This window comes from Lygodium microphyllum, chromosome 2 (genome assembly GCF_053477565.2).
Source record: "Lygodium microphyllum isolate KBCC chromosome 2, Lygodium_microphyllum_v1.1.10, whole genome shotgun sequence".
Lineage (NCBI taxonomy): Eukaryota > Viridiplantae > Streptophyta > Polypodiopsida > Schizaeales > Lygodiaceae > Lygodium > Lygodium microphyllum.
The window spans coordinates 103,200,360-103,344,538 of NC_141136.1; the positions used below are offsets into that span (position 1 = coordinate 103,200,360).

Here is a 144,179-nt window from a genome sequence, read left to right on the forward strand (position 1 = left end):
ATTGTCCTGCACTTGAGGACCCAAATTGTGTATAGACTTTAGTGTAGATATTATGTGAGTGTCCGTGCATACTTAGATATTATGTAGGTAGAAGACTGTGGCTTGGTGGCTCATAACGTCGTGTGGATGAAGCAGAGTGGTCCATGGTGGAAAGTACATGTGAAGGTGGGTGCGCCATTGTGTGCATTGTGATTGTAGACGTAGTAGGATAGGGCATAAGAATAGTGTACGAGCCGTAGGTGGGCGACATTGGGCGTGTGGATGAGAACGGTGTACTGTTCATGGCCATTCGTGCGGTGCATGCCCCAATTGGTTGCCATGGTTTTAAGGTAGAGTGTGAGAGGGAATGGTTCAGGGTGACAGGTTTAACCATAGGCGAGACAAGCTTCCTAGGGCTGTCCTGCTCTTGATGTGCCCTGAAGTATTGTGGGTGATGTTAAGGGGCTAGGGGACTAGAGACGGAGCCAGTCGACCAAGGTCACTGGACACACCTAATTTTGAGGACCCCTAGGTGCGGTGATGTGCGCGTGGGTGCTTTTTTATTTTCTCTTTTCTTTTCTTTTCTTTTCTTTTCTCTTTTTTTTTTTGCCACAGTACAACCATTGCAATATGCGGAGGCTATGAGCCTTTCAATGGGTCGGGACATGTCAAGCCTCGGAGGCTCGGGAAATGGATGTGACCGTGATGAATTTGCCCTAGCCTTGTTGTTAGGGGAGCTGTTGTTGCGACATCGGTACGATTGCAACGCCCCCTTCGTGAGTGTAGAGCATGACCCAAGAAGAGAGTCATGACTACGCGTGGGTTCGTACGATGTGGGCACTTGCGAGGGTGATTGTTCGCGTTCAGCAGCGTGATTTTGTTGTGGTTAGTGCACGGTCGTGGTTTTGTAATGACCCAGGCATTGAACACGTTTGTACGAAGACCTGTGTTATCCTGCATCCACTTGTCACGTCGTGAGAGCACATGCTTGATTTCGTTAAGTAATTCAATAGATGTAGTTATGTTAAAACATGACTTTTCGAAATGCTATGATGTTAATTGCACTGCCTATGCGATTGCTTGTCAAAGATGCGGCATACATTAGCTATAGGCGGAAGAAGTTGCACAAGTGGGGAGTTTCCCTTTCACCCATCAAAATACAAAAAGTTAGGTCCTGATAACTTGTTAAGCTGCTCGTACATCCTAGGGCTTAGTCGATTTCTACTAGGCGGGGTGAGTTCGATTGGTTGGGCGACTGGGCTAATGCTGGTGCGGGATTGTCGTGAGCTCGGGTAGGGCACATGTCGGTCGGGACATGGATGGTATAGTCCCAGGCCGTTGCTAGTTCCAAAATGCCTTTAACTAATTTGTTGAACTCTTCCCTGTCCTTGGCTGCCTTTCTTGCTCTTGGGCATCTAGTGCTTGAGCGCTCGTGGGGGATTTGTGCAACCGGTGTTGCCACGGTTTGCACGCTTAGCTGAGCTTTGACTTTCTTGGTCTGAGGATTTTTAGGCCTTCGTCCGGGACGGTGCCGTTTAGGTTCGCGTTTCTTTGCATATCTCTTGAGAGTGGGTACATAGCGCACTGGTGGAGGGGCGCATGCCGCATGCTCCCGTCGTCTACAAAGAGCGTCTCTGCACACCAGTTGTTTGTGGTTCTCCATGTTTTCCTTCTGGGGGCCTGCAAGATGCAATCCAAGGGTTAGGCCGTGATATAGGATAAGATTGTTTGCATAGGAGGGATTTCAGTGTGGGTTGTCAAATGCATATGACTAGAAGAGAAGGTGCGGCACATGTTGTACTCCTTGTAGAGGGATGGCCCCCGTAATGGTGTCCCTCTAGCCTCTAACTACTAGCAGATCTTGACTCACGCCTAGTTACATCGGTTGTTGGTCCTACGTTTGGAGGGCTCATCCTCGGAAGGATAGGTCGGGAAGGGAAAAGTGTGTAGAGAGGGACTGCGCCCTACTTACATCATTAGGGATGTTGGTTAGGGCTTTTCATGGTGGCAATGCGGGGTGCATGCCCTTTGCCCGGAGGCGGACATGATTTGGTGAAAGGGGGACCAGCCTAGCATAGCCTGTTGGCCTCGATTCTTCTGTCCGCGTTTGGCTTTTTATTGCTTGTGTGTGTTGATAATGTCTATACAGGGTGACACAAAAATCATTGTTTATATATATACTTTTTTTTTTGAAACCTTGTCACTTCATGAGGATAGAAACCAATTGTAGACTCGGGATTGTACCGAAGCGTGGCACATGCATCTAGTACACATGGCAGCTTACTCAATACTGATAGATATTTCGCCAGATCGAGTAGCATGGAACCTTGTCTGAGTCTACTGGCGACATGTAACTCCTCCTTAGTGAGAACCTTATCAAGCAGAGGGTTTTCTTGGCTTGGTTCAGCCAAGTCCTTGCCCCGAATGGTAGTCAGCACACTCGAAGGGAAGTTGGTGCCACATAGGTTAGGTCTCTTTGGGATCGCCATTTGGCCAATCGCTCCTCAAAGACTGTCATGATTTGAGCCCCTAGTTCGGCCATTGCAACGCGGCTTTCACACCAACGTTGCTCAAATCAACTTTGGCCTGCTGACAGTCGCTTTAGTTGCTCTATGTCTAAGAGATTCGGTTGGCAGAGTGCCTCATTGAATGTGACAGTTAAGCGCAGTTCGTTGGCTTCCTTGCCCGGGACGAGTAGCAAGCATTCGTGCAGGAGCCTGCTATAGTGCTTGTTTACGTGTTCCTGCTCTTCCCAAGGTAAAGGAAAGGGCAAGTAGTCTCCAAGCTGCTCTTTAGGGAATGTGCGCATGTCTACCAGGACATAGACACATGCGAACACCTTGAGCTTGGCATCCAACTCAGCTAGGCATTCTGCGACACCTCTATGTTCGACGAGGGCTTGCTCGGTTGCCATTTCACGCAAGGTTCTAGGAGTTTGCTTGGGCTTTAGCGTAGCTGGGGGCTCAGGCCTAGAAGAGCAAGATTGATCAATGCTAGGAGTGTTCATGCGCTTGGGGTTTCCATGTTTCTCTTGAGGCTTTGTCATTGCGTCATGGTTCTCTTTGGACATGACTGGTATGAATTTGTCACCCTGTTGTGGCAGCGTTATCTCCACTCTTGATTGGTCGATGTGAGTTCTATGGTCGGTGGATTGAGTGTTGGAAGCAACTGTTGATGGCAATGACTGCGTTAACTTTTCAAAGCACACGGATGTGTCTGAGGTTTCACCGCTATTAGGAGAGACATCAATGGGTTCATTGGTGGATGGACATGATGCTTTATTCCCCAGCTCTCTAGCGCTCTTGGTTTCAATGCTCTTGGGGTCCACGACCACCTGTAGCTGCTGTTGTTTGCGCTATTTTCTCCTCTTTCTCTTGGTTAGTGTAGTGTGTCCTAATGGGATATAGCCGCGGCCCGCTGAATAACCTTGCTAGGTTGAGTGGTTTGGTGCGTCATCTCCTTGGCCACATCTTTGAGGGGCTCCTCCTCGAGCCTAGGATTTAGGTGCTTGGGACGGATTGGAGTTGTTAAGGATAATGGTTGCGGCACCTCCTCCTTAGATGAAGTGTTAGGGACACGTTCTGCAAGGGGTGTGGTCACAGCCGAGGGCTGTGACTGCTGCGATCCCTGGTTGGGAGCAGTGGCGTTTAGTCCAGTGGGTTGGTTACTCTTGGTGGATCACAGTGTGGAGTCCCTGGGGCGATCGGACGTGGTTGTGTCTTTTGTTATCCTCTGAATACTCACCTGTGTGGATCAATCCTGAGTTGATCTAGTCACATTGGGTCACACGGGAGTATCCTTGGGCCGAGAGCTATGGCCAGTGTCATGTTTCCCCTCCTGGGTATTTGGAAGCTTTAATGGAGACAGAGGTTGGGAGTGAGCCCCTGCCATTGACAGCTGTCGTTGTGCCTCCTGGGTTCGTTTGGGAAGAGAGGACGTAGGGGACCTAGGACTCTTAGGCAGACCTGGCACTGGCTGAATGATTTGCTTGTGATTGTTGGAGGATTTCGTCGTTAGGTTTGCTGAGCAATTAGCCCTATCATGAGTGACGTTGTGCCTGTGGTGCTCCTTGTCCCCTTAGACAGTCAAAGGCTCCTTGGCCACTAGTGAACCTCGTGCACATTCGACGGATCCCTCTGATATCTGCTTGCTAGGCATGCTAGGTTGAGGATCTAGTATTTGATGGGTCATGTTCAGTTTCTTGATTTCAATCGTGAGGGCCGTAATCACTCCAATATTTTTGGTCCGAGACTTGGATTCTCGTTTAGAGATCCTCCCATGCCTTATTTCTTTTGACCTAATTTGGGCTCCTGACCGAGGTGGTTTAGCAGAGGATTTCAGCACCCAAATCCATCGGTTGCCTGCATAATACCCTTGAGCACGAAGCAATGCCTTGGATATCCATCGTGGCATCGTGCCAGCTCTCCATGGATGCCTTCGTCTATAAGGCTTGGGCTTCTTTCGTGATCTTCTACGATATTTGTAAGTCCAAGCCCTATCCTTGGGCTTATCTCCTAACCTCTTTGTTTCAAGTATGGCCTCACTTATTGGTTCTCTCTGTTCAACCTGCACTTGTATCAACTCTTTCAACAGCTCCCTTCTCTCATTACTAGGTTTGCTTGGTATGTCAGAATGCTCCTTGCTCTTCCCTTGAGGTTTGGTGAGGTCACCCTTGCTAAAAGTCGCGATTATCCTCACACCTGGTAGTGCTAGGTGTATCCTTTGTGCTATATAGTCGGCTTCACACTTCGTTGCCTTTTTGAAGGGCCTTCCTAGGAGGATTTCCTTTCCATAATTCTCGCTATTTGGAGAAACATAGAAGAGGACTAGAAAGCTTTCTGTTTCAATAGTTACAAGGATTCTACACTTCCCTAGAAGTGCTTGTGGGGGTTTTCCCCGTGAGGCTTAAGAGTTGCATTAGTCGGTTTGAGCTCTAGTTGACCTAGTAGAGTCCGTGCTTCGTAAGTCAAGATGTTGAAATTTGCTCCTTCATCAACGAGGGCATCAACCCTATGCTCTCTTTTTGGAGTGAGTTTGACCCTAAGATAAGCAGGTGGTACTAGGTCTTCATTGTCCGGGTCTTTGTTTACAGCTTCAAGCCTTCTGATACATGCCCTTGAGTCCCTAGCTGCACAGTTAGACGTGGATTCTCCACGGAGATCTTGGGTTGTCTGTGCAGCATTGCTCAGGGTACATCTATCGTCAGGACTATCATGTCTAATCATCTCCGCATTGGTAGCTTGATGATGTTGCATTTTGCTTTGACTAGACGTAGTTTGAACACAATGTACGTGTGTCCTTGCAGTGTGGCCTTTTTGCCCTTGATGGCTAGATTGGCCCGTTAAGGTTCTAGGGTCTCTGTTTGCCTCTATTCGGGTGCGGGCTTCTAGTTGCTCCTTTTCAAGTGAGCCTCCATGCTCACGTAGGGCCATTACTGCCCAAGGGTCTAAGTTAGAGGGCCTGTCATGGCGCACGTTTTCTCTCCAACCTACTTGGGGAGGATGCAGAGGAGGCAGAGCCCCCTTTGCGAGGGTCCAGGAGGCGGTCCCCTCCCTGACTTGCACGGTCGTTACGGCAAGCACCATGCACGGCTTGGAGGATCGTTCAGCCAAATCTTGAACCACTTGCTCGAAGTTTTGGCCCAGTGGTGGATCTACGATGCTCCTTTCGCTCTATGTAGCTCATGGGGTTAATTTCGGGGTTCAGAGTTTTTCTAATTCGTTGCCTCGTTTGTTTTTGGGTCCAATCAGGCTTTTCCACTCAGCGGTTTGCGTCTAAGTCCCTGGTCTCGCAACTACCTACCATTAGCTGCTAAGCAGCCACGCCCTACGATTTTGCCTATTCCTTGTGCCAGAATCAAGTTCTGAGTGTTCTAAGGGCTTCCGACAGTTCGCGCTGCTGAGTGTTGGCCGAGCCAGGTAAAGTTTTCTAAAAATTTGGTGAAACTGTACACTTGGCTCTATTGGTCCGAGTGCCCAATTCGACACGTCCGAGGGCCGAGTGGGGAGGGCCGTATGTAACCACCGTTCGAATGCACAATTCCATCGGTCCGAACCCGGGTGTTCGGGGGCCGAGTGGGCCGAGGCAGTGTCAGGTGGCCGAGTGGGCTGAGGCTGAACTCTAATGTAGTCAGAGTGCTCGATTCGGATGGAGTGTGGGCGTCCGAGTGGTAGTGGCCGAGTGGGTCGAGTCGAGTTGTCCGAGGGCCGAGTTTGGGCCTTAGACCAGCGTCGTCATTACTCGGACGCGATGGGCGCCGTGCGTCTTTTCGCCGACTCTCACAAAATTCGTCGTGCCAGGTGCTGGAGGCCGTCCCCCTTGTCGAGCAGTTCCAGATCCGTCCTACTACTGTAGGGGAAGGTTTAGAATTACCTGGGCTGGCCAAATATCTTTCTGATGCCAAGATTGAAGCGGGTCCCCTCACCAAGCTTTCCTCTTCTCTCCTACTCTCTTGAAACCCTGCAATGCACAATGTGGCCTTTCTTGCCACTTTTGGCCCTTATACCCCTTCCCGGGTATGGTATTGACACCCCCAATAACTCACTTGCCGACCTTAGGCATCACAAGCGAGTTTTTTACCACTTTTGCACGATTCTTGCCCTGTTTTGCAATAGTAAATCCTAATCCTTATTTTCTTTGTTTTTCTTTGTTTTCTCCTACTCTAATGCATCCAAATCACAAAGTAAATACCTACACTACTCCATCTCACAACATAAATCTCAAAAAGAAAAAAAAACCTACTTTCCAAGGAGATCGAATACCATCTTCAACCCTCTCACTTCCTACCTATCTCAAGCACCAGTTCGGAGGAAAACCCTTACTTTGATGCTCTATTCGAAGTGGGCAAGCGCTCAAGGCTTGAATCCATTGGTCTCGGTAATGGAACCAAAATGTGGGAGCCTTCGCTCAACCGCCAAGACCCACAGATCGCTTATTGTTTCAAGTGTTCCAAGCCGAGCACTAATGGCTACCTCTCACCTAGCCGACACGCCATCCATATCTACGGGTGTAGTGAGCTTACCTCCATGCCGTTCGAGTTACCTCCTCTCCCGCACACTCCAGTAACTCCATGATGCAAGTGCAAGCTTCAAACAAGCTCCATCCTCAAGCTCCATGCTCCAAGCTCCATAGCCGCGAGCAAGAGAAGAGAAGAGAACAAGAGAGGAGAAGATGGAGAGCTTCTCCACCCCACGGCCCCTCACCCTCACACACTCACTCCCTCACACTCTCGCAATCCCTCTCTCAAGCACAAGCTCAAGCAAGCAAGAACAAGAAGGAGAAAAAGAAGAGGAGAGCCACTTTTTGCCACACACAAGAATGAGCTTCTCATTCACTTTTCAACTTTATATACAAAACCCTAAATCCCTTTTGGGCGGTCATAGGAAATCCCTTTTGGTCCGACCTATTGCAATGAGAGAAGAGAAAGAGAAAAAGAGACAGTGAAACATAGGAAATCTGCAATGTAAAATGTTGTATAAGGATGCAATAATATCATAGGTGGAGAGAGAATGTCTGCATATGTCTTCACCTCGGAGATCTTAGTCTTCCTCAGCCCCGAAAGTAGTCTCCATGATCTGCAGTCTGAAATCTATGAGAACAATTGTTACTTGTGATGTCCGACCTATTGCAATGTGTCACCTACTCCTAGCCGACATGCCACGTGTCATCTGCCTTGCTATGCTTGTTGCTCTTGCCTGTCCAGGGAGGAATGACCAGTTTTCCAGCTCTAACAAGAACATGTTGAACACAATGTAGAAGTTTGCAACTATCTCACTATTGCTCCACAAGTCTAGGCCCTAATACTCAGGATCTAAGAGATACACAATATTATGCAATGGTGTATGGGTTGTAAACGATCTCCTTTGAACATATTTTAACAACATCTTTCTTTGAGATGCCTTAAATGGTTTTTGCTGGGGATTTGCAATGGAGTCTTTAATCTCCTCAGGAGACTTTAAACTCTATTGCTTAATCCACCATGTCATCTACACATTTCCCATGTTTCCATGCTATGGATGGTATACATGAGAAACATTAGTACATGACATGCATCAACCACAGACCACCACTACTTATCCTTGTTTATACAATTAGAACACAACTCGATAGGCTTATTCCTCACTTGTACACTTTGCTCAACCTCCCAATCATACATATCCATGTACGAGAATGTCTCTATCATACCACCCTTGTTTTGAAGTAAGGACTTCAAAAGTATAAAAATGGGTGCGAATTTGTGTCTCTATAGGAAGCTTTGGCATGTCTGACATCGGATAGTACTCGACTTCTCTTGAGAAGAAACTTGATAACTCTCTTGAAATCATCATCAATAATGCTAGCAAACCAAGCTATATCCTCCTTTTCATACCAATCTTTCAATACTAAATTAAGCAAGTGAGTATTGCAACAACTACATGTAATCATTGGATATCACTCTTCTACAAGCCTAGCTGCATTTTTACAATTCTTTGCATTATCCATAACAACTTGCACCACATGAGGATACTCTATCTCTTCAATATTCTTGCATAAAATCTATGCAATGTACTCCCTCGACTTAACATTTCATGTACCATCTATGGGCCTTTAAGAATGGCTTTCCTCTAGTGAAACCAACATGATGTTTATCAATGGTTGTAGCATTGGACCAATGATCCATTACAATAGTGCATCCAATTAGGCCTAAGTTGCGTATAATGACTTTCAACCCACTCATTCACCTCTGAGTGGTACTTATTAAGAAAATTGTGCCATATTGAGTGATGAAACAATGGGGAAAAGCCAACCCTAAACTTGACAATTTTCTTCCATGCATGTTTTTAATCATTATCCACAATTATAATTGCATAGTAAAAAGAAAAAAAGGACTAGCAAAGGTCATTTTCACTTTTTCTAATTGTGTAGACAAAAACTCTCATGGAGAGAGGTTTGACACACTCACTTTGTTCTTGGATTGGCAACTCTCCCTTTCAAGTTGTACTTGGAACTCTCCCAAGTTAGAAGCATGGGGTGTTTAAGATTGAGAGGCATTGGACCATTACATTTCACCTTCAACACATGACACTCTTGCAACAACATAATCCCTCTTGCTTTCATAGTGCCCTTGAATGGCTTTGGCTACTTGTTTGGTGGTTGGTTGTTGAGACATGCATGAACTTCTTCACACTACTAAGGAAATGGTCCTTAATGTGAGGTGCATTGCTAGACTTCACAATGTGATAGGGGTTACACTCCCATTGCATATATCCACCTAAAATGCTTTTGGAAAAATTGCACTTTATCTTGGGTGACTTTTTTTTGCATCTAGGACCTAACTTTGCATTAGGCTTTTGACACACTCACTTTGTTCTTGGATTGACAGCTCTCCTTGTCAAGTCGTACTTGGAACTCTCTAGAGTTAGAAGCATGGGGTGTCTAAGATTGAGAGGCATTCGACTGATTGATGATGTCATTGTACAAGCCCAACATCTCACCTTCAGCACATGACACTCTTGCAACAACGAAAGTCCTCTTGCTTTCATAGTGCTCTCAAATGGCTTTGGCTACTTGTTTGATGGTTGGTTGTTGAGACATGTATGAACTTCTTCACACTACTGAGAGGAAATGGTCCCTAATGTGAGGTGCATGGCTAGACTTCACAATGTGATAGGGGTTACACTCCCATTGCATATATCCACCTAAAATGCTTTTGGAACAATTGCACTTTATCTTGGGCGACTTTTTTTTTGGCATCTAGGACCTGACTTTGCATTAGGCTGGTTAGAGGAAGAAGCATTGGTTGTCCTTGAAAATTCGGAATTGGTGCCCTCAAACTCTTGGATATTGTAGTGCATATGGAGGTAGTAAGCGATCAATGATCATTGCTTTATAATGTTATTAGTTAGAAGTCACAACAAATCCTCACAATAAAACAAAGCAAATAAGTAAGTAATACATGAAACAATACATGGAACAAACAAACAATTTAATGAACTATACAAAATTTCATGGAAAAATCAATCATTTAAATTCTTAATCTTCAATATACAAATAAAGTGCAATTAAATGAGAAACATACACTCATGTGCAAATGCTATTCTTATATCATTTTGGCAATTATATATAATTCACAAATACTATTCATTTTTATAATAAATTGAAAATTTGTAATAAATGTTTTGTGTACTTTTAATAAACACATAATGCATGTGAATCATGACATGAAAGAATTAGGAGAAAGTTAACATGCAATAGCAATGTGAACATTGATAGCTTTTATACCTTAAGAATATGGATAGACATAAGTAAACATGCATTAATATTTTGAACATTTATAGCTTTTATACCACACGTTTAAAAATTCATAGAAAATGTGGAGTTCTTGCAAAAGAAACAAGATGACTTTTATATTAAAAAGTACATGGTGTGGAAAAATTTTAGGGACTACAAGAGCTTGAATCAACACTAATGTGGTGCTCTAAAAAGACAACCTAAAGTTGCTTTTCAAGTAACACTGATGTGAAGAAAGGCGACTTCGGGCTTATTCAACCTTTGAATGCAATGTATCTAAAATGGTTTGGTGTCACAAAAACTAACATAGATACAAACAAAATGTCAAGTACCTTCCAAAAGATATGTATACAATATGTGTATGCATGAAAATGTGACATGTCAAGAGGCATATTTTAGCTACTCAAAGAAGCATTGGATGTGCAATAATAAGGATCTTAAAACAATAGAATTTATAAATACTATTTTCTTCTCCTACATGAATAAGAGAACACAAACTCCCAAATTTTTTTTGAACTCCATCAAAGGTGTTATCCAAGGCTAAACAAAGCCCACTAGAGTCATATCATTAAGGGCATTTGTTGAATACCAAATCTCAAAAGAAAGGCCTTAAAATACACCATCTATGGAAATTTTTATCAACATTGGTCTAGGTAGCATTTTCTTTTTTACTAGATTTAACCATTTGATCAAATCCCCACTTCCATTCTTCCACATAAACATCTTATTAAAATCTAAAAAAAGAAGCATGTCATTGTATCTAGTTTAGATTTAATGAACTTCCAAAATTCATGGGATTCATTTCATTGGGAGATTCCCAAATTACTTGGAAATTTCTATGTTCCCTAACATAGTGTTATAGGGACTCGTACATATGTCCTTGTCTACTAACTATTCAAGTAATGAGGTCGCACTTCATTTGAAGGGTGCATTGTAGAGGGCCAAAATGACCTAGAGATGTGTGTAGGGTTAATATTTGTCCTAGGCACACTTAGTCTTGGTTCTGGTGGAACTTGAAATGGCAAAGGGGCTCTACTTTCATAGAGTGCATCTTGGGGTAAGGTAGGTGCCTTGGGCTCTATAGACAATGACATCATGTCTAACTGTTGCAATTTGCACAAATACTTGTGTTCTTGGGGTCAACAAATTCTAAAGGCAAGTGGTTATTACCATAGTGGTTAAATTGGATATTATCTCTATAAGCATGCTTAGGTTTTAGGCCCCTAATTGGATATTTTCTCTAAAGGCAAGTGATTGTCACTATAGTGGCCACATTGAATATTTTCTCTAAAAGCAAGTGGTTGTCACCATGGTAGCCACCTTGGATATTTTCTTTATAAGCAAGCTTAGGTTTTAGGCTCTCAATTAGCCTCCTTATTTCTTGGTTTTTTTGCTTAAGCATAGCCATCTCTTGAGAGTGGGTAGGCTCCTTCTCACTTCTTCTATCTACTTGGCCTATGCTAGTGGACACTAATCTCTCCTTATCTCTACTTCTAAGTGATTAGCTTGAATTACCTCACCAAAAGCCTTGTTTGGGATACCTTACTCTAAGCTATAGTTAGAGTTACTAGCTATGGCCTCATCTAGCCATTGCTCTTAGATGATGCAAATGAAAGCTCTCGAGATAGCTTTCTTTAGAGGTTGTTCATTTGTGGGCATGTGATTTCTTGAGAGGCTGTTCATTGAGGATTCTAAGCCTCTAATCTTACTTGCAATCTTTCAAGAAAAATATGCCTAACTACATAGTAATTATTTGCACACTCTTGCGCAAGACAACAAACAAAAGGTTAAAATTTTTCATTAAGAGTTGGCTCCCTCCTCGTCCATGCGATACCCTCACCAGCTTTTAGAAAACCTCTCATTTACCATAAGTGATGCAACTGCACTGAGCTATGCTGACTTTACTTTCAAAACTCTCACAAGGTCTAGTAAGAGTTAGGTGTAGCTTCACATAATCTAGAAGGATGCAATTTGTGATATTCTCCTCTCTTATGGATGAGCTTAGAATTATTAGTGTGCATGCATTACACAACCATGGATCTTATCACATGTTTCTTGATAGGTTAATAAGTCAAAGCCCTAGTGGATAGTAAGAGTAGTGCAAAGCTGGTTAACTTTCAAAAAGTGATATGTGGCTTCATCAAATTGAACCTCTTCTCTATTTTGTGCAATTAAGAATAATATTGCAATGGTATACCAACTAATACTATAAAGCTTTATCATTAATACTATGATCATAGTATTACCTTTTATAGTGGCCACAAAATTGTGGGTAGTTAAGGGATTTGAAGCATTGGGTAATTCACTTGTGGAGGTCTGTTGGGATGACTCCATGCTAATTAGGAGGTTGGGCACCACTATGAATTTAGAATATACTAATGAGTGTGTACAACCGCATCACGCCTCAAAGACAACAAACCCAATAGGCCAAGCACACAAGGTCAATGGGACATGATGGATTTGCCTATTCTTTCAAGTAGTTCCACATACTCATTGATTCACCTATCTCTCACTAGCTTGCTCAACATCCAAGCTCCTTACTTCTACTCAATCTTATTACTCTTCTCCCTAGAGTATGAGAAGAGTTGTAGAAATCTCAACTAGAATGAGCATTTATATACACCTCAATCTCCATCATTGTAGTCTAGAGGAAGGAAGATGCATGTAATAGGCTTTTATGCATGGTTCTAGCTCATATATCACCATCGGATTTACAACATTGCACTCTCGAAAAAGCAACCAACAAAAAGAAGAGAATGGAACAACACTCAAGAGAGCAAGAAGAGAAGCTCTAACGCTCTCAAGCTCATGGCTTGTGAGTACTCACACTCACAAGTAAACAACCTCAGTCTCACTCAAGCTCTAGCTATAGAATGTAGAGATCAAGTAAAGACATTTGAGAGAAAGAGCTCCACAAGTTACATACACCCAAGGTCTAACCTTTCATCATGTGGTTTGAACTCTATATACAAGTTTGGATAGGGTTAGGCTTTCCACCCTTCCATTCAACCATTTTTCCCTCTTTTCATTTTTGCAAAGTTGGGCTCTTGGTTGTAGGCCTTTGCAACATACTTGTGGGATTTTACAACTTGCATGGATGTAAGCTTGGTTCTTGAATTTAAGTACTTATTTCCATGACTTGTGAGAATTAAAACATTGATTCAAAATGATTATGTGTTGCTTTATATATTTATCTACTTCTTTATATGAGCTCATGACACAACCATTGTGTCATCATTTAGCTATTGGATACGCATACACACTAAGTTCAAATAGCGCACACAACAACTTTTCTTTTTTTGTAGAAAAAAAGTAAATAATATCCAATAAAAATGTACAAGGTGGACATATGTAACTAGACACTTTCTTTGAGGATGAGCTAGAATAGAAGCTTCCCACGAAAAAAGAGAGAAGTTAAGCATGATAGTCATAGGGAGAGTTCTTGAGCTGGATACATCATATTTATGAGGATATGCATTGTTTTAGAGATTGTATGACATCATAGCTTTTAGATGCATACACATGAGGCTAGAGGCTATCCAAATAGCTATGCTTTATGGGAGGAAAAAAAGAATTAGATGATGTATTCCAAGATACCTATGTCCTTGCATCCAATGTGACTCACAAAATGGTCTTCCCTCTAATACACCAATTATTCAAATTTAAGTAAGATCATAATGGAAATTCCATTGTTACAGAGCCCAAAGGTGCAATAAGAAGACATTGATATTTCCCATGCATGTACAACTAAACTAAGTCCATAATGAGATACTTTTGTCGAGGTGTGGAAACTTGAAGAGGAGAACATTTCAAATTAGATAATCATGCTAGATCAAAATATAGTAGGCAACTTTTGTCATACAATCTTTGCTGTCACTCAACTACACAGATTACTGCTATAATAGTATTTTCCCATGGGCAAGGAGCAAAAGTAACTCTCACAGTGAATCCTTAGAAGAAAGTTAATAATAGAGTCATGAAGGTTGCACCCTTAGGTTTGCCAACTTGAGGATTCATTACTTTACTATTAGCTGCAAATTTTTGTTAATGTGAACATTCCAATATCATTCTATGCCAATTGTTTAGTAAGTTGCATCACAAATCCTTATCCTAAACTCACTCTTGTGACAATACTTTAACGCCACCATGAGTGAATGAGAGTTATGCAATCAATTGAGTGATGTTACGATTGAGAATTGCAAGTGATCATATTTTCTTACAATAAGTAATGTTAATTTCTTCATGCACCCACTAGTAAGAGGTAAAGGCACAAGCAAAGCAAGGAGCATAGGCAGATGAGAAGATGAAAGTTTTAACCTACAATGCCTTTTCTCCCTCTTTCTAAAGTGTAAATATGTTAGTATGCGCGTGAAGAACAATTGTATTGTCTTAGATTATCCATATTTGTTGTGCAATATTTTTTTGTTTAAGCTTGCACAACTTGCAATATAGCTATCAATAGAAAGATTTGTCAGGATAATGTAATGTAGGGTCCTAGAAACTTGGCCATGTGCAACAGTTTGATAAATAAGGCATACTATTTTTAGAAAACTCGACAACTCTTTTCTCACAATTTTGTACTAAGATGTGAATAGATTCAAGTTTGCTTTGTATTGTCAAATAAACTCACTTGTTGTTGCTACCGTTGCATGCGGTATTCTTTTCTATTCTTCTTAAACATATAATCAAAACATTAGGTGAGCTAGTAAAGAAGTAAATTTAGGATTATGGATTGAAAAGCAATATACTATATAACTTCCAATCATTGCACTTGAAAATGAAGATTTCTAGCAAATGTATATCATTCGATTTGATAGATCAACCCTCACCTAAAATAATGGTAGATTTGTTCATATGTTTAGTATTTAATTGGTGAAATCGGTAATTCTTTCCAAGACTACATGTCCAAGAGAATATAGAATTATGGAATTCATCTTCTAAATGTTGGTTAATCACTACCTAGTTTCCCTTAACATGATGTCACTCTTCTATACTAGATTCTAGAATAAATTTTTGCATGATAGTTGTGTATCTATAAATGATTGTGTATCTTTGAAGAACACATCACATTATTTCACTCATGTTGTCTTTAGATCGATCAAGTAAGTCCAAGTGCAATTGTTTAAGATGGACATTAAGATGGACCCTTTAGAAAACAAGGAGATGAGTGATGGGCTAAAAGTTTAGCATGTGTTGAAGCAAAAAGCTACATCTCAAAATATATAAAAGTTTCTTTAGTTGTCCTTCTATTTTTCTTTTGATATTCTATCCTATTTTTTACAATTGCCAAGAATCTCCTTCACTCAGTCCTCAACAAGTGCATGGCTGTGTTGTCGAGCATAAAGGCCCCCATGGAGGCCATTATATCCTATAGAGGACATCAACTGTGAGTTGAGCTTGATCATGTCAACAATCTTCCTCTTCTTTGTCTCTCTACATTACCTAGCTAAGCATCAAAGCCTTTGTTGGTATTCCAAACTTCTAGTCAATGTCAAAGGTATCATATATAGTAATGGCATTGAGAGAAGATGGTACCTTTGTCCCCTAACTTTGTTGCATTAGGAATCTTAGACACAATGATTTGTGTGTAGGGGAGAATAAAGCATATGAAAGGGGCATAAGAGCCTAAAAAAGCCAATCATCAGTAGGGCACCTATGTTCACATGGAGTGTTCATGTGGTCAAGGCACTTGTCCCATATCCCATGAACACTCAGGTGAATCCTCCTTAGCAAGTGGCATGAGGAGGTTAGGACACTTGTCCCCTGAACATTTAGGTAAACTACCTCCTTCCAAGTGGCTCGAGGAGCAAGATCCCAATTATAATCAAACTTTGTCATTCACTTGGCTCATAGATCATCCTTAGCACCCATAGGAGATGCCTATGTTGTTTCATGGCTAATATTTGGAGGGGAGGCACCCCCCTTGTAAGTTGTGGGTGTTCAAGTGCGTGTCTAACACAAAAAAGTTTCTATAAATGGAATGGTATGATTTTTTCCACTCAATATTATCTTATTTAATAAGGGCAACCCTACAGTTAATGATATTGAACATTTTATCCACTCAACAAGAAAATGAACAAACTAACAAATAACTTTTATTGAAGGAAATATTTTCTACCATATTTACCTATTTAGAAAAAATCTACACGTTTTGCATTGAAAAAAGAAAATGAACATGATGATAGCCATGCCCTTTCTTCATTGAGATGAAAAGGCTATAAATTGAGCCAAAAATAGATTGAGACAAAAAGGCCATAGATTAAGCCAAAAATAAGACTCACATTATGTTTGATGTAGGCTATTTATATAGCTAAGTATTTGCATTTGAAGCACTTCGACATATAAGAATATGCATCCCCATAACAAGACTTTAGGTGAGTTTGATAAGGTCTTCCAATTTTATCTTACGAACAAAGTTTTCAAAAGTAACGACTACATTAGGTGATTGTTCTTTCAATCAGTTGCCTTACATCCCTAGCTTGTTATGAAGTGGAGTCTTCTCTCAATCTCTTGGAAGTAATCCTTTGTATTGATTTGGTAAGTTATTGATTTTTTCCTAATGCATTGAGAAATCTCTCATGATACTTTCCATAATACGTGTCCTTTAAATAAAGCTCTCTTTCTTTCAATAAATCTACTTGGATACCTTTTGCAACTTGCAACTTAAACGCCATTTGTTGGTGAGCATGAGAGATGTACTTGGATCTTGAAGTACGCATGTCTCACAACATGACACAACTCTTACAATTCTTACCACTTGATGCTTTGATCACCCAATTTTCAAATAGATAAAAAGGTTCTTCATTCCAAGGAAGGAATACCATTCCAATATTTAACTTGAGATTCAAAAATTTCACGTGAGGACTATTTCCAATGAATTTAACACATCAACAATGAAAAACATATCAAAGACACCTTTGCAAATTCTAGATACAATGATAATAGCAAACATATACCTTGAAATCCATCCTAGGGATATCTTATTAAAGAATGCTATCTCTATAGATTTTAAGAAAAACCCTCCCTATCTACTTAACTAAACCTTGTTCAAGACAAGAACAATATTGTTAACTGATGTTGAGGAACATTATAGTATTCAAAGTCACATCTCATGTGTTCCAAATACATGGTTGGCCCAACTAATTGGGTCATGGCAAACATTCTACTTCTCTAGTATAGTGAGGGAGTTTGTGGCATCTTCCATTGTACCAAATAAACTCATGTTGCATGTACATGGATTTTGTTTACAACAATGAAATAATTGTCCTTTCCATTTTGCTGCTTCTTGGCAACCATTCTACTTCTCTAATATAGGAAGGGGATTTGTTGCATCTTCCCTTGCATGTAATAAACTCATGTTGCACATACTTGGATTTTGTTTCCTATGATGAAAGAATTGCTTTTTGGCATATATTTTTTCTTAAAGTCTCACTTCCATTCTCTGGTAGACTTTCCACTCTAAGGTTGTATTAGTAATCTGTGCAAATGAGGTATGCTAGTGCTCATGATTGTTCATGCAAAGAATTGTCTTTTCTTAAAGCCTCCATTATTTGCTATACTTTCCCCTCTAAGGTTACATTAGTTGTTTGTGCAAAGGAGGTATGCTTGTGCTCATGATTATTCACTATTTTTCATGCCTCATGCTAATGTTTTCCACATCTACACTTGCTAGAGAATGTGCCAGAAACGTCTATCTTCTCTTGCACATTTTCTGGTTATTTATTCTTTTAATCCACAAAAGCGAAGTTTACAAGATCCAATGATGCATTCCACCCTGCTTGGGAAAATTTGAAGGCTTTTATACCTTTGGTATAATCTTGACGTTTCATGGCCTCATTCCCTAGTTCAGTTTGCTACAGTTTTGATCATTCAAAATTCTAGAGATTTGTAGGCCCTTTAGAAGCAACATTTTTCCTTGAGGATTGTCACTCTCTTAAGTTCCAGTGAATCGAATCAATTTCCTTCTAGAATTATTTGAGACTTAACCTTACATTGCATAAACAAGGTGCATGAATGGGCGTGCTAATGAGCAAGAGCATTGCGATCCCTTCGAGAGGTTTTTTCGGGCTTGAAAACAATAGTTTGGCAACGAGCATAAGCTTATCATGCAAGCAACACACAAGATGTTGGAAGGTAGCAAGTTCCTTGAGCATGCATTCCATTTGTGCACATCTCTCTTCAAGCTGCTGCTCTTTCAACAAGCTTTAGTATCAAGTTGCTTCATAAGCTTATCTTGGGAGACCTTCTACCCCGTGCAAGAACTCATGTACTCATCCCACTTAGTCGCTTGATAAGCTTATCTTGGATGACCTTCTAGACCGTGTAAGACCCTCACGTAGCCGTCCCACTTGTGGATCCAAGCAGTTGCATATTCCCTCCCATTTTTGCCATGTCTCGAACCGAAGGCCACAAGAGGGGTGATGGATGGCGTTAGGGAGGAGGCGTGTGGAACCTTCAGGCAATCGATTACGTCTGACAAGGAATTCCTAGTAGGTGAAGGGAATGACCCCGAATGCTTGATAGGGATAATATCCAAGGGTACTGTGGCGTGATTCAACACGGACTCGCGGCACGCCTTGTAGGCCTCATCCTCATGAGGGGTCGTAGCCACCAAGGACCTTGAGCTTTGTGATCAAGCGGTCCCTCCTGCAGAGAGCACAGGCCCGCCTTCCATTGTTGCTCCCAGAGACGGTGTCTAGAGCACGAAATATGTTTGGCTAGAGTGGAATGTAAGCAATGAATGTGGACCAAAGGGAAGGAAATCAGAGGGGGAGGAACTGGTGGCCATGGCGGAATGAAGAGGGAGAGAATAGTCAAAATAAGCCTGTTGTTGTGTGCTTACGATGAACGGGAAGCACCTAATCAATTTCTTAGGTCTCATTGAGGGCTCCCACCCAACCTTGAGCCACTTGAAGTTAACTGGGGGTAAGTTTTTTAAGAGAGGCACCACCTTGTCCCCGCACCCTTGACACTGCATATGCCCTGACAGGCAAGAGATTTGGTCACAACAGTAGAATGTATGTGGGTAAAATGCAAATACTTCCCCGACTTCCACTCAATCAAAGGACTCGTCAAACATCTCCTCGGAGTTCCGAACAAATTGATACCTACGAATTAATTTCCACCAATTTCATCTACGCTGTGAGGTCCATGATGTGAGAGCAATCAGCCAGACAGCAATGGAAATGCGAAAGCTTACTGACCCGATTTAGGCCTTAACATTTGTGTCTATGAAATATCCAAAACATGGAACCCCAAGGCTGTCAAACAAGCAACGTGTTGGAGCTTCATCTACATTTCTTAGAATTGAAAATAAGCTGTAGTTAAGGTTCCTGCCCTATTCCTTCCTGGCTAAGAGTCGTCCTTCCTCTTGGACATTTTCTACTATGATGGTAAGTTATGAAACAAAATGTGAACTTCTCCTTGGATTGTAAGCAAGGTGCAGTTACTGCCTGCAACCATTACCATTCCACATCAGTCAGAGCAAACTATAAGAGAGTCAGCTGAGCTATTAGAAACAACAGTGATACCCCCCCTTGTTGCACCAGAGTCTTAAGATAAGAGATGGCCTCTAATGTGATGACCTCACCAAGGACGAGCAATGGGATGCCTTGAGAATAAGGGTAGATAAGCTCTGCACACGCTCTTCACAGGTAGCTTCTGCAGCTACTCTCTGTGATACTAAGAAGAAAGCCTACCACCTAGGGCTCAAATATACTGTCTTTCCTCAAGGAGCTTCAGGAAAGACCATTGTAAGGGAGAGGTAAGGGGCTTTCAATGTCTTGAGATGTGATTCCAAAGCTTATAGAAAATGTGACGAACCAAAGTGATGGTAGCTGTGCAACTACATGGTGTTGTTGCATATTATATTCTCTACTTCAAAACCAGAAATACCTATGTACAACAGGCTGGCAGCAATGCACAAAGGATCCATCCTCAACATAACATGCATCCTAATGAACTTAGCACCACAATCCCTCAGAGCTGTTGTAGAGCTCCCCTTGCAACTCCAGCAAGGTTCAGGGAAGGGCATGTTCAAAATTCCCCCACATGCATTCAGATTGGCTCTCATGCTCACTGGCCACATCGATGGATGAATGCAGAAGGTAGCTAGGGGAGCTTTGCAAAGCCTATAAGCGCATTTATAGAAAGTCCTTATTTATCCTGTCACCCTGCAAATGCAGCATAGCAGATTGTGCAGTCCAATGCAGTCTTTGGAAACCTCATGTGGTAGCATGAGCCTTATCCATGATTAGGAAAATACCCCAGCAATCGCAATGTGAGCTATTTGTCTGATGTCACTGCAAACACCATAGTAGGCAAGCAAAGTGATGAGAACAGCACCAGCAAAGCCCTTGCCTTGCTGTTCCTACCCTTCATGAGAGCACTCTCCACATCAGCTGGATCAAACCCATCAGCAATATCCCACTCTGCATTGTATTTTGGCATGCATACTTATGCACTGCACTAACGAGAACCATGCTCAGCATGGCTGAAATGTGGCAGTTGTGACATGATCGTAGTGGATCCACTGATGAGCAAGAATGTGTCTTCAGCCCCAAAGGTGGCTGCAGCTTTGCACGGAGTCTGAAGGATGACATCTTGCGGCAGAAGAGGTTGTCAAGCTCAAGAAGCTCAGGTAGGTCGAGCACAAAGTTGGGTGAGCCAAGCACATCTCTATTATCAAATAAACTATACCATTGTGCTAGTTCCCAGCCATACAAGAACATGCTATTTGCTTGTAAATGCCCACCATCCTGACAAACAGACTGCATAATGGGAATACTCCATGTTACGATAGGAGAGTTACCGACTGACAAATTAGCATAGGCGGTTACTTGCCCATCCTCCCGTCGCGCTGCTGCTGCTGCCATCGTGCCCACGACCTCCCCGCCGTTCCTCCTGCCTTGTCACCCCATGGTGCACTGTGCCTCCCCCTCCCTCCAGGCAATCCCCCCCTTGCTGTTGGGCCCTTGTGCTGCCCCCGCCTCCCTCGCCCTGCAGCCCCCCTCCTGTAGGGCCCCCCGCGCTGCTCCCGTCTCTTCTGCCTGCCATCCCGTGGTGTGCCCAGCTTCGGGATTGGCTTCACTCCACATTATGCGTTGGCACAGTGCAGATTGCGGAGGCAGTTCTCATGGGTCAAGGGATCTTCATGGTTTGACTCACCTCTACGGATGCAGCCTGCGAGCTAGTGGATAGCTCACCTTATGCCTCCACAAAGGGGGTCATCTATTTGGTTCCCTGGTATAGTGGCCTCACGGTGGAGGAATTCGCGCTCCACAACAAGTTTCTTAGACACCCGGTCACCTTACTATTCCCCGGGCTGGTGGTAGGGTATCATCAATTAGTGGAGGACTTTGGATGGCTCTTCAGCACAATTCTTCTTGCCGCCTTCGTGGATGCAGTGATAGCTGCAGGAGTCCCAAAGGTATGGGTGATTGTGAAAGATGCAAATAACATACTTAAGTTTTTGGAGATTGAGGCAGGTAGACTCTCCTTCAGGCAGCAAGTTATTAAGACTGGGCAGCCAGGGCAGTGCCTATGATGCCATGACTTTGGGCATCATGCAATAGATTGCACGTGCACAAGTGGATGTTGATGGTTTTACACAGGTCCAGCAACGACAAAGAGAGGGACGGCAGGGGGGGCCTCAATCAGCCCCTCAGACACAGCCACGGCAACAGAGAGCAGGAGGGCGAGCGACGGACCCCCGGCAGAGCACCCCACAGCACCCCCCCAGCTCATCCCACCCAGTAGGATCACAGACCTCCACCTCTCTTATCCATGGAGGCGTTATAGGCTACCCCACCCAAGATCCCACATCCCATATCCACCCCCTCCTCAAGGAACCCCCCCCCCCCCCCCCCCCCACTCGCCTCCTACCTCTGATGACCCCACCATCCCTCGATCTTCCTCCTCCCCACCATCTCCCCCGCTGATCAATCCTCGTGATCCTCACCTAGTACATGTGAATGATTGGCCCCTCACACAGGCTGCCCACTTCACGGTGGAGAGCACCGATGGATGTGATTGAGTGGCCCCTCGCACAGGCTGCTTGCTTCTACCAGTGTACAAAGTCACACCTCTCAGCCTTGCTGATAGATGCCCTGGTGGTACTGCATGAAGCATCTATTACCCCCATGGTCCACCCGAGAGCCACCATGTGGGAATGGAGTTTACCTTCCAGGCTTGCAGCAAAGCGCATTCACATGCTCCATAACTCTTCTTAGCGCATTCACATGCCCCATAGCTCTTCTTTTTCATCAGTAGCTTCCACACCGAACAGATGCCTATTCGGTCAGTCACAAGCTTCCCTACGAGTTTACACCTAGCATCCTGGAATGTGAATAGCCTCCACTACAGTGGGGGACGTGCTTCCAGGAAGTTGATTGTTCGGCAGGAGTTGCAGCCTGCCCTTGTCAGACGGATCGACATCTTACCTCTGCAGGAGGACAAGCTCACCCCCACCCAAGCTCATCGAGTAGTGAAGGTACTCCCAGGCAGCTCACACACCTACTGAGAGTACTCTATCGATGCCCACGGCAGGAGTAGATGCGTATGCACCTCTATTGGCCCGAGGCTTACCGCCTATGTGCGTGACCACGGGACATTTGTGGAAGGGAGGGTCCTATGGATCAAACTAGACATGGGAAACTCATGCCTTGAAGTCCTCAATGTCTACACACCTACAGAGGTTAGGGCACGCAGTAGGTTTTGGATGGAGATTGAAGTAGGACTTCCAGAGGTGGACACTTGGATTGTTGGAGGAGACTTCAACAACTTGGAAGCCTTAGAGGACTAGCAAGGCAGAGGCAAAGACTACCAGGGTATGGTAGGGGAGGAGCAGAAGGCATGGGAAGTCTTCCTCCTCGCGATAGGAGCACATGATGCCTAGCAGGACCCAGCTTTTCACATGAGGAAGTGGTCGTTGGACTTCTCTTGGGGATACAAGCGGCTGGGTGGAGCTTTCCTGGAACAGTTGGACTAGTTTTATATGGGAGAGTGGGGGTGCTCTCGAGGAGGCCAGATACGGTAGTTGGTTGGCACTACCTTGTCTGACCACAACCAGGTTCTTCTTACACTTGATGCTCCAATTTCAGCCCTCGACATGCGATCCTAACTTGATCAAGTCAGATCCCTACCTTGATCTATAGGAGGGAGGAGGTGAGGATGTAGATTGAGCAACTCTGGACTAGGGAGTGGAACACGAGGTACTGGATCGCAGAGGAGGTTGCAGAGGTCTTAGCCGAGTTGAGCACGATCTGCCAGGAGGCAGCCCTACATGCTAGGCAACAGAGCTTGGAGGAGAGAGCACTCTGGCGAGACCTAGCAGCCACGCAGAGACTACTCCACAAGGCACCAATGGATCCCACTCTCCACACACAGGAGGTGCGAGCGCGGACAGCCCTCGCCCGTCTTGAGGACAGGCGCTCGGAGTTTTCCTTCCGTACCTCAACAGCCTTTTGGGTGCAGAAGGGAGACACGATGTGCAAGGAGTTTTTTCAGGTGCATCAGCCTCGCACCTTAGGAGATCAAATTCGCAACCTCCCTGATTAGTATGGGAGGACTTGCTCTAGCCCAGATGAGGTGATGGAGATTGCCACTGACTACTACAGATACCTTTTTCCATATGAGGCAGTCTCAGCTAGAGGACAACGTTGTAGACAACAGGTCTGGGACTGCATTCCGTCCCTCATCACAGAGGAGACGGGACGCTTCCTCCTAGACCCCTTCACAGAGAAGAAATTAACAGAGGTTTTCCATGCACAGGATAGATAGAAATGCCCGGGTGAGGATGGTCTTTCTAAGGCCTTCTTCACTACCTACTGGGAGGTGGTGAAGGACCCCCTACTGCTGGCCTTTCAGGAGATTTTTAGATCAGGATGGATGCCAGGGAGTCTATCAACAGGTCTTGTCAGTCTCCTCCCTAAAGAGGGAGACCGGTTGGAGCTATCCCAGTGGAGAGCGATCACCTTATTGTCAGTGGCCTATAAGGCATTGGCCAAGATGATTGGTAGGCGACTCCACCTCGTGCTTCCAAATATCATTCATGACACAGACAAGTTTTGTCCAGGATAGGAGCATCCTAGACAATGTTTTCACCTTCTTCGAGGCGACCGAGTGGGCCCAACACAGTGGTCAGGGATTGGCTGTACTTCTCCTAGACTTCGAGAAGGCCTATGACAGGGTTGACTAGGACTTCTTAGCGGGCACCATGGTGAGGTTGGCCTTTCCCCAGGCATGGATTTGCAGGATTTCTGCACTTTACAGATCAGACACTAGCAAGGTTCTCATAGGTGGTAGGAGGGGGGAGGAGTTTCGGCGAGAGAGATCTGTTCGAGAGGGCTGTCTTCTTGCCCCGTATGTGTTCTTACTCTTTGCAGAGGCAGTGTCCTACTTCCTCCGATCACGTGTGAGTGGGCTACATGGCCTTCGACTTTCGATGAGGGAGGAGATGGAGCTGCTAGATTCAAAGTATGCAAATGATACCGCCCTTTATATAGAGGATGATGAGTTGATGTTGGAGAGAGTGAAACTAGCTCTGGAGGTGTTTTGCTCAGACCCGAACTCTAGCACAGAGTGAGGCATCCACTTGGGGTTCAGATGGGTATGCAAGGGATAGACTGTCCGATACCTAGGGTTCCAGGTGGGACTCGATATCACTCCTGCACAGCAGTTTCTTCTAGTTCTCGACTCTATTAGGCAGAAGCTAGTCGACCTACTGGAGTACTGTCCGCCTTTCCTTAGCGGGCCGAGCCCTCGTGGTCAACCATGTCCTCCTTGCGACGGCTTCGTACATTGCCTTGTGTTGGTGCTTCTTGTCTTGTGTGGTTCAGCTTCGCCGCCTAGTGTGGAATTTTCTTTGGGCCGGCTCAAACAGTTCCAGGGATTCTTGGGCCAAGGTGGCGTGGGCGACCATCATCCAGCATCAGTTTGAGGGAGGACTGGGATCATAGACCCAAAGTTCCAAAGCCTGGCCCTTTTGAGCAAGCTAGTAGTCCGTGGGCTCACACCAAGAGAGCAAACCTAGAAGGTCCTTTTGTAGGAGGGTCTCCAGGAGTGCAGACCAAGGCTTGGTGGTGGTTAGAGGCCATCCTTGAGATGGATCTTCACGACTGCCCAGATCACACCACCCAGATCTTCCTTCCTCCGCAACCTACTTTGTGTGTGGCAGGGCCTCTGCAAGGCCCTAATTGGAGCCCCCCCAGGATGCGAGGAGGAGATAGACCGCTAGCCAGTGGTCTAGAACCCCTAGGTTAGAGATCGGGACGGGATACAAATTGGCGAGTGCCCTCACATCCAGTGGACTAGATGGGAGGCTGGCCCTGCTCGTACTATCAAGACGTGGCGGGAGGTGCAAAGGATGGTGGATCAGGAGGTGTTGTAATGGGTATCAGGTTGTCAGCAAGGAGCTAAGGTGAGGAGAAGGGAGATTGACTCAACGATCCCTCAGGAGTGGCTTGACCCCCCGATCTGAGAGCTGGTGGAGCATGGTGAGGTGTGGGCCGCTAGATTCTCACCAGATGGTATCCCCCTACAGGTGACAAGTAGAGTGGGCGGCGCCCCCTAGGAATTTTCTTCATTGTGCAGGATGGGGGGCGTTTGGTCCTTGACAGAGGGCAGCAAGATGAGGAGATCGTTGTCCTTCCTTGGAGGAGGATTCGTGTGGTTGGTCTTCAGGGGAAAACCTGGCATCTGGACCTTATGTGCTCTGGGAGGAGTTCCGGGAGTGGTGCCTTTGGATATGGGAGAGTAGGCCACTTGATGAGCTAGAGTGGAACCTTGGAGAGTGGCTATGGTCGGCCACTGCGGTCGCCAAGAAGACACTGAGATTCTTGGAGTACACAACTAGGATTGGGAAACATGTACTGATGCAGAAGGACATGGATTGGGTGCCTTCGCGTAGCAGATACTGGGCGGAGCACAACATCACAGATGCCTTCTGTCTGACTTTCTCGCGCTGCCTATGGGACAGTTGGAGGTTGAGAAGGGTGTCGTATTTCCTTTGGCTTTTGGCACATGGAGGTCTCGCAGTTGGGAGTTGGCTGACTTAAATGCAACAGGATAGAAGATGTAAGAGATGCCCATAGCAACACTTGGAAACCCCAAAGCACTGCCTTTGGTCTTGTGAGGCGACACACCTCGTGTGGAGAGGAGCCTACCGTATTCTCCGCTGTGTGGCACCCAGCCTTGGATGTATCTCGTGGGGGGCTTTTTGCTAGCAGGTAGTCAACCACGGCCATCACCTTTTGTATGAGGCCAGGATGCAGGACACGATTTTCATCATTGAGGCTGGGTCTTGCGCCGTAGTCAGCTTGGAGGCTTTACCCTTCCGCCAAGTACTAGAGCCCACAACAGACTGCTCAGAGGTATGGGAGATCATAGGAAGTCTTACAGGATGGCACATCTGGAAGGCACGTTGTCAAGAGGTTTTTGGCAAGGAGTGCCTTTTAGTACAAACGACTTTGACAGAGCTTTGGACTTCCATCATCCACTCCCTCCGCAGCAAGTGGGACTAGGTGCAAGGCGAGTCTCGAGCTCGTCAGGAGCTCTGTTTTCACTTTCTGCTCAATTGGGGCAGCCAAGACCTATTCTTCATGATGTAGATAGGCAGCCCTAGATGGCGATACACCCCCCCTCCATGGCTTCTTGCCCCCATCCCCCCCAAACCGCCTTAAGAGGCTTGTATACATGATGTATTTGTGATTTGCATCAGCTCTAGCTAGTCTGTTGAGTATGAGCACTCCGTTGTAATCAGCCTTCTAAGTAATATATTTAGCCACATTTTATTTGAAAAAAAAAAAAAGAGTTACCAACCGACACACCAGAAAAAAGTCAGGTGGATGGTTATATTTACAGTTGGCACCAAAGCTACAAAGGCTCGTTTGCATGTAGTATGAACAATCTGGCTCATCACAATGCTTTGGGTAGGATGGCTCAAACATCTCAGGGGGCTTGAGAGTCATCTTTCACCTTACTTTTGTAAACATAGCCATAAGAAATTAATCACAAGGGTACATGTCCACAAGTAGGAACCAGATACCAGCAGCACTTCGAATGGAACTCAAAAACACCGAGCTTTGGGCCTCTCCAATCTATTTCTTTCCTTGTTTTCCAACCATATGTATCAATTCCCGACCACTATTGAAAATGCCAAAGGCTAAAATCAATATCCCCATTTTTCAATCATAGGTATAGTGAAAGCATACTCCAAGAATCGACCATCTATATTCTTCAATTAACACACTGTAAATAGTGCGAGTTTTTCAATCGTCTATCAGGTGTTGCATAAGCCATGGGAGACCATAGTTTGAGAATTTATCTGATCAGGTGTCTATTTGCTCCAGTGTAACCAAATCCATTTCTAAGCATTCCACGAAGAGGTACTATGGGACTTTTTTCTGGCTTCAGTCATTGCATCAAAATCCAACAGAGTAAAACAAGCAACAATGCCTTGATCAATACCAAAAACTTGGAATTTAAATAGAAAGATATATGATTGCATAAAAGGAAGAGCAAGATCATGGCGGGATCCCTCAATAATCAAATACTCATCAAATACTAAAAATCGAACAAGGTGCTTCCAGAAGCACCTTCATCGATTCATCTGCGTCATAGTAGGTGAAATCACTCCTACACTTCCTATGAGATACACATGCCGAATTCTCAGTAGTAGTAGGGAACAGAAGCATGGTGCACACCTGCACAGGCCAACCTTTGTTGATCCAACAATTTTGGGAGTGCTTCCAACAATCGAATCGATACATAAATCAACCCAATACATTACAGTGAATTGTTAGAACTATTGGAGCAGAAAAGCATGATCTGCATATCGATGCATTCCAATTTCTATGTAATCTGGCTTTCTAAAACAATTACAAAAACAAATCAATCCATGAATCAATTCCACAGATTAGGGCATACTTACCCACAAATAGACGAAGGGACCGACTGAGTCCATCCAAACAAACAACAAATCACAAACAATGGAAAAAGCACAAATGAAAAAGAGCATGAGAAGGAACATAGTTGAAATGCACAAATGAAAAAACACATGAGCATTCAATACTTCGCAGCCATAGGAAAAAAGAGATGTAACATGAGAGACAACACAGGAGCAGATACCTAAATTGCAGAGAGTCGCTTGCACAAAACTTGCTAATGTGAAGATCATATGTAGGGCTCAAAGATGCACGCAAAAGCAAGTGACAGGATGGTAAGCAAGCAATACAAATGCAACCTCTCATTCTTCAGTTTTGATTAGCAGTAAATCCAAAGGGCTCCCTACTCCCAAAAGATGGTTATCTAGACTTTGCTTTAAATGAAAAGAACAAATTTTAGGACAAAAAAAGCGAACTCATTGAGTCTAATAATGGCCCACTTAACTCAACTAGTGTGAAATTATTTTGGGAAAAGCACAACCTTGTCACCGCACAATTGTAATGGTATATGCCCTAACGAGCTAACAAAATCAATTAGGCCAACATAAGAAAAGGGAGCTTGCAGTAATCTTTTCACCCTCTCTTTTAGCACAGTTACAAAGCAAAGTTATGACTGGTTTTATACAGATGCGGGGAACATTCAAAGCTCTCTGTGTTTTAGTGTTGTCCATACATAAATAGATTGATTGTTGATTGGAAACATGCTTCAGTATTTAAAATTTTAACTATCTCATTGAGTATAAAACAATTAGTCTGTTAGATTTAGCATAAAGTGACCCTACTCAACTCTTTAGACAATGATTACTGGCTAAAAGGTGGCTGGAGAATACATGTTGTGGCCTGGTGATTACACTTCTCTTTTAGCCTTATGATTACAATAGCCCCATGATGTCAAACCCTTGATTAGGGAAAAATCAAAACCACCTTTATTGGGCTAAAAGAGCTCAAATATGAGAGGAGGAGAAGATGATGATGATGAATCATAGAGACCAACAAGGAGAAGGGGTAGAAACACACTGTTCACAACCAATCAAAACAATGAATGTAACAGGCCTGTAAAGAACCATTTGTCTTTTTTCCTATGAGCATCCTTAACTACCCAAGTGACCTTAAAAGACCAGAAGCATGTGTTCTCACTAATATACAGCATTCTCCACTTTGATGATGCCTGATGGTGCTTGATACCTCCAAAAACTCTCTTATTCCAAGAAGTATATCCCTATTCTTACTCCATCCAAGGGCATTATAAGGTAGATAAATTCTCTCATGCAGGTTCACAGGTTTTACTGACTGAAGCTGCTTTCAGTGTTTATAAAGCTCCTACTTTCAAGCCACAGACAATGACTGCTTATAGATTTTTGAAGCAACATGTTTGACACATCATGCTTCGACAGCAATATTCACAAAAAACCGTCCTTTGATGCATTTTCCGTGCTTGGAATTTAAAATCCTGATTCAAATATTCACTAGCTTTGATGAAACCAATTAAAGATTTCCTGTTTTAGTTATAAACTAGTACAAGACCAGGGAAAACTGGTCCACATCCTGGCTCTTCCTTTTTCTAATTGGTTATGAAAGAAACATTTTTTGTGAGCATCATTCACCTCTTCACATGATATAGTTGGTAAGATTGCCTACAGCCCACCTTATTGTAAAACCAGTAATAGGTCCAACACACAAAGAAAGAGAGGCCAAACATGTGAGACACATTTAAATATAGCACGCATGAATATACATCATTCATTTGAGAAAGTAGTTGAGTTGTAAAATGGATCTACCAAGTAAGGTGTGAATAAACCAATCCCCCCACGACTCTCAATCATGGAGGAGTTGTCTTTCAGCTCATCTAGAGACTTCACCCACTCAATTTTTGATGAGTGCTCTCTAGTGTGTTTATGAAGAAAGAATAGCGAGTTGTACTCACAGTTAGGAAACATGTAAAAAGGAAACGAACCATTCAATCTGTGAACAACATATCCAAAACTAAGTTGGTCTCGTGGTGTGAACCTGTTGACTTCATTGAACCACAAACAGCTGAACAAATTGGTCAAAGGTGTGTGCCGTCGAATGATAATAGCACCTTCTGGAACATCTGAAAAAGAAAAAAGGTTTGCTCAATATATACAGTACACAGCCATGTAGATCAACTTCAATGCAATCCACTAATATAATCCAAGCCAGGACAAACTTGCAAAATTGCCTAGTGGAAAGACAAATGGACCTGAACTGTGCCATTTTAATTTGCAGACAGTAGACCATAAAGATTTAACTGAGTTTCTGATCTCAAACTTGCCATCAGTGAGAAATATGAATCTGAGAACTTTCAAAATAAGCTTACAATGATAATCTACATCCACTGCAATTCTCAAAAATCCACCCCCCTGCCGGGTAGCCCCAGCTCCCCCAGAAGAACATGACCACACCAATGTGAATCCATGCACAAGACGAGATGCTAGCTAGGGCAAAGATGACCACACCTGGAGCTGCAGAGGGCAAGAGACACATGGAATCAAAACTAGACATATTTTAATCCCAACCTAGATTTAGATTTCCCAATGGCCAAACGAAGACCATGCAGAGCAACAAAATGCCATGCATGATGAAGAAGCTTGCTCATCACATCATGAAAGCACTCGTGGTGCTGCTCACCAACCAGAGTATTAATATGGGGTCAATGCTACAATAAGTTGTAAGTTGTAACTAGAAGGATAAATTTGTAAGTGAATGAACGTGAATCTGTTTTGTCTTTCAAGTGCAGATCTTTCACAAATCTTCACTCTGTTGAAAGAACATAAATTGGCGAGTCTCTCCTCTACACTGAGTCCAAATCATTACAAACTGGATAATTTTCTTTCCAACATATAGCCACTTGATTCCAAAACCAAATCCGACTGCTATATGGCCAAATTAAACCAAGGACATGAAGACATGCCCTGGATGTAGGAAAGATTGGCAGATGACTGTAGAGACCAAATCTAGGCCCAGTTAAGGTACGGCTTCCAATAAACAATAGCTAAGGATTTAGCAAAGGGTAAAGTGCGTAAGCAACGGAAAGGTTGGGTATAAGTGTAACTCAAGCTTAAGAGTGGTAGCAAGTTGACTCTAGTCTTGCAGGAGTTACGATTCTTGAGTGGAAATATAATGCATGGTAAAAACTTGCCTTTTTTTTTTTTGGTAATGCCTCTAAATAAAGAAGGCACCAACAAAGATACATTGATGCACATGGGAACTGGAAACTGGAAGTTGGAAGTTCTTCCGGTGTAATTTCTAAGTTTCTCAAGACCAAGAGTAACTTCGACTTGAAACCATTCAAGGCAGATCAAAACAAGACAAATCTTTGGGGAAGCAAATGGCATGCACCATGGAGAAGGTTGCTTATCACATAATGAAAGCATTAGAGAGCTGGTGCTGCTCCCCAACCAGGGTATTACAATGGGTCAATGCAATGATAAGGGTGTAATTGACTAGGGGGCGAATGTATTGAGTAAATGAACATCTTAAGTTCAGATTTTTCAAAAAATTTCACTGTAGAATGTATGTAAATCGGCAAGTCCCTCCTCCAAACCATATGAACGGGCTAAAATATTATTTTCAAAGTTGTTCAACAAATATCCACTTATTCCGAAAGCCTCATTGACATATGGTTTCCCATAAAACACAATTAAGAACTTAACAAAGTGGGAAGTTCATAAGTAATCTAAAGCTTGGGTATCAGAACCTCAAGATTAGAGTGCTAGCAAGTTCACACTAGTCTTGCAAGGAGCCAAAATTGTTGAGCAGGAAAATTGTGCATATGATAAACAGGTTGAAACTTGCCAAAATCTTTGTTGATACAAAGTCAAAAGCACCAGCAAACATAGAGATGCATTGTCAAGCAGAAAACCAACATCAAAGTTTGAAGCCTCGAGAGTGGTCACTTTACAAGTTCATGGGCACCAAAACCCTAATTAACGGGTGGCTTTTCTCAAGCCTTGCCCAACCTCCTCCTCATAGGTCATCCCATCATTTTGTCTATACAAGGAGGGGTCGCGGCCACATTCTTACACTTGTACTTGCTCATTCTTGGTGCAAAGAGAGGGAGCCTATTGAGACTGTTAGCTTACACTCAATTGTTATACTCCTTGATTCTCATACTAAATTCTGGACCCTGGTCCTCCATTGTGATGTATTGCTTTTCTAACATGGTATCAATGTTTAGGCCTTTTAAATGAGCATTGCTCATTTTGTTTGCTGGTCTTTTAAGAAGTGTTGTCAAGAAAGCGGGGCCCAATCACCAAGGCAAAGCCAAAAATCCAAGTCTTCAGCCCACCAGTCAGAACCGATAGATTCACATAATATTAGTTCTCAACTGAAATACAAGCCCAACATGCAAATACCTAAGGAAATACCGAAACTTGCATACCAATGGTTTAATGCTAAGCCAAAGACGCAAAGAAAAGCTACAAATAGGTGTGCAAGAAAATCAGAAAGAGGTGAAGTAGGGGTTTGCAACAAAAGGAGAAAAACACAAAGTCCTGATGAGCTACTTAGCCTAAGAATATGTTAATGTAGCATAATAAATCCAACTCAAGAGTAGTAGCCTAAAAATCTACCTACATTGGTCTAAAGAAGGACTAGCCTAACATAGCCGTTGATGGCATGTGAAGGTCCTTTATTCACCTCTGTGTATTGTACATGTGTATTATTATATTGTACATGTGAATGCACCCTTACGTGCCCTAAGTATAAATACATTTTGTTCTTTGTGTACCAACACATTGTTGGTACACCCAAATCATATCGTACTCTCTCTCTGTCACTCTCACTCACCTGCACACTTCTCCTCCTGCAATGCACTCTCAACAACTAGTATCAGAGTTGACGGTACAAGCCGAAGATCACTGCACACACTGCACTCATCATTGAGACCGGCATGTCAAATAGACTGCTCGCGATCAAGACTAGTCGTCGAGGTTGACGGGGTTGTAGGCGTACATGACAGATCAACAGAGCGACCAACGTGTAGGTGATGACCAAGCGACGGGGACCAGGCAGTAGGCGCACGCAGGGACCAACGTGGAGTCGTGGCGACCAGCGAGATAGCGCTGGCGTGGCGACGAGGTCCAATGGGGTGCCAAAGGGTTGGTGACAAGCATCGGGTGACTGATGCGATGGGTCGGCGAGTCAACCATGCTTGCAGTATTGATGGGATAGGCACTGTACAGTTGTCTTTGAATAATGGGTAAGAGCTTGTGTTGAAAGATGTTAGATATGTGCCTGACATCAAGAAGAGTTTACTATCTGTTGGATAGCTTGACTTGCATGGTTACACTACACTGTTTGGTAGTGGTTTGTGGAAATTGAAAAAGGGTTTCATGCTGATTGCAAAAGGAACCAAGAAGGGCACTTTGTATTGTCTGCAGTGTAAAGCTTTGAATGACAAGTTCCTTGCAGTTGCTAAAATTAGCTGTCATTTGGAGTTGTGCACGAGAGATTAGGCCATATGAGCCAGAAAGGACTTGATGTCCTTACCTCTTTGAAGAGGGTTGATGGAAAAGGCTCTAAACTTGATTTTTGTAATGACTATTAGTTTGAGAAGCAAATGAAAACTTCTCTTTACTCTTGTGTCTCCCGTAAGTCCAATTGGTGCATTCTAATGTACGTAGTATGCCCGTGAAATCGTTGGATGGTATTGCATATTTTGGGTTTATCTATTGAAAAAGAAAAGTGAAGTGTTTGCTGTTTTAAAAACTTTTCATGTATTTGTGACCACTCAGACAAGTAGAAAGCTTCAATGCTTGAGAACTGATAATGGGGGTGAGTTTACATCTACTGAGTTTAAGTCTTTTTGTGACTTGCATGGAATCAAGAGGGAGCTTATAGCTCCTTACAACCCTTTTTCAAATGGTGTGGCTGAAAGATACAATAGGACTTTATGTGAAAGAGTGCGGTGCATGCTGTCCACTGCTAATCTCCCTCATGAATTTTGGGGAGAGGCACTTAAAACCACGGTTCACATTTGCAACCGCTCTCCAAATAGGTCCTTAAATAATGGCATCCCTGAGGAGGTTTGGTGTGGCAAATCGATCTCATATGGCCATTTACGGATATTCGATTGTGATACTTTTGTGCATGTTAAAGATGATCTGAGGAGTAAACTTGACCCGGAATCCACCAAAGGCATTTTCATGGGCTATGGTGATGAGGGTGAATTTGGCTATAGAGTGTGGTTACCACATTCCAAGAAAATTGTTCGCAGCCATAATGTTGTGTTTAATGAGGCAAAGTTGCTGAAAAGTACTTTAGCCTCTAATAAAGACATGAAAAAGGTCAAATTTCAGAATTTGCAGCCACCTATTGTAAAGAAATACTTTGACCCAGAGGCACAAATAAGAATCATATGACAAAGCACAGACTGATAAAAGAACACGGTTAGGGTTAGGGTAGCACAGAGACAATGAACACAGAAAGTAATTGAAGAGACATAACTGCTGAATATACAATGCTCACGCAGCAAACACACTATGCAGTGAATGAATACTGAATCTCGAACTCTTGTATCTCAAGGATCAAGGCAGGGGTAATGAGCTGGAGAGTATGTTGTACTCTGAATGGATTCCAAATCGCAGCAAGGCAACCTCCAGATGTCGAATACCAGTAAACGCAGCAATGAGAAGCTAGATCTGATGCAGTGGAGAGAGAAAGACTAAAAACGCAGGTAGGACAGCCTGCAGGAGAGAGAAAACTACCAAACGCACGCAAAATAGCCTGTGGGAGCTGGCGACTGTTGGAGAGAGAAAATTGCAAATTGACAGGTAGGACAGCTGAGCGATAGCTTGCAAGAAGCAAACGCAAGCTTGTAAATGATGTGGCAGGTTGTACGACAGCACATCTATGCAAGAATAGTAGTGGCCTACCTAGGATTAACTCCAAACTACGTGAAGAAGGCTAGAGATCAAGCGCTAACTCATGTAGATAGCAATGGACAGCTTCGTTGAGATGTCCTCTACGAACAAGATGTGGGCAGGAAGCTGAAACAGTTGAAATCTGCAAAAACGAGATTGTGGGCTGAATGGAGGGCAGTATACGTATTCATAGAAAGTTTGGGCCCTCCCAAGTGGATTTGTGCTTATGGGACACAGAAACTCTTTAGGATCGTGTTTCTTTTAAATAAACTAGGTTTCTTCATCAATTAAGTTTTGGGGCTGTTAAAGTAAAGCTAATGCATTTTTAGCTCAACGCCCCCTCTTAGACCTAACAATGGTGCCACAAGAAAGATCGTTTTACCCCAAGGCATCCCACCCCAAAGTGGCCAGAGTATCGGACAAAGGGTGCGCATCGGCTACCCAATGGCCTACTAAGACTATAGAGATGATGGTAATCTTACCAAGGGAGCCCAAGTGATCACCCCAGAGAGGACAGGGCATCAGACAAAGGGTGCACGTCGGCTGCCTAGTGGCCTACCAAGCCATGCAGAGGTGGATGGAATCAACTATGGACTTTTTTTTTTTTTTTTTGAATTTGATAGGTTTAGTATTAAGTGTGGGTTCAAATCAGTTTTCGTCCTATTAAGTATCCACGCCCCAAATGGGAGAATGATAAAGGATGGTTAGACCCAAGACCTTCACAAAACAAGCATACTATCCCTACCATTAGTAGATATCGGAGAAGAAGGAAAATGGATGTGGGTATAGCAAATATGGGAAGCAAGCAAAACCAGCAAAGCAAGCAAGCAAGCTCATGACAAATTGCCTCGGAGACTGCCATGGGTAATGCCACGAATATGGTGGATCCACATTCGACCACTCCAAAAGACTGAAAAGGGATAAATACGCACATATGCATTTTGTTCATTCTTACCATTTAATGATTGAAAATGAAATGATGATGATGATGATGATGCACCATGCAATATAGAAATAGGAACACCAAATCCATTCTAATTTTGAGAAGTAAACTAAAAAGAAGGGTAGAAGAAGAGCTACCTAGCCGTTTCTTATAATTCCCACAATATGTGTTAACATACAAGAATTGGTCCTCAAGAGAATCTTTTCCGTAGTCAACCGATTATACTCTATCTTAAAAGACGAATCTAAAGTACCTTGCATCGGAGTGGACGGAAGAGGATGAAAGAATGGAACATACTCCGGATTTCTTTCTCCAACAGGGGGACCCATCTCTGAGCGAGGCCTCGACAACCCTGCAATATCATCAGATTTATGCACAACATCTGAAGAGAGAAATTCATGCATATCTTCATTGAGTAGCTCCTCCTGAAGGGCAATCCTTTGATCAAGCTCCTCAATCTTCTTTCGTCTAAAGGCCATGATCACATGGTATTCTTCAGCGGAAAGCTTGTATAGCCTTTCTTCTGTGTTGTCAGAAGTGTCTTCCACCATGTCAGAACTTTGTGGAGCAAGCTGTTCTGCCCACTCTCGCTCGGTTCTCGGCATAGGCTATTCTAGAGACTGAATTGGTGTTGATGTATTCGAAGTCATTTGAACCTTAATTGTTCTTGCTTTTTGCGAAGAGTTTTCAAATCAAAGGCCTAGGTTTCTTAGAAAGTTCTAGGCTCTGATACATAAAGAAATATTCTAACACAGAAACACAAATAACAATCGTACGACAAAGCACAAATTTAACTCAGAGACAATGAACATAGAAAATAATAGAAGTGATATAACTATTGAATATACAATGCTCATATAGCAAACACACTATGCAGTGAACCTCGAACTCCTGTATCTCAAGGATCACGGCAGGGATAATGAGCTGGAGAGTGTGTCGTACTGTGAACAGATTCCGAATCGCAGCAAGGCAACCTCCTGATGTCGAACGCTAACAAATGCAGTAGTGAGAAGCTAGATCTGATGTAGACGGAAGAGAGGAGAGAGAAAGACTAAAAACGCAGGTAGGACAGCCTGCGGGAAAGACTAAAAATGCGGATTGTAGGAGAAAGAAAAACTAAAAACGCAGGCAAGACAATCTACAGGAGAGAGAAAACTGCCAAACGCAAGCAAAATAGCCTGTGACAACCTCTGGGAGTTGGTGACTGCTAGAGGAGAGAGAAAACTACAAATCAACACGCAGGACAGCTAGGCGACAACTTGCAAGAAGCAAATGTAGGGCTGCGATGATGTGGTAGGCTGTACGGCAACAAGTCTGTGAAGGAACAGCAGTCGCTTGGCTAGGATCAGCTCCAAATTGTGTGAAGAAGGCTGGAGATCAAGCACCAATTGATTTAGACAGCAATGGACAGCTTCACTGAGATGTCCTCCGCGAACGGGATATGGACAGAAAGCTGAAACAACTGAAATCTGCAAAAACGAGATTGTGGGCTGACTGGAGGGTAGCATACGTATTTATAGAAAGTTTGGGCCCTACCAAGTGGGTTTGTGCTTATGGGACACAAAAACTCTCTAGGAACGCGTTTCTTTTAAATAAACTAGGTTTCTTCATTAATTAAGCAAGTTTTGGGGCTGTTAAAGTAAAGCTAATGCATTTTTAGCTCAACACCTATCACTTCAAATGATGAGCCTCATGACGTTGTACCACAGGCTGAAACTAATGATCAACTGGTTATTTTTTAGCTAGATGATGATGGACAACAAATAGAAGCACAAGGAGGTCATGGACAACAAGATAGACTTGCTGATTATGAAAATGCAAGTGCTAGAAATGAAAATGAAGATGCTGTACAGCATGAACAGCATGCTGAAAATGGCTTACAACAGCTAATAAATGCTGAAAATAGCATATCTCCTAATGTAGACCCAATTCCTGAGAATGTAGATCATTGGATACGCAGGTCTACACGCTTAAGAAGGCAGCCACATAGATCTTTGCACTATGTGATGCTTATAGATGAGGGTGAGCCTCTTACATATAAAAAGGTCAAGTCATGCCAATTCAGTAGTAAGTGGAAGCTAGCTATGCACGAAGAGATTAAATCTCTGTATGCTAATTATACTTGGGATCTTGTGTTGTTGCCCAAAGGAAGGAAGCCTCTTCCAAACAAATGGGTTTACAAAGTAAAGACAATTGATGGGAAACCCAAGTACAAGGCAAGATTGGTTGCCAAAGGGTATGTACAAAAGGAAGGGATTGACTTCCAAGCGGTCTTCTCACCTGTTATGAAGATGACCACTCTACGTGTGCTTTTTACTCTCACTGTTGTATTGGATTTAGAGCTGTACCAAAAGGATATGAAAACAACTTTTCTGCATGGTGACATTGATGATGAGATCTACATGAAACAGCCCAAGGGCTTTGTAGTTCCTGAAAAAGAGCAGTTGGTGTGTAAACTAAAACGCAGCTTGTATGGGTTGAAGCAAGCACCACGGCAGTGGTACAAAAAGTTTGACACTTTTATACTCTCTCATGGGTTTACATGTAGCCATGCAGATCATTGTTTGTACATGAAAAAGGATACAGATGGCAACCCCATCATACTTGTTTTGTATGTGGATGATATGTTGGTAGCTAGGAAAAGAAAGACTAGCTTGGATGCTCTCAAAGATCAACTGAAATCAGCTTTCTCCATGAAAGATTTGGGGAATGCAGAGCATATATTGGGCATGAGGATTCGCAGGGATAGAACGCAGAAAATGTTGTTTTTATCTCAAGAGAAGTACATTGAAAAGGTACTAGACAGATTTAACATGGCTGAAGCTAAGCCTCTTGGGGTGCCCTTACCTCCATATCTTAAGCATAGTAAAGCCAACAACCCAAAAGATGACATGGAAGCCAATGCTATGAAGGGAGTCCCTTATGCATCAACTTGTGGCTCTGTTATGTATGCTATGGTCCCTACTCGTTCAGACATTATTCATGCAGTGGGAGTTGTCAGCAGATTTATGTCAAATCCTGGCAAAACACATTGAGAGGCTGTGAAGTGTATTCTTCAATATCTAAGGGTAAACAAAGAAAGTGTATTTGCTATGGGCAAGGTGCACTTAGTCTGCAGGGCTATTGTGATGCAGATATGGCAAGTGAATTGGACACTCACAGGTCCACTAGCGGGTATGTCTTTACAGTTGCTGGTTGGGCCGTTTCTTGGTGCTCTAGGTTGCAGAACATCGCAACACTGAGTACTATTGAAGCTGAATACATATCAACTACTGAAGCTTCTAAGCAAGCTATATGGTTGAGTAAACTTACAAAGGATCTCGGCATGTCTATGAGTACTCCAGTGTTGGGATGTGATAGCCAGAGAGATGTGTATCTGGCTAAGAATGCCATGTATCATTCACGTACAAAACATATAGATATGTGATATCACTTTATCAGAAAGATTCTAGATGATGGTCTAATCACATTGACCAAGATGAAAACACAAGACAATCCTGCAGATGTTCTCACTAAAACTCTAAACAAGGCTCAGTATGAGCATTGCATACGACTAGTGGGAGTTGTTTAAAGGTTCACTTCGAACCTTTAGGTGGGAGGTTGTTGGGGTGTAAAGGTCCTTTATTCACCTTCGTGTATTGTACACATGTATTATTATATTGTACATGTGAATGCACCCTTACATGCCCTAGGTATAAATACATTTTTGTAGAGACCGAGAAGCACGAAGATCAAGACAGTCAATGTTCGTTAGCAGCAACGAGACAGAGAGAGTGAGAGAGAGCAAAGTAGAGAGTGTGCACAATTTGTGGGTACAATGATGAGTGTACCACTTTAGGTTTTTAGATATATATATATATATATATATATATATATATATATATATATATATATATATATATATATATATATATATATGAAAGTACAAGTGCTAAGGGTGTGTTCACACCTGAGCATATTAAAAAGCACGAGGGCCTTTATTCCCAACAACCTCCCACCTAAAGGCAATGTGTCTTAAGAGAAGAAAAGAATCAGCTAAGTCTAGGTATGTACAAAATTGAAATACATATATCTATCCAACACCCATCATTTGTCAGCAATGAGCAACCGCTCTGCTGGAAGACCCTTCGTAAGAAGGTCTGCAGGATTATTATCTGTATGCACTTTGACAAGCTCAATGCTCTTGCTGTCAAGTACATCTCTAATGAAGTGGTACTTCACCTGTATGTGCTTCGTCTTTGCATGAAAGACGAGATTCCGTACTAGCATGATAGCACTCTGACTATCATAATGGAGAACAGGTAACTCTATAATGCCAAGCTCTCCCACCAAACGTAAAAGCCATAAAGCCTCCTTATATGCCTTAGTGACAGCACATACTTTGCCTCTGTAGTAGACAATACAACACACTTTTGTAGCCTCGAGATCCAAGAGATTGCTCCTCATGTGAAGGTAAACACATACCCAAAAGTGGACTTTCTGTAATCCGCATGACCAACATAGTCTGTATCCATAAAGCCAACAACAAATGCCTTCTGCTTTCCAAAGCAGATGCACAACTCCTTTGTGCCTTTGAGGTATCTCATAATACCTTTCATTGCTTCCCAATGTTTTTTACCAAGATTTGCCATGTATCTGTTAACCACTCCCGCTGCAAAGGCAATGTCAGGACGTGTAGCAACCATAGTATACATCAAACTGCCAACAGTTGAAGCATATGGTATCTTGACCACTTCAACCTTCTCATCATCAAATGTAGAGCTGTCCTCTGCACTAAGTTTCACATATGGAGGCAATGGAACGCCAATTGTTTTCTCCCCCTCCTTATTGAAACGCTGCAAAACCTCGGAGATATACTCCTATTGAGATAGATAAAGCAATCCTTTTGACCTATCTCTGAGTACTCGCATGCTAAGAATGTGATTTGCATCACCAAGATCCTTCATGTCAAAGTTGCCATGAAGACTTTCCTTCAGTGAGTCCAAGGCATGAGTATCCTTGCCAGCAATCAGCATGTCATCAACGTACAAAACCAAGATAATCAGGCTGTCATCTGCTGCCTTCTTGGTGTACAAGCAGTGATCCACTTGACTTCTATGGAAACCTTGAGACTGCACGAATGTATTAAATATATGATACCTTTCTCTTGGTGCTTGTTTTAGCTCATACAAACTCCTTTTGAGTTTACATACCATCTTTTCTTTCCCTTTTTCCACAAACCCTTTAGGCTGCTGCATATATATGTCTTCATGCAGATCACCATGTAAGAAAGCAATCTTTACATCCATCTGTATGAGCTCCATATCTTCAGCTACAACTAAGCCCAAAATGGTTCTCAAGGTAGTTATCTTGACTACAGGAGAGAATATCTCAACAAAATCAATTCCATGTTTCTACTTGTACCCCTTCGCAACCAATCTTGCTTTATACTTTGGTGAGGAATCAAAAGTGACCTTCATCTTGCAAACCCATTTGCATAGAAGTGTTTTTTGCCCTTTAGGCAACTGCACCAAGTCCCAAGTGCCATTTTTCTCAAGAGATTCCATTTCTGATAACATGGCCTTATACCATTTCTTGCTATCATGTCTGTCAATTGCTTCCTTGAAGCAAGACAATTCACCACAGTCTATTAACATGACATAATCAGCCACATTGTTTGCACCAGGAATGAATCTATCAGGTTGTCTGGTAGCCCTACACGATCTCCTAACCCAATGATCATTGTTTGCTGGTTGTTGGGCATTTTCAGCTTGCTATCCTGGCATTTCAGCCTGCAAATCAGCATTAACAACTTGCTGTCCTAGCTGTTCCTGCACATGTAGTGGCTCATTATCATGGGCAATAGCTGGCCGATCATTTCCAGTATTATTCTTTGCATTTACAGGTTTATTTACAGTAGGTATTTGCTGCTGTACAGCTGGCACATTTTGCTGTCCAAAAGGTATTTCTACCCGAAATACAACCCAAAGGACATCCTTAGTCTTTTCGTGCTATTTATGCATGCGATCTTCCCAGAAGATAACATCATTACTACGTACTACTTTCCTTTTCTTGGGATCCCATAATCTATACCCCATTTCACCCTCGTCACCATATCCTAGGAAAATGAGTTTACACGACTTTGGCAAGTTTGTTGCATTTATCTTTACGAATGTGCACAAAAGCTTTGCAACCAAACACTTTCAGATGAGCATGAGCATATGAAGGTGACTTGCCAGACCATGCTTCCTAAGGGATTCCCCCCCTCCCCCCCCCAAAAAGACTAGTTCGGTGACCGTTTAATTAAGTGTACGGCTACCATAACAGCCTCTGCCCAATAACCATGGGGTAATGCAGCATGAGACAGCATCGTGCGGACCTTATCCTGTATGGTCCGATTCAAATGCTCTGCAACTCCATTTTGGGGTGGTATATGAGGGGCAATGAGCTTCCTCTTTATCCCTTTGCTGTCACAAAATGCCTAAAAGGACTTGGACACATATTTCCCACCATTGTCGAAGTGAAGACACTCAAGTGTCTTATCAGTTTGATTTTCAATTAATGCCAATAATTTTTAAAACTTGTCAAGCACTTCATTCTTGCTATGAATAGGATAAACCTATACCTTCCGTGTAGCATCATCGATAAAGGTGACAAAATATTTCTTTTCCCCTAAAGATAATCCTGGCATTTGACATACATCGGAATGTAGCAACTCGAGAGGAGAAGATTTCAATGAAAGAGACTTTTTATGAGACATCTATGCATGTTGTCCATAAATACAATGATCACAATGCTGAAAATCAGCATAACGAAGACAAGGCAAGTAACCTAAACAAGAGAGCACTTTCATTCCTTTTTGACTCATGTGTTTCAACCGGCCATGCCACAGAGAAACAATTGGCTACTCGATCATGGCAACAACATGATCACGCACACTAGATACATGAAGTGGATACAAAGTATCACTCTTGTAACCTCTGGCAATAACTCTAGATCCCTTACAGATCTTCCATTTCCCATCACCAAAGGTGGTATGAAAACCATCGTCATCTAGCTGCCCTGTGCTAATCAAGCTTTTCTTGAGCTGAGGTACATGCCATACATGTTGAAGTGTGAAGACAGAACCATGCTGAAACTACAACATCACACTGCCAATACCTACAATGTCGCATGCATAGTTGTCCCCAAGATGGACAACACCATGTCGACCCCCTGTATAGACAGAGAACCATTCACGATGAGGGGTGACATGAAAGGAAGCACCTGAATCGAGAATCTAGGTATGCATGTCATCATTTGTATCTGCAAGTAAAGCTGGGCACCAAAGTGTGAAGAGACTAAGAGTATGTCATTCCCACTGTCACTGACACGAGTGACTACATTCACCTCTTCAATTTTGACACTGCTCTTCTTAGGTTGACCCTCTTTCTTCTCTTCCTTGCTATCATCTGTCTTCTTGCCCTTTCCTTTCTCTTTCTTCCATTTGTAGCAGTCACATTTAAAGTGACCCTTCTTGCCACAATGATGGCATTCAACAACTTTGCCACCTGATTTACTGTGTCCCTTGCTATCAAATTTGCCGTTCTGCTGTGATCTGCCCGTACTATACAAAGCACTAGAAGAATTATTGGATGCATTGTTCTGCCGATTCATTTCTTCCATGAGTAGAGCACTCTCTACATTAGCATGCAAAAGAATTGCATTAGAATTGCTCATAGCAGTCCTGAATGTATCCCAACTCTCTGGACTCTCTGGAAGAGTGCAAAGCAAAAACGTAGCCTTAAATTCTTCATCAATCAAGAACTTCAAGGCAACAAGCTAGCTGAAAATGGAGTTAAACTCACTCAAGTGAATAGACATTGTTGTACCCTCTTTCATACGCAAATCCATAAGCTTTTTTAGCCAATATACTTTACTTGCGGCACTTTTCTGTGCATCTAGTTCTTCCAGTCGAATCCAAATAACATATGCAGAATCCAAACCTTCAATGTTAAACAACAAGGCATCAGAAATTGATAGCTCGATGGTTGAGCGTGCAAGCTTGTTTAACTCATCCCAATCGTCGTGTTTCATATCTGTGGGTTTTGTCCCTTTCGTCTTAATCGGCTTTGCCTGCTTCTTTTGCAACAGGATATTGTAGCACTATCTTTGCCAAACTGCAAAGTTATGTGCTCCTTCAAGCTTTTTTATGTGCATGAGATTACTGATGTCACTGCTGCCAGCCATGATTTTCAACCCAAATGTGACAAAAAAATTCAGCAAATGCAGACCCAAACTATCACACAAATGACCAGGGTACAAATAAGTACCAACCAGCAATAAATGACCAGGTAGAAGCAGAGATTTCAGATCTGTAATTAGGTTTGGCAATTCACACATCATGATGTTTTGTTCACTACATCAAATGATGGGTATACCAAGACTAGATTTTGATGAACTAGGGTTGAAATTCACAACATTGCTATTTATGTGGAATGAGCATCGGCATTAGCATTATATGACCATCAATATATTAGCAATTTGCATTCTCATACACATAGTAATACATATTCCAATGTGCTTTTTTGGAGTAGAATGCTAATGTTGTTAAAAGATACCTATGGTCAAAACTTTCACTTTCTCTACTCAGCATAGAACAACCAAGAATTTACTAAGAGAAAATGATTGCAAAAAAATCATCGATGAAAGAGTGTCTTCCTTCCATTTTTATGGTTTTTTATAAAGTCATTTTCTTGTATATATTTGGCACATACTCTCTTTCACATGCTATCTTCACACGAATTTCAGAAGCACCAAACCATGTGCTACAGCATTACACAACTGATTACAGCTCTTCCAAGGGCAAATGCATCACATTACATGAGAAATCCCAAATTTTAGCTGCAATTTCTGTTGTACATGTACCCACGGGCTTAAAATTTAACACGCAAAGTCAAAAGTCCCAAAATTTTGTGCTCAAAGCATTAACCATACATTTGCACTATCTCTGACGTGCATAGAACAGGCCAATTTTGCCAAAATAGAGCAAATTCAGCAAAATACCCCAAATTTTCCAAGTGCTAGATGTCCGAATTGCATGGAATTAAGCCTGCATGTACATAAAATGACCAAATGGCACACAAATTTTGCCCAAACAACAAAAGCCCCAAATTGCACGCAGTCCAATGTGCATCAATGTCAAGAAATTGGGTAAATTTCAGCCCAATTCTTGCATGTACATGAAAAGCCCGAAATGTCAAAGGCAAAATGTCACAAATTCCTGCAATTTTAGAGATATATATCACTGTTGTGTCTTGCTTGCACCAAATCTGGACAAATCGCCAAATTTTTCAGGACCGGTGTGCACAAATTTCAGTGAAATTGAAAAGTTTTCACTAAAATGTGAAAAGCCCCTATTCACTGATTTTGCAATTTCTGAGTCTAATTGTCTAGTTCTGCGTTAAGATCCCCAATTCCTAGAAAAGCCCCAAAATTTCTGGTTTAATTTTGCACAGATTTGAGATCTGTGCCTCCAGCGTGTGAACTCTGGACAACAAAAAGGAATTAAAAGAACTTTGGTAGAAAATAAATCTTCTGATTTGAAAAAAAAATGACGGGGGGGACCCGTTGACCCGCCGTCACGACTGACAGCCCGTCCACCGCGTGCGCCCGTTGCTCGCGAATCAACTGTCACGCCCTACCTATTGGCGTCAGCTACTTCACGCCCGTCTGCCACGAACTCCAGCCGCCATGTCTGCACACCATGAACACTAGTTCCCTAGTCTGGTCACTGCTTGCTAGTCTTCAACGTGATGCTGGTTCCCTAGTCACTCGCTGTACCTGCCCGTTGCAGCTGTCAATTGGTTTTGTTGGCGCCTAGTCAGCTGGACCCCGCTGCCCAGGCGCCACACACGCTAGTTCGTTTTGGGCACGACTTGAACTGCACAGGCCTTTTGCCTGACGACCTATCAGCCTTGTACCATAAGCTCTTATACCAATTTGTAGAGACCGGGAGGCATGAAGATCAAAGTAGTTAGTGTTCGTTAGTAGCAACGAGACAAAGAGAGTGAGAGAGAGTAGAGAAGAGAGTGTGCACAATTTGTGGGTACAATGATGAGTGTACCACTTTAGGTTTTAGATATATATATATATATATATATATATATATACATATGTGTATATATATACATATAAATAGATACACACACACACACACACACACACACACACACACACATATATATATATACATATACATATATCTATACATATATATGTATATATACACACACACACACACACACACACATATATATATACATATACATATATCTATACATATATATGTATATATATATATATATATATATATATATATACATATAAACACATTAAAAGGCACGAGGGCCTTTTTAACCAACAATTTTATTCTTTGTGTACCAACACATTGTTGGCACACCCAAATCATATGATACTCTCTCTCTCTGTCACTCTCACTCACCTGCACACATCTCCTGCTGCAGTGCACTCTCAACAGCCTAAAGGGCCTAACCTTGACTAGCCTAAAGATCCAAAGTTCAGCTCTAAGAAAAACTAACCTAATGGGAAAGATCCGAACCAATCATAGTTGTTGAGATACCAAAATCATTAAGTGTATTGTATTAAGTTAATCCCTATTTTGATCTCCATTCATAGTCCCAAAAAAGCTTTATTTGTATCATTTATTAGTGTCTAGGTGGCACCCAAGACACATGGAGCACCACCCTACACAATTTAGTGACTCATGTGCCTATAAATAAGGCATGGGCATACATCTATCCTTCCTCCATCTTATTCATTCTTTTTCGGTTCATTCACTCCATCACACTTTAAACCTCAATCCTCTATCATTGTTGTCCACACCCCTATCCTAAAGGATATCTCAATTCGCAATGTTGTCCAGCTCTTCATTACACCATATAAGATTACTTCAACAAGTGGATTGAAGGAGATGTTTACATCCTCATACATCTTGAGGATGATCTCCTCGATTTTTGGGATCACACACTCTCATTTGCATATTCCACTACAAAGTTGTGTGATGCAACTTAATCTATCACTTGATGAGAGAAATATGGAAATTGTGCTTCAACTTTGATAAGTAAACAATGAATAGGTATAAGTATGCTAAATTTCTTCTTGTCCATTGTTTTAGCGCTTGCATTTAGGTAATACTTTCTTATCTTCTTAGCAAAAAAAGATGGCTATCCATGTTCTCTCACAAGATTGTGATAGTAATCTTGGTGACAAAAATCAAACACATGGGCTTTATTTCATACAAAGAAGAGAAACAAGTAAAGACTACCCACCTAGAGAGATTGGTGTTTTTCCATTGCAACCTACGTTTGATTGAGAACCCAACTTACACTATATGCAAACCAAGCAAATGTGGACAAGATTAGCATAGAGAAGGTCAAGGACATTTCTACCATTCGAGGAGAGAGATATCTACAATATGCTTATGAGAAGATGTCCGCATTATCTGCTAATTGGACACGATCTTGTCACTTGTCATCTAGAGCAAGAGAAGCTTCAGTTCAACATGCAACTAGTTCTATCTCTCTCTCATGCTCACCTAGCATCTCTACATCTCCATTGGCTTCTCAAATTATTGATGATGATGATGCCTCCTCTTCCTCAAATAGTAGTAGTGCTAGTGCTATGACAGCAACATAGAGGAGGATGGGATAGAAGAGATCCCTTTAGATGATGCAAAGTGATATTCTCTTTAGATGACAATAAGATGATCATTTTAATAATACATAATATACTATGTAGTTGATCGTAATTTCGTTCATGGATTATTGATATTTGGATGATATATTTAGTTTTACCTTGCTATTTACTATTTACCATGTATTCACAAGTATTGACTCTCGAGTCTTGAGTCTTGACTCAAGTCTCAAACTTTCTTTTTTGACTCTATATAACATCCTAATAGTCTTTTATATTGAGTACTGATATTAAAGTATTTGAAACTCATGATTTGTGATTTTACAGACTTTGTTACTATGGCCACGTCAAATCTCTTCTAATCTTACATATATAATTAATACTCTTCAAGACTTTTAAATTTTTTTAGGGCAGTTGCCAAACGATATTACCCCTTAAAAATCTGTAATACAAAAATATTCCTAAAAAACAACATAAAATCGGTTTCTTCAATCCACCCTTGTGCTGAAAATTTTTTGCTCAACTCCAAAACATGTTTCCATTTTCTCATTTTCAAAATTCCTATCAACTAGGGCCTAGGTATACCCCTCTCATCTACCATAGATTGGCACTACCACTTCCAAAAGGGAGGGATGAGCCCAATAAAGTACTATTGGCCTTTGAAAGACAAGTATAGTTAAGGTGGCTAAATTTCGGACAAAAAGTGCAAAACCAATTCTTTTTCTATATATGATGCCAAAGAGGCTTCTTTTTGGTGTTCCTAGCACTTAAGTTTCCCTTCATTGAGGTCAATTGAACATCAGCAAGGGAGGGAGATACCTACATCTAGGCATCTAGAAATGGGGTCAGCATGAAACTCACTTGTGGATATATGGGACATACATATTGCACTGATGGCGATCTTGATAATAAAGCACCACAATGCAAATTGATACACATTTGAAGAGAATGGGTCAAAACCTACATCCAAATCTCAGCCAACTTGAGTTGAGATGCAAACCTATGGTAGGACGAAAGAAAATACCTACATCTAATTACCGAAACCTAAATGAAAGCTAGATGAGGTGGAGAGCAGCAAGAATAGAGCATTCAAAGCACAAAAGCCATGCTCATATGAAACAAAATTAATGTCAAGATACAGCAGGTATACATACATGAGTTCTACTTCTAGAGCTTTCTCTATTGACATACTAGAACCATTTTGGATCTCCATGGTGACTTACAACCGGTTCTTAGCTAAAAGAAGTAGCAACATAGACAAAAGTTTTGCTCATAAAAACCAAAAGGTTCATATAGGCCTATAGTAGAGATGAAGACATAGGATCCCTAGTCCTAACCTAGATGATGTGCCCTCCCCTTGCTAACAGGAGGCCTAACTCATTAGTTGGTTGCCATGACAAAGATGCACCTCCCTTCAACTTGATTTTGAGCAAATCACTATTGATGACAGTGTGCACCAAAATGGATGGAGGGGAATGTTGAGAAGGAGAGTTGGGCTTGGAGGTATGATACTTTATTTTGATGTATTTCCAAACTCCACGTCTAATAACATCCCAAGATATATCGATAACAATGAGGAAGAAGAGTAAGCATCATCTTCCACGTCCTAAAAAATGCTACCAAAGTGAAGGTGACTCAGATATCATGAGTTAGTTTGTTGCTTGTTGAGTTAGTTTGTGTTGCTCATATAAAACCCTACACTTAGGATAGCTCAAAGACTCTTACAAGAGCACCAACTTTGACACCGTGTGAGGATATGCTAGGGTGTGTAGAGAAAACCTAGAGCATGTATGAACATGACTAACAAATGAACTTTGACAAGAAAGCAAATGAACAAGAATAAGAATGAATGATGAATAATGAAGGGAATTCAATGAACAAACCGAGTATGTGAGGTGTAATACGACAAATGCTCAAGAAGGATGTGATACAACAAGTGCTCAAGAAATGAAGCCTTAAGGGCTGTCCAACAACGACTATTTCTTGTGTTGAGCTGGTTGAGGCATGGAGTTAGTATGATGTACTCTAAAGAATCTTAAATGCACGGAACACTAATTCTCAATTCTGAAATCTAATGAAGAAGAATGCAAACACAGCAAACACAACTCCATAAGCCTAAAATATAGATCCTAGCAATGATGACCATCAATCGAGCGAGGGCTGCGTCCAAAACACAAATGACAGGAGGCTGGGTGGCTGCACTAGCTGAAAACACAGTTGTCAAAGAAAACTTTGGATGGAAAGGCTGTTCTAAATGTAGATCAAGAGAGGCTAGCAATGGAGACCAAGATCCAAGAAAATAGAGCAGCTGCATTGGGGAAGAGGGCATGCTGATGGAGAGCTGGTCCTGAATGTGAGATAGAAGGGATCCCCCACTGTTCCATTTCATGGAACTCACCAAAAATCTGGAAATTTGTTTTTACTTTAATTTCCTGAGGAATTATTTTTAAGCTTGTTCAAAAGGCAAAGAAATTTAGCCAATAACATGAGATTATATTTGGCTAATTCTAAGGTAGCTTAACACAAACTAGCAAACTCCCACATCTTACTACTGTTACAAGCCACAAGAAGAGAAAAATCTTTTGGAATAAAGCTATACCATCTGATCTCCTCCAAAAATCTATCAAGAAAGATGCTTAGATGCATTGATTGTGCAAATGTTGAGTAACTTAAGACTAACTAACAAACTCCTATGTGCTACAAGCCACAAAAAGAGTGTGACCTTCCAAGGTCTAAAGCTACTATTTGATCTCCTCCAAATATCCATCAAGAAAGGAGTCAAGATGCCCCTATTTGTGCCAATGCTCAATAGCAACTAGCTTTGCTCTAATCTTGCTCATCTACATTCTCCTCCCCAACTTTATGGTGTATCCGTTCTTGGGTACACCACATCACAAAGGTCTAGATCTCTCCAAACCCACTCTCTCAGATCCCACTATCTCTATAGAGCCTTCTCCGGTAAGCCTAATGTCTCAAGCCCTCCACCGTGCAAGTAACCTGGTACATGTCAATGTACCATCCCTTGTCACAATGAGCCCCTATGAAGATTGTTGGTCATAGTCACTAGTAGGGTGTAACCTCTAGAGAAGAGACCTATCCAAGTCTAAGAGGTGCCTAAACTTTTCCTCCACTCAAGAGCTACTCCCTTATGTGGAGAATCTCCCTTGAGAAAGATGAGTCCTCTCTTCAAGGATATGGCAAAACTTTGATCTCAAAGGATGGCTGAATAAAAGAGGCTGCCACGTCTTCTCTTGGCTAAGCATTGTACATTGGCTTTTTTTGAAGCCATAATCATGTGGATCCTTGTGGGGCCTGCCTCTTGAGCACTTCATGTGTGTGCTCCTTTGTGTTTACCTTTTGTTTGTTGTATTAGAGTATTAAGTATCTAGATTCCATCACTTGTGCTAAGATGTTTCAAGCAATCATACTCCCTCTTCTACTTTCTTCCACCACACCAACATGCAAGTTATGACCTTTCTCATTTCACTTTTGATTATAATTCTATCGATGCTCTTTTGCTTGACAGACCTTTTATTTCGACTTATCTCCTAGAGCTATGGTAGAGTGCTTTAAATAGTGTGTGTTGGACCGTCCTAGCCTTTGGAGAAATCTTTGGTTCCATCATTATGCAATGGATTGGCAGTCATGTAGGTGAAGGCCAAGAGATGGAATGTTGTCATATGGTGTCATGTCCAAAGAGAAGGAAGATGTGGAACACATGTTGTTACTTTACAAGGTGGCAATCATGATCGAGCTTGTTGGAGCACAAGATCATGTGGGTATCTATATAATCTCAATTCAGATTGACCTATTGATGGCTCAAATAAATAGTTCTTCTAGACTCTAGTGAAGCTCACTTTCCTTTCCTAGTACACTTCTAGACACTTTGAACGATATGAGAACTTCCCAAGTCGTCTACATTAGAGGTAAGTGTTTCTATTAGCAATACTTAGCATGTTAGTAGCCCTCAAGAAGCTTGTGATTCGAGGCTGAGATCCCTAGCTTTGTGTGTAGAGTAAGAAGGTAATTGCAAAACATCTTACCCTTGAAATGTTTCACCCCAAAACATTGTGTTTTAGTATGAAATGTTGCATCCTTGGATATGTCCTAAGTGAAATGCCACATGAAATGCTAGAGAAATATATTCAACATATTTTTTATAGATTTTCTTCCCCCTTGGAGTGAAACAGGTATGCAAAACACTGTTCATCGAAACATTTCATTAGTGAAATGTGTTTCGCATTTCATGCATGATGAAACATGTTTCATGCTTACCATGGGTGTAAGCCCCTTTGAATGCCTCTATAGCCCCAAAAGAAAAGACTAAGGCATCTATGATCCACATAGTCAATCACTCGACTAAGTGGGGCCAAAACCCTCTCTAAACAAGCAACAATCTCTCTCTCGAATCTCTACAAATGTGCTCCTTTGACTCTACCTCTCTATGACAAAGATTACATATCCTATCTTTCTTCGCCAACTATGTTGCTCTACTTGCTTCAATCTCAAGGGTGTGTGATGATACTCTAATATGACCAATAACTGTCCTCATAGCATGGGACATATACACATCCATGTAACACAGTTGCCTGACAAACCCATCAATTGTGACGAGATGAACTCTATAGTGATACATCTTGAGGTGTAGATTACTTGACCAAATACCTCAAGAGAGTCTTAAGTATGGGAGTTCTCAACATACTCGAAGGGTGATTATACATCTATGTCCAACCCATGCTTCGAAAACAAAGAGAGTATTGTAGCATACCATGATAGATGGCAACCTTGTGCGGCATACTATGTGATGTCTCTAGGGGACAGCATGACACCCTCTCTAGCTCATGGATATGACATTTGATGTAATTGATGTTAGGTTAGGATTTAGCTATATGAGCGTGCACACATACACACACACTCGCAATGAACAGGTGAATAGCAAGAGCGGAAAGAACATAATGATAATGCACCTAAATGTGCTTAGTGCAAGCATGAAAAACTGAATTCCTCGCAACTGCCATGGCACTCTGACTATCAGTATAAATAGAAGTGGGTACCTACAGTCCCACACTAAGATCAACCAAAAGGCCTTTCAACCATATACATTCCAATGAAGCTGTAAATGTTGCCTTGTATTTAGCTTCATACCTAGATGTGGCCACTATAAACTACTTCTTGCTCAACCAACAACCTGCTGATAAAGAGAAGCATCAAATGGATCTCTTGAATCCTCCCAAGTGTAGACATGTGGCCTATCTCAACTAGAGTAGGGATAGGCTTGTAGTCTTGCATCTAAAAACACTCAAAAAGCTGCCCAATCTACTTAGACTATTGCAAAACAATGCCCCACTCAACTACAGTAAACTGTATGCCAAGATAGTAGTGCAATTGGCCAAGCTGTATCATATCAAACGCATGCTGCAATTCAGCTTCTAAGGCTGAAATCTGTGTCATATGAGGTCCAATCAATAGCATGTCATCCACATGCATACTTGATTACTCTTGGCTTCAAAATAAGTGGATGCAAACATCTCATCATAGTCAATCCTATGCTATTGGGGATACCCTTCGGCAACAAAACATGCCTTGTAGGGATCAATGCTACAAGCAGATCTACGTTTTAATTTGTAAACCCACTTTGTGCCTATAGCACACTTGCCAACACTCAAGTCACATAACTCCCATGTGCCATTTTTATGAATAGAGCCCATTTCTGATTCCATAGCTACTATCCAATGTTCATTCTCTAAAGCATCATGTAAAGAGAGAAGTTCCTCCTTGCATGCAACAGCTACGAGTGCATGAGCAACCAAGTTACCCTATGCATGGCAAATAGCTGCTCGAGTTCTACCATGAAGTGGACTGGACTATTTGTTGTCCCCCTAATGTATCTAACAGCCATCTAGGGAGTGTTTTAGCTTCCCAAATAGCAGCCCTCTCATCAGCCACTTCATCATCAGCAATGCCTTGATCATTGGGCTGAAAATCAGACTACTCTTTGCTCCTAATTTTGCTGCTGTAAACCCTCAATAGGTTGCTGAAATTGACCAAAATCAAGTGTACTTTACTGAAACAATGGCAACAAACTGTAAAACATGTCCATAGGTCCACATTGGGCTAATTTTTGCAGTTCGTAAAGGGTTGGCCAGCATGTTCAGTGAATGCCACATCTCTACTAACAAAAATCTTTTTGGTGCAGGGTTCGTACAAGCGATACCCTTTCCTTTTTGCACCAGGGTGGTTTCGCACATTTAGTACGATACCTTCAGTACATGAATAAGTACAGTGTGGAACCTTTGTATGTTCAATTTAAGCAATACATATAAAAGTATATGCAAAATCAGCCTACATACATATAAAATCTACAACTTAAAAATAGTCAAAGTTTCATGAATTGAATGTTTAGAAAACAATTATAACACCATATAAGAGTTAAAACTAAAGTCATGTAACATGTTGTATCGAGCACTCCTAAAAGATACGAAAGAGCATCTTCCATGACTGATGGCATTCCTATCATCATACTTACTTTCTCTATTTGGAGCATCCTCTACTCAGGTTCTCTAATTGAAGAGGCCTAGGCATTGTGGAGAAGAATGAGAAGAAAGGAGGAGAGGGGGAGGAGGAGGAATTTGGGAAAGGGAGAGGGGGAGGATATAATATGTATGGATGAAACTTGAAAGTGAGAGAGAGGGAGAGGGAGAGGGAACAACTTACAAGTTTGAAGTTACAATTGCCAAAAACAAAAGGTATTTTTTTGGGAAAAAAGCACGAACAACCACTTTATAATGGTCATTTTCAAAAAATACAATTCGAACCCAAGGAACCTATATGATATAATATAGTACCATACGAAATGTATTGTATGAGAATGGAATGCAACCTTGTTCTACACTAAAACCAATAAAGATACATTTGACAGCATTGCCTTGCAATTTATATCTTCATGGTTGTGGTACCAAAGCATATGCCAAACAACCAAAGACACGAATATGTGAATGGCTATAAAGAGTTGCGCAAGCCACCAAGGTAATACCAAACTCTTTGGTTGGATAGGAGTTGGATCCTACTGTTCTACCAGTAAGCATTTCAGCAAATCCATTCCGAACATTTATAGCTCCTACATAAATGAGCAATTGTGCGGCAGCTACAAAATCAGTGCTTGGTATAAGGTGGAATAGGGATATGCAAGTAGGAACCAATTCCGACATGAAAGCAGAATGAATTACATTAGCGAATGATACTACTTGATGGAACACATAATTCTATTAGGATGAACATTTCCAATAGGGGCTAACCAAACCTATGAGGCTGATATTTAAAGACAATGCAGGTGATGGTGTGTTTAGCCCCTATGTCTTCAAAGATGTTCTATGAAGCTTTTGGAATTTGATGCCTTTGATGGGTCTATTTCTCTAGTCTTATAATTCAGTACAGATCTTCTGAGCAAGTTGGAAAATCGTATCCGTGGAAAAACTGTCGGCCTCTTTACACTTTCTCCTTCAAGGACAAAGCTCCTAAAGGCTCCCTCCAATGATCTCTCATGAATCATCAGCCATGGCACTAAAAAATCAAAAGGCCAACACTGTAACAAAATGGGTCAAAAGTTTCCAGTCTTCACAAGGTTACCACACCAATATTCATAATGACTCCTCCCACTGACCTTCCACACTGTGTCTTTGCTACGCAACATTCTTACATGCTGAAAACCCTTTAAAAAAGGGCACCCCATAGATACTTGCACATCACACCCTCGACACAGATTCTGGTGAAGAAAATTCATGTTCATAGAGAGAATCATCAACATTCAAGCCTTCCATAATCTACTGTCCAGCAAGAGCAATACTGTCAAGGAGGCCAATAGGTGGCTGCCTCGATGGCTTAGGAGATAAAATGGAAGGCTGGATGGACCATGTGCAATGAGCCTTGGGCAGCTTACTATCATAAAACACTTTTTCCATCATTTGTTGCCTCTGGTTAGTAGGCCATGCTGCCAATGCACTCTGCTTTGGTAGACACCCCTGTGTATGTTAGAGAGGTGCCTGGAACCATCAAACGCATGTACAAACACTGCAGGTCAGCTTTTCACCATTAATGTCTTATCTTGACTACCTATCTCCTCTTCATAATCATCTAACAAGTTGTAGGGCTGTTGATTTGAGGGCCTGCAGATTCTTGCATGGATGAGAACTTCAGTTCTTTGTAAGGGTCAAATTCACAAAAATGCAACAATTAGAAAGACATTGTCACTGGATAATACAAAGCAGAGAAGACATTAAACATATTTCTTCTCGCATGCTTTTTTGACCATCCTAGAAATTGCACCATCCAGCAAAAAGCCATTTGACCCTTACCACTTGGAAGAGGAAGTTTCTTGGTACTCCATGGTTTCATGCCTTCAAGAACATAGATCTCCATCTGCTTATCAATGAGAGGCCGAGCGTAACGTTTCCGTCGTTTGTTAGCATCTGCTTCTTGATAGATGCTCCGATGATGTTTGTGTTGTGCAATTGCAAACATATTCCCAGTTCTCCAAAGATACCTGCATACTTCGAGGAGACAGACTTTTAGCACTGCTAATCTTTAAACACCAAATAACATTTATCAGGCGTAGCCTGGATACTTGGGGACTTCAAAAGTTCACTGGAAAACAACTCCGACATATGAAAAACCCCCCAAGGGGGGGTTGGGCAGAAATAAAACTAATATTTTTCCTAAACACTGAGTACTCTAGGGAAACAAAAACAGAGAAAAGAAGGGGGCTGATGTCAGCTAGCTGGTCATGTAGACAGGCTAAGAAGATGTCACCTGCAGCAAACACAGTGGTGTGAACTGCCTGACTGGCCGCCTAGGGCTGAGGAAGAGCTGGCTGCACCACAAACTGAGGTATCTACAGAAGGAGGGGTGTAGACAGCAGTGGAAACCAGGCCCCAAAATCTTCAAAACGGGAAAACCTTCCATTTATAGATGTGGATCCTCCAGAGTTTCGGAGTTGACTTATGGGACATGGATACTTTGGTAATTTTTTAATTAAGTTTGGTAATTCAAGTTTTGGGGCTGTTTTAAAGAGCTAATTAAGGTTTTTTAAGTTTGTAATGCACCTTTTTAGGGTAGCATCCCTCTGATGGTTTGACATTACAGTCCACCAAATTGATTGTTTATACTACACAACCTTGTGTTTGTGATATACTTAGCTACTTGTCACAAAGTTCCTTGTCCTTAGTATTTGGCCTTAGAGGTTTTTCTCCACCACATTATTAATATTTTTTTTTCTTGAACAAAAAAAAAATCACCTTAACTTCAGAATTCCGAAAGTGCATCATCAAAGCATCCTAAATATTAATAACAAACAACAATTAATAAACCTTCCATATAACATCAAATGCCAAGTCCCACATGATGAAGGTGTCACTAGATACTCTTACATATTAATAACACAATACAAATAGCCCAAGAGCAAGCTGATTAACTTTTAGTAACAAAAGCCCAAATAAGTTGCAGACAATGCCAAGTACATCTATCATGGCTTGTGTATCATGCTATATGGCTGTAAAAGCTCCACAACTGCTCCAAACAAGATGAACTAACTGTCTAACTGAGTACACAACTGGCCAACTCCTATAGCTCAAGCGTGCCATGAAGATCTCTATACTTAGCCAATCGATTTTCTATTTTCCTCCTTGTGTCAATATCAAGCACCAATCTATCCAAGATAGTCCTCCAGCCAGTCTGCACTTAGTTATGGTTCATTTGATTGCCGCATGGAAACTCTCGATCCTAGACAAATGTTGTTGCATGCAAGGGAGAGTAGTAGGGTTTCCACCCCGTTGATGCACAAGTCATGGGTAGTCTCATATTTATCTACATCAAGCTATAAATCCTTCAGCCTCTCCATCATCCTGCCCATGGCCTCATATGTTGAGAAACACGGATCTAGAGCTATGCTAGCTATGGTGGATGGAGGTTATAAACATAAAACATGATTGAGATAAAGAATTATAACTCAAGTGAATTAGGTTTCAAGATAGATTAACTTGGACTCATAAACACAATCTTGAGTGACACAGAATGATAGTACTATTACTTATTGAAATGATTGTCAAGTACATGCTTATATAGCTTTTGGGTAGTACCACTGTTCCTCACCATGCTTATGGGATTTTGGATATCTTTTCCTAGAGCATACAAAGCGACTTATGGGTAGGCCTCTTCGCAAGATTTTCTACCCAATATTTGTGTTCTACCCTTGCAACTATGGTAGCTAATGGTAAAATAGTAAATTCATCACTACTAAAGAGTCATCTTCAAGCACCATTTCATGTGCTCAATCAACCCAATATGAGAGAACTGAATGCAAACCAAGTTTCAAAGTATTTAAAGAGCATTTTGTTTGACTTATTGTTGAACTCATGGTGGAATTATTGATGATTAAGTACTTTTCATTGACTTGAAATGGCCTCTAATTTCTTGCTAATAGCTTAGTGACTTGCGATAATGGCTTGTCACTCTCTTAGACGAGCTTTGTCAAATTTGAGCCACACCCAATCTTCTTTCTAAAAAATCAAGTGCCTTTTGTGCTTATCTCCTCCTTTCTCTTGTTTTTCTTGAGATCTTTGAATAGCTCGTAGGACTTGAGCAAAAGCTATATTCATATCACATAGAGAGTCGTTAGCATGAAATATCTCCTCCTTTATTCTAAGAATAGGTAGTAAGAGGCATTTACCATATATGAAAACAAAGCGTACTCTACCAAGGACAAATGCTTTTTCCATTGTTGGTGGGCTTCATGGCAATAGCACTCCAGCACATCCTGAACTGTGAAATTAGCTATCTCACTTTAACCATCTATTTGAGAATCATAAAAGAAAAGAGAAAGAAATGTAAGCTTTGTATCCAAAGTTTCAAAGAGAGCTTGCCAAAAGAAACCAGTGGTTCATGGATCTCTATCGTCAACAATGGACTACGGTAACCCATGATGCTTGGAGATTTGTTGAAAAATTAATTCTAGCTATATATTAAGACCTAACAGTCTTCCTGACTCAAATGAAATGATGCTTGCTAAACACTTCAATGATAGTCTATAGCCCGACAAGCTTTTGGTTATCTTAATCTTTTGCTACACCAGACGCTCATTAACAAATCACTCGGCATCTCTTCAAAGGCTTGAACAAAAGAAATACATTTCAAGTACCTAGGTTGTGGCCCAAATACCACAACGAGCCATGTAGAGAGACGCATGACATTCTCCCACTACTTAAGGTCTGAAATTTTTTGTGACAACTTATTCTCCATCAAAAGAAACCCAACCTTCCCATGACTTTAAAGTCTTTGTTGCAAATATATATGTCCCTTAAATTGGTGAAAAATGTATGATAAATCACGAATACTACATGAATCTAAGGCCTTCTGGACAAGGCATCAACTACCTTGTTTTGCTCCCCAAGAATATGCAATATCTAGAAATTGAACTATGCTAAATAGTTGTTTCATCAAATATGCTTTTTAGAAATTTTTTGGTTCATTTGAGAAAATATCTTATATTGTCTTGGTCAGTTTTTATAAGAAATTCTCCATCTAAAACATAGTCTCTCTAATATTTTAAAGCTTGAATGATGGCCATCAGCTTCTTTTCATATAATCTAGCATTCTGCTCTATATTTTAGAAGCTTATTCTTTCATTAGCAACAGCAACTACATGTCTTTCTTAGTTCAAGACTGTATCAATATAATCTCTTGAAGCATCACATTCCACAAAGGTTTCGAAAAATTTGATAAATTCAAAACTTGTCCTTTGCCAACATACAATTTCCAAGCTTTTAAGAGCTTCCTTCTCCAATTTGATCCATCAAAATGCCACTGTTTTTTTAGTCAAATCATGCAATGGTACAGCAACTACCACAAACCATTCAATGAATCTCTAGTAATAAGCGCATAATCCCAAAACTTCTAACTTCATGAACACTAGTAAATTCTAGCCACTCACTAATAGCCATGACTTTTTTTAGACCCATCCAAATCCCATCTTTGGATACAATATGGGCCAAAAAGTGAATTTCTTCTTAATTAAATTTACCATTTTTGTCATTAACTTAAAGTTTGTGTTTTCCAAGTACTTGTAATTTCCAATGTGCTAAGAAGATTCTTTCCATTATTCTATTGAAGGTTATAAGAGTATCAGTGAGACCAAATGGTAGCACAAGAAACATATCCAATTTAAAGGTTGTCTTAAATGCTATTTTATGTCTATCTCCAGGAGCAATCCTTATCTGATGGTAGCCACTCTTCAAGTCAATCCAGCTTAATATTTTAGATCCATCCAACTTGTTCAAGATATCATCAATCCTAGGTAATGAAAAACATATTCCTAATACCACTTAATAATAACCGTGACCTTTTTTGGACCCATCCAAATCCCATCTTTGGATACAATATGGGTCAAAAAGTGAATTTCTTCTTAATTAAATTTACCATTTTTGTCATTAACTTAAAGTTTGTGTTTTTCGAGTACCTGTAATTTCCAATGTGCTAGGAAGATTCTTTCCATTATTCTATTGAAGGTTATAAGAGCATCGGTGAGACCAAATGGTAGCACAAGAAACATATCCAATTTAAAGGTCGTCTTAAATGCTATTTTATGTCTATCTCCAGGAGCAATCCTTATCTAATGGTAGCAACTCTTCAAGTCAATCCAGCTAAATATTTTGGATCCATCCAACTTGTTCAAGATATCATCAATCCTAGGTAATGGAAAACATATTCCTAATACAAATTTTGTTGAGGACCCTGCAGTCCACATATATGCACCACAAGTGACAACCCATCTTTCTTTATCATTTACTTTTGTTATAAGCATGTTTTTAGATTCAACTACCAAAGACATAGCTAGTTCTCTAACTTTCTCCTTGTCCTTCATGGAGGGGTTTCTAGGATAAGGAGGCAACTTATGTATGATGAGACTTTGAAGTTACAGCTTGGGTGTGCAAACACCTGAACAATGTAGTATGCTCCCAATCATAGCATTCTCTTCTAAGACTTAAACAATTTGGGCACATAGAAGGAATGAAATACATGAAGCTGAATATATCCATTATTTAGAAATTAACAACCATGGATACCTACAAGAAACAGAGACAAGTTGAGGGTTGAAAATGGGCAAAACCCCTAAAGCAATATATTTTTGCTCAACCGAAGTCCCTTAGGGATTAGCTTAGTTAGAATAAACCTAGAGTGAGCAGAAGTATTTCTTACTCTCACAAGATCATGGAAATAGGGTTGTCTCTGTACGTAGTATAGATTGATCTGTACGATACAATATGATACGTATCAGTACGATTTTGTATGGAAAAAATAGAGCATTTTTTGCCACACCTCCCCAATCCCCTTTTTTTACAAACATTAACTTTCCACACACACATTCACACACACACACACTCTCTCTCTCTCTCTCTCTCTCTCTCTCTCTCTCTCTCTCAAACCAGCCTTTCTTCTTGGAAATGATGGTAATGTACTAATCAAGCACTTAATTACAATAACTAATAAATGGGTGTAAATTGAAATAGACACATTACCTTCTCAATCTTGGACAATAAAAACCTGGTTGGCTCCAAAACCGGTGCCTTTTCTATATTTCTTTTACTTTAATTGCTAATGGATTAACTACAAGTTAAGATTCCACAATCTCCTTTGTTGATCCAAAAGCCCCTCGCTATATATACAATCGGCAAGTAATTTGGGCCAATCGCACCTTAATTGTCACCCAAAATTTTGCACAAATGGAACCACCAACTGGCCAAATGTTGCCCCAATTCACAATGGATAGCCTACATCTGCAATCCCTATCAATTCCACAAATTTCAGGTGTCAATATCAATGTACGATACCTTCTCCTATTGGCATGGGTCCCAAGGTGGTTACTAAACCCTAATCTCTACAGAAATTTAGGGTTTACAACAAAAATTAATTTGCTATCCACCAAATTTGGTTGAGTTCTACTTAAAATGGCTAAGAAATGCTGAGATCATCTAAGAATGGGTTGCAGAAGGTGAGAGAAAGCAAAGATGAGAGAGAAATCTGATTTGCTTCCCGAGACAACCCTAAAATTTGCATGTTGCATGCTCTACCCTACATTTAATGCAATCACCTACTGCCAAGCACCTCCAAAATGTTGTCACTTGATCAACAATGCTATTGCCAGCCGTTGGAAGGTGTCTCCCTACTGTCCCCTGCCTATTGAGGTCCCCAGATGGTTGTCTTCCGCAGCAAATTATTGTTCTCTAGTCAAAAAATGGACTAGCAACTCTCCCCCTCCCCCAAGCTGTAAACCAACTGAATGGCTGAGCCCCAACCCCCAAAAACGTTTTCTTAGTTAGCATGGGTTTTTTTGCCAAGTCATAGCATTCTAAAATCATTTTTTAATATTATCTAGGCATTTAATTAGTTTTTAAAATTAAATAATCCTAAAAATTAATTTCACCTCTTCTAACCCTACCCAAAATTAAATGTGCATATCCACCATTAAGTCGGCTAGGCCATTTGCAACCTAGAGTGGTCCCCAATCTCTGTTGACCCTTAAACTGGTATTAATTAATTAATTAATCCTAGTTCCTAGTATCACCACTGACACTTATTGGCCAAACAACTATCCTAGGGTCAAAACTGACACTAGCTGATCACCAAACCCCAGTTGGCATAACTTATCACGACTTTTGCCTTTGACACCTACTGCATCCTCATGGTCCTTGACCTGTTACCATGGAATAACTACCATATGTATCACATATGCTAAACAACCTTGCACACTTGATTAATATCTTAATCAAATGTTATTGGCAAGATTAGAGCATCTCAAAATTTCACGTCCCTGTGATAAACCTCCCCCTTAAAATCCTTGCGATCATCCTTTATTGCATTGCATTATGCCAAGAAAAAGCATACTACACTGAAATTTCCATTAGGCATCACAGTTATAACATTCGCCACTCTTGGCTAACCATGTCATATGTCCCAAACCTTGCCGAAAATTTCCTGTCATCATAAACATCAAATAATACTGAGAAATAGTCCAAAACTATTGCTAGAAACCCATTGGATACATCCATAACTCATGTTTCCCAACTATTTTAACTTCACAACCATAGTAAAGCATATTCTCAGCATAAACCATGGCTGAAACTATCAATGGCATTTACTAACATGATATTGTCCATGAAACCAATTGTGAACCATTGAAAAGTAAGCATAAACTTATCATTTACTGATCTAAGAACTGATCACACAATGCTGCAAATGTGACCCTAAACTGATTGCAAAAGCTGATCGGTAACTAATGCAAAAATTGATGCAAAACTAATCCAAAAGTAACCATAAACGGTTCTCAAACTAATCAAAAACTAAGTTGAAACTTATCAAAATTTAATCTTGAAACCAAGACAAAAAATCATGCCCAACTAATCATGAATTGATCCCAAACTAATGCAAAAGTATAGTTTCAAAGCCATGGTAATAACCATGCTCATTTGCATACATCTCACAATGACTAAAACACCGAGCAGTGACCCCATGGCAGATATATTGTCAGCACAGTACCTTGGCTGCATGCTAAATATATCCGAGATCCACTACATACAAGAGTTGTCTGTAACTAGAGGAGTGGAAGTGCTACCTCCCCTAGAGCATCAAGCAATATTCCAGACCCCTGCTCTGTTGAACCTAACTAAGCCCAAACGAAAGTCGTCTCTAGCTGAAAAGCATCTAGGTAAAGCTGCAACAACTAAAGATGGTCTAGCAAGTCATCCTCTTCCATCTATTTTGCATCCATTTGTGAATAATTCTGAAACTTCACTAAATATCTTTTGGAAACTTTACCTCTAATTGTTTTTTCCTCATATGCCAAGATCTACTCATGTACCAAAATCTCATCCAGCTCCTCAATCTCACGCCGAATTTCAGCAGCCGTATCGTCTGGCACATCACCACAGAAAGGCCTCAATAAAGTAACATGAAAGGCATTGTGTATCCACCAGTGTGGAGATAATTTCAGCCGATATACAACATTTTTTATCTTTTCCAACACTTGGAAGCACCCATAGTATCTCATACTCAACTTCGGATACAACCTCTCTCTTCCTTTCATCTTTTTCAACCTTGCCTTTACAAAACGCAGCAATACATAATCACCCTCAGCAAACTGCAATACACGTCTATGGCAATCAGTTGCCTTCTTTTTCTTTTCCTGTGATCTCTAAAGTGAATATTTTACCTTGGCAAAGGCTCCATCCAAATTTTCTACATAACGATTAACCTCAAAGATTTTATCCTTAGTTTGCAAGATAGGTGGTACCTTCTTGCCACCCTTAACCACGTCAAATGGAGCTTTGCCAATGGAACTATGCATTGTGTTGTAAACAAACTCAACCAATGGCAAATACCGCTCCCACTATGTCTTGTAGTTTGAAACATAGCACCTCAAACGATCCAACACTGTGGAATTTGCTTCCTCACACAGACCATCTATCTACAAACAAAAGGATACTAAGAATTTCAGCGTAATACCCATATTCAGAGTCCACATGGATTATGAGTGAAATATTAATTTTTTTTCATTAATTTTAATTTTTTAAATGTCATTCCCGTTCGCACGCCTCCATTCCCTAGGTTTGGTGTCCCCGTCACCGTCCCCGTTTCATGTTTCTATGCAAGTTGTGTTCCAATAGTCCCTGTGGGCACCTATACATATCCATATGGCCCGCTTTGTGTCCCAAGCATCATGCCTATGCTGCCATACATGGGATTAGGCATTCCACTTACATTACCCAAATACATTGGGTGTTGTGAGCCATGCATTGGCTGCTGCATACCATAGGGATTTGTGCCATACATTCCCGTATGTGGTGCCTATCCAACCATAGCATGAAAAATGGTACCACCATCAAGTACCCTTGATGTCCCATGCTTGCATGTGCATAATTGCCTTGCTGCCCATGTTTTCATGGATTGGCACTACCAAGTTGGCCATGCATTTGCACTTACTGCCCCACGGATACCAATTGTTTGTGCTCATCAGGCATAATGGGCTCTTCTAAAGAAGGCTTAGGCATTTTCTTCGGTTCTTGTAGCTGTTCTGAAGCTGTAGAAGGTGTCTTCTTCTCTTTGCCTTTGTTGACCTTCTTTGGGGCATTCAGAAATCGAGTAAACTGGGGATCCTTTGCCAATTCAAGAAAAAGATTCGCTATTGTACGCATTCGATCCTTGCTGGTCATCACCTCTTTATGCATTGAAGTGCCAACATTTGGGTCATTTTCCACATTTTCAACATGCTATCCATGCTGAGAACAATGCCCAACATCAGTCATTGTATTTCCCCCTTCACCACGTGATTGACCAAGGAGTAACGCATCCTCTCCACTTGATCTTGAATCGCCAGGTGAAGACATGCTTGCTGTAATTCACTACTGAGAACAATTTCAGTAATAATGCAATAGTCCCAAGTTGCAATCAAGTACCACGGGCCCACCGATTCAAAGAATTTGATGGTATCCCGACGATGGAACCATGTAACCAGCCTTCGTTCTATGGATGGGTGGTAAATCCTTGATTACAACTTAATTACAACAACAAACAATTAATGCAAATCTAAAAATACAAATTTACATACTACTGATCTTGGACAATGCACACCCAATTGGCCCCAAAATTGGCGTCCGTTTCGGTATTTCTTTAGCTTTATTGAAGGAAAAGTTGATTTACAATGGGATTCTCCCGATCCCCTTTGCAATCCAAACTCCCCTTGCTATCCTAAGTGACCACCCCTTTCGGTATTTCTTTAGGTTTATTGAAGGAAAAGTTGGTTTACAATGAGACTCTCCCGCAATCCAAACTCCCCTTGCTATCCTAAGTAACCAGCAAGTCTTTAATCTGATTTACCCCTTGATTCGGGCACTTAATTGGCCTTCATCCACTTCATACACGATGGAAATGCCCCAAATTCAATGGTTGGCTAGTCCTCCACCAATCCAAGTCTTGGAACTTCCAATTTCTGGCTTTCTTCCCGAGGCTGTTGTTAAACCCTATTAGGGTTTATAGCAGAGAAATCTGAAATTTCTTAGCCTCTGGTGATCTCAATGCTGCAATCTTTGGAGCAAGGCTGCAGAAAGGCTGAGAGATGAGAGAGAATGCTTAGGAGAGAGAAAATTCAAACTTTCTTCATGAAAAACTGAAGAAAATCTGTCATTTGCTGCTGCTGCCCTGTCTCAACAGTTTGTAGATGCAAAGAATAAAAGAAATCAGAAATTTATTGCTACTGCCTTGTCTCAACAACCTATAGATGCTGTCACCTACTGTTGATTGGTCTCCTTGGCTGCCTCAGAAGGTCCTCCAATGGCTGCAAATCAGACCAGCGCCATCTCCTCTCTCTCTCTCTCTTGCAGACTGAATACACTCAAAATGCCTCTCTCCAACCTCTAAAGACGTTTTTCAATCTTGCATGGGCATTTTTTATGACAAATAGCAACCTTCCCAAATGGTTTTTCTAGCATTAGCCATGATTAAATATTAATTTTCGATCTTTAATACTGAAAATTAATCTAATAATTATTTCAATACCTTGAAAAATAATCTGACTGGCCAATAATTAAATTGGCTAGGCAACTTCCATTTCCGAGTGTCTCTACGCCATCTTTGACCATTAGATTGGCATTAGATACCATTAAACACCACTTCTCTAGTATCACCAACAGACACTTATGGCCAAATGAATGACCTAGGCCAACAACTAGTACCAGATACCACCAAGTATCTGTGCGGTATAACTTATAGCAACTTTTGCCTTTGACATCCTGTCATTTTCTCAGGTCCCAAGCTCGTAAATTACTCTAACCCCAGTTGCACCTCACATGTGTAACATTTACTTAATCATGTGATTAAAAATTAGTCCACATATTCAGTGAGGTTTCAAAAATACATGTCCTCATGACATCCTAACATTGCATTTGCGGTGGGAGGGTTTAGCAGATACATGGCATATCTTGGCAAAAAGCATTGGGAAGCAGTGAAGGGTATCATGAGATACCTTAAGGGCACAAAGGATTTGTGTATCTGCTTTGGTAAGTAGAAGTCATCTGTTGTCAATTTCACGGATGCAGACTATGCTGGCCATCCTGACTGCAGGAAGTTTACTTCAAGATATGTGTTCATTGGATATCTAGGCTGCAAAAGTGTATTGCATTGTCTACTGCAGAGGCAGAACATGTGGCTGCCACAAAGGCATGCAAAGAGGCTTTATGGCTTTCACGTCTGGTGAGAGCTTGGAATTACAGAGGTTCCTATCCTCCACTATGACAGTCAGAGTGCTATCATGCTAGCATGGAATCCTGTCTTTCACACAAAGACAAAGCATATACAGGTGAAGTATCACTTTATCAGGGATATACTTGACAGCAAAGGCATTGAGCTTGTCAAGGTACATATAAATGATAACCTTGCAGACCTTACGAAGGGTCCTCCAACCGAGCGGTTTGCTCATTGCCGCTAGATGATGGGGGTTCGATAGTATATATGTCTTTCAACTTTGTACATACATAGACTTAGCTGATTCTTTTCTCTACCTGCAGGCACATTGCCTTTAGGTGGGAGGTTATTGGAAATAAAAGCTCACCGTGCCTTTTTACCTAGTTCGGGTGTGTGGGTGTGAAGGCACCCTTCACTTGTTGTACTTTATATATATATTCAAAACCTAAAAGTAGTACACTAGTCTTTGTACCGAACATCGAGTGTCGTGCTCATTCTCTCACTCTACTGCTCTCAACTCTTTGCACATTCACTTTCAGTTGAGAAAACTGCACATCACAAGGAGAGCAAGGCACAAGGGAGGCGAGTATATTACTGCTTTGTGGATTTCCATAAAGCCTTTAACACAGAACCATATGCTAGGCTCATGTAAAGACTGTGGGAGTTGGAGGTTCCAATGGAGATGAGATGAGGGATATTAGCATTGTACACATCTGTTATAGGGAGAGTATAAGCACCAAGAGGGCTGTCGGAGGAAATCACCAACACCATTGGGGTAAAATAGGGATGCCCACTCTCACCTACTCTATTCGGCCTCTATATTGATGAGATATTAAACTACATTGATGGACTTGGAGGGGAGGGAACTAGCTTAGGGGAGCATTGATACCGATACTATTGTATGCTAATGACATAGTCCTCATCTCTAGCACACCAAAGGGATTGCAAAGACACCTAGATGCACTACACGCCTTCTATCAGGACAAGGGTCTCATAGTGAACCTTAGAAAAACCAAGGTTAGGATGTTTAACACTTCCTCTCAATTGGATTTGGTGATCAATATCCCATTCCACATATGGAGAGGAGATAGTGGAGGTGATCCAAAGATATATTTACTTGGTGATTACATTTTCAGGACTGAGATTCACTTTGAGGAGAGTAGTAGAGGATAGATTGACACGAGGCTATGTGGCTTTGGGGGAGATGGAGAGCCAGTGCGCACACATACAGTGGCTCTTCAACACTTTGGTCACACCAACACTTCTATATGGAGCCTCCATATGGGGATCGAGCCTCTACCAAATAAGAAGAGCCACACTAGATCAACCACTATCCAAGGGAGAGGAGATATATGCGAGGTGGCAACAGATGGAGAGACCCCAGGTACTAATGATTTCACAAATGGTTCAAAGTAAGCCCATTATCAGATGAGATTATTAGAGTAGAGATGGGAGCACCACCTCTGGTGACAAAAACACTCTTCCACACAGTGACTTTCTTGCATAGGCTTTGGACCTTGCCGAGACAGAGGCTCACACTAGAGTCATCTAGACCACTAGCATTACAAGGGGATGCTCAGTGCTGGTATGCTTAGACAGACACATAGCTACAGTTACATGGATTACACATGGAGCACCTCCCACCACTATAGTACAACTTGGATTGCCCCCACTTGGAGCTTAGGCGAGAGGAGCTGAAACACATCATTAGGATGGACATTATTCAAATATACACAGCCAAGACATGGGTGCCACCTACTAAGGGTTTGGAGAAAAAGATGGCTTTCTACCGGAAGCATCTTCTACACATATCTCCTCGTGCATTTGTTGTTTGCCTGAGATACATGGATGCACACCTGTCTCACGGTGTACGATGTGCCATTGGAAAGCTTCGTACATCCTCACACCATCTTCAAATTGAGACGGGCAAATACAACGCAAACTCCATTCCCCAGAGGACAAGATTTGCCAGCTTTGTCAACTCAAGCCAGAGTTAGAGGAGCACTACTTATGCAAATGCCTGGTATACAATGAGATCCGAGGACACTTGCATTACTTGTTTAGAGAGAGATTTGGGCCACTGTCCAAAGTTATGGATTTCCCAAATCAGACATGTCTCGGGCTCTTTTTGCTAGAGCTACGCCACCACAGAGCATCTCTTACGAACCCAACAACTAAGCCATGGAGCCACACATCAACGTGCACTCATAGGGTTCTATACAAGAAGAAGAACCCCCTCCACCATAGAGCCCTCCCTAATCCAACCGACAACCCCACCATAAGGGACCATCTTCGACACAGCCACATAGAGATGAAGACCCTGCCGCCCACATCTAGCTGGTCCACACCCTCGTAGGAGACACCATCTCTACAAATACAAAGGACACTACACCGTCACAGGGAGACCCTACCTCACTGCTTCAACCTTTCTATGCTAGATAGACCCATGAGAGATATCCTAAGAAGAGAGTGTTTCTTGAGCAGTTCCACATCGTATTTGACTTAGACATCATTTTGTACTCATTAACTATGTATTGTTCATTGTTTATTTTCCATTTAGATAGTCATAGCATTAGATGTTAGCTATTTTGGCCCTTGGGACATGGAAACTTTCCTTGAATTTTCAAATTTAACATTTTGGTCTCATAGGCCGATTTGGCCTTTGATAGTCATAATAATCTCTCTCTTTTTTTTCGTAAAGATAATTGAATTAAGCAGTAAATATTTACATCAGACCATCAGGTTAGCAATCTCTCTATATCTCTTACTTTCTGTTACATCAGACCATCACGTCTTCAGAGAATCTCTCTCTCTCTCTTTTTCGTGAAGATAATTGAATTAAGTAGTAAATATTTACAACAGACCATCAGGTCAGCATTCTCTCTGTATCTCTTACTTTCTATTACATCAGACTATCAGGTCATCCGAGAAACTCTCTCTCTCTCTCTCTCTCTCTCTCTCTCTCTCTCTCTCTCTCTCTCTCTCTCTGTGTTTACATTCTGTTACATCAGACCATCAGGTCCTCAAAGAAAGTGATGAAAGACTATTAGGACTATGACACAAAGAGAAAATCACATTGCTGGTGTAGAGTGAACAATGGCCAGCCAGTGGGCAGCAATGTCAGGAAGAACCAGGTCAGCTGATATCATAGAAGAAATCTGCCATAGCACTAAACCTCGAATACGGGCCACATGACTATGGATGCCCGAGACCGAATCAAAAAGAAAGGCATTCCGAGTTCGCCAAATATGCCACAAGGCAGTCCAATTAAGGAACTAGAACAGGCAGGAATAATCTGAATACAAAGAAGGCACAGAGGGCAGCTTTCCTATAATCCATGACCGGGCTGTTATCCGGAGCTTAGTCACCAAGAGCCAAATGCGAGAAATAAAACACCAGATCTGTCGCGCTACTGGACAAGAGGCAAAAAGATGAAGCAATGTTTCATCACATGTAGTGCAAAATACACAACGACCAGCAGAGATCTTTCGGGCACGCAGCACCTCTCCAGTTAGGAGACCACCAATCAGCAGTCTCCACAAGAAAACTTTTCCTTGATAGAAAACCTTAGACTTCCAAAGCTGAAGGAATCTTTCCTGCCACTTCTTTTTGCCGTCCCTAATATGCCATAATTTGTTCACCTTTGTAGTGACCCATCTCTTGGCCTCCACCATCTGATGGTATATCTGGTTAGCAGACCTCTTATCCAAATCATCTGGAATCACAAACTTCCAGTCACGCCATGGATACAATGGCTGTAGCACTGGTAAAGGAGAGAACCTCTGAAGTGTGACCTGTTTGGATGACTAGATATCACAATATCCATGGGTTACCCGAAAGTGTTGACGAATACGCCGAGTAAAGACAGGACTGCCCAGGAATAACACCATCAAAAACTGTCTGCAACCCCAAATGAGCCATTCGATTAAACTTGAGTCTATGCATATCTTTGTCCGGCCAATCCAACAACCTGGAGGAGGCTAAGACCTCTCCTTGGAGTGAATTCGCCTCCTTGCGAATCTCAGGAGGGCGCCAAACTGAAAACGTAAGATCTCCTGCCAGGATGCAATCAAATGAGAAAGGAGAAAAGATTGTGTGGTCTTGATTGGTCTCGAGGAGTTAAGCACATGCCACCAGGAGGCACAAATAACCGTATTACCATGAGAGATACCCGTCTTTTCAATGAAAAAATTTGCAATGTCCAACCAAGGATGACTCTGTACACATAATGCCTGCAAAAGGACCAGCCTCAAGGCTTTCATATGCAAAATAACATCCAACAAGGCTGCTCCCCCCATTCGTTTAGGAGTAGTTACATGCTGCCACGAAATCCAAACCTGATCCAACCAATTTCCCTTCTTTTTCCACAACATAAACCTGATAGGCTAAACAAGTCCCAAAAGGGACTTCTTAGTCCAGGGAAGGAGTGGCAAAAAGAACGATACCATACTGATCATAATAATTTGAGCAACTTTCAGTCTGACATGTAAAGGCTAGCCTTGAGATTTCCAGTACATGAACCTGTCATAAATCCAAGAGGCCATCCAATCCAGTAAGGCCCAAAGTGCTACCTCCACCCCAATAGGATATCCCAAGTGTCTCGTTATATTTCCCTTTGGGATCACAATTCCATGCCAGCCCAAGGCCTACAGATCAATCTCCATACAGGAGAGAAGTGTAGATTTCTGCATATTAATATGAATACCAGATTGCAAAAGCAAAAAGATTCCATGCCACCATTACCCGATTAACATTAGTGCAATCAGCCTTAAGGAATATAAAAGAATCATCTACCAAAGATTGACCCACAAGTTGAGTACCACTAGGAAGAGTCAAGCCAACTATCTCACCTTGATCAACCAACTTGTCCAACAATGAGAGCATCGGGTGAGTGACCAAAGCAAACAGCAAAGGGCTGAGAGGGCAGCCTTGCCTAAGAGATCGAGATAAGGCAATTTCTTCCGTAATCCCTCCATTAAGAGCAATACAAGCTACAACTCCCTAACCAATAGTGTCAACAAGAGAAACCATGCAAGGGTCAAATCCCATTGTAGACAATGATTGCCGCAAAAAAGGCCAGCTAACATGATCAAATGCCTTCTCAATATCGAGTTAAAGTATTACTACTTGCTGTCCTAAAGCTTTAGCATAGTCAATTCCCAATTGAACATTCAAGATGTTATGCATGATATTCCGACCTTTAATGAAACCATATTGACGTGGATGAAGCAGGTGCAGAAAAACTTTTTGCAATCTGTTTGCAATGATTTTGGAGAAGATTTTATATAAAGAACCCATAATGGAAATAGGTCTCCATTGTTTCAAAGAGGTAGGGGAGGGAACCTTGGGCAACAACCGAATGACAACAATCTTCCAATCGAATGGCATGGTACCAGAGTTCCACACTTGCTGGCACAGGCGAGTCAATGGATCTTTAAGCTATTGCACATTAGCTGAAAACAGCTCATTAGGAAGCCCATCCCAGGCAGGGCTTTTCCTTCAGGGTAGATGGGATAGCACTTCCACTTCATCTTTTGAAATATCCGCCTCTATTAAGTCCACCCATTTTGGTTTGACCCGGTTGCTTACCAACTCGCAAATATAGCAGCGAGCAGAGAGGACAGCATCAGAATAATTCTCTTGCGGACCCAACAAGGACTGATAAAAGTCGACACACATACAAATGATGGAGGCCAGATCCGTCACCATAACACCCTGTTCATTCATTAAGCGCACAATATTTTCCCTAGCATATTTCTGGTGCAGGCGAGCAAAGAATTGATGGGATTGGCAATTATTATCATATAAAGCTTCTGCTCTGGCCAACAGTTTGTATTTTGCATATTCCTGTTCTTGAAGAGAATGAACCCTGCCTTTCAACCATTCAATGCACGTGATCAATTCATCATTAGAATCCCAGAATCTCTCTCTCTCTCTCTCTATGTGCGTGCATGTGCATGCACTCAGTCTTTTTCTGATTGTGAGCATGGATGTGCTATCTCACACAAATAATATTCTCCCTCACTCCACATCAAGAATCTGCTAGTACAAGTGTATGAATTTGGCCACAACCTTCTTTATAGGCAAAAGCTGGAACAACCTATGATAACATCAATGACACTAGAAAATCCTAACTTGGTGACTATCACTTGTAAGCCCTAAATTCGGCTTCCCTCATTACATGCACTTAGCAGCATATTTCAACAAACAATCGTATTTACCAAGTGAGATCACGATCTTCTTCACAGTCACATCTTAATAAGCGACAGCTTGATTTTTCATCATGCCCCTAAAATAGAAATTTCATTGCGTATAATGACTCCTACCAGTCTCTAGTCTTAGTGTATACCTCCAACTAATATTTAGATGACAGGCCATGCACAATACACTTGTGCAGAGAGAGGTCCGAATTCTCAAAACAAGACTGTCACATACACATCCATTTATGCTTCTTGTTTTAAAGCAAATATAGTCAAACCACCAAAACCAACTATCCTTTCAAAAGTATTAATCATTTCCACTATAACATCAGAACAAATTCAATATTAAATTCTAAAGTAGAACACTTGTCAGTGATAGATATAAATGTGAAAAAAACAATGACCATGCATGCAGAGGTAAAAGAACTCTTGCCTTTCAAGAATAAGAAGCGGATCAACTAATAGCTCCATTTTGCCATCAATCCAGATACTATATTCAGCTTCAGGAAACAATCTGTGTGTTAGCAGCTTTGGAATCTTCCCATTTCTACGAGGCTCATCGTAAGGAGCATTCTGAAATAAAATCAGTCGCCAAAGTCCAACCCATTTGCCTCCATTATGTTTATGCTGTATGTTGTATTTATTTTGAATGCTTTTATAAGATGTTTCATCAACAACCATGAGAAAGCAAAAAAGCTTCTTTGAGAGGAGGCTGATGTTGGAAGGTTGATGTGGAACATCATATCCATCAAAAATACCGGAAGCTACCACAAACCGACACTTTTTGACAAACTTCTTGTCTTCTTGTGTAAGATCACCACCAGAATTTCCAACAAAGCCACAATGCACCTATAAGAAAACCCCCTGATTTACAAGTTTTTTCATTACTCCTCTGTACATGAACATTCCATCTTTCAGTTTCAATATTGAAATACAGTTATCGGTACTGCTCAATTCAAATGTTAAGACAGTATACAGGAAAAACAATTTTGCCCACTTATATCTAGTTTTGAAAAACTTTTGTCGAAAAAAACATTCCAAGGTGGAACCACAATGATAAGCAAGTATATTAATACTAGACCTTGACCTACTACACTCCCAACTATGAAGGAAAAGATACTGATATCTTATTATAAATTTGTATGATGTATATAAAATGCTTTAACCCATTCAAATTCCGACTTGATTGCCCAATGCATTACATTGTTGATTGAATAACAAACTTACATGTATAAACTAACATTTAATAAACATCCAGATGTGCCATATCACTATTCAAAAGCATAATTACTCCATGGTACTCAGTAAGTGTGAAATATTTGCACTGTTCTTGTTGTCACTCTTTGAGAACCTAGCTAATGTGTCATGTACCTATTGGTCTATTACAACGATAGGAAATGCCTTAGGGTTATGTTGTGAGAACCTGAGTGTTAAGGTTGTCTAGCAATTCTTATTAGGAAGAATGAGAGCTTTATATGCAGCCAGTGATTCAAGGGACAGCTACAAAGACTGCATCTCCACTTCACAAGGACAACTAGTTGAACCAAACAATGGGTCGAGCATGAGCATTTGTGTGAACAAGAAGAATCTATTTAGCAAGTTTGCAGTCTTAAATGTAAGGTTATGCTACGGCAAACAGAGAGATAAGCAGAATGTACAATATACAATAAACACAATCAATTGAAAGGTTAATGTAGAAGAGGGGATATAGAATGAGCGTGATATAGTGGGGCATCAAGCCTTCATCTCTAGAGGATCACGGTAGATGTGAGCAGAGAGAGGTGTTGAAGACACTGAGAACAGCTCCAAGAGTGTGTCATGCATGAGAGAGATCCCAAATGCAGCAGCCGTCCACATGTGGGATTCTGAAAGAGTGCTGCCCTATTGCACAAAGATACACAGAAAAACTCATGGTAGCCTTTGGGAGCAGTTTGAGCAAGTAGCGGCACCTCTGATGCAGGAAACACAGCCTTGTGGAGCCTTTGGACAGCACAAACTGCACTGTATATATTAGCAATGACCAGAAACAGCAGCATTTCCACTGAAACGAGAGCGATGAAGATGTAACAAACTGATGATGACAGTTGGAGCAGGGCAAGCTGCAAATACAGCACGGCTGAAAGATAGCCTGACCACTCATGGGTGTCGGTGAAGAAGAACAGAGGTGTGATGTAAAGGTCGTGAAAGAACAGCCCATGGAAACTACTCAAATCTGCTCAAGGATGCTTTGCACAATGAGATGCATAGAGTAATACTACATGATGAGAATGCACATGCAACAAGTGAAACTAGGACAGTGTCCCTTGTGGGGAAATTGTTCACTTGCCTAAGCACCCCTTTATAAAGATGATGATGATCATGCAAGGCAGGGAAGGGAAGCCGATGTCAAGGAAAAATGCTAAAACATGTAGAATACTAAGAAAGGGTAGGAACTGAAACCAACCTTCCTTCTTGGAAAGGGTGGTAGTTCCCTGATTACAGCAATCAGCAAATGAACATAACTTACGATGCACAAATTACCTTAATAATCCCAGTCATTGGACACCCTGTTAGTCCCAAAACTGGCACCCCTTCTAGTATTTCTTTAACTTGATTGCTAATGAAATGAGTCCAAGCTGAGATTTACAATCTCCTTGGCTATTCCAAAAGCCTATTTTCTGTAGCAACAATCAGCAATCAATTTGGGCCAATTGCCCCTTGATTTTTCACCCAGGACTTGCACAAATGGAACCTCCAACAGGCCAAATGCTACCTAAAATTACAATGAATGGGCTGGCATCTAAATTCCCTAACAATTACACAAATTTCATGTGTTGAATTCTTGAAGTGCACAAATAAAGAATAAGTTGAATGTACTCCATCTTTATGCTTTACAATAGAGTATACCTAGCAAGTGTTACAAGATTTAACAAAGTATGAAATATTCTTATACATACTTTGCCACCAGTACCTTTCCTTGATTTTCTCAAATTTTCCCACACACCTCTATGGATAGCCCACTGACTCTCATGAAACTTATGCATTACTCCTAGTAGTTAAGTAGCTCGATCACTAATGACTCTCAATGGAGACCCTTTCTTCATTACAATGCCTTCACCAATCGGCACAGGTCATAAGGTGGCTGTCAAACCCTAATTTCTGCAAAAATTTAGGGTTTACAGCAAAGATCTCTCTGCTGTCCACCAAATTTCAATGAGATCTGCTCAAAATGGTTGAGAAATGCTGAAATCTCTTGAGAATGGGTTGCAAAAGGTGAGAGAAAGCCAAATAAGAGAGAAATCTGATTTTCTTCACGAGAAAACCCTAAATTCTGCCTAATGTCTGCTCCAGCCTACATTTAATGCAATCATCTACTCCCAGGCACCTCCAAAATGTTGTCACCTGATCAACAATGCTTTTGTCAGCCCCTAGAAGGTGACTCCTTGCTACCCCCTGCCTATTATATTCCCAACATTCTCACTATCATCTTTATCCTTAGTAAAAACCAAGTACACTGAAAGATGATTTTTCATTACTTTAGAAATGGCAGCTATAGATACAACAAGGATAGATTCACCTTTCAACTTTGCATCAAGTGTGAGTGTCTTTCTCTTATGTTGAATAGTGAACTTTTTTACATGAGAATCAATCACTACATGCATACGTTGACACCATGGCATACCAAGCAATACATCACAACCCTCGAGTGGAGCAATGAAAACTCTTCGCTACCTACATATTCCTATACATGCAACCAAAGCTTTCCAATGAGCAGTGTTGAGAAGTGTGATGGGCTTTGCATGGCCTTTACATGCCATTCCAACTTCCCCCATGGGTCCCATCTCATCTTCTCTAATGCCTAGATGGGCTACCATGTCTATAGAGATGAAGTTCGCTCATACACCATTATTTAAAAAAATCAATGCATACTGATCCCTATTTTGTCCCATGCTCTACACAACTCAATAATATCATCATTGGGCTGATCATTAACAACATCGGGCACCAATTCCATTGATGATTTGGGCTTCTTTCCTTTACAATCTCCCTGATTTTCTAATTTTCCAGCTTATTGCCTATTGGGACAATCCTTGCAATGTGACCCTCCCATTCAAAAATAAAACATTTACTTGCAGCCATCAATTCCCTACATTGTGCCAACGTTTTCAAGTCCTTTCTTTCCTGTTTTGGCCTCTTTGCACGCTGATTTCCAGATCTGCCTCTTTTCTCAGCCTTAAACAACTTTTTATTCAACTTCTCCCCACTCTCTAGGAAGCCCGAATCCTTCCCACGCAATTCTTGAATAAATCATCAAATTCCTCTTCACTTTGCTCATCATTAGCCTTGTTATACCCTAAAGGCTATGCATCTTGTCCAACAATAACATTTTCAGCTTGTTTTCCATGGTTTGAGCCTTGTCCACGGTCAGGCATTGCATTTGCTTCATTCTCATGTGACTGTTCATATTGAGAGGTATCATTGTTGCTTGATTGCATCTCCCTATATGAAGACATATTGCTGTAATTTCTCAACTGAGAGCAAAAATCAGCACTAGCACAAAGATTTGTCTTGCAATAAGATATCTCAGGCCCACCAAATCAAGGGATTGAGTGGTATCCCAACAATGGAACCATGAAACCAGCCTTCCTTCTTGCAAAGGGTGGTAATTCCTAGATTAAGCACTTAATTACAACAATCAGCAAAAGAACATAACTTAAAATGCACAAATTCCTTTAATAATCTCGGACATTGTGTTGGGAATAAAGGGCCATCGTGCCTTTCATATGTGCACGGGTGTGAACACACCCTTAGCACATTGTACTTTCATACATATATCTATCTAAAACCTAAAGTGGTACTCTTGTCATTGTACTGAAAAACGTGTTCACTCTCTACTCTGCCCACTCGCACTCTCTCTGTCTCTCTCACTGCGCGTAAGGTTTGTCTACCTCGATCTTCATGCCTAACCTTACCCTGCAAACTGGTATCAAAGCCACAATGGTTCGCTCAAGCCACAAGCATTAGTCGCCAGTTGCAAGCCCGATAGACGAGAAGCTGTTGACCAGAGGCTTTAGTCCCAAGAAGAAATCGTATACAAATAGCCAGCGAACATGTCGTGAAGAAGACCAGCGCGGGTACTCACGATTGGGCGGCAAGTCCTGTACGGACCAAGCGACAGCTACTGATGACGACTTGGGAACTGCAGCAGGCATTGACGAGCGTGATTGCAAACTGGTGACGGGCGCGACAACTACACAACGGGCAACAGGGGCATCTGCACGACGAGCAACGGGGACATCCAGCTGACACGGCGCGAGGGACAGGCGAACAAACACCATGTCCAGCGGGCACCAAATCGCACGGCTGACGGCGTTGACCCATCTTTTCTTTTTCAAAAAAAAAATCAACCTTTTTTTTTTCTGATATTTGCTTCACCCACTGACGAGGTTTCACTCGCATAAGCACAAGACTTCAAATCTGTGCAAAATCGGCTTAGAAATTTGGGACTTTTCTCGAATCTGGGAATCTCAAACACAGAATTGGACAATCTGACTCAGAAATTTCAAGGTCGGTGCACATTTGCCCAAGAATTTTGGGGCTTTTCACATTTTAGTGAAATTCTTTCAATTTCACTGAAATTAGTACACGCAGGACTTGGAAAATTTGGAGATTTGTCCAAATTTCATGCGAGCAAGATCCAACAGTGATATTTGTCTCAGAAATTGCAGGAATTTGTGACACTTTGTCCCCGACATTTGGGGTTTTTCATGTACATGCACAAATTGGGCTGACCCAATTTCTCAACATTCAGGCACAATCGACCCCGTGCAATTTGGAGCTTTTGCGATTTGGGCAAAATTTGTGCAGCATTTGGTCATTTTATGTATATGCAAGTTGAATTCCGCGCAATTCGGACATCAACACTTGGTGAAATTTGGGGGTTTTGCTGAAATTGCTTTATTTTGGCAAAATTGGACAGTCCTATGCATGACAAAGGAAATGCAGATGTATGCTTGACGCTTTTGAGCACAAAATTTTGGGGCTTTTGACCGTTCGTGTCAAATTTTATGCTTGTGGGTACACATACAACAGAAATTGCAGCTGAAATTTTGAGATTTCTCATGTAATGTGATGCACATGCCCTTCGGAACAACTGTAATCAGTTGGATAATGCTGTAGCACTTGGTTTGGTGCTTCTGAAAACTGAATTACAGATCTGAAATCTGCACTTCTACATGGTCATTTATTGCTGATTGGTACTTGTTTGTACCTTGGTCACTTGGGTGACAATTTGGGCCTGCATTTACTGGTTTTTTGGTCACTTTTGAGCTGAAAACCATGGCTGGCAGCAATGACAGCAGTAATTTGATGCATATAAAGAAGCTTCAAGGCGCACATAATTTTGCGGTGTGGCAAAAACAGTGCTACAATATCCTGTTACAAAAGAAGCAGGCAAAGCCGATCAAAACTAAAGGAGCAAAGCCTACGGACATGGATCAGGAGGATTGGGATGAGTTGAATGAGCTTGCACACTCAACTATGCACAGAAGAGTGCTGCAAGTAAAGTGTATTGGCTGAAAAAGCTTATGGATTTACGTATGAAAGAAGGTACAGCAATGTCTACTCACTTGAGTGAGTTTAACTCCATTTTCAGCCAGCTTGTTGCCTTGAAGTTCATGATTGATGAGGAATTTAAGGCTACTTTCTTGCTTTACACTCTACCAGAGAGTTGGGATACATTCAGAACTACTATGAGCAATTCTAATGTGATCCTTTTGTATGCTGATGTAGAGAGTGCTCTACTTATGGAAGAGATGGATTGGCAAAACAATGCATCCAGTAAGTCTTCCAGTGCTTTGCATACTAGGGACAGATCACAGCAAAAGGGCAAATATGATGGCAAGGGACGCAGTAAATCACGTGGAAAAGATGTTGAATGCCATCATTGTGGCAAGAAGGGTCACTTTAAACATGACTGCTACAAATGGAAGAAAAAGAAAGGAAAAGGCAAGAAGACAGATGACTACAAGGAAGAGAAGAAGGACAAACAGCCTAAGAAAAGCAGTGTAAAAATTGAAGAGGTGAATGTAGTCACTCATGACAGTGACAGTGGGAGTGATGTACTCTTTGTCTCTTCATATTTTGGTTCACATGCTCTACTTGCAGACACAGATGATGACATGCATACATGGATTCTTGATTCAGGTGCTTCCTTTCATGTCACCCCTCATCGTGAGTGGTTTTCCAAATATACAGGGGGTCGACATGGTGTTGTCCATCTTGGGGACAACTATGCATGTGAGATTGCAGGTATAGACAGTGTGCAGTTACAGTTTCAGCATGGCTCTGTCTTTACACTTCAACATGTACGACATGTACCTCAACTTAAGAAGAGCTTGATTAGCATAGGGCAACTAGATGATGATGGTTTTCGTACCACCTTTGGTGATGGAAAATGGAAGACCTATAAGGGATCCAGGGTTATTGCCAGAGGTTGCAAAAGTGATATGTTGTATCCACTTCATGTATCTAGTGTGCATGACCATGTTGTTGCCGTGACCGAGCAGCCAAGTGTTTCTTTATGGCATGGCCAGTTGGGACACATGAGTCAAAAAGGAATGAAAGTGCTTTCTCGTTTGGGTTACTTGCCTTGGTCTTCGTTGTGCTAATTTTGAGCACTGTGATCATTGTATTTATGGCAAACATGCACAGACTTCTCACAAAAAGTCTCTTTCTTTGAAATCTTCTCCTCTAGAGTTAGTACATTCGGATGTATGTCAAATGCCAAGATTATCTTTAGGGGGAAAGAAATATTTTATCACATTTGTCGATGCTGCTACACTAAAAGTATAGGTTTACCCTATTCGTAGCAAGGATGAAGTGCTTGACAAGTTTAAAAAATTCTTGGCATTGGCTAAAAATCAGATAGATAAGACACTTAAGTATCTTCGCTCTGACAATGGTGGGGAATGTGTGTCCAAAGCCTTTCAGGCATTTTGTGACATCAAAGGGATAAAGAGGGAGCTCACTGCCCCTCGTAATCCACCCCAAAATGGAGTTGCAGAGCGTATGAATCGGACCATACAAGATAAGGTCTGTATGATGCTGTCACATGCTGCATTACCCCATGGTTTTTGGGCAGAGGCTGTTATGACAGCCGTTCAGTTGATTAATCGGTCACCAAACAGGTCTTTGGGGGGACGCGAGGGGGGGGGGAGGGGGGTTCCCAAGAAGCATGGTCGGGCAAGCCACCTTCATATGCTCATCTAAAAGTATTTGGCTGTGAGGCTTTTGTGCACATTCGTAAAGAAAAACGCTGCAAACTTAAGCCAAAGTCCTATAAATACATTTTCCTAGAATATGGTGACGAGATGAAAATGGGATATAAATTGTGGGATCCCGAGAAAAGGAAAATAGTACGCAGCAATGACGTTATCTTCCGGGAATATCGCATGCATAAACAGCCTGGAAAGACTGAGGAGATCTATAGGGTTGTATTCCGAGAAGAAATACCTTTTGGACAGCAAAATGTGTCCCTTGTACAGCAGCCTAAAGGGCAGAAAACCCTTCCATGCAAATGGGTTTACAAAATGAAGGTCGCTTCTGGTTCCTCACCAAAGTACAAAGCAAGATTGGTTGCAAAAGGATACAAGCAGGAGCATGGAATTGACTTTGATGAGATTTTCTCTCCTGTAGTCAAGATGACTACATTGAGAACCATTTTGGGCTTGGTTGCAGTTGAGGATATGGAGCTCATACAGATGGATGTAAAGACTGCGTTTTTACATGGTGATCTGCATGAAGACATATACATGCAGCAGCCTGAAGGGTTTGTTGAACAAGGGAAGGAAAAAATGGTATGTAAACTCAAAAGGAGTTTGTATGGGCTGAAACAAGCACCAAGAGAATGGTATCATAAGTTTGATACATTCATGCAGTCCCAAGGCTTTCATAGAAGTCCAGTGGATCACTGCTTGTACACCAAGAAGGCAGCGGATCGCAGCCTGATTATCTTGGTTTTGTATGTTGATGACATGCTCATTGCTGGCAGGGATACTCATGCCTTGGATTCATTGAAGCAAAGTCTTCATGGCAGCTTTGACATGAAGGATCTTGGTGATACAAATCACATTCTTGGCATGCAAATACTCATAAATAGATCTAAAGGTTTACTCTATCTATCTCAACAGGGGTATATCTCCAAAGTTTTGCACCGTTTCAATATGGAGGGGGGAAAAACAATTAGAGTTTCATTGCCTCCATATGTGAAACTCAGTACAAAGGACAACCCTACATCTGATGATGAGAAGGCTGAAATGGCCAAGATACCATATGCTTTAGTTGTTGGCAATTTGATATATGCTATGGTTGCTACACGTCTTAATATTGCTTTTGCAATGGGAGTGGTTAGAAGATACATGGCAACCCCTGGCAAGAAGCATTGGGATGCAGTGAAAGGTACTATGAGATACCTCCAAGGCACAAAGGAGTTGTGTATCTGCTTTGGAAAGCAGAAGGTATCTGTTGTTGGCTTTACGGATGCAGACTATGCTAGTCATGCGGACTGCAAGAAGTCCACTTCTGAGTATGTGTTTACTTTCACAGGAGGAGCAGTCTCTTGGATCTCTAGGCTACAAAAGTGTGTTGCATTGTCTACTACAGAGGTAGAGTATGTAGCTGCCACTGAGGCATGCAAGGAGGCTTTATGGCTTTCATGTCTAGTAGGAGAGCTTGGCATCATAGAGTTACATGTTCTCCATTGTGATAGTCAGAGTGCTATCATGCTAGCACAGAATCCTGTCTTTCATGCAAAGACAAAGCACATACAAGTAAAGTATTACTTCATTAGAGATGTACTTGACAGCAAGAGCATTGAGCTTGTCAAACTGCATACAGATGATAATCTTGCAGACCTTCTCGCAAAGGGTCTTCCAGCAGAGCAGTTTGCTCATTGCCAACAGATGATGGGAGTTTGTGTCAAAAGTGGAGCAGCGGTGGAAGCATAAACATGTGCTGAAATAAACTGCTGAAACACAAGACAAAAAGAAGAAAGAAAAGAACACGATACAAATGAGAACTCAGATGTATGCACGGGAAATGGAATCCATATATCTGAACTCGAGACAGTCACATACAACAATGAGTCACTGGCTGCGTGGGCACTGGCACTGGCAGTGGCTCTAGCTCCTCTCTCCACAGAGTCTGTAAATGGTGAAGATGATGATACTGACTGAGGAGTCACTGAGTATAAATAGGATGAAAAAGTGGGGAGCAATGTTGCTGGTCGGACAGCATTAATGCTGGCCAACTGGTGCATAAAAATGCTCCACTGGCATAAAATGCCACACCAAAAAAATACCTAAAATACCTAATAAAAATGCCTAGCCCAGATCAAGCTCAGACTCACACATGAGCTGACCAATACTCTGCTAACACCCTCTCATATCATGGGTGATCTGATACAATACAATAGTACAATGAAAAGGGATCAGAAACTATACAACATAGAACCACCAAGTAGAACCATGGATACCCAAGCAGTGGGTGATCAAGCCACCACCAAGGTGCCTCGAAGAAAACCTGATGTCGATGTCGATCGTACCAAACACCTGAAAATAGAGAAGATCATAGAATGTCTCTGTGTCCATCACCAATATCTCGCTGTAGCAGACAAGACCATCCTGTCAAAAATGCCCCTGAACATAGGTGACCATGGATTCCCCGCCTTTGGCCAGACTGCCAAAGGGTCCCCTCATGTGAGCTCCAGACGAAAGCCTCCTGCTCTCTGTCAGATAACCAGCTCAGCATGAACCTGGATGTCAATCCCGGCTCCGGGATTTGATTCTGCCAGACTGAAGTCGATGCGTCAGTGACATCCCTCTCTGGAACCTGTGCACCTGTATAAAAGTATAGATGAGGCGCGGCTGCCCCATCTGAACACCCGCTCACACTCCCTCTCTGGCACAAGAGAGTCCTGAGGGATGAGCTCATCGCCACCACTAGAAAGCAGCCGAGGAAGGGGCCACCAAGCCCTTCCCACGATCCGAAGAAGAGGATCCCTTCCGCGCCTTGGACTTCACCTTGGTCGGAGGATCTGAGTCGGAGTCTGATGAAGGAGAGAACTCATCGTTAGAGTCAACATCCCGCTTCGTCTTCTGCTCCTCCTTCCTGGAAGCCGCTAACGTCTTGCAGTCCTTCCGCAAATGTCCCTTCTTGCCACAGTGGTAACATTGGGCCTTCGACTTCTTCTTCCCATTACCCCTCTCTGAAGCTACATAAGCCTCGCCTCCATAATGTGTCGGAAGCCGCCCCTATAATCTCAAGGATGTCTCATGCTCAAGAAGCATCGAGGTCATATGTGTAAAACTGACAGGAGTCGATGATGTCTGCGCTCGCAAAGCATTGGCCACTCCATCAAACTCCGGGGGGAGCTTGTAGAGGACTGTCCCAACGAGATGCGCCTCGGGAAGAGCAGATTGCATATGCCAAAGCTGGTCCTGTACCTGCGTAACACGAAGAAGAAAAGACTGAATAGTATCTTTCGGCTCAAACTTCATCTGCTGGAGCTGGCCATAAAGTGTGATTGCCCGCATGGTGGAAGGTGCCTCGTACATCTGCTGCAACTTCTGCCATACTTCAGGAGATGTCCTACAGGAGGTAACCGCCGATAAGACCGCTTTAGAAATACACCGAAGCAACGCCGAGTAAGCACGGGCATCGTCCGAGTCCCATGTGAGCACCGCTTCCTCATGGTTGTCCTCATCAAAGTCTTCAGGAAGAGGAAAAGGACGGAGAGGTCGAGCAATAGCTCCATAGACGATGTACCATAATCGCTTCTGCACAAACCAAGCTTTCATGACAGCACTCCATGTGAGATAATCAGGGCCATGTAACTTATCATCAGGGGAAGTGCACGGAGGAGCCATATGGAGAGGATAAGAAGAGAAGTAGAGAAGAGATGGAATTTAGAGAGGAAACACAGCCAAAACACAAGCACAGACTGTAGAAAATGAGAGTTCACATGCAATATAAACCAAAATCTGATCAATAGAAGACAAAATCTGCTGCAAAAAGTCAAAAAATCAGTCAAAAACTGCCAAAAACAGCAAAAACGGCCTGAATTAACAGTCACCCAGCCACTAGAGATGCGGAATCAGCAAAACGCAGGCTGTAAACTGGAGAAAAACAGGTAGAAAACTGTCGCCAGCAGCTGCAGATGAAAAACGCAAGCAGTAGAGGGTGCGTAGGCAGTAGGCGATGGCAAAACTGCAAAAAACGCAGGCTGAAAACAGCCCCGAAACAAGTCGCCTGGCTGCTACAGCAGTCGCCTGATCAGCAGGGGTAATAAACAGTCCTGAAATCAGCAATAAAACACAGCAGAAACACACATCCTGAAAACTGATACCATGTCAGAAGTGGAGCAGCGGTGGAAGCATAAACATGTGCTGAAATAAACTGCTGAAACACAAGACAAAAAGAAAAAAGAAAAGAACACGATACAGATAAGAACTCAGATCTATGCACGGGAAATGGAATCCATATATCTGAACACGAGACAATCGCATACAACAATGAGTCACTGGCTGCGTGGGCACTGGCACTGGCTCTGGCTCTGGCTCCTCTCTCCACAGAGTCTGCAAATGGTGAAGATGATGATACTGACTGAGGAGTCACTGAGTATAAATAGGATGAAAAAGTGGGGAGCAATAATGCTGGTCGGACAGCATTAATGCTGGCCAACTGGTGCATAAAAATGCTCCACTCGCATAAAATACCACACCAAAAAAATACCTAAAATACCTAATAAAAATGCCTAGCCCAGATCAAGCTCAAACTCGCACATGAGCTGACCAATACTCTGCTAACAGTTTGATAGATATATTTATTTCAGCTTTATACATACTTAGACTTAGCTGATTCTTTTCTCCTCTTAAGGCACATTGCCTTTAGGTGGTAGGTTGTTGGGAATAAAGGCCCATTGTGCCTTTTATATGTGCACGGGTGTAAACACACCCTTAGCACATTGTACTTTCATACATATATATCTAAAACCTAAAGTGGTACTCTTGTCATTGTACCGAAAAACGTGTTCACTCTCTATTCTGCTCACTCGCACTCTCTCTGTCTCTCTCACTGCACGTAAGGTCTGTCTACCTCGATCTCCGTGCCTAACCTTACCCTGCAAACTTGGACACCCTATTGGCCTCAAAACTAGCGCCCCTTTCGGTATTTCTTTAACTCAATTGCTAATGAAATGAGTACAAGCTGAGATTTACAATCTCCTTTGCTATTCCAAAAGCCTCTTTGCTGTAGCAACAATCAGCAATAAATTGGGGCTAATTGTCCCTTGATTTTTCACCCACGACTTGCACGAATAAAACCTCCAACCAGCCAAAAACTACCCCAAATTACAATGAATGGGCTGGCATTTGTATTCCCTAACAATTACACAAATTTCATGAGCTGAATTCAGTATACAATGCCTTCACCAATTGGCACGAGTCCCAAGGTGGCTATCAAACCCTAATTTCTACAAAAACTTAGGGTTTATCGTCGCAGAGATCTCTTGACATCAAAACATGGTCTGTGTTTAGGGTCAATTGGAAATTGGATCTACATGTGGAGGTGATTCCTTTCCTCTCCTTGTTTCCTTCAAAGAACAAGGTGACTCATAAGCACAAGATAGAAATTCATACGTTTGAGCAACTCAGGAGGGTGATACTGTTGAAACAAGAGCACAACTGAGAGGGATAGAAGTCGAGCAGGAGTCAACAAGTGAGAGAGTGTGGCAGCTCAAGAATGAATGAGCAGAGTGAAAGTACGAGTCGATTAGAGTGTACCAACAAGGGCCTCCAATAATGAGATGTATACGATATAAAGCACAGTTCTATGAGTGAGTCATAAATTTAATTATTTTATGATAAATTTCATTGGTAAATGGTTGGAAATAGTTGTGTATTGGTATACAAAGAATAAAATGTATTTATACTTAGGTCACGTAAAGGGTGCATTCACATGTACAATGTGCATGTACTATACAGAAGGGTTACCGAGCCTTTATCCCAACAACCTCCCACCTAAAGGTCCAATGTGAACCTCTAGCTAACCAACTCCCACTAGTCGAATGCAATGCTCATGCTGAGCTTTGCTTAGACTTTTAGTGAGAACATCTGCAGGGTTATCTTGTGTTTTAATCTTAGTCAATGTGATTTGACCATCTTCCAAAATCTATTTAATGAAGTGATATCGCACATCTATATGCTTTGTGTGTGAATGATACATGGCATTCTTAGCTAGATACACAGCACTCTAGCTATCACATCCCAAAACTGCAGTACCCATAGGCATGCCGAGATTATCTACAAGTCTGTTCAACCATATAGCTTCCTCAAAAGCTTCATTAGTTGATATGTATTCAGCTTCAGTGGTACTCAATGCAACAATGTTCTGCAACTTGGAACACCAAGAAACAGCCCCACCAGCAACTGTAAAGATATACCCACTGGTGGACCTACGAGTGTCCAAGTCACCTGCCATGTTTGCATCACAATAACCCTACAAACTAAGTGCACCTTGCCCATAGCAAATACTTTTTCTTTGTGTACCCTTAAGAGATCGAAGAATACACTTGACAGCCTCCCAATGTGCTTTGCCAGGATTTGACATAAATCTGCTAACAACTCCCACTGCATGAGCAATGTCTGGACGAGTAGCAACCATAGCATACATACGAGAGCCACAAGCTGATGCATAAGGAACTCCCTTCATAGCATTTGCTTCCACAGTATCTTTTGGAATATTGGCTTTGCTAAGCTTGAGATAAGGAGGTAAGGGTACCCCAAAAGGCTTAGCTTCAGCCATATTAAATCTGTCCAGTACCTTTTTAATGTACTTTTCTTGAGATAAAAACAGCAATTGCTGCATTCTATCTCTACAAATCCTCATGCCCAAAATATGCTCTGCATTCCCCAAATCTTTCATGGAGAAAGCTGATTTCAGCTGATTTTTGAGAGAATCCAAGCTAGTCTTTCTTTTCCCAGCTAGCAACATATCATCCACATACAAAACAAGTATGATGGGGCTGCCATCTGTATCCTTTTTCATGTACAAGCAATGATCTACATGGCTGCGTGCAAACTCATGAGATAGCATAAAAGTGTCAAACTTTTTGTACCATTGCCATGGTGCTTACTTCAGCCCATACAAGCTACGCTTTAGCTTACACACCATCTGCTCTTTTCCAGTAACTACAAAGCCCTCGGACTGTTTCATATAGATTTCCTCATCAATGTCACCATGCAAAAAAGTTGTTTTTACATCCATTTGATACAACTCTAAGTCCAATATAACAGTAAGAGCAAAAAGCACACGTAGAGTGGTCATCTTTACAACAGGTGAGAAGACCTCTTGGAAATCAATCCCTTCCTTCTGTACATACCCTTTGGCAACCAGTCTTGCCTTGTACTTGGGTTTCCCATCAACTGTCTTTACTTTGTACACCCATTTGTTTGGAAGTGGCTTCCTTCCTTTGGGCAATGACACAAGATCCCAAGTATCATTTGCATATAGAGATTTAATCTCTTCCGGCATAGCTAGCTCCCACTTATTGCTGAACTCACATGACTTGACCTCTTTGTATGTAAGAGGCTTACCCTCATCTGTAAGCATCACATAATGCAAGGAGGGGTCAAACCTATGTGGTTGCCTTCTTACACATGTAGACCTATGTACCCAATGATCAACATTTTCACGAATTGGGTCTACATCTGGAGGGATATTATTTTCAGCATTTATTCAGTATTGTAAACCATTTTCAACATGCTGTTCATGCGGTACAACACCTTCATTTTCATTTCCAACACCTGCATTTTCATAATCACCAAGTCTATCTTGCTGTCCATGACCTCCTTGTGCTTCTATTTGCTGTCCATCATCATTTGGCTCAAAAATAACCGGCTGATCATCAATTTCAGCCTGTGGTACAGCACCACGAGGCTCATTTTTTGAAGTAATAGGTGGCTGCAAACTCTGAAACTTCACCTTTTTCAAATCTTCATTAGAGGCTAAAGTGCCTTTCAGCAATTTTGCCTCATTAAACACAACATTATGGCTGCAAATAATTTTCCTGGACTAAGGTAACCACACTCTGTAGCCAAATTCACCCTCATCACCATAGCCCATGAAAATGCCTTTGGTCGATTTTAGGTCAAGTTTATTCCTCAGCTCATCCCTAACATGCACAAAAGCATCACAGCCAAATATGGGTAAATGGTCATATGAGGCCGATTTGCTAAACCAAACCTCCTCAAGGATGCCATTATTCAAGGACTTGTTTGGAGAGCGGTTGCAAATATGAACCGCGGTTTTGAGTGCCTCTCCCCAAAATGCATGAGGGAGATTAGTAGTGGACAGCATGCACCGCACTCTTTCACATAAAGTCTTGTTATATCTTTCAGCTGCCCTATTTGAAGAAGGGCTGTAAGGGGTTGTAAGCTCCCTCTTAGTACCATGCAAGTCACAAAAGGACTTGAATTCAGTCAATGTGAACTCACCCCCATTATCAGTTCTCAAGCATTTCAGCTTTCTACTTGTCTAAGTGGTCACAAATGCATGAAAAGTTTTAAAAACAGCCAGCACTTCACTTTTCTTTTTTAGCAAGTACACCCAAATCTTCTTGGAACAATCATCTATAAAGGAGATAAAATATGCAGCACCACCCAACGATTTCACAGGCATACTACATACATCAGAATGCACTAAGTCCAAGACATTGAACTTACGAGAGACACCAAAGTAAATGGAATTTTTTATTTGCTTTCCAAACTGACACTCGTTACAAAAATCAAGTTTAGAGCCTTCTCCATCAACCCTCTTCAGAGAGGTAAGGACATCAAGTCCTTTTTGGCTCATATGGCCTAATCTCTTATGCCATAACTCCAAGTGGCTGCAAATTTCAGCAACTGCAAGAAACTTGCCATTCAAGGCTTTACAGTGCAAACAATACAAAGTGCCCTTCTTGGTTCTTTTTGCAATAAGCATGGAACCCTTTTTCACTTTCCACAAACCACCCCCAAGCAGTGTGGTGTAGCCATGCAAGTCAAGCTAACCAACAGACAGTAAACTCTTTTTAATGCCAAGCACATATCTGACATCTTTCAACACAAGCTCTTGACCATTGTCTAAAGACAAGTGTACTGTGCCAATCCCATCAATGCTGCAGGCATGGTTATTTCCAAGATATACCTTTCCATAACTGTCTACATTGAACATAGCAAAACACTCCAATCAAGGAGCTACATGGAAAGAGGCACCAGAGTCTACAATCCAAATTTGAGTGACACCATCATCAACTGACAAAAGTGTATCAATCACATCAACCTTGGCAATCTACATATCTTGCATGTGACATACAAGGGCATCATAGTGAACTGCACATAATACATCGGCCTCTGTATCTAAAAGCTCCTCTATGACCACACTAGAGGCCACATTGGCCTTTTCTTTGCCTTTGGTTGTCTCCGATGCATCTGTCTTATCTTCCTTCTTCTTTTTATCTCCTACATTCTTCTTCCTCTCTTGTTTCTTCTTGTAGTACTTGCAATCAAGTTTCTGGTGACCTTGCGACCACAGTGATAGCAAGTAATGTCACTCTTTTCCTTTCCTTTGCTCTTGCTCCTATTTCTGTGTCCTGCATTTGCATTTTTCTTTTCAGCCCTACCTCTTACATTGTAAGCTGAGTTGTTGCCTTCTCCACTAGACATATGTCTAATTTCTTCATTCAAGGTAGAACCCCTCACCCCATCATATGAGAGATTGGGGTTATTGCTGAGTGAAACCACCAAGGTCTCCTAAGAGTCAGGCAGTGTCATGATCAAAAAGATCGCCCTCAACTTATCATCAAAGTCCAAATTTGCCTCTTTGAGCTGATTTAGAATCCCCGTAAATGCATTCAAGTGCTCAGCTCTGCAAGCTTTGACTCATCCAGTCGCATATTCACCAACTTGCGCATTAAATGCACTTGATTAACAGATGTGATCTCATAAGTGGTTTTCAGCTTCTCCCATATTGCATAACTTGTATCTAAACCCTTAATGTCTGTCAGAATGTCATCAGTGACACCCATCTTTATGTAAGCTACAGCCTTTTTATTTACTCTGATCCAATATGCATCAGACATTAGTGCGGGTTTATCTTCCTGCAAAGCGTCCTCACAATCCTTTAGGAACAAAATGCTTTGCATACGGTCTTTCCAAAGGTCAAAGCCATGACCATCAAACCATTTGATCTCCATCAAACTCTTGATGTCTGAATTGGAAGAAGTTGCAGCCATTTTATCACGAACACAAGAGTAAATGCACTAATCTGCAGAAGCACAAGCTGAACCAGCAAAATACACTGTTGTTATTTCTCAACCAGAAATAAATCTCTATTGTTTGTACATGAAACAACCACCACACGGGCAAAAATGCAGAAATTTATCAAATTCTGCGCAAATCCCCAAATTTCAAGTCCAAAATTGCATTGTCAGCCAATCTGACCCAGCTGAGCAAAACTTTGTAAATACATGAAAAGCCCCAAATTTTTGGGATCCAATGTCAGGAAATTTTGCTCAAAGGGGCAAAATTTTGACTAATTTGGCAAAATCCCCAAATTAATTTGGGCCACCGCTCACAATGTTTGCAATTTCTAACTCGAAAGTCGCTAACAAGTACAAACGATGTCAAATCTGGGAAAAGCAGCTTGCCCACCGACGCCACCTGTCGCCCGTCACACCTTGCCCGCTACTCGCAGAGGTCACTTGCTTGAAGAGGTCGACTGCCTGTCGCTTGCCTGCATAGGTCGCCTACCTGTCGCCCGCTACCAATCGATGCCTACTGGTCCACGTTTCCATCGACCTGTCTCCACGTTTGCTACCAGTCAACGCCTACTCGTCCACGACACGAAACACGACTGGTCCACGACACAAATGCTCAATCACCCGCATGCTGGTCATGTTCGGTTGGTAAGACGTTGGGAAGCGTGCACAGAACCTTAAGCTCTAATATCAGTTGTTGAAACAAGAGCACAACTGAGAGGGATAGAAATCGAGCAAGAGTCAGCGAGTGAGAGAGTGTGGTATTTGAAGAATGAATGAGCAGAGTGCAAGTACGAGTCGATTAGAGTGTACCAACGATGTGTTGGTACACAAAGAATAAAATAAATTTATACTTAGGGCATGTAAAGGGTGCATTCACATGTACAATGTGTGTATACTATACACGGGGGTTACCCGGGCCTTTATCCCAACAGGTACAATGTGCAAGAGGGGATTTCCCACACAAGGAGACTAGAGGATAGAGAGTAACGCACGTGTAGGTGTATGTAAGGCACAATGTTAAAAGGGTGGCATTCCCACTAATAATGTATCAAGGTGAAAACCAATATACTTTTAAGTGTCTAGTGATGGCCTAAAACCTTAATGTGCATCAAATGCACTAAGATTGAATATCCTATTGTAGGTCTAAACTAAGGGTCTAGATTAAAAGAAGAGAAATCTAAATGTGAAGTAAACATGGGAGGGAAAGGAGGGAAATGTCAAGGTGAATGGAAAGGACCAAACTCATACTCAAATGAGACAAAGGATGAAGGATTAACTTGTAAAACATCTCTAAACATAGAGTTTTCTTCAAAACCATACCAGTACTAATTTGGGTCTCCATGGTGACTTACAATTGGTTCCTACATAACAAAAGGAGTGATATAGACAAAATCAAACTCCTCAAAAATGGATTGTGCGAACCTACCATTGGGCTTGATTATGAAGAGTTTGAACTTTCAGATGTGTCCCAAGTGGATAGTCTTTCCTCAGCCAAGATGTGATCAATCACACCAACATGGTCCTCCGACTGAGATGCACCTTGTGAATAAGTCTAAGACTAAAAAGAGTTGGACCTTGGTGAGTAATCCCTACAAGAAAGGTTAGTGGAAGGAGTATTGTCCTCCAAATCAAGGCCATAATGCCTCCCTAGGGCCTCCATTGAAGGAGTAGTTGGAGAAAGCATCAAAGGATCCGAAGATGGAGTTGTTTGCGCGATCATAAATCAATTACGTGTCATTCATGTATCCCGCACAAAAATCAAACTCTCCATGAAAGCCACTAGATACTCTTTAAAAGAGCATCGACTCTGATACCATGTGACGATATCCTAGGGTATGCACAAAGAAAACATAGAATGTACGAACCTGACTGAGACACAATAACTTAGACAATAATGCAATAAATGCAAACCCTAAACACAAAACCGAAAACGCAAAAACGCAAAATGCAAAATGCAAAATGCAAAAAAACAAACACAAAAACAGGTAAAGAAGAAAGAGAACCTTCAAGTCAATGAACCAATGGTGTAAATGAATGAGAGAATGTACAGAAAGCTCAAGGGCAGAACTGTCCAACAGCTGGTGGCTCTCATCGGAATGGCTAAGGGAGGTGTCAATGTGTATCATCCAATAAAGACAGATCCCAAGTGCAATAACCACTAGTCAAAGTAGAGGTTGATAAAGAAAAGTACTGAAAACACAAAAACGACCTATTGTAGATGCAAATGCAAATCATGCCAATGCTAGACATGGAAGGAGAGCAAGCTAGAAACCAAAATGTAAGTGTCTCTAGGCTGAAACTCGTAAATGTAGCAATGTAATCACCTAAAGATGATGCCAGCCAATCACCAACAGCAGTAGCAGACTAGACCACAGTTGTAGACCGCGTAGCAACAATTACTTGAGGTTGGATAGCTAGTGGAAGAGGTGGTCAATGGCCAAAACATGCAAGACAAGGATAGATTGAATGATGGGCAGCCTATCTATTTATAGATAAGTGGATCCTCCCAAATTAGGGTTTGACTTATGGGACATATAAACTCTTTAGGACCACGCACCATATAATGACACTTTTGGTAATTTACATGTTTTAGAGCTGTTTTGATAAGCTACTCAATCTATAATGCATTTTTAGCTCAACACCTACAATGTTAGTCCATGAATGAAATGCAAAAAAACATAAGTAGCTGCATGCGAATGAGCTATCGTGAGAGTGCGAAACGGAAGAAGGAACACGAACACAGAGAAAGAGAAAGAGAGAGAGAGAGAGAGAGAGAGAGAGAGAGAGAGAGAGAGGAAGCAGAAAATGAAGGAAGAAATACTGCACTGACTGAAATGAATGCTGAATACAATGCTATGGACTAATCAGTCCCTGCACGCAGCCTGAAGCGTCAGTGAGGGCAGCAAATCAGGCTGATGATGACGGCAACACCAAAGACGGAGAAGAGGACGGAGTCAGAGTGTGCACTTGCCAAGGAAGGAGGGAAGTGTCAGAGTGCAGCGGTGCGGAAGCGTAGGACTGAGAGAGAGAGAACGCAGAGAGAGAAGGGAGAGAAAGAGACAGTGTACACTGAAGATCTGCTGTATAAAGAATGCTGAATACAAAGATATACACGGGCGCAGTGCGCTGGACTGCGTGTCTCCACCTCGACGATGCGACCTGCTGTCCACCTCGAAGTCTGCTGCAGTCTGCACTGTCTGCTGTCAGAAATCTGCGAACAGAGACAGAGATCTGCACGGCACCGGTCTGTAATCTGCGACAGAGAATGAATGCCAGACTGCTGAAAACGTCAGCAATAAATAGGCGAAAATCTGCCTAGGATGGGGCGCCAAAATAAGGCGCAGCCTGATAAAAATCAGCTGCAGACAGTCGGACTGCCACGTGGCAGTCCGACTGCACAGTCCGACTGTGCAGCTGGACTGTGCAGCTGCTGCCTGCTGCTGCCTGCCTGAAACAGGCTATGATCTCTGACACCCCCTCTCAGAGCCTGGACAGGGCAGAAGCCTGAGGGATCTGGAATGTTGCCGAAGTAGAGCCTGAGGAAGCGCCTTCGTAAACAAATCCGCAAGATTATCCTCCGTCTTGCAATACTCCACAGTGATGGTCTCATCCAAAAGCTTTTCTCGGATGAAGTGGTACTGGATCTCAATGTGCTTCGTCCGGGCATGAAAAACAGGGTTCCTTGCCAAGGCAATGCAACTCTCATTGTCACATCGCAGCAATGTAGGACGAGTCTGGGGGCACCCAAGCTCCTCCAACAATCTCCGAAGCCACACAACCTCGCATGTGGTGGAAGATGCGGCCCGATATTCCGCCTCAGTAGACGAAAGGGCTACCGTGGGCTGCTTCTTGCTACTCCAAGAAATAACACCTGCACCCAAAGTAAAGCAGTAACCTGTTGTAGACCGCCTGTGGTCCACGTCACCGGCCCAATCCGAGTCGCTCCAACCTGCAAGTACAAGATCTGACCCATCTGTCCCTGCGGGGTAATGAATCCCCAAATCAGACGTCCCCCTCAGATACCGAAGTATCCTCTGAGCAGCCTGCCAATGCACCGTCTTAGGTTCACTCATGAACCCTGCCAAGAGCCCAACAGCAAAACATAGATCAACCCTGGTGTTGAGAAGCCAAATCAAAGACCCTATCAACTGTCGATAGCGGGAAGCATCCGCCAAAGGAGAAGCTGAGTGGGAAGTGGCCTTCCAGTTCGGATCCATAGGAGTAGAGAGGGCCCGACAATCTTCCATCTCAAAAGACGCCAAGAGCTCCTGTACATATCTCTGTTGGGAGAGAAAGATCCCCCTCTGAGACTGAAAAATCTCATGTCCTAAAAAGAAATGGAGTAGCCCCAAATCCGTCATCTCGAACGTCTGATGTAAAGCTGACTTTGTCTCCTGGACCTGCTGTGCATCATCACCTGTGACAATCAAATCATCAACATATAATACAAACAGCACACAACCATCCTCGGAAGTGTGAACATACAGCTGCGGATCGGCCTTGGACCGCCGATATCCCAACTGAGTCTGGAGGAACGAATCAATCTTCTCGTTCCAAGCTCGCGGGGCCTGCTTGAGACCATACAGGGCCTTCTTCAACCTGTAGACTTTCCCATCTGAAGAACCAAAGCCAGGAGGCTGCTCAACGTAGATCTCCTCCTTCAAATCACCATTCAGGAAGGCCGACTTCACATCCAGCTGATAAACAGGCCATCTCCTATGGCCAGCCAAAGCAAGAACAGCTCTAATGGTTGCCATACGAGCTGTAGGGGCAAAGGTGTCATGACAGTCAATCCCTGGGCGCTGGGCAAAACCCTTAGCAACAAGGCGAGCCTTGTGCTTATCCAAAGTACCATCACTGAGATATTTGGTCTTGAAGACCCACTTGACTCCAATCACCTTCTTCTTCGGGGGGCGTGGCACAAGTGACCAAGTGCCATTCCTCTCAATAGCCTCCAACTCAGCTTCCATAGCTTTCTTCCATGGGGCGGACTGTAAAGCCTCCTTCACGGAGGTGGGCTCTCGATCCTGCATAACGCGGGACATCAAACAATAATTGGAGCACACAAGCTCCGAAGAATGCGCCTGGTGCCTCCGTGACCGCCGCGGACCATCCTGCGGTCCCCACTCCTCAGGAACCCCCTCGATCCCTGAATCACGGAGTGTGTCACGGGCCCAGCGAGGAGGAGGCCGAACCTCCCCTCGTCGTTCTCCATCAGTAGAAGACTCTGGAATGTCCACCGGTGGTAACTCCTCAGAAGGATCCGGTGGAACAGTAGACTCTGTGTCAGAAACAGAATCATAATCAAACGGCACAGGCTCCAGTGGAACTGTAGAAGGAGCCAAACTCTCCCCTGGATCTCCAAGAACGGGATGCTCCTCCCCCGTTGAAGAAGCCGGAACCTCCACAAACCGCACATCACGGCTAGTATATACATCCCGCTTGACGGGATCATACAGTCGGTAGCCTTGGGACTGGGAGCTGTAGCCAACAAATACCTGTTTTCGGGAAGCCGCTTCAAATTTGTCACGGTGAGCCTTGGGAATGTGAACATAGGCATCACACCCAAAGACCCGAAAGTAAGAAACATCTGGCTTCGTCCCAAAATACGCCTCAAATGGAGTCATCCCTTCCACGGCCGAAGTAGGAGATCGGTTAAGAATGTGGACTGCAGTAGCCACAGCCTCGGCCCACAGAACCTGGGGGGTCTGTCGGTGCTCCATCATGGTGCGCGCCATCTCGATCACACTGCGGTTCTTCCGTTCGAGAATACCATTTTCTTGTGGAGTATTCGTATTGGCAAACTCCTGGTGAACTCCTCTATCTGCACAAAACCGAGCAAATTCATTAGAGACAAATTCACCTCCCTTGTCGGATCGCAAGGTCTTCAACTTCCGGCCTGATCGGTTCTCCTCAAAGAGAAGCCAATCCTTGAAGTGCGAGAAAGCTTCTGATTTTAGTGCCAAAAAATAGGCCCATGTCATCCTGCTATAGTCATCCACGATCAGCATGAAGTACGAGCTCCCACGCAGGGACTCATTCCTCATAGGGCCACATAGATCCGTAGATACTAACTCCATCGGTGAAGTAGACCGCCGCGAAGCGGTATGGGGAATGGCATCTCTATGCTGCTTCCCCCGTATGCAGGAGACACATGGCTGCTGGCTCACCACTATATCCGGCAACCCTCGAACAAGCTGTCCCCGTGACGCCTTCCGAAGATAGTCATAGTTCAGGTGACCAAACCTAGCATGCCATAATTCAGACTGTGACTGTGAGGTAAGAAGAAGAGTAGAGAGGGCAGTGGAAGACTTCAGTTTGTAAATGCCGTTCTCCTCATATCCACATGATAGAACCTTCCTCGACTCACGATCGAGGACTCGCACTGTAGAACTGTCAAACTCCACCAGAAGACCAAGGGAACAAATCTTATGGACTGAAAGGAGATGGTACCCCAATCCTGGTACATGCAAAACCTCTGAAGTATGGGTGCCACCTCGTCCATCCGGAATAAGCTGCATCTTACCCCGACCTGCAATAGAAACTGAAGAGCTGTCTCCAATGAGAACCTGCCCACGCGAAGGTCGCAGCTGGGCGACACCATCTGATGAAGGAGTCATGTGCCGTGAGGCACCACTATCAATAATCCACTCTCGAGATTGGGAAGCCGCCATCGCAGCATCAGAAGCATTCGGAGAAGCGTCCTCAATGACAACTAAATGTAGAAATGCAGCTGATGAGGGTGCAGCCACCGCTCCAGAATCCTTGGTTTCCTTCTTCTTGGTGTCCTTCGAGTCTTTGTCAGGGCAATCCTTCTTCCAATGGCCAGTCTTTCCACAAATATGGCATGTGGAGTCTTTGTCCTTGTCCTTCTCCTTGTCCTTCTTGGACTTGTTATCCCCCTTCTTCTTCTTTTGGTCCTTCCCCTTCTTCTGAGAGGCTTGACCTGTCAACGCCTCCGTCTTGGAAGCATTCTGTCCCTTTAACTGTTCCTCTTGGTCCAAGACCATAGGAACCAACTCCTCCCACCGAAGAGTAGACTCTCGCCCTGAAGCAATAAGGGCAGAGTAAAATGTACCGAATCGTGGCGGCAACTGGGACAAGAGTGTAATCGCCATGTCTTCGGAGGAGATCGGCTTCCCCGCATTCTGAACCTGCATCTGTAGCTGCCTTAGCTTGTTAATGTGTTCCCTTAGCGAAGAAGACTTATTGACGGACAAGGTCCGCATCTGTACCTCCAAAGAAACCCTCTTCATCAGGGTCATCCGATTGTACATTTGATCAAGCTCCAGCCATATCTCACGAGCCACCGTCAAGTGCTCGATGTGAGCGATCACAGCTGTAGTGCATGATAGAAAGAGAAAGGATCGAATCCTGGCATTCAGTTTGTCCCAATGAGACTGGGCCCTGGCCAACTCCGCACGAGCATCGGAAGAGAGTTTGGACTCATCTCTTACCGAGGGTCGGTCAATATCTTCCTGTACCAACTCCGCCAAATCATAGGACTCCAGAATGGCCAACATCATAACGCGCCAAATGCGGTAGTTGTCGCCGTCGAGCTTCTGATCTGTAGGAAGAGCCGGTAGGACAGGCACCTTCCGGTCCATAATCGCCTGGAACTCCAGGTCCATCTCTGTAGACATCTTCACCTGCAATGCCTTCTCAAACGCAAAAGCAGCCCCCTCTGACTGAGTAGACTCAGCCTGCTAAGGCTCTTCAGCGTCCCGAAGCTTCTTCACCCGCCGGAGGCGATGAAAAAGCAAAACCTGCACTTTTAGGTTGAAAACTCAAACTTTCTCCGCGACAAACAGCAGTAAACAGCAGCAAATCCACCACCTGTACTCCTTTCCTGTGCGCCCACACTCGTTTCAGCCTTGTTCCAAGGCGCAGCCCTCCTGTCTGCCCTTAAACGCAAAAAACGCAAATTTGTGTCGCGATGGAAACTCCTCTTCAGGTTGATTCTGCGCTCAGTCAGCCCTCATACACTGCTCTGATACCATGTCAGAGTGCAGCGGTGCGGAAGCGTAGGACTGAGAGAGAGAGAACGCAGAGAGAGAAGGGAGAGAAAGAGACAGTGTACACTGAAGATCTGCTGTATAAAGAATGCTGAATACAAAGATATACACGGGCGCAGTGCGCTGGACTGCGTGTCTCCACCTCGACGATGCGACCTGCTGTCCACCTCGAAGTCTGCTGCAGTCTGCACTGTCTGCTGTCAGAAATCTGCGAACAGAGACAGAGATCTGCACGGCACCGGTCTGTAATCTGCGACAGAGAATGAATGCCAGACTGCTGAAAACGTCAGCAATAAATAGGCGAAAATCTGCCTAGGATGGGGCGCCAAAATAAGGCGCAGCCTGATAAAAATCAGCTGCAGACAGTCGGACTGCCACGTGGCAGTCCGACTGCACAGTCCGACTGTGCAGCTGGACTGTGCAGCTGCTGCCTGCTGCTGCCTGCCTGAAACAGGCTATGATCTCTGACAGGAAGATGATAATACAACTGACTGCCAAGTGGGAAATGGCTATAAATAGCCAAAAAAACCCAAAAACTTGCCAACCTAAAATTTGAGGCCAAAAATATGTCCGACCAGCATTTAATGCTGGTAAAAATGCCAAGAATGCTCAAAAAAATCCGGGAAAGGGTGGACAATGTTCGATAGGTGAGGCAAGCTGAAGAATGCAGAAACTACCCCGGGAAATGCACATAAAATCCCAACTAGAGGAGAAAAATGCACTGAAATGCAATAAACTGAGTGCTCTAGAATGAGCTACCTCCTCCGTCAAAACAAGTGATAGACAAGTCAGAGCTCCTAAAGTCCTCGTCTGACTCAGATTAAGGCTCACAAGCAAGAGATGACAAGGCATGACAAACATGACTGCTAACACCCCCTCTCAGATCCTGGATGTGACGGAAGGCCAAGGGAGAAACGGATCCTCGGGTGGCAAGAGGAATGCCAATGTCAATGAAGTCCATCAATGAAGATTGCCAATGAAGAAGCTCCTCACGATCCTAGAAAACCCTCTCTAAAACACTAGGGGCAAAGAAATCCGCAGCCGCAGCATCGAGATTGTCCCCCTCTGAAAGGGATGGGGGGTACAAGGGAACCACCGAAGGCGAGAGTGGGGGATGGAAAGGAGCCTATGGAAAAGAGGGTGCACAAGTGGAAAAGGGTGTAGCAATAGACAACTACCTTGGAGAACCCTGTATAAGAGAAGGGAAATGGAGCTTGTAAACCCTGCTCTCCTACCAACCTGTCGCAATAATAGCCCCTGTAGAAAAATCCTCAATACAAACCGCCTGCTCGGTGAAGACAACCCGCGTACCAAACCTAGTAAGGCCATAGACTGAGAGGAGTGGAAAGCCCAAGTCCGGAACATAAAGAGCCTGGGAAAGGGAGCTCGACAAACAGTCGGAAAATAAAGGCAAAGTGCCAACACCACAAATAGGCACCGAAACAATATCACCAACAATGACTGAACCCTTAGAAGGACATAGATCCTACAACAAATCACCTCGGGGAGTCATATAACTAGAAACTCTGCTATCAACCAGCCAAGGTCTCTCACAAGATGAGGCAACCACTGAAGAAGGCTCCTCCAAGTCAACAATATGAAGGAAAATTGACTCATGGGTAACCACTGGAGTAGAGGTAGAAGGCTCAGATGTTTTAGCTCCATCCTTCACTCCCGGGCAAGGGTGAGGGTACTTCTTCCAACATTTCTTCTCTGGATGTGTCCCCTTCCCCCAATATGGGCATTTAGGCTTCTCCGAATCGGAGTAAGAACCTGAAGAACTCTCCTGTCTTTTAGCATGTGACTTCCCTGTCTTCTATGTGCCCCCTCTTAAACCTGCAACAAAAGCTTTAGTGGAGGTGGATCCACTAGCAACCTCGATGTAAGAAGGCTAGTGTAGAAGACATCAAAACGAGGAGATGGCAGCTAAGTCAAAAGAATCATGGCCATATCCTCAGAAGAGATCACCCTGCCAAGGGACGCAAGCTCATCCCTCATGTCCTCCAACCTGTTGATATGATCCTTCATGGAAGAAGAATCATCAATAGCGAGTATCCGTAACGTCTTCTTGAGAGTAATTCGATGGGCAAATGTCCTCTGATGGTACAAAGAAGCAAGCTTTGTCCACACTTCCGCTGCTTTCCGCAACCAACGCACATGCACTAGGACAAAATCTTGTAAGCTCATAAAGAGAAAAGATCGAACTCTTGAGTTGAGCCGATCCCATAAGGCCGCACGATCCATCGATGATCCAACGGTGGGAATCCTCCAGTGGACGGGGAATATGGTGAGTAACAAACTCCCAAAGATCGAAGGTATCAAGGATACACTCCACCTTACACGACCAAAGTAAGTAGTTGGAACCATCAAGCCGGTCTTCTATGGGCAAAGAAGGGAGTACGAGCACCTGTATAGAGGGTGCCATGGAAGGCATATGAAGGCCAGCAAAACGAGCCATCTATGAAACATGGAGAAAACGGGGAATAGAGGGATCTCGTTCAAATGGGCTAGGTGACCTCCGACTGTCGCATGAACTAGCACGAAAGTCTCTCTGTCTCTCAGAGAAAGGAATAGAGACATCCTCTAAATCAGCAAAAAACTAGTGATAAGATATCTTTATATATATCTCCAATCAACGAATAATCTGCAACCAACACACAGTCAAGATGGAGCCGCCTATGTTAGAAAAGACCCAAAAGAGGCTATCGCCTGCAAGACGAGAGAGAAAATGATGCTGCCTGGAGAGAAAAACTGCCGCCTATCCTACAGATGATGACGCCTCCTCCTCTACTGATGTAGACAGCCTCCTGTTGGCTGCTTTTGATGCAAATGCAGGCTACAAACACCTAGAAAACTATCGCCTACTCCTCCTGATGCTGCAAAACAGCAAAACGCAGGTATGGAAGGCTGCGTTTCAGCCTGGACAGCACCACCAGGGGCTAGAAAGGAGGGAAGAAGGGCCGAACTTGATGGTGTCCTCCTTTGCAATGGAAGCTCTCCTCTGTGCTCTCAGTTAGGCGATGATGCCATGTGAGAGTGCGCGACAGAAGAAGGAACACGAGCAGAGAGAGAGAGAGAGAGAGAGAGAACGCAGAAAATGAAGAAAGAAATACTGCACTGACTGAAATGAATGCTGAATACAATGTGCACTGACAAATTCCTATAGTACAAAAACAAAAGAAATATCAGATCAAATCAGATCCAATTATCATTGGGGTTGTTGTTCTAGATGTAGCACATGGAGTTGAGGGAATGAAATGGGACTCTATAAAGTTTGGAAAGGTTGTATCCACTCTACTACAAATGACATGTGAACCTAAACAATCCATGTTGTTATCATTTCTTGATCGAAAGCAAATGGTAGCTTTGGAAATTGTTCTTGAAAGCATTTCTTGCAAGTATCACATGCTAGTTGGTAATGTGGACTTCTTACCGATGGATAGAACGTTTGCCTTTGGATCTATAGATTCTTTGGTGGTTTTGACATTAGTGACCATGGAGAAAAGCTTCATCAAATTTGAGTGATATATAAACAATGTCAACAAGCCTTCCATTTTGGACTTTGAAGGCTTGGACAAGGAGTGCAATGATGAAGATCTTGAAGAAGAACAAAGGATTGCAAAGGCCGTTTTGAGAAAGAAAATGAAAGTTATGGAAACTACGATCAAATCATTTAATGATGCTCATGAGGTTGTATTTGATGTATATGTAAGTGGACTTGCCTTCTCTAGTTGTGCTACTATTGCGGCACGAACGATCATCCCACCGAAGACTACCGTCTTCGCCTTTGCTCCCCACCCCTTCGAAGTATATGAGTCTTCCACCAGGCACTCCTTGTGCCACCTCTCCTTCCTAGGCCACAGAGATCGTTCTACATCAGCTATCAGAGTATTATGCTCAAGGCAATAAGCCACACCCGACGTGCACTCAGTCCTTTCGAGCACACGGAGGCTAGACCTTACGAGGCGATAAGCCCTCTTGGAGACCGCCCCATTGTGCAGAGGTTTCCCCTACCCACTTCCGCGTACAGTGGCTTCCACGGCCCACATCTCCTCCACAGTCCACTCTCCTGAGAGCTTACGACTGTTCCCCACCCTTGGCTCATCCTGAGCCTCCTTCTTCCCCACCCTCTTCCACTCAGGTTCGAGAGGCCACTTCTGGGTGCTTTCCAGCTTCTTCTTCTGAGCCCTAGATGGCGGCACTTCCTTCCTCATCAGATGCTTCGCAATCGGTGAGCCATGAGTGGTTGGATTCCCTCTCTCTCTCTCAGATTGGGATTTAGAGGAAAATTTTCTTACTTCGCCCTCAGAGGGGACTTCCGATTCTTCTTTGGCTTCAGATGGGGCTCCTACTTTTCTACTCCTTCCGATTCAGAGAGGGACCTTATGTGCCATGAAGTTCTTCACACACCACCACCTTTCACTTTCGAGGAGTGGCTCTCCTTTGAGCAATCCTTTCCTCTACTCATACCCAGGATTTAGAGGATCTACCTAGATCGGGGCACTTGGGTCTTCAACGGTAACTTGGTGGCTAGGCCTTCGTATTCCTTCCAACATGGAGTCACGGAGCTAGTGGCTTCTCTCCCGAGATTGAGTTTCGAGTTCTACAGCTCATCCTGTCTCCTAATTATCTTCAAAGGTCTCCTTTCAAGTGGTATTCTCAGATTATAGGGTGGATCTTATTGTCCCTTGGTCAGTATGGAGCCAACTCCAGAGATCGAGTATGGGCATATCCTTATGGTTCTTGGCACCACACAAAGTCCGACATTCCTCCTATGCATTGCATGTTTTCATCATCTTTGTACTAGGACACTTGGGCAAGTAAACAATTTTCCCATGAGGGACTCTATCCAAGTGGCACCTACTACATGAGCATTCTTTAGCATGTAGCATTCCATCTTCACCTCACTCCTCTTCTTCCCCTTCCTGAGAGGGGGTTCTCACCCGCAGTTTGTGTTTTTGCGTTTCTGCATTTTGCATTTAGGATTTGCATTTAGGGTTTGCAACCCCAAAAAGGGGCACCATCCTAGACTAATTGTGCCTATTTATAGGCCACTCTCTCATTCATTCCTTACTGCTGATTCATTCAATCCGTCACCTCTTCTCTCTAGCCTTTCCACTACCCTTACACCTCTTCAGGAGGACATTGCGGTTTGTGGTTCGTGGTTCGTGGTTCGTGGCTATCTTCATCATCTTCCTTGTGCTACGGCACCCTTGTTCCCTTATATCACATTCACTCCATGATTCAGAACTTCATCATTCCATTCATCAGAGATTCTTCTCTCTTCTCTTCTCTTCTCCTTGTTTGCCGAGTTCACTCCATGTTCCTCTCCGCAAACTCTATTGTCTCGCTGGTACGTCATCTTTTGACAGAAACTGCCCCAAGAAATGCACATAAAATCCCAACTAGAGGAGAAAAATACATTGAAATGCAATAAACTGAGTGCTCTAGTATGAGCTACCTCCTCCGTCAAAACAAGTGATAGACAAGTCAAAGCTCCCAATGAAGCCTTCATAACCTCATTGCTAACTATGCCAAGGTCTATGCCTCAATCGCCACTTGCAATATCCAACTGTGGGGGTGGTACCATCTAGGTGTCAATTGGCTGCATCCCTCTCGTATGCTTCCTAGTCTTTTTCAACAACCTAGCTCTAATACCAATGTCGTACACACACAAAAGTCTTGCCTTCAATAAGCACAAAAGTTATGGAAAGCTCAATTAACCTCCCAACCACTCAAGTTGATAGCCTGTTTTAGTACTACACTAGTATCTTTAGGATAATCCATGATCTCTATATTCACACTAACCTTAGTAAGTCCATTCACACTGATCACCCATCCTTTGACCCTTTAGTCCATATAGCCTTGTGTCCTAATGTAGGCTATGCCTTGACCTCTTGACCCCATCAATACCCTAGCATACCGGCCCGATGCCTACTATTAGCACTCCAATCAAGCTATCCTGCAAACCGTCTCTACTTAGGATCCTTGTCTTGACATTAGTCTAGTGTATCTGCATGGCGATGCTATAGTAAGCAACAAAATGTACAGCAAGTTGGTGAAGTTGTGATATAGCAAGTTATATACCATGTGCTTGAGGATCACCTATGCAAGACAAGATTGTTTTGATAATGGTAAAACAAATCTCAAACTATTTTAAACATTAAAGAGGGTCAACTCACATGTTTTACAAGCCCCAAGGCCTATTTATGGCCTCAAGGATTGTGAGATCATCATCATCATCATGATCAAGCATCAAATTCATCATTGCAAAAGTCAACATCTACTGTGTCTCCCAGTATTCATTGTTTTTTAGACTAATCGTGATTCTTCTCCTAGCAAGTCATTGATAAGATTTGGAGTGCAAGGAGACACACATGTGAGCAAGTGGCAAGCAAAGCATGGATTGAAGAGTTTGTGGTTGTCCTAAATTGGGTAGGAACATGCTCTCTAGACATGGAGTGCACTGCTTGGACTATCAAAGCCATACCTTGTACAATCTCATATTTAAATATTGCAAATATAATATGTGAGGATCACTATTAGCTTTGAGTTCTTTTATCTATGTCTTGAGTTGTGCAAATTAGAACCTAGTGTCATGCTTAGCTCTTTAACTGGAGCCACCAATGTATCGGCCCTATAGGCACCTTCTAGGTAACCCCCTCAAGAGCTCACAATGTCAGTTGAACCCCCTACAACGATTATCAATAACACACTCCTTATAGTCTTGCAAGGCAAACTATTGAATCAAGACTATAGTCATTCTCTAGAGCCAACCTTAAGTCTCTACATTAGTGGCCATGCATAGGCAAATAAAAGAATGATGGAGGAATGGTATGTAACTTAGTCTAGTGCACCTGTATGGGTGGCGATGCTATGTTGAGCAAGAGAATGTGAGGCAAGTTGGTTGGGTTGCAGTCAAATTGTTTTAAACATTGTAGAGGGTCAATTGACATGTTTTACAAGGCCTATTTATGACATCAAAGACCACTAGGATCATCATCATGGTGGTGATCAAGCATTAGAATCATCATTGAGGAAATCAACACCTATTGTGTCTCCCAACGCTAATTGTTTTTTGGATTGATCGTGATTCTATCCCTAGCAAGTCATTGACGAGATCACTAGAGCAAGAAGGCACGAGTGTGAGCAAGTGGCTCGAAGAGCATAGATTGAAGTGTTGGTGGTTTGAGCCAAGATTGATCATGGCAAATTGTGACTATCCTAAATTGGGCAAGGACATGCACTATAGACATGGAGTACACAAGTGTGTTAGATAGCACTCAACTTGGGCTATCGAAGCCATACCTTGTACAATATCATATTTAATTGTTTTAAATATAAGATGTGAGGATCATTTCCACATTTGGGTTCTCTTACCTGTGTCTTGAGTAGTGCAATTAGAACATGTTGTCTTACACTTCAGCTCTTCGACTTGAGCCACCCATAGGTATTGGCCCTACAAGCATCAACATTGGGTTACACCCATATTAATTTGTGTTCCAAAGGTGGCACATCCATCATCATCGTGATCTCAATGTCTTGAGCGATATTTCACCTCCACCATTGTTTTTTTGTTGAAACATCCAACCTCTATCTCGATCATCTCTCCCCTTCCCCATCATCCTTAATGCAACAAAGATAGTATTAATAATGCAAATGATCAACATGCTTGTATGCGCTTTGCATGTCCACTTCTCCCGCTAGTAGCATCCCATATCACCCTATTAGGGAGTGCAATAGGCCCATCAAGCATGGACCATTCATGATCTCGTGAGCTTCTAGTGGTTATGTGCATATCATTATGTCACATGGTAGAAAGCAAGTTGCCACCCTGATACCAATGAAAAGCCCCCATAGATCTCCAACATGCATACATGACATGACACAAGCCATATAAGCATGAAGAGAAACATACAAAGATGGACATCAAACTCACCTCCTAGCCATAGAACCAAATGAGCTCACCCCCAACCATGAGACCGGCAGCATGTTAACTAGCCATGCTCCAATGTCAAGGACTAACATCCCATAATATCAGCCCACACCATCCCGATATGTGAATGGAGCTGTCTAAAATCTAGAGTCCAAGATTGAATCTCAAACAAGATATCGCACAAATGAACTTCTTAACCACCCTAGCCCAAGGGCATGTTCACACCATAGAACCCTTTAACCATCTAAATTATCAAAACACATTCACACCTAGTGATGGTCAATACCAAGTGCCAATGCTACAAGCACTCGTCCACAATATCCAAGGATAACCATATGTGGTTGTCCACATACTCAATAGTTTCATTTCAATGCAGTTGATTTAATATTGGCATCATTCTCTTGCTCTAGATCAATATTTCCATATATCGCTCAGAATCCCTGAAATGTCAAGAGTACTTGGTGACATTGCTAATTATTGCACCTCATTGCCTATGTGTCTCTCTAACTCATTTGTCTTTTTACTAGGGATACATTCAAGTGACAAGTGATTACTACTATTGTCCTTGACGATAATCAATTGCCTTGGCTATCTTTAACACCTAACATACAAGCATGCTACTTACACATGGAATCTGAGACTTGAACCCTACCTACCTAACCTATGCACTTTGTGTAATCAACTCGTAGACCTACGCCTACAAAGGGCCTACAAACTTGTGTGTTGCTTCCTACAAGACATGTCCACTACCTTGAACAAAGTTATCCACACATGTGCACCACCTTCGACAGCCCTAGACCTCTACATTTCCTAAAGGCTCCACCCATAGTTACAAGGGACAACCATCTCAAACCCTTGTTGTCCCCAACCCAAAAAGGTGGAGGTGGTCTTTTAAAACAAGGGGGACAATCAATTCCTATCCCGTCCATCCTAGAGCGCCCCCCCCCCCCCCAAAAGAAAACCAAAAAAAAAAAAAAAAATCCCTTGGACGCCCCATCCCCTTCTAAGGGAGACTTTTTTTTTCAGAATTTAAAAAAAAAACAAAAACCTTTCCCCGAAAAAATGTTTCAATGTCTTTCCCTTTCTTCCATACGCATAGATGCACAATTGAAACAAGTCTTTGAATGGTGGGTTTGCCTAGATAGTGCTACACATACAGCTACTTGAATGCAGTCTTTAAGTTGGTTTATTGTTGATAACCAAGATCCATGCACATGAGGTTATCAAAGCTGCTTAGGATAGAGCATGACCCCATGTTGATAAAAGGGGGATCTTCTGACATAAACATGCTATGGCAAAGCCAAATCAGTGGAACAGAACTGTATTAAACGTAAATCCCCATGATGTTATATGGCACCATTGCATGAAATGAGTGAAAACAAAGAGCAACCACAAGCAACCTCTTTCTAGTGTATGAAACAAGGGACAAGTTCACATAAACAAGCTTCTCATAAAAAGTGATTGGAAATTAGGTACCTCCATTTGAGGTTTTAAGTGAAAGCTTTCTTCACGTTGCTGCCATGATTGATAACCACCAAACAAAGGGAACCTTTTTGGATCTGAGACAAGAGCAGGGTCGTTCTTGATGTAAGTCACGCTCAAAGGATAATGTGTATCAAATGGCAAATTTGGAATTTTTATAGCATATGGATCATCCCAAAGAGGGATTGGACACCCTGACATGCCACCAGCAAAGAGTTACAGATAAGTTGAGAGAAAACAATGCTAATCAAAAGTTTTACTGGTGCATACTGACGATGAACAGGCTTGGGGAGCAATCCTAGAGCACCAAAAATAATGTAGAACTTGTTTTTTTTGCATCTCCCTGCATAACATAACACAACCCCACTGTCAGCCAGCTCCCATGCTCTCTAACACCAAAACACACACTTTTCTCTGTGAAACAACTGTTCAGTATTTGACTAATGTCAGGGATCATGATCACTCAATCACACAGAAGCAAACATGAAGTAGATATTAGAATTAATACTTTCTGCACGGCTAGATAAATGATGATTCAAACAGTGCTCTTCACATTCAGCCCAATTTCATATCGTGTCACCAACATTCTGCCCCCTTAGAGAGGACTCTATACCTAACTTGTCATAACTTAGGTAATAAGGAGCTCTGTAACAGACTCTGAACTACTGTGTCCAAGGCTCTTTTTCCACGACATCAAAGTTAAAAATATCCCTTTTCTTGGTTAATCGCCCATAGAGGGCACACTCGCTGCCATTCGTGTTATGAGAGCAAAGCCAATGATGACAGCTAACATTTGCTTTAATTGTTTGCAAGCTAGATAAGATCGAGGTGGAGAAGCGTGGATAGATCATCACTGGTAGACGAGAAGAGCTATAGTCAAGCAGAATCAGTTTTTTGACATTTTCCCGTGTGGGAAAAGGGGCTCTTTTCCATGTATCATGAGCTTCTGCTCGGGCAGCAGTCCCACCGCCCCGAACCGCACCTAGCTAGATACGCAGTCCCTCCCTTGCAGAATCTCACAATGTTGCCGTAATTCAAAATGCGGGAATTATAGTGAAAATTATAGTGGGAATTTGTCTAAAACTTCTTGTGGAAAGGCAGATGAAGTGAGAAGACTACCCGGAGCAGGATTTTGAAGAGAACCGCAAGCCCAAAGAACCCACAACCAGATGATGATGAGGACGAGCGCCCACACGACGCCCATGACAAGCAACACGCGCAGGCGGCTTCTGCTCTGATGATGGATCGACACAAGCCTCCACCATCCCTTTCTCTGCGACGGCGCACGGAAGCTCCTCCAGGGGAGACTGCTGCCATTAGATGCCTTGGCTGCGGGCAACATCGTGCTTGCTTTGTCTGGCCAGAAGCAGCTGTGAGGGTCTGTTCTAGCCGAGTACGAAGCAGTTGGTACTCGACTCGGACTATCTACTCACATTTGTCTGTATCGTAACATTTGTCTCCCCTAGTACTTACCAACAGTGAGCAGCTATGAGATCTGTTCTGTGACGTCATAGTTTAATATCTCCCCTAATGTTGATAAGTTTTCTTTTTTATATTTACTAGCGTTCTCGCGCAAGGAACGCTTGCTGCAAAGTGGGGTGCAAGGGAAGCGAAGCTTCCATATCGCATTGTGACTTTGCCATCCTTGAGTATAAAAACATCACATGCTTTACTTCCATTACACAACCATAACATGAACGCGTATTCTTCTTTTGTGTCCTCAAGCGTAAGACGTCACATGCTTGCTTACTATTGTCTCTCTTTTTTGAATCTCTCTTGTTATCTATTGCCAATCTCTCTCTCCGTGCCCTTTTTCACACCTCTCCTCTTTGTGATTTTTCTCCCACATAATTGTTACCTCTCTCTCTCTCTCTCTCTCTCTCTCTCTCTCTCTCTTTGCAACAATCATCGCTTTCTCTCTCCCCTCCTTTCCACCTCTCCTCCCTCCCCTTGCTTATCCCTCTCCTCTATTTGCAACCCCCCTCTCTCTCACCATTTTTACATAACTCCTCTCTCTCTCTCTCTCTCGTGTGCGCAATCATAAAAGGATAGACATGCATTTGCATTTAGGTGTATACAAACTCATATATGTATGCAATACCTTTTATGCACTAGACTTGTATTACCTGTATTGGGTGCTTACGCTCAACCGCCAAGTCCTACGGACCGCTTATTTGTTCAAGCGTTTCAAGCGAGCACTAATGGCTACCTCTCACATAGCCGATGCGTTATCCCTCTTTACGAATGTAGTGAGCTTCCCTTGATGCCCAATTGAGTTGCTTCCTCTCTCAAGCACTCCAATAGTTTAACGATTCGTGATGCAAGCTCAAGCATCCTCAAACCTCTTTCTCCAAGCTCTATTCTCCATAGCCACATGCAAAATGAGAGAAGAGAAGAGATTGTGGAGGGTTTCACCTCTAAGATCCCTTACCCTCACACACTCACTCACACTCCCTTCCTCAAGCACTCATAAGTAAGCAAGCAAGAGAAGCTAAGGAGAGAATACGAGAAAGAGCCCACTTTGCACACACCAAAGAATGAACTCTCATTCACTTCTTGAACTTTATATCCATGCCCTAAAATCCCATGGGCACCAAGCCCCTTTTTTACATGACCAGTCATTGTGGTAAGGTTATTTTTTCTATTCCCTTCTACTTTGCCTATTTCTTTAGTTCATGCCCGTCTACCTCTTTACAATTTGCACAAGAGGGAGCCTAATGCTCTTTTACAAAAATTTTGGGGCACCTTTCACATAAAAATACGCTTTCGCCTTTAGCTTGATTTTAGAGGCCATCCTTGTGTCCTTGCTTGTTCTCTATCCTGCTACTTCCATTGCCTCTGCATTTTACTTCTTTTTCTTCCGTCTTGAGTTGGGGTTAACATTACCCCCCTCCTAGTATAGTACCAATCCCATGGCACTGATGTGGAGTGGTAGGAAGGAGGGATGGGTGTACTCAGGGTGGCTTTTCTGAGTGTGTATACAAGCCCTCATGGGGATTGGTGTTGGATGGTGGACCGGCCCTTGAAATTGAAGAGGAAGTTGGGGTGGGTCCTGCTTTGTTGCTGGCCATGAGGGAATTTGTCCTTTGAAACTGAATATGGTGTTGGACAAATCCCTTTGTGGAGAGAGGTTGATGGGCGGATCCATCTTTAAAAGTGAATATCGTGTTGGACGGATCCTTGTGTAAAGAGAGACTGATGGGTGGATCCATCTTTAAAATTGAATATCGTGTTGGATAGATCCATCCCCTGGCCCTTTGTGGTTTCCTTCTCTTGCAATGTTCCAAATGAGCTTCTTCGTTCACTTTTTGACTAGGGCTGCCTCGATCAGCCCTAGTCAAAACAAGGGCTGCCTCGATCAGCCCCTGTTTTGTTGCACCTACATGGTGACATTGTCACATAAGATGGGGAGTGTATTGCATGGATGATGGGGCCTTCAGAGCTAGTGGTTGGGGCCTTTGTTTGTACCTGAAAAGAAAAGAAGGTGCACTACCGGGGGTGTGCTCAGTTTGCCGCGTGGTGCATTGTGCTCGTGTTAGTGGGACTGGGAGCAAGCCTGGGTGTTATCCCTCACTTGAGGACTTAGCTTGTGCATAAGGGAGGTGCGGTGTGTGTAGCATAAAGTGGCATGTCTAATCGATGGCGAGTGCTACCTCCCTCCGTATGTCCTCCCCTTGATGTGCCCTAAGCATGTATAGTGGGGAATCAAAAAGGGATAGGGGGTTAGACACGAAGCTAGCCAACCGAGGCCATCGGATACGCTTAACTTGAGAACCCCCATATGCAGTGAATGTGGCCTATGTGGGGTAGACTACTGTTTGTTGTGATTTCCTTGCTTTTCATCTTTGCTTTCTTTTTATTTCCGAATTTCTTTCTTTCTCATTCTTTTTCTTTTCTTTTCTTTTCTTTGCCTTTTTTTTTTACATAGGCAAGACAAGAGCTAAGCTTCGTCATTCGAGTGGGGTGGAGAAGAGGGCCTAAGAGACTTATTTAGGAATTGCTGACTCTACAAGTACCCCTTGAGGTTCAGGTGAACTTGCAGCATGGTGGTAGAGAAAAATGGATGATTGCAACACATAAAGCGACTATCATTCATATCTTCTAGAATGGATAAACAAAATGAGCAAAGAAAAGTGGCACACATTATTAGTCGAGCCATAGCGCAGCTGTCTATGACATTCGGATCAAAGAATAAGGGTGGAAGGTTACATTCTTTCGAGGCAGGATATTGCCTAAGTAGGATCCTAAGTAACCTCAGGTAATTACAGGTAGTAATGAATGCAGGGTCGGGGTAGGATGAGAATTCATCTACAAAACAAACTATAGAGTCATCTAGATTTTCAGGGGTGAAGCAAAGGGCCTCCTCCGGTGTGGTACAATTTACATTGTAGATCACGAGAAAATCGTACTGACCTTGGACATTGGGGTCAAAATCCACTTCCATTTTGTGGGGGTATGGCATGAATATTGGGTTGTTGCACTCGAATGGGAAGGTGTTGCAGAACGTTATCTAAGTGTCCATGTTCATGTCACAAAGGCTCCTTCTCCATGTAGACTGGTGCTCGTAGACTGGTGCTCGTAGCTCGGCACTGACCTTGCGACCTCAAAAATTTTGTCTTGCCAAAATTCTACATCCTCTGTGCTCCAAAGGGTGGGGTTCTGTTGTCTCTTCATCAACCATTTTTCCTCGAGCATGCTGTCGATGTTGATTACCTCTTCCACCACCTTGATTGGCAAAACCCTATGTAAGTTAGTGGGGAATTGGAAGTTCAAGTTGAAGGGGTTTTTGGAGGTCTCCTATTGTCCCCAGATCACCATATCAGTGTGGAAGCTTACTGGGACAGTATCTTGGCTTGGTGAAATAGGCACGGGTAGTACTTATATGGGTTTGGCCTTCAACCTTCTCCTTGCATCTTCCACCATCTGCTTTTCTTTTTTCTTGAGTGCAACTCTTCTTTCTTCAAAGGTGTCCACCTGCTATTGGTCGTTTGGCTGTGGTGGGAAGGGAGGTTGTGGGACTAACTCCTCTTCATGAGGTCCCATCTCAAAGTTCAATCCAGCCTCTTCCTTGTGTTGAGTTTTTTGTTGCGCCCCTTCGGCGAACCCTAATGCATCCACCTCTTGTGGGGTCAGGCTTGCTTGCAATAGATACTTTCTTTGTTCTTCGGGACTTAGGTGGACTCCCACCGATGGTGCCAGCACTTGCAATCATGCCTTCAAGGCCTTGCGTGCAATCCCAAGCTTCTTCTTAATCGTCTCAACGGCCTCCCCTTCCTCTGTTTGAGTGACATCAAGTAGCGTATTGAGGAAGGCGCGTTGCTAGGCCTTGAAACTCATGTGGACAGCTGTTTGTCTACTTTCCGCCAATGTTTTGTCTTTCTCCACATGAGCTACCAACTCTTTTTTCATTCTGGCTGGCCCATTCTTCTACTCTCCTTTTCATGTCCTTGAGGCTTTCCCCTTGCCTCTAAGCTAGCACTGTTAGCCTTTGTTCTTGATCTTCCATTTTTTCCCTTAGCTTTTGCTACTCTTCCTGTGCCTAGGCTGCCTCTTGGGTCAATCTTTTCACCTCTATTTCGTACTTGTGTGCTCTTTCCTCCCTCAGCTCCTCCAGTTCTTCTATAGCTTTAGTGATCTTCTCAAATTCAACTTGTAGATCTTCATAAAGCTCCACAATCTCTTCGTTGTGCCGTCGCAGGTGTCGTATGGCCTCGATTTCTTCATCCAATCGTGCCTACCATTGAGTTCCTATCTCTTCTTTATCCTATAGTTGCTCCTTCATCTCATTAACTTCCCTTTGGGCCATGGCTATTTGGTATGTTTTCTCCAACTAAGATGCAGCCTTGGCTTCTTTTTTGGCGTCTAGCCCTGCTATTGCGATTTTTTTCTCCTCCTTGGCTTTCTCTAGTTGAGAGAGAGAAGTCATTGACATATTCATCGTATTCTACAGGTGGCCTCTTTGTTTTGCAGGGATGGAGGTTGCGTGGGCATGCTTTGGGTTCATGGGATACAGTCGTTGCTTTGACGAGCGTTGTGTTTGGTGTCATGGGTATGTTGTGAGTTACTACACTCAGGTCTACCCCTTTGAGCTCCTCTAGTGACCAAGCAAGGATGTTTGTATACTCTCATAAGAGAGCAGTGAGACTTGCTTCTTCTTCCTCAGTTAAGTCATTGGCTATAAAGACAGGTCGGGATATCTCCCCTTCTTTGGCTAAATTGACCTCCTTGACCTTAGCGGGTCCTTCGATTGGTTCACTTGCTTTCCCCTATCCTTTGGCTTCCAGCAAGATCACTACCCTATCTCCTTTTTTTGAATTTCATGAATCGCTTTGGTAGGTCTTGCGGTTTCCGCTCCTCTTCTGTTTGTGTTTCCTTAGGCAACTTCCGTCATTCCTCCCTTAACCATCGGCGTCTTAGGTGGACGTGTAGGTCCCCCTTGGTGCATCTAGTCTTGGGAGGTCAATATATCTCAAGATCACTCTCTGAGCTGACTTCCGATTTAGAATCGAACTTTCCGTCTTTGCTAAAAGAGGGAGTCTCTCCTGGTGGTTGTAGCTCGGAACGTGAGTCCGTTCTTAGCAATGGCGCGTTGCGTTGCTTGGTTGGGTTAGGCATGCCTACCCATAGTCAATTGTGTCTATGTGCTCTAACTAGGTTCGGTCACTTCTCTCCCTTCCCTAAAGGTGTTCTTCTTGCGTGGTCTTGAGTCAACTCGTATTTGTTCGATTATATGTCCCCCAATGTCATATTCTATAGTATCTATTTCCCCTTCACTCTCATCACTGAAGGAGCAACAGTCTTCATATTCATTGTCAGAGCTCTCTTTGTCCGATTGCTCCCCATTTCCCAAGTCCTAATACATATCTTCTGGTTGGTTGGGGACTCAGGTCCAATTGTACCTCAAGTTTAAATCATGCACCTTGGACCATCGCCATTCAGGATCATCCAAGAGATCTTGGAGTGGCTTGAGATTAGTTGTTTGATTACCAGGTCGGTCAAATAGACTAGGATCTCTAGGAGCTTGCGTCTATTGTTCGGGACTTGAAATGTGACAGGGTTGGGTCTTTTGCGTAGGCTTTCCACCATCATGTAGATTGGTACTGAGGGTGTGTCCTTGGACTTGCCAATTTTCTTGATGGCTTGTTCGTACTCCTCATTGTTGAGAATGGCAGGTTGATGGTAGCGAGAACATGCATCCAGTCTCGCTCGTCCTTCAAGGCATAGGATATACTTGGTTAAGGCGACATAGGATTTCCTAATCTGGCCATCACCCTTCAGCATGGTGGAGAAGGCCTCTAGGTCAATCGGCGTAGTCTTTCAAGTGTCCATCTCTACTCTCACAGCCTCTATTCGATTGCTTAAGAAGATGAGACCATTGCCCTAGTCTTCTATGACTCTCGCATTGTGCATCTAGGACCGCGGTCTTGCAGGATGTTGTAGTCCACTCTCTTCATGACTATAAATTCAATAGAGAACTAGACTCCTATGATCTTTACTGGCCAATTGTTCAACACTCCGAACAATTTCACCTTCATTTCGTTAGCCAGTGTGACATTGAACCTAGTAGTCTTAGCCAGTGGGTTACCCCAAGTTTGGAGCATCGCATGGCTTAGTAACTCCCACTCCTGTGTCTACGATTCCCTTTCTCATGACATCTCCACGAGCTAAGATTGGCAGGACTACATGCATCTTTGTGCCTTCCCAAAAGGCATTCACATGCAAGGACTTAGGTACGGGTGCAGCGTTAGACTAGGTATTTGTGTTTTCGCATCGTACTCATGCAAGTATGCAGCAGCTTGTTCATTTGATTCTTCAACCCACTATTTCATCTCTTACCATAGCATTGGATGCTGCCTAAGCAGGTCTCCTAAGCTTAGAGTCACAAGGGTGGTTACCAATGTATTAAGAAGGTTGCTAGTTGCTTGCCTCTCTCTTGTCCCCACGGTGTCTGGCCAATGGCCTTGACTAATTTGCTAGTCCATAACATTTAGACTTTAAACTAAGTGGCATTGCGTGTGGCATAGTTTCATTGCTTGATTTTAGTCGTGGGGGTGGAACTGGCATGCTTATGCCTAAGAGATCATCGATCTCGTCTTCCAGTATAGGCTCAGCGTCTTTGAAGTGCTCTTTGGTTATTTCACCCACTCCATGTTCTCAATGGCTTCGATCTAGCACTTCGGGTAGGGGTTCTCCCCATCGCAATCGTATTCGGAGCTAGCATTTCCCATCGCAATTGTCTTCGGAGCTGATGTTTTTGTCTCTATGTCAGTGACCTTCTATCCGATAGGCAATGTCGTGGCACTTTCGGTTTTGAGTGTGACCTTAGTGTCCAATCTTTTCTTCCTCTATCTCCGACTCTTCCTTCCGATTGAGGTTGCATCAAGGTTTCTAGGCCTTGGCAATTATATGCCGGCCTACTTTGTCTGCGCACGAGTCATGACATGCAATGGTGGCCTCCCCATCGAGTGTCTCAACACTGAACAACCCCAATGGAACGGATAGCTCGTTTGCCGCTCGTTTGCCAAACTAGAGGATGGTTTCTGTCTAGGGCAATCGACAAAGAGATGAGCGATTCCACACTCAACGCATCTCAGGTCAGCCTTGTCTCTATTAGCTTGCTCCCTTTCGAGGCAGTGCAAAGAAACGTGTACTGGGTGACCGCAAGTCCAACACATAATTGGCTCTTGTGTCTTCCCTCCTAGGTCTCTGTCTCCCCCTCTACCTAACACCATCACTCGTATTGGTCGATAGTCCATAAGGACTACATTGCCTTCTTCATTGTATGATACATAAGGGTTCACATAAGGCTCATTGATGTTTGGCTCCTCCACATAGTGGACTACTTGACTATCACTCGGTGGATGGGTTACATAGGGTCTAGGTGGTCTAGGGATACATGTAGGGTTTACCTCCATCCTAGGAATTGTTGGCTTAGTGCCATTAGGTGCCAAGAGGGCTAATGGGGCTCCCCTTCCAATGAAGTTTGGTGGCCTATTTGCAAGGTAGGGTTGACCATAAGGCTACGAATATGGGAGTCTCTGAGGTAGTCGACAATGCATGGCGTTGTGGCTGAATCTACCTTAATTAACGCAAGGTCGTGACCTAGGGTCCTAACACTTGGCTAGCAGGTGGTTCCTACCACAATGCATGCATTGGACATGTGGGCACGTTGGCCGTCTCATAATCTCTTACAGTTTGGCTATGTCCATCTTAATCTCTGATAGCTCTTGTCCTGAATCAGTGCCCTTTCCTTTATCTTGAGCGCTTGGGCATGGTCTCTCACTCGGGCTAAGGCCCTCTCAGAATTCTTGGCGCTGGCTTGATTCGAGCTTTTGGAGCTTCTCTCCTTGAGCTGGTCATCCACTCTAATAGCTTCTTCAAAGACCCTTGCCGAGAGAGGGGGGAGAAACAAAGAGAGAGGAAACAAAGAAAGGGAAATAGAGAGAGAAAGAGAGGGGGAGAGAAATAGAGAGAGGGAGAGGGAAGGAAGAGAGAATGAGGAGGTAGAAAAGAAGGGTGAGGTAAAGAGAGTGAAAGAGAGAGAGAGAGTGGGAGGGAGAAAGAGAGATAGAGAGAAAAAAAAGAGAGCGAGAGAGAGGGGAGAGAAACGGGAAAGCAATGAGAGAACGAAAGAGAAGGTTAAGAGAAAAAAGTAAAGGGAGAGGGGGGAGAGAGAGAAGAGAAGTGGGGGGTGACATTTCTTTCAATATCTTTGTTTTTTAAGAATTTCTATATGTGATTGTGTTTGCAACGAGATGCATTGAGTGGAAGTGGGGAGGGAAGAAAGGAGAGAAATAGAGAGAAGAAGGGAGGGGAAGGAAGAGAGAGACAAGGATAAATAAAAAAGGGGAGAGAGAGGGGCTTTATAAAAAAGTGTGAAAACCTGAGCATGGCATTTTACATGCTTATAAACGAGAGAGAGAGAGAGAGAGAGAGAGAGAGAGAGAGAGACTGCCACCGCCACTGCCATCCATGAAGAGGGAGAAGGAAGGAACTCGCAAAGGAGAAGAAGAAGGAGGGAAGTACGAAGGGATTCTTCTTCAAGCTTGGAGGTAAGTGCATTATCTCTTCTCTCTTTGTTTTTCTCTTTTCTTTACTTCTCTCTTTCTTTTTGTTGATGAAGAGATATATAGAGTGAAAGGTGAGAAGGATAGAAGCTTGCTTAGAAGAGCTATGGTGGGAGAGCAAGAGCAAGGAAGAGAGAGAGACCAAATGGGAACTCCAACAATCACAATGTGTGACTGGGCCTTCCTTTATTCAAACTGTCACTAAAAAAATAAAGAATAAAGTGATGGTGATAGGCACCTGCCACTTGCAGTGTGTAGTGGCAGGTTTTGCCCCAGTGAGGAGTGAAAAGAAAAAGAAAAGGCAATACAATGTACACATGTACAATAGGATGAGGAAAAACATCATCTTATCCAATGCCCATCAATCTCCTGAGGAAGGCAAAGTGCTCAGTAGTGAGGCTTTTCATGAGTAGATCTACAAGATTTTTGTCAGTGGAGATCTTGACGAGGTCAACAGACTTGTCCTCCATGACCCCACGTATGAAGTAATACCTCACCTCAATGTGTTTCGTCTTCGCATGGAAGACCAGATTCTTGGCTAGCTAAATAGCACTCATAGAAACCGAATGTAGCATAGGTATATAATCAATCCCAAGGTCATGAACCAAATGGCCCCCTTGCAAGCCTTAATGGCTACAACATACTCGTCCTCAGTGGTAGAGAGATCCGTACACTTCTAAACCCTAGACATCCAAGAGACAGCACCTCTAGCATAGGCGAATACATAGCCAGAAGTGGACTTTCTACTATCTGCATGTCCTACATAATCGGAGTCTATGTACCCTACAACTCCAGTATCCTGGATGCCATAGCAAATACACATATATGATGTGCCTTTCAGGTATCTCATGATACCCTTCATAGCATCCCAATGTTTCTTGCCAGGTGTAGCCATATAGCGTGCCACAACACCAACTGCAAAGGCAATATCTGGATGAGTGGCTATCATGGCATACATCAAACTACCCACGGCTGATGCATAAGGAATCTTGGCCATCTCCGCCCTCTACTCATCTATCTGCAGGCAATCGACCTATGAGACCTTCACATAAGAAGGTAATGGATAGCCAATAGGCTTCACGTCTTGCATGCGAAAACACTCAAGGACTTTATGAATGTAGTCCCTCTGTGAGAGGTAGAGTAGTCCCTGATGCCTATCGCGCTTAATGCGCATACCAAGAATGTGAGAGGCCCATTCCAAATCCTTCATCTCAAAGCTCTTCTTCAGCTGAGATTTAAGAGCATCCAGCTCATCATGAGCTTTCCCTGCTATTAGCATATCATCCACATAAAGTACATCACGGGCTTTCTTTGTGTAAAGACACGGATCTATAGCACTCTTGCTATAGCCTTGTGACTGCATCAAGGCATCAAACTTGTGATACCACTCTCTAGGTGCCTACTTCAAGCCATAATGACTTTCTTCAACTTGCACACTAGGTGCTCCCTGCTAGGTTCTGCAAAGTCCTTAGGTTTCTCCATGTATATCTCATCACGCAAATCCCCATACAAGAATGCAGTCTTAATATCCATTTGATACATGTCCAAATCAAGCTGTGCGACTAAGGCCAAAACTAAGTGTAGGGTGGTCACATGACCACATGAGAAAAGACTTCATTAAAGTCAACTCTGTGCTTCTGCTTAAAACTATTAGCAACAAGTCTTGCCTTATAAATCGGCTTGGGGTGTCCAGGGGTACTTTTCAGCTTGTACACCCACTTGCATGGTAAAGCCTTCTTGTTAGCAGACAAGGAAACCAAATCCCAAGGCATATTTTTATGTAGAGAGTCCATCTCAGACTGCATTGCCCTCTCCCAGGAGTGATTGTCACCCCTATGCATAGCCTCATCATAGGTGAGAGGCTCTCCTGCATTTGTAACCAAGACATAAATGCATTGAGGGCTATAATCGATCAGGTGGATGTCTACCTCTAGTAGATTGTCTCACTATAGGCTCTGCTACATGTCTAGCATCCTATCCAATACCCTGGCCATGTGTACCAACTACAGTTACAGGTTCTCCAACTGGTTGTGCAGGAGTATGTGGCTCTTCCTGGAATATAACCTTGCGTATCTCTATCACCTTCTCACGCTGCCTATGCATCTTATCTTCATGGAAGACTACATCATGGATGAAGATGACTTTTCGCGTCTATAGATCCCAGAGGCAGTAACCCATTTCACCTGCATCTCCATAGCCAAGGAAAATGTATTTGACACTCTTAGGAACCAACTTACTATGCTTGTCCTTGGGCACATGGCAGAATGCTTCACATCTAAAGACACGTAGATGTGCATAAGATGGAGGTTTCCTAGCAGTCCATACCTCCTTTGCAACCTAGAAATCCAAATTGCTAGAAGGTGATCTATTGATGATATGCATAGCTGTACTAACTACCTCAATCCAAAAGCTCCGTGGTAGGCTTGCATGGCTAAGCATACTACGTACATGCTTCTAGATGGTTCTATTCATCCACTTAGCCAAACCATTCTGGGGTGGGGTATAGGGGGTGGTCAATTGACGCTTAATACCCTACTCGTCACATAGTTGTTCAAAGGCACGTGACACATATTCTCTCCCATTGTTAGTCCTAAGGCATTTTAGCCAATGCCTATTCAGGTTCTCAACCAATGCAAGCCATCTTTGAAACACAACAAAGACATCTGACTTAAGCTTAACAGGGTAAGCCCAAACTTTATGTGAAAAATCATCAATGAACGTCATAAAATACTTTGCACTACCCATAGACTGATAGGGCATGGATCCACAGACATCTGAATATATCAATGCCAGGGACTCACTCATGCGTGTCCTACCAGACTTCTTATGTATATTCCTAGTCTGTTTGCCATAAAGACAATGCTCACATGAATCAAAACATGAATAGTCAAGGGGTGGTAAGTACTGCAAACTAGAAAGCATTTTCATTCCCTTCAAGGACATATGGCCCAAATGGGCATGCCAAAGAGATACATATGGGATGGAACTGATTGACAAAACATGGTCAACAGAGGACCCATCAACTACAAGAGGATAGAGGCTGCCAGACTTGGCACCTCTTGCAAGTACAAGTCTCCCACGGGTGATCTTCGAGGCAAAATCCTAAAATGAAACATGAAATCCAGTATCATCAAACTACCTTGCAGACATAAGACTGCATGTAATCATAGGTACATGACATACATCCTGTAACAAGAAAGTACTGCCAGTAGAGAACTGCAATCGTACATCCCCAATGCCGACAATAGCAAGTGACCTGTCATCACCCAAGCAAACTAAACTAGAGATAGTGCAGTAGGAGTGAAACCATCACAGCATGGTGTAACATGAAATGAAGCACCAGAATCCAAAAGCTAGCACTGCGCATACATAGAGTGAACCTTGGACAATGGGGTGGCATCACAAGAACTAGCTGCAAGTATGTATTTCCCATCGGAGTCATCAATCGGCATGACATTGATTTCCTCTATTTTTACAATGGATTTCACAGGTACCATGCTGCGATTAGAGGACTTTTCCTATACTTTGTCTTTCCCCTTATCTTTGCACTTCTCATTGTGCAACTCATGATATTGTGGGCATATGTGACCCTTCTCGCCGCAATGATGATATGTCACATTAGCATTTCTCCACGAGACTTGTTGCACAACTTACCACGCAACTTAGACCTAGACTTTTGCGAGTCTTTGCCACGGCTATTCCCATGGTCATTCTTTCCATTACCATCTCTACCTCTAATAGTCAAAGCATGCAACACACGAGAGGCATCCAAGTTCTTACGGTTGATCTCTTCCTGCAGAAGAGCAATCTCTACATTAGACAAGCTCAAAATAGTAGAAGGAGCACATAAGGCAGTGCAGAATACATCCCATGACTCAGAGTCCCAAGCAAAAACAATGGAGTAACCTCATCATTGAAGGTAATGCCTTGTGAAGTCAAGTTCTCGAGAATAGCATGGAAGTAACTCAAATGAGCAGACATCATCATATTCTCCTTCATGCGTAGGTCCATAAGTTGCTTCAGCCAATACATCTGACTTGCTGGACTTTTCTTGTCATAGAGGTTCTTGATCTAATTCCAAAGCTGCCAAGCACTCTGTGCTTTCTCAACCACATTGTAATGCACTTGTTCAGTGAGAGACAAGATGAGGGTGGACTTGCATAACTCATCAAGCTCATCCCATTCATCATCGATCATAGTTTCAGGCTGCTCACCATGCATACTTAGTGGCTTTATTTGTGATTTCTGCACCAATACCTGGAAAACTTGGCTCTTCCAATAGGTATAATTCCTACCATCAAGCTTAGTGATGTTGAAGATAGCACTGTCAGTGGAAGAAGATGCCATACTGTAGTCCAAAACGGTACATACAGTTCAAAACTGATTGTTGTTTTCTACTGTAAACAGCTAAAATACTACCAAAACCAAGGCAAAATGACTATGAACTGATAGATAATGATGTTTCCCACCAAGTACCATCAAAAGTAGATAAAATCAAGATGATTCAGCATGAAAAGTACATCATAGTCCATGCATAACTACTTGATGCAATAAATTACAGCTAGGTACAATGAGAGCAAACTGTAGGCAAAATGAATGCACCAAGTCAACCACTAACTGTCAAAGCATAAACAGAATCAAGTGGACATAAATCAACATGTGACAGTCATATGGATATCGAGCAAACACCCAAGCATGTCAAATGAATCTATCAGTAAGGCAACACACCCCCTATATAATAGGGCAAAGTATACACAACACTGGCAATACCTGACACAAAGAGGTGTATGCTCAGGGAGTGCAAAGCCTAAATCAGCCCAAGTACATATGTGAGGACCACTGCATATCAACCATGCAACATCCAAGTGAAGATCGCAATCTCAAGTATGCGAATGCTCAAGTAGCATAAACCACATGCTCAATGTCTGTCAAGCGTATCAAGATGCTCCCACTAGCACAAAAGCCATAAATATCAAGCAAAGAAGCTCAACAAGGGCATATGCTAGCACCAATGCCAGAAGATCCAAGATCAAGCATCAATAAGATCTCATGAGCATATAGGCCATGTAGCATCCATAGACATCAAGACATCCAAAGTGTAACTCTGGCAAGCCGAGAAATAGCCAAAGTAAGCTCTGAGCAATCAAATGTCAAGCCAAAGCAAGGCTTAGTAGCATCCAACTCCAAACAATGTAATGGGCGTGTAGTTGTGGCATAGGCCAAGCATGTCAAGACCAGTAAAAAAACATAAGCAAAGTACATGCCATAAGTACATCAAAGAGGAAGATCCCAATGCTATGCGAAGTGAGCTCAAGCTCAACTAATGATTCGAGAGCAAATCCAAGCTCTATGTCGATCCTCGAGAATCACTACATCAATGTATACATCCAAGACGTAGCCCGAATCCAACAGCAAGCATATCCAAACATAAGCAAAAGAGCTTCAGCCTTGAATATCCTAGTAGCAAATAAATATCCAAAACTGAGCAAACAATGGCTCAATCCAAGCTCAAAACCATATACAAACTATAGGCATACTTTCTCATATGTATAGGCACCAACCGGGCATAATTGAGTATCAAATGACTATGTAGCATGAGCATAAAGTGTAATGATAGGGGGATGCCATGTTTTGGGCTACCTGTGGACTGTGTAAAATAGTCAATGACTGAGCAAATTTAGCCTCAAAAGCATCTCATATTATAGGCATATATTCTCCTAGCATTCGGGGAGTATTCAGGACCAATCGAGCAAGCAATGTCAATGCCAACCAAGCATAAACATAAAGTGCTAATGTAACCTTGTTTGTGGTTGCCTGTGGATTATGAAAAACAGTCATGGACTGAGGTAAATTAGTCCACAAATCAATGCCAATGATAACCACTAATGTTGAGCATCAAGGGGGTGTTCTCAAGTGCAAAATGAAGTGTTTTCAAGCTACCAATGAGTGCTAAGGGAGGGTTGAAGTAAAAAATTAAATTTTTTGCAGGTCTTCAAGCTGGCCCAAACTGATCTAGGGCTTGTGAAAGGGTTGGGCAAGGTCAAGGAATGGGGGAGTAGTCAAGGACCCCCAGGAGCTCCCTCTTGAAGGGCAAAGTCACTGATAGAAAGTAGGCATCACAAGAAGTAAGAGGACATGGTTGCCTAGCTTCACAAAACCTATGGATTGAAGTAAAATAACAAAAGAGAGCTCCAATACCTCTAAAGGAATGCCCTGAGGGTGCCCAAATGGGCAGAGTAGGTGCTCGAGAATTTGGGGAGTGACGGGAGCTCGAGAGAGTCAGCTATGGCTGTCGGAAAGGAGATCCAATGAGTGTAGGTAATTAATAAGAAGTTGAAGGAGTCACAAACCAAGTCTGAATGCTCGAGCAACCATGCTCTGATACCAATTGAAAGGTGAGAAGGATCAAAGCTTGCTTGGAAGAGCTATGGTGGGAGAGCAAGAGCAAGGAAGAGAGAGAGAGACCAAATGGGAACTCCGACAGTCATAATGTGTAACCGGGCCTTCCTTTATTCAAACTATCACTAAAATAATAAATAATAAAGTGACAGTGATGGGCGCCCACCACCTGCAGTGTGCAGTGGCGGGTACTGTCAGTGTAGTAATACATGGGCAGCTAGGCAGAGTCGCCTTTACCTCCAACATAGAGAGAAGAAGGGAGAGAGATCAATGCAAGGGGGGGGAGAGAGAGAGAGAGAGAGAGAGAGAGAGAGAGAGAGAGAGAGAGAGAGAGAGAGAGAGAGAGAGAGAGAGAGAGAAAGAGAGAGGCCACTGCCAGCGCCATTTCCATCACCATCCATGAAAAGAGAGGAGACAACTGTACCCAAAGGAGAAGGAGGGAAACTGTAAAGGAGAAGAAGAAGGAGAGAAGGGCAAAAGGATTCTTCTTCAAGATTTGAGGCAAGTGCATTCTCTCTTCTCTATTTTTTGACCATAACTGACCAGCTGCCTACTGTTGGATCTCGTGTTTCAGAGGATGATATGATTGCAGTGACATTGAATGGGTTAGGCAAGGAGTATAAGGCATTTGATATGTCCATTTCTGTGAGAGCAAAACCCCTTGATTGGGATGAGTTACTTGCATTACTGCTACATGAAGAAGTAAAGCTTGGCTTGAATACAAGTTCAAGCACACCTTAGGGGGCAGGGACACTGTTTTTTACTCTAGTCAGCATTTTTGGGGTCGAGGAGACACTCGAAACACATATAGACAACAACAATAAAATGCTTGGCACAACTCAAATACGCAAGGACAATGAGGATCTAGAGCCATTAGAGGCAAGGGGAGATCACTTAGAGGAAGAGGTTGCTCCTGACAATTGCATGAGCAGTCTAAGAGGGATAAAGACCGTCATTATTGCAGAAGATATGGGCATATCGTGAATGATTGTCATAAAAAGCAAGTTGATATGAAGGCAAAAGTTAGGCAACATGGATATTATGCATCTTCCAGTGGTACTCAGGATGACTAGGGAGATACAACATGTATCAAAGCATACGCCCAAGCAAGGCAAAGATGAGAAATGGTACATAGACTCAGGAGCATCCAATCATATGACTCCTCATGGCGAATGCTTTGATGTGTTAGTAGCAGGGTCTCATGGATTTATATGTATTGGTGATGATACACAACATGATATTCATCATACATGTATGGTTATGTTACTCATGAGCCTACATGATGTACTACATGTACCTTCTATTACCATGAATCTTCTGTCAGTTAGAATAGAATCGGCAAGAATCTACTATCGGTTGGACAGATCATTTCAGCCCCGATACACATGGCTATACATTTTGAAGCATAAGGATGAGATACTTGATGTCTTTAAGTAAATGGGTTTATAAAGTGAAATATAAGTCAGATGGTTCATTGGAAAGGTATAAAGCCCAGTTGGTTGCAAAGGGATATGTACAGTAGAATGGCGTAGATTATGAGGAGACTTTCAACCCGATTGCCAAGATGTCAACGATGAGAATAGTCATTGCATTAGCGGCTTTTAAGGGCGAGAAATTATGGCACAAATGGATGTCAAAAATGCATTCTTGAATGGTGACTTGCTTGAAGAGGTGTATATGGAGTAGCCTAAGGGTTATGTATACCCTGACTATCTGAGATATGTGTGTAAGCTAAAAAAGATATTGTATGGGTTGAAACATGCAACGAGAGAATGGAATGCTCACATAAGCACTTATTTGCACAACAGCTTGGTTTTCAAATAGGTCATGCAAATCACAACATGTTTACAAAAAAGACATAGAATGGTTATGTTTTTCCGGTGGTTTATGTCGATGATTTGATCATCACTAGAGATGATGATCATGGGATTGTTGAAATTAAAGCAATGTTATAGATTGAATTCAAAGTCAAGGATCTTGGTGAGCTGAAGTACTTTCTCGAGATTGAGGTTATGTCTACAACTCAAGATATATGGATGTTGCAAAAACAATATGCTCATGATATGTTGTTGAAATATGGCATGATGGAGTGTAAAGCCATGGAAACACCATTGGATCAAAATGTCAAACTTGCAGTTGATGTTGGGACTAAGATCGAGAATATCACTATGTACAGATAGATGGTGGGCAGCCTAATTTATCTTACTATTACCCGTCCTGAATTGAGTTATAAAATGGGACTGATTAGCTAATTTATACAAAACCTCCTAAGCCACACTTAGATGTAGTCAGGAGGATTATGCGGTATGTGAAGGGTATTGCTAATTATGGGTTGTTTTATGATCATGGAAAATCATTCAACTTGACATGTTATACGGATGCTAATTGTGTCTATGATAGGAGGTCAACCAGTGGTTATGCTTTTAGTTTGGGCAGCAGTATGATTAGCTGGAGTAGTAAGAAGCAGCCCACCATTGCTTTATCTAGTATACAGAGGCAGAATGCAGGGGTGCAGCCTTAGCGGCATGCGAGGCAATTTGGCTTGTGAAACTGCTACGTGATTTGGATATCCATTTGGACATTAAAGTCACATTGCATTGTGACAATCTCAGTAGTGTAATGCTGGCTAACAATCCCATCTATCATGCTAGATCCAAACACATAGAGATTCATTACCATTTCATCAGGGAAATGGTACTTGTAGGACAGATTGATCTACTTCATGCAAAGACAAAAGACCAGGTAGCAAATATCTTTAGCAAATCACTTGGTAAAGAGAAACTTGTTCGTTTCAAGGAGCTATTTTGAATACAACTACTAGTCAGAGCTCAAGAAATGGAGTTTGATAAGGGGGAGGATGAGCTTGACTCTTTTGATCTTGAAACACCTCCCTCCATTGAGATTGAGGGTGAGGCCAAGAAAGAAGAGATAGAAGATGACTTAGACGTAGGTAAAAACAAGAAGGAAGAAGTAGAGCTCAGAGACACTATTACTCCCTATATAAGTGTTTCTGGCTCCAACGCCATGGTATAACTCTTACAAATGTCCAAATTCTCCCCCAAAAAGACTTGAACAAGTTTGGAATAAGCTGGAGTGAGCAGAAGATCAATGGGACTTATTTATACCTCAGGGTCCTAATTGCAATGAAAGCTTGAAGTGAAGCTCTTCTTCTTGGGCCTAAGCAAGTGATAAAAAAGCTCATTGAGTAATACTTTTTTGAATTGATTATATCTAGCTTTTGCAATCACAATCTCTTCTTCTTCTCGGGCGTAAGCAAGTGATCAAAAAGCTCATTGCCTAATACATTTTCGAATTGATTATATCTAGCTTTTGCAATCAAAGGATTCCTTTTTTTTTTTTTGGAAATTTGATGCACAATTTTTAGACATTAGGTGTAGGTGACATTGGCAAATGAATTATACAAGAATATTTAGTGCATATAGCTAGGCCACCTAAAATTTTTCCCTCTGTAATTACTGTCGCTATTTGTATAAAAAATTTACTCTTCAACCATTGCTATTAGCGTCGCTATTCCTATGCTATTAGCATTGTTATTAGTGTCGCTATCCTAATTAGTGATGTAAATAACGATGCTAATAGAGATGCAAATAACGACAGAAATAGTAGCGATGCAAATAGTGATGAATTTATCGTGTCGCTAATAGCGACGCGAATAGCTATGACGGGGGTAATTTTTTCCATGAATCATTCCATCACTTTAAATGTTGCTATTGGGTCTATATGTTGTAATGAACCAAATGAAACTATAAACCAACTAACAACAAAAACCTAAAGCAACCAACTAACAAAACTAAAACAACACACACACACACACACACACACACACACACACACACACACACACACACAAAGAAAACTCTCTTTCTCTCTCTCTCTCTCTCTATAACCAACCTACCCAACTAACTGACATATAATCTACTAAATAGAACCAATCAACATAAACTAACCTACCAACATAATTAATGCAGACACGCATAAACATAAACAAAACCAGCTTACCAACAAAACTAAATAAACTTTCAACAAATACTCTCTCTCTCTCTCTCTCTCTCTCTCTCTCTCTCTCTCTCTCTAAGGAACCAAAATCTAAATTATAAAATGATAAAATAACCATATACTATAACTATAATAATAATAATAATAACTATATATAACTATACATACACATATATAAAAGAATAGAAAAATACTAAAAATAATTATTTATTAATAAATAAATAATTAATAATAATATATTATAATATTAAAAAATATCAATTAATCAACTAATTACTAACACCCCCCCTCTCTCTCTCTCTCCAAGCAACCAAAATCCAAAATATAAAATAATAAAGTAATAATATATTGTAACTATAATAATAATAACTATATATAATTACACACACACACACACACACACACACACACACACACACACACACACACGTACAAAATTTATATTGTATTATGTTATTATTAATTAACTTTTAATTAGTTAGTTAGTTATGAATAATTAAAATTTTAGTATATATATATAATATTTAAAAAATATTCATTCAATCAACTAATTTCCAATTATATTAATAATAATCTAATTATTAATTAATTAATTATTCTATCTTAATTAGTTACTTAGTTGTATCATATTATTATAGTAATAGAAGAATAATAATAATATAATAACTATCAATTAACTATTAAGTAATTGTCTTTAACTATTAACTTTCATTAACTAATCAATAACTAACCAATAATAATAATAACCAACTAATATAATATAAATAAATTAAACAACTAATAATAGTAATAGTAATAGTAATAATCTTATCGTAATCTAATAATCAAAACTAACCTCTCTCTACTAAATAAAAATAACTACTATTAATAATAATATCATTAATATAAGTAATTCAATTTAATTAATAATAACTATTTAAAATTAAAACTAGCTAATTAACTTTAACTACATACACACATTCCAATTAATGATGAACCAATTAATCATTATTAACTAATCAATCAATCAATTAATTCATAACTATTTAACAAATGAAAGTAATAAAAATAAAAATAAAAATTTACTAATTAATTATCACTTAATAAATCTTCAAACTATTATTAGTCACTTATAGTTATATCATATTATTTTATAATTATTATAATAAATTAATAATAATATAATATAATATACCATAATTTATATTCACATATATAGTATTTAAAAAATAGTTAATCAATCAACTAATTAATAACATCCCCCCCACACACATACCCTCCCTCCCTGCCTCTCTCTCTCTCTCTCTCTCTCTCTCTCTTTAAGCAGGCAAAATCTAAAATATAAAATAATAATATATTATAATTGTAATTGTAATTGTAATAATAATAATAATAACTATATATACCTATACACACATATGTATAAAAAAATAAAAAAACTTAAAAATAATTAATTATTCATAATTAACTAAGTAGTTAATTAATCACAAGTTAATTAATAATAACATAATATAATATAAATTCTATACACACATACATACAATATTAAAAAAATAGTCACTATAAGATATATGCTCTTATACTGACGTTCAAAGCAAGAAAGTGTTCATAAAAAAAAATTGCCCCCTGTCATTGCTAAACACATCAATGTATGAGCGTCTTCATAAAATCGTCGCTATATGTGTCGGTATTTGCATTGCAAATTTTATCAGATTTGGGACACAATTTTTGTCAGTTTTGCAATGCAAATAGCAGCGCAAATACCGACGGGTTGCAACATGTATTGCGATGCCAATAGTGACGTGTGTAGTAAATTTATGACCCTAATAGCGATGGTTTGATAGAGAAAAAGAAATTTGTGGTAGCAGGGCAACTTGACATATAGCACTATGTGTTGTATTTATATTCTACAAATGAATTATATGTTAAGTGCACAATGGTCATCAAGATGAGTGCAAAATATACTTGAATCTACATAAGAATGATACATAGAATAAGTATAAGATTGCTAATGAAAACTTATGGAATTATGGCAAGATACAAAGGATGATAATAAAATAATACTTAAAAGATAGCTGTATAAATCACTGGACCAAAAAAGAAGAGGATGTGCACTCTATGAATCCAAGCCCAACCATCCGAAAGCTCTTGTCCTAACGCAAAGGAGCATCGAAAGAACTTTGCAAAATGAACAACTACACATTAGTCCACCATATATAATGCATTTAAGAAAAATAGTAACTATGGACAAGAAAGATGATTGACTTACTGGGTTGCTATATGCATATAGTCTATCGACTAATGCAATGAGACCGTGTCTCTTTGCAAATCAAGTCTCCAGGCCGTTGGGATCATGGTTTATAATGGAGCGCTACAAAGAAAGTAGAATACAACTGTTAGAAACATGATTGTTAGTACAAGTGATATTGTAAATAAGAAAGCGAGAAGAATAAAAGAAAAACTTACAAAGTCCTCCAAATAAGTTCTATGCCCGCCACTCCCCAAATGATGCATGACCCCTACCTCCAATCGTTCCCTTGCTGATGTTGCCAATGTCTTGGAAAATCTGTAGCCTCCTTCTTGAGTCTCTGTCAATCATCTGCGTCTAGCTACTCGAGCTTTGAGGTGCCACTCTTGAATGCCTTGCATGCGTCAGATCGTGTATGTGATATGTATGCATGCATGCACTCCATCATCCACCCAATGGAAAACCTATTTGTCGCAGTAGGTACCGAGAACCTCTCTGCTGTGGCATGTCACACTTGCATCGCTCCACTCGTATTTTGCCTACACACTTAGGAGCGCAAGTAACGTCTTCATGTGAGATACTCGGCACCCATCATATAATGGTATGGATGCTTTCTCTCTTAGCAGATCATACGCCTCGGCATCCATGGGCATTAATGCATAGATCATTGCCTTCGTCTAAGGCTCCAAGATTGGAGGAAGGTTTAAAAGGCTTTCCATCTCCTCTGGTATTGAGGGTATAGACTGAGTCGTGCCTTCCAAGTGGTGGATTGGCTCAGGCACTCCATCCATCGCATACCCACGAACTCTTCTAACAGGCCGCAATAGGTACATTCCTCCTTGGGTTGAGACCTCACATCCTCGTATAAATTTTATAGCCACGTCTAATGTTTTTGTATATGATATTCAATTAGTTTGCAAATGTAAGGCATGATTGATACACACTTTCTTACTATTCACTTGAAGTGTGAGATCGCTTGATCAATGATCTCTGATTGGAACTCGCCGAAGCGTCGTACGTGTTCTATAGATAAGCGACGCTTTCATTTGATTGCTAGTTCGCATTGAGAGTAAGGACATGGGATACAATGATTAAGATATGCCTCGTGATCTTGGACATCATGACCATCATCGTTTTCCAGTTTGTCTATGTTATGATAAACAATATGTTTTTGTTCTCATTCTCTTTTTCTTTTTTTATTTGCCTCCCTTCATCCTTCTTTACTTCTCTCTCCCCCTCTATTTCTATAAATGTTTCTTTATTCCCCCTATCTTCCCTTCCCACTTTCACTTCTTCTCTCTTTTTCTTTCCATTCACACTCGACGCAACTCGCTAAAATCAAAATCAAAGATAGAAAATAAAAAACTCATAAAACAAAGCATTGAAAGACTTTCTCTCCCCACCCCTGCCCACCTCTCTTCCCTCTCTACCATTCTCTTTCTATAATTTTATTCTCTCTAATTCTCTCGTTTTTGTTTTTCTCTCTCTTTCTCTCGCTCTCTATTTATTGTTTTTTATATCTCTCTTTCTCCAATTCTCTTTCTAGCTCTTTTTTTTTCCCACTATCATTCTTATCTTTACTTCACCCTTTTATCCACCTCTCCCTTCACTCTTCGTTTCGTGTCCTCTCCCCCCCCTTTTCTTTCTCTCTTTCTCTTTCTTTGTTTCCCCTCTCTTTGTTTTTCTCCGTCCCCTCGTTTTCTCACTCATTCTCCTCTCTCCCTCTTTTTGTTTTCCCTACTATCATTCTTCTCTTTACTTGACCCTTTTATCCACCTCTAGTCCCTTCACTTTTTGTTTCGTGTTCTCTTCCCCCTCTTTTTCTTTCTTCCTCTCTTTCTATTTCTTTGTTGCTCCTCTCTTTGTTTCTCTCTGTTCTCTTGTTGTTTTCTCACTCATTCTCCTCCCTCCCTCCCTTTCTCTCTCTCTTTCTCTCTCTCTTTGTTATCTCTCATATTTATTCTCCCTCTCTCTCTCTCTCTTTCTTTTCCTTTCTTCTCCCTCTCTTATTTCCTCTCTTTCTCCCTCAATGCATCTTATTCTCAAGAAAAACAAACAAGGAAAAAGAAGAAAGCACAAAAACAAACCAAGAGGAGACAATTTACTGACCGCAAAGGCCCGAGGATGGATTATTCATCTACTCTTTGTGATGTCCCATCTTTCTCCTTCATGCACTTCTCCCTCTTCTTCACGTATGGCGACGGTGACGGCGGTGATAAGCTCTCATCTCTCTTTTTCTAAAATTAAATATATTATTAATAATAACTAAATAAAAATAATAATTAATCATAATAATAATAAAATAATATTATCTTAATCTTAGTAATAACAATACAATAAATAATAATAATCATCTTAACCTAATCATAAAAACTAATCTCTCTCTACTAAATAAAAATAACTACTACTAATAATAGTAGCATTAATATAAATAATTCAATTAAATTAGTAACAACTATTTAAAATTAAAATTAGCTAATTACCTTTAACTATACACACAAACACACATCCCCCAATTATATAATTCATAACTAACTAACTAATGAAAGTAATAAAAAATAAAAAATAATAATTTACTAAATAATTATCAATTAATCAATCTTCAAACTATTATTAGTCACTTATAGTTATATCATATTATTTTATTGTAATTAAATAACTAATCATTAACTATTAAGTAACGAACTAATAATAATAATAATAATAATAATATCATCATCATCACCATCATATCATATTATCATTTTATTATTAATTAACTAATCTATAAAAATAACTAATCAATATCACCACTAATTAATTATTAACTAACTAATATAATAATAATAATAATAATAATAATAACTAATTATTATTAATTATAAACTAATTAACTTTAACTATTAACTTTAATCAACCAACTAATAACTAATAATATAATAATAATAACTACTTATTAACCAATAATCAATCAATTAATTCACAACTAACCAACTAATGAAAGTAATACAAATAAAAAACAATTAACTAATTAATTATCAATCAATTAATCTTCAACCTATTATTAGTTACTTATAATTATATCATAGTATTATTATAATAAAATGTTATAAATTTTATTTTATTAATATTAATTAATTAACCATTAATTAATTAATATCAACTATTAATTAACAAACTATTAATGATAAAAATTATATCATCATCATCGTCATCATGTTATTAACTAACTAATCTATACAAATGACTAATTAATTAATATCGCCATTAATTAATTGTCAACTAACTAATAATATAGCTAAATAAAATAAAATAAAACTAACCAAATAATCTATAAAAGTAACTAATAATATAATAAATAATAATGAATACAATCTTATAATCCTATAACCTCATGTTATCATATCTTAATATTATTTTAATAACAATAATAATAACAACAACAACAACTTTAATTTAACTTTTAACTATTAAGTTTAATACAATCTAATTAACTTGGTTAACTATTAACTAATTAACTTTAACTTTAACTTAGTTAACTTAATTAAATTAATGATCATTAATAACTCCTGCCATGTCGTCATGCTTTCCCGCCACATTATTGTCCGCTAGGTCAATTCTTTAGGGAGAGAGAGATGGTCGAAGAGAGAGAGAGAGAGAGAGAGAGAGAGAGAGAGAGAGAGAGAGAGAGAGAGAGAGAGAGAGAGAGAGAGAGAGAGAGAGAGAGAGAGAGAGAGAGAGAGAATGTCACGCATTAAAGTGACCTCAATTGGTCTCAATGATTATAGATCATGTAGCTATTATAAAATCCACAAATCATTAAATTCGAATTCAAAACTAGGTTTGGGGGAAAGAATAGGTTTGGGCTAAAAATTGGAGGTTCGAGAGATCACTAAACCAAGAGCCAAAATAAAGTAGTATAGTTAAAAGATTTTTCTTTTCAATACAGATTTGATGTAAACCAAGCACTTAACCCTTAGCATGTAGCAAGCTTCTAAGATCTACTTTGCCCTTCGTGCCTAGCTTGTAAAATCTCCAATATGTCCTAGTTGTTGTTAAGCAATTTTGATGGCTAGCCGTGTCCCCCTCTCTAGTCTACGCATTATAAAAACCGTTGCATGTCTACCAAAAATCTACCTCTAGGACTGCAACTCTTCTTTCATTTCTCATTCTTTTTCCAACAACAATATCCGAATCTCCTTTCTTCTTTTGACTTCTCTTCACTCTTTTTCTTCTTTTTGGCCCATTTATTGTACTCCTTTTCAACTTTTTCCTCATCTTTTTTTACATCAAGAACAAGTCAAAATTAAAGCCATGAATAGATCAGTAAGCTCATAATTAAATTGGTCTCTATTTCTACTAAGCCAGATATTCCATAATAATAGGCCTCTTAACCAATTCAAATAACTAGGGAAGGCCATAAACTTCACCTGAAAGGAGTTCTTTTTGACTAATCGTGGTTGGATGGTAGGGCCTAATGATTTTTTATACAAAACATTCACATTAGCTTTACAATTGAAAAAAAAAAGTGAGGAATTGTTTCATATTAGTCCAAAAAGCCTTAATAAGAATTAGCCAAATCAAACAAGCCATTTTTGGCTAGATGCAATTGTTCCATATCATTGCAACCTCCACTAGTGAGGGGACCAATTGAGATTCCATCTTTCTATGACCACTTAATCAGTTTTTTATGATTAGAGAGTAGGTTGGGGAGGGGGGCAAAGGTTTATCATTGTTCCAACCTGTACCTCTCGGGTTGATTTGTAAGTCAAGTTGAATGGTCTATTTGAGTTGGGGGCCCTAGGGTTAATCCTCTCTTTGAGGACTTGAAGGTCTTGTAGTCAGATATGAAACATTTGCAAGATCTATTCATCTTATTTCTAGTCTTTGAGATTGTAGTCCCAACTATCCTACCATTTTTTAATATCTTTTTTACTTGTGAGGTAAGCTCTACCCAATTTGTTTACCTCAATTGGGTTATAGAAATTGTTAAACCATATGGAGTCTTGGGAGCTCCAAGGAAGGATGAAGTTCTCTATGGAGAGAGGATATTAGGTCTTTATACTAGATACATGCAAGCGAATGGCTTTGCATTAGGGTTGAGCAACTCTTAATAATTATTTTGATTTGGCAAAATACTACCATGATTGCATCTAGGCTTTTCCATTTGGGTAGATCCTTGATTTAGAAGGATTTGTCGATCTCATGGATAAGGATCGCTCAACTTTCTATGTCATGATGGAAGCTTTTGGCTATCCACTTTGCTACTAGTTCTTTTGCAATTAGTTGGAGGATCTTCTTGTTTTATTTTGATTATCGATGACTATAGTAGGAATATGTGGGTGCACTTCCTTTATATAAGGCTCAAGCTTTTGGTAAGTTTAAAGAATGGCTAGAACTTGTGGAGAATGAAACATGGCAAAGTGCAAAGAAGTTTAGAACAAGTGGTGGTGATGAGTTCAACTCAAAAGAGTTTGAAGACTTTTGTAAGAGTAAAGGGCGTGACAATGTCTCATATAACTCGGCAAAATGGTGTTGTTGAACGTCGAGATTGCACTATTGTGAAAATGGCAAGGTGCATGCTTAAGGGCAAGAAATTGCCTAACCAAATTTGGGCAGAAGCTGTTAATAGTATAATCTACATTCTCAATAAGAGTTACACAAGGGCTCTTAAGGGAAAAAGTTCTCGTGAGCCCTATTTCGGTAAGAAACCATCTTTCTCACATTTTAGAACTTTTGGATGTGAATGCTGCGCACATGTTCCAATTAATAAGAGAGACAAGTTAAATTTAAAAAGTCTAAAATGTATCTTCTTGGGTTATAGTGATGAGTGTTGGGGATAAAGGCACCTCCGCCTAGCCGCCCGTATATTACTACACTGACAGTCACCGCCTTTGCACACTGCAGGTGGCAGGCACCCATCACCGTCACTTTATTCTTTATTCTTTTAGTGACAGTTTGAATAAAGGAAGGCCCGGTCACACATTGTGACTGTTGGAGTTCCCATTTCTTGTCTCTCTTTCTTGCTCTTGCTCTCTCGCCATAGCTCTCAAGTGCAAGCTTCGATCCTTCTCACCTTTCAACTGGTATCAGAGCTTGGCTTCCCAACTCTTGAGCTTGGTTCGTGGCATTCTAAGCTTCCCATTGACTCCCCACTCGCATTGGGTCTCCTTCATGGCAGGCATATCCGACTCCTTCGAGCTCCCGTCACTCCCTGGCTTCTCGAGCACCTTCCTGGCCCCTTTGCGCACCCTCGAGGAATTCACATAGAGGTATTGCTTCACTATTTACAGGGTTTACCTCAGTTTTAAGCCCTCTTGAAACAGGGTAGCCATTACACTCCCAGCTCTCATTTCATATGTGGGCTGCTCTCCCCTTGTTGCAGCTTGTTTGAGGTGTTCCTTGGCTTTAATCGGACCCCTCCGAAGCTTGGCCACCATTTTTTGTAGCCCCAGGACCAGCATTTATAGTTGACGGAATCACATAGCCCTCCCATATGTGTCTTGAGCATTGACAGTCACAACAACATTGGCACTTGGAAAGGCTCCATTTTAGGCATATGAACATTCTTTGATGCTTGGTTTTGATGGTTGATGTGTTGACATAGCATTTGGAATGATTTAACACTATTTTGGGACTGTCATAATAGTCCATAGGTAGTTTATGATAGTATTACACTGTCATTTGATACTACAACTTGTTTGGCATTGTCATTTGATGCCTGGTTGGTCCCATTTGATGCCCGGATGTTAGGGGAATGTATGCCTATTGTTTGGCAACCATTTGGCGTTGTTTTTGGTGCTGAAATTCTCAGTTTTGAACAGTAAATCACTGTTGCACACAGTTGGACTGAAGTCATTTTACTCATCTATGCTTATGCCTATGCTTTTCGGGCTATGTTTCGGGCATATATGGTGATGTATTGACACTTGGGGATCGACATAGAGCTTGGTTTTGATTCGGGATCGTTGGTTGAGCTTGAGCTTGCTTTGCAAAGCATTTGGATGCTCGGTCTTGGATGTACTTATGGCACGTATGTTGCTTATGTCTGACCGGTCTTGACATGCTTAGCCTATGCCATTACTACATGCTAGTTACATTGTTTGGAGCCTATTGCTACTGGAGCTCGGTCTTGGCTTGACCTTGGATTCCCGGAGCTTACTTGAGCTATTTATTGGCCTGCTAGAATTGTATCTTGGGATGTACTTGATGTCTTACATGCTTATGGATGCTACATACGGATGCTCTACCGCCTACATGTCCGGGATGTACCATTGATGCTTGATCTTGGACACTTGTCACTGGTGCTTGTACATGATTTGTTCGAGCTTTGTTGCTTGATATTTATGGATTTTGTGCCAGTGGGAGTGCCTTTGGATGCTTGACAGCCATTGAGCAAGCGGTCTATGCTCTTTGAGCTTTTGAGACTATTTGGGATCTTTTACCCTTCAGGATGATGCATGGTTCATATGTCTTGGTTCCTCTGATGCTTATGAGCTAACTCTTTGCTTTGGGTCCCTCTCTTTGTGAGTTGACGTCTACTTGTGTCAAGTCTTGGTAGTGGCAGGAATACTTTGCCCCGTTGACTGGGGGGTGTGCCTACTCACTGGCAGATGTTTGTATGACATGTTTGGGTGTTGGATTCATGCTTATCGACTGTCATATGGCTATGTTATGCCCGCATGATGCTGGCTTTGGTCTTGGCAGTATCTGATTGACCTGGGATCCGATTTTGGCACTGTTAGCTCTCACTTACTGAAATCTGTAATTTATTACAACAAGCATATATGTATGAACAACTGTTAGCTCTCACTTACTGAAATCTCTAATTTATTACAACAAGCATATATGTATGAACTGACATGGATTTTTCATGCTGAAATATTATGAAATGATGTACTTTCACTAGTACTTGGTGGGTAGTAGTTTTGGTTACACTTTTCTCGTCATTTTCTCTCGATTTTGGTGATTTTTTGGTCATTTTCTACAGTAAACAACAAGCAATTTTGAACTGTCTACACTCTTCCAGCTTGCATTATGGTGAGTTCGTCCACTGATCATGCTATTTTCAACATCACTAAGCTTGATGGTACGAATTACTCTTATTGGAAGAGCCAGATTTGACAGTTGGTGCAGAAATCGCAAATCAAACCATTGAGGTTGAGTGGATATCCGCCTGCAACTATGCCAGATGAGGAATGGCTTGAGCTTGATGAGTTATGCAAGTCCACTATTGTATTATCTCTCACAGAACAGGTTCATTACAATGTATTTGAGGAAGAATAGAGTGCATGGTAGTTGTGGGATAAAATCAAGGATCTCTATGACAAGAAAAGTCCAGAGAGTCAGATGTATTAGCTGAAGCAGCTTATGGATCTACGCATGAAAGAGAATATGACTATGTCTGCTCACTTGAGCCAATTCCATGCTATACTCAAGAACTTGACTTCGCAAGACACTACTTTTGCAGAGGATGTCACTCCTCTTTTCTTGCTTGGTACTCTTAATGAGTCATGGGATGTATTTCGCACTGCATTATGTGCCTCTACTGCTACCTTGAAATTATCTGAGAGTGCTCTTCTACAGGAAGAGGTTAACCGTAAGAATTTGGATGCCTCTTGTGTGTTGCATGCTATGACAGTTAGAGGCAGGAATGATGGATATGGAAAGCATGGCAGTGGTAGTAGCCATCGATGGGATTCTCAGAAATCTCGGTCCAAGTCTCGTGGGAAGTCATGCAGCAAATCCCGTGGCAGGAATGCAGATGTTACTTGTCACCATTGTGGGGAAAAAGGGCCATATTAGGCCACAATGCCATGAATTGCGCAATGAAAGGCGCAAAGATAAGGGGAAAGACAAAGTGCAGGATAAGTCTTCTGATCGCAGCATAGTGCTTGCAAAGTCCAGTGTTAAAATTGAAGAGATCAATGTTATGCAGCCTGAGGATGTTGGTGATGATGATTATATCCTTGCAGCTTCTTCTAGTGCTTCGCAGATGACAGATATACACTCTATGTATGCACAGTGTTGGCTCTTGGACTCAAGTGCATCCTTTCATGTAACACCTTGCTGAGAGTGGTTTCATTCATACCGTACTGTTTCGAGTTCTGTGCGCTTGGGTGATGACAGCTCTCTTGATATTGTGGGCATTGGTGATGTTAGGCTGCAGTTTCCTTCTGGCAGTAGTTTTGTTATTCCGGATGTATGTCATGTACTTGCTTTGACAGGCAGTCTCCTGTTAGCTGGACAGCTTGATGACGCAGGTCATCATGTATCTTTTGGAGACTTTGCATGGAAGATCACTCGTGGTAGACTTGTGATTGCGAGAGGTGCCAAGGCTGGCAGCCTCTATCCCTTGATTGTATCCTCTTCTTCCCTTGATCATGTTTTGTCTGTGGGTTCTATCCCACATGTATCTCTTTGGCATGCCCGTTTGGGCCATATGTATTTGAAGGGAATGAAAATGCTTTCTGGTTTGCAGTACTTACCGCCCCTTGATTATGCATGTTTTGATTCATGTGAGCATTGTCTTTATGTCAAGTAGACTAGGTCTACGCATAAGAAGTTTGGTAGGCCATGCATGAGTGAGCCCTTTGCATTGGTACATTCGGATGTCTATGGGCCCATGCCTTGTCAGTCTATGGGTGGTGCAAAGTATTTGGTTACGTTCATAGATGATTTTTCACGAAAATTTTGGGCTTATCCCATTAAGCTAAAATCCGATGTCTTGGCTGTGTTTCAGAGATGGCTTGCATTGGTTGAGAACTAGTATGGGTTATAGGCTAAAATGCCTAAGGACAGATAATGGGGGTGAGTATGTCTCACATGCTTTTGAGCAGTTATGTGATGAGAGGGGTATTAAGTGTCAGTTGACCGCCCCCTACACCCCCGCCAGAATGGTTTGGCTGAGCGGATGAATAGAACCATCCAGGAGCGTGTACGTAGTATGCTTAGCCACGCAGGCCTACCACAGACTTTTGGACTGAGGCAGTTTGTACAGCTGTGCATGTCATAAACAGATCACCTTCTAGTGGTTTGGATTTCCAGGTTGCAGAGGAGGTATGGACTGGAAAACCTCCCTCTTATGCGCATCTCCGTGTCTTTGGATGTGAGGCATTTTGCCATGTGCCCAGGGATAAGAGAAGTAAGCTGGATCCTAAGAGTGTCAAATGTATTTTTCTTGGTTATGGGGATGTAGGCGAGATGGGTTACCTTCTCTAGGATCCGCAGGCGTGGAAAGTCATCCGCAGTCATGATGTAGTCTTCCATGAAGACAAGATGCATCGGCAGCCTGAGAGAGTTATTGAGATCCGTAGGGTCATATTTTAGGAGGAGCCAAGAGCTCCCGCACAGCCAGCTGGACAGCCTACAGCTGCAGTAGATGCTCATGGTCAGGTGTTGGATAGGCAGCTAGGCAGGTAGTAGAGCCTGCCGTAAGACGGGTCTACTAGAGACAGACGTCCACCTGATAGATTTTAGCCCTCGATGCATTATTTCTTGGTTACAAATGTAGGAGAGCCTTGCACTTATGATGAGGCTATGCGCAAGGGTGAAAGTCACTCTTGGGAGAGGGCTATGCAGTCTGAGATAGACTCCTTGCATAAGAATGAGACTTGGGATTTGGTTTCCTTGCCTACGAGCAAGAAGGCTTTGCCATGCAAGTGGGTGTACAAGCTGAAAAGTACCCCTGGACACCCCAAGCCGGCATACAAGGCTAGATTGGTAGCAAAGGGTCTTAAGCAGGAGCATGGTGTGGACTTTGATGAGGTCTTTTCTCCTCTAGTTAAGATGACTACCCTGTGCTTAGTCTTGGCTTTGGTTGCTCAGCTTGACTTGGATTTATACCAGATGGATGTCAAGAAGGCTTTCTTACATGGGGACTTGCATGATGGATTTATATGGAGCAGCCTAAGGGCTTTGCAAAACCTGGCAGGGAGCACCTAGTGCGCAAATTGAGGAAAAGTCTTTATGGCTTGAAACAGGCACCTAGGGAGTGGTATCATAAGTTTGATGCCTTTAAGCAGTCACCGGGCTGTAGCAGGAGTTCTATGGATCCGTGTCTTTACAAGAAGAGAGCCCGTGATGGTTCTTTATTGATTTTGGTCCTCTATGTGGATGATATGCTGATAGCAGGGAAAGCTCATGATGAGCTAGATGCTCTTAAGCCTCAGCTCAAGAAGAGCTTTGAGATGAAAGATTTAGGACAGGCTGCTTACATACTTGGTATGCGCATTAGACGCGACAGGCATCAAGGACTCCTCTTCTTGTCACAGAGGGAGTACATTCATAAAGTCCTTGAGCGCTTCCGCATGGAGGACGTAAAGCCTATTGGCTGTCCATTGCCTTCTTATGTGAAGGTATCATAGGCTGATTGTCCGCAGATAGATGAGCAGAGGGTCGAGATGGCCAAGATTCCCTATGCATCCGTAGTGGGTAGTCTTATGTATGCCATAATAGCCACTCGTCCAAATATTGCCTTTGCAGTTGGTTTTGTAGCACGCTATATGGCTACAGCCAGGATACAGGAGTCATGGGGTACACTGACTTTGATTATGTAGGACATGCAGATAAGTCCACTTCTGGCTATGTATTCACATATATTGGAGGTGCTCTTTCTTGGATGTCCAGGGTGCACAAATGCACAGCCCTTTCTACTACAGAGGCCGAGTATGTTGCAGCCACAGAGGCTTGCAAGGAGGCCATTTGGTTGGGTCGTTTGGCTGTTGACCTTGGTATTGATGCTCTCCCTACATTGCATTCGGATTCTATGAGTGCTATTTAGTTAGCCAAGAATCCGATCTTCCATGCGAAGACGAAACACATTGAGGTGAGGTATCACTTCATATGTGGGGTCGTTGAGGACAAGTCTGCTGATCTTGTCAAGATATCGATTGACCAGAATCTTGCAGATATGCTCACAAAAAGCCTCTCTACAGAGTGCTTTCCCTTCCTTAGGACGTTGATGGACGTGGGATGAGATGACGTCTTTCCTCATCCTGTTGTACATGTGTACATGTTGTACTGTCTTTTTCTTTTTCTTTTCACTCCTCACTAGGGCAGATTCGCCTTTAAGTGGGACATTGTTGGGGGTAAAGGCGCCTCTGCCTAGCCGCCCATGTATTACTACATTAAGAGTCATCGCCATTGCACACTGCAGGTGGTGGGCGCCCCCATCACTGTCACTTTATTCTTTATTCTTTTAGTGATAGTTTGAATAAAGGAAGGCCTCATCACACTATGACTGTTGGAGTTTCCATTTCTTGTCTCTCCCTTTCTTGCTCTTGCTCTCTCGCCATAGCTCTCGAGTGCAAGCTTCGATCCTTCTCACCTTTCAATGAGCAAAAGACTTACGTATAAAGTGGAGGAGGATAATATAAGTTCTTTCACTTTATCATCTAGCAAAGTAGTTCACTATGAGTCTATCTGAAGAGTTGTCCCTATTCTCAAGGAGGAGGAAGCATCGTCTTAGATTGATGAGGGAAAAGTTCGCCAACCTGCAATCAGGCCACTGAAAAAGCTATTGCCATGATGGATAAAGCATCTCTATGA

General features: G+C 42.0%; 1 protein-coding gene across 1 annotated transcript; it reads right to left on the reverse strand.

Annotated features, from left to right (window-relative positions):
• Positions 1-29,637: 29,637 nt before the first annotated feature.
• LOC148040114 (putative hexosyltransferase MUCI70) lies at positions 29,638-110,452 on the reverse strand. The gene is made up of 6 exons (XM_087696786.1): positions 110,061-110,452; positions 109,216-109,284; positions 108,936-109,135; positions 73,605-74,020; positions 56,042-56,229; positions 29,638-30,282 (listed from the first exon to the last, which is right to left on the reverse strand). The coding sequence occupies exons 1-6, from the start codon at positions 110,281-110,283 to the stop codon at positions 29,927-29,929; spliced, it is 1,452 nt and encodes a 483-aa protein (XP_087552912.1). The 5' UTR covers positions 110,284-110,452; the 3' UTR covers positions 29,638-29,926.
• Positions 110,453-144,179: the final 33,727 nt, after the last annotated feature.

Bases quoted from the DNA above. Each gene is read 5' to 3' on its own strand.
- LOC148040114 (XM_087696786.1), bottom strand. From the start codon at position 110,283: ATGTTGCCCGCAGCCAAGGCATCTAATGGCAGCAGTCTCCCCTGGAGG. The intron at 109,285-110,060 runs GTAGTCTTCTCA...TATGTTATGCAG, and splicing joins TCTTCAAAATCCTGCTCCGG to GGAGATGCAAAAAAAACAAG. The intron at 30,283-56,041 runs GTAAGGGTCAAA...TTTCTTTTTCAG, and splicing joins GAAACTTCCTCTTCCAAGTG to ATGTTCCAGAAGGTGCTATT.